The sequence below is a fragment of the Lontra canadensis genome, unplaced genomic scaffold, assembly GCF_010015895.1.
Source record: "Lontra canadensis isolate GAN:19392208 unplaced genomic scaffold, GSC_riverotter_1.0 scaffold28, whole genome shotgun sequence".
NCBI classification, from domain to species: Eukaryota; Metazoa; Chordata; class Mammalia; order Carnivora; family Mustelidae; genus Lontra; species Lontra canadensis.
The window spans coordinates 18,466,823-18,606,742 of record NW_022631022.1 but is presented as its reverse complement, the minus strand read 5'-3'; the positions used below and the strand labels follow the sequence as shown (position 1 = coordinate 18,606,742).

The 139,920-nt window shown below is 54.5% G+C and overlaps 2 protein-coding genes across 3 annotated transcripts; one reads left to right on the top strand and one right to left on the bottom strand.

Moving 5' to 3' along the window:
- The first annotated feature begins 23,218 nt into the window (after positions 1-23,218).
- On the top strand, positions 23,219-34,894 carry LOC116872028 (cholesterol side-chain cleavage enzyme, mitochondrial). 2 transcript variants are annotated; one of them, XM_032865039.1, is made up of 9 exons: positions 23,219-23,490; positions 26,611-26,766; positions 28,264-28,463; positions 29,275-29,478; positions 30,129-30,286; positions 33,078-33,244; positions 33,504-33,582; positions 34,073-34,270; positions 34,743-34,894. In XM_032865039.1, the coding sequence occupies exons 1-9, from the start codon at positions 23,222-23,224 to the stop codon at positions 34,872-34,874; spliced, it is 1,563 nt and encodes a 520-aa protein (XP_032720930.1). In that variant the 5' UTR covers positions 23,219-23,221; the 3' UTR covers positions 34,875-34,894. The 2 variants fall into 2 exon arrangements, with proteins under 2 accessions (XP_032720930.1, XP_032720929.1); XM_032865038.1 differs by having other exon boundaries at positions 33,474-33,582.
- A 1,670-nt stretch (positions 34,895-36,564) lies between these two features.
- CCDC33 (coiled-coil domain containing 33) lies at positions 36,565-138,625 on the bottom strand. The gene is made up of 21 exons (XM_032865037.1): positions 138,316-138,625; positions 136,823-137,187; positions 136,359-136,478; positions 116,482-116,645; positions 104,957-105,090; positions 100,271-100,380; positions 98,185-98,301; positions 94,954-95,045; positions 93,656-93,776; positions 87,684-87,813; positions 86,929-87,062; positions 85,812-85,883; positions 74,265-74,459; positions 41,091-41,262; positions 40,739-40,827; positions 40,433-40,564; positions 40,251-40,341; positions 39,171-39,337; positions 38,085-38,171; positions 37,657-37,770; positions 36,565-36,784 (listed from the first exon to the last, which is right to left on the bottom strand). Exons 1-21 carry the CDS (start codon positions 138,623-138,625, stop codon positions 36,677-36,679), a joined length of 3,024 nt encoding a protein of 1,007 aa, XP_032720928.1. The 3' UTR covers positions 36,565-36,676.
- Positions 138,626-139,920: the final 1,295 nt, after the last annotated feature.

Here is a 139,920-nt window from a genome sequence, read left to right as displayed (position 1 = left end):
TGAGTGGGGTAGGACCAGGGGTCCTAGAGGAGAGGGATGAAATCTGGATATACTTGGGGAAAGGAAGCGCTGGCGTTTGAGGCTGCGAGGATGGAGCCGCAGCCAGGATAGCCAGCCTGTGGGAAGGGGTAGGAGGCAATGGGCAGGGATTCAAGCTGGGAGCCACTTAGGAGTTGTCAGCCTGGTGCTAGGGGACCAGATGTGGGCACCCAGGGGTACGTGTTCAGGGAGAAACCCCAGGGAGCCACAAATCAGGGTCCTCTCAGAAACTGTGCTTTGGCTGAGGAGCCAGATACCTGCCTGAGAGGACCAGTGGGCGGCCTCCGTCGAGACCCCTGGGACGGAGTGAACAGCAGCCCCAGGGGGTTGAGTTGGGCCCTGTGGGAAGGAATTGTACAGAGGGAGACTTCTCTTTCTCATACATGGAGCTCTCAAAGAGAAGGCAGTCTTTTTCCTGGGGTCCTCCTGGGGTCCTGAGTCCCTGTCATAGCAGGCACATGAGGCAGGGTTGCAGGGCCCCTCCGCAGGGGGAGGGCTGTTTCCGCTGGGGCTCTGCGGTGGGTGGTGATGGCTTGAGGCCAGAGAATCTGCATCTAGTCGGGGGCTTCGCTTCCTAAACGTTAAACAGCCGCCTTCCCTGGCTCAGGCTGTGACTTGTGCGGTGGTTGGGCTGCGGCACCCGCTGTGTACATGGAGGCCTCCTGCCTCTGGCCCTCCCGGGATCTCGAGCCCTGCTTTTGAGGGGTGCTTCTCCTGCCTCCCTTCACCCCACGACCATTCCAGGGCAGGCCTCTGAACCAGCGTTTCCTGTGCAGTCTGGCATGAAGGGAGCTTTGAGGGGGGGGTCCGGCAGCAGCTGCCAGCCTGCCCCCCCATTTCTGGTTGGTCTGGGCTGCAGCTGGCGGGCTGGTCCCGGGAAGGGGGCTCCTGAGACACTTCCTTAGACATGTAATTGGGGTTGCACGGCTTGGTAATTAGGAGACGCAGCACACTGTTTTCTAAATGACTATAATTAGAGCTACTTTCTGCAGCCAAACCGGGAGTTTCGGGCATCACCTGGGGGAACCGGGGGGTGGAGGGTGGGTGGAAGAGAGGTAAAGACTTGGCTGCAGAGGGTCTCAGGCCGGCCCTTCTCCTCCACCCTCGCCAGGCCCCTGCACAGACTCCTGGGGACTCTAGACAGCCAACAGGCCTGGAGACCATCTGGCTCAAGGGCCCGGTCTGACAGAAGGAAGATGCCTGGAGAAGGGAGGGGACTTGCCCCAAGTAACAGAAGTGTCAACAGCAGAACCTGCATAGGAGCCCAGCCTTCCCCGCAGCAGGACTAGCCTCCCACTCTGGTTTCTGGGGCATGCCAAGCACTTTCTCCTCTCCTGGTCTTTGGGCAGCACTCCCTTCAGCAAGGCACACTGCGCACCCCTCTCTGGGATCCTCTTACTCTTCCCTCAGATTTCTGTGTGACACCACCTCCTTCAGGAAGCCTTCCTTGAAGCCCTCCTCAGTTTCTGCACGGCCCCACTCTGGCCCCCGCTGATGACCCGCCCTGTGTGGGCCTTCTTAGCTAGTATGATCTTGGGGTCATGCACCACATCTGATTTTTTTTTTTTAATATTTTATTTATTTACTTGACAGAGATCATAAGTAGGCAGAGAGACAGGCAGAGAGAGAGGAGGAAGCAGGCTCCCTGCTGAGCAGAAAGCCTGATGCAGGGCTTGATCCCAGGACCCTGAGATCATGACCTGAGCCGAAGTCAGAGGCTTAACCCACTGAGCCACCCAGGTGCCCCAACCACATCTGATTCTTAGTAGGGCCTTGGGGTTGGCTGGCTGTGGCTTTCAAGAGCTGGTAGTTGAATTTTTAGGAATTTTCTGAACTGGTTGTTAAACTTAGCCATTGTTAATAAGTTTTACAAACTTACAATTAAACCACATTGTCTTCAAAAGGGAAATACACACTAAAAATGCATCACTTCCCAATGATTTTACTGTTACTGAAACTAAGGTTATTTATGGCTACTGTGTCCGGGGGCGGACGCACACGACCAGCTCGGCCTTTGGTGACATCACACCGGCGCCTTGGTCCCTGCTGCAGTGGGAATGCTGCCGCCACAGACGTGACCATGTGCCACGTGGCAGGGCCCTCCCCCCAGCCCGGGGAGCTGGGTGTAAAATACTTCGTGGTGTGCCCAGAGTTCACCTCTGACCTTCTGGCCCTTCTAGCAGGGTGTGGGGCACTGTGGCGCTTCATGAGGGCTACCAAACTAGAGGAGAGAAAGAAGGCCGGGTCTGCCTCGGGAAGCAGGATTGTCAGCTTCCAGCATCTGCCACCAAGTGCTGGCTCTACCTACCCCATTTTCACCCCGGGGCTTTCATGGGGACATAAGGAAGGCCTATAGCTGGGGCCCGTGTCTGTGGGTGCTGGGGTGGAGGGGAGCCAGCTCTCCCAGACCAGGGCTGTGGGGCCCCAGAGAGGTGGGAGGTGTGGGCGGCCTTGGCAGGACGTACAGAGAATGGTGCCCGGGGCAGGTCCTGCTGCTTCCTCTCCTGAACGGTTCCTGGCAGTGTGCCATCCTCCCGAACACCTCCCAGCCTGGCCACAGCAGGGGTGGGGTGGGGGAGCAGGCAGAAAGGCCATGCAGCTGGGCTGGCTTCAGAGAGGGTACCTGAAGAGCTCCCTTCCCTTAGAACTTGGGTAAGAAGTGGCCCTTCCAGGGCCAGCAGATGCTGGCTCATTAAGTGTCTGCCTTTGGCTCAGGTTGTGATCCCAGGGTCCTGGGATCGAGCCCCGCTTCAGGCTCCCCACTCCACAGGAAGCCTGCTTCTCCCTCTCCCACTCCCCCTGCTGGTGTTCCCTCCATCGCTGTGTCTCTCTGTCAAATAAATAAAATCATAAAAAAAAAAAAAAAAAAGAATTGGCTCTTTCAGATTTGTTCTTAAAAGTGGCATCCCTGCCTCTCTGTGGGTAGCAGACCCCTGAGAATCCCAGAAGGTCAGGGATGAGGAAGGAGACAGAAGCTGAGCGCTTCCCACCCATTGCCTCATTTAACTGTACACCAGGCAGCCCCACTCTCCCCTCACAGAACAGGAGGGACACCCACGAACCTGCAGGTCACCTAGCCCAGGAGCTTCCTGATATCTCCTCTACAATGTTTCTTTTCTTTTCTTTTTTTAGAGAGAGAGAATGTGTGCATGTGTGCTTCGCGCGAGCACATGAACAAGGCAGGGGGAGGAGCAGAGGGAGAGGGAGAGAATCTTAAGCAGGCTGCACACCCAGTGTGGAGCACGATCTCACCACCCTGAGATCATGACCTGCGCTGGAATCAAGAGTCAGGAGCCTAACCTGCTGAGCACCCCCAGGCGCCCCTCTTCTGCAGTGTTTCTGAAACCCCAGGGCACATTTGGCAATGTCTGGAGACATGATTTTACTGTTGCAACCGGGAGCAGGGGTGCTGCTGAAATCTAGTGGGGAGAGGCCATGGGTGTTGTTAGACATTCGACCGTGCCCATGACAGGCAGTGCCCACGACAGGCCTCCATAAGAAAGAACAATCCTGGCTAAAACACCAGCAGTGCCACAGATGAGAAACCCTCATCTAGAAAGATGTACTGGGGCATTCGCATGCAGTGCCTGTCCCCAGTCAGGAGGCCCTGGCCTCCCACCTCGTAGTGCACGGAAGAGGAATGAACAGAACACAGCTGGATAGACGGCTTGTTTCGGGTTACCCCACGAGATCCCGTTGCAGCGGGTGCGGTGAGCACACTGCTTTGTATACAGGAGGACGTGAAAGGACTGGGTTCTGGTCTTAAATGCCTCTCCAGGTTGTCCTGGACAGGCTCCTCCTCAATGTCTTCTTGATGTTTGTTGGGCCCCAACCTCTCTGGCCAGCCCCTTCTTGACTGCAGTGAGGAGGCCTGACCAGGCCCATGGTGGGGCTAGGCGGGCTCGGGGGCTGCCCAAGTGGCGAGGGAGACAGTGGGTTGAAGCCAACTTCCCACGTGTAAGCCCGAGAGGCCATGGCAGTTGGAAGGGTACATCACAGCAGTGGGCACTGGCGGGCTGGGTCCAGTCGCTGGTGACAGGGTGGACTGGGGCCACTTCCCCATGGCTATCTCCCTGGTGAGGCATGTGGATGATCTGTGGTGGGAAGCTCAGATGCTCTGACCTTCCTTGACAGAGGACTCGAGGTCCTCGATTAGCCAAAAGCCCTTGTCTGGAGCCTGCTTCTGCAATTGGCCTTGGAGAGCTCACAGGGGTTATGTCTGCAGGGACCTCAGCTGCCTCCTCTCGTTCTCCATCCTGCCTGCCGTCTTCCCAGGAAGCAGAATTGCATAGTGTGAGGCATGCAGGCTCTACAGCTCCACCTCAGGGTTAATATCTGGCATGTACTTACTGGCTGTGTCCTTAGGCAAGTTACTTAGCCTCTCTGTTCCCTCATTTGTTGAATGGACACCCCCTTATAGAGTTGGTCGGAGGATCAAATGAGGTTATTTTTTATAAGCCCTTAGAAAGTTGCCCGGCCTAGAGCAACCACTCAATAAATGTGAACTATTATTTGTATTTCGATTAGGGTACTCTTGCCCTCTGGAGTGGAAGTGGATTGCCCGCTTCTCTCTAGCGCCTCCAGCTCTCTGCTGCCCTCTAGCGGGCGCTGGCTGCACCGTCCTGAGGGTACACTCGGTATGTCCACAGAGGTCATTTCTTCCTTCAGATTTCAAAGGAAATTTGCCACGTAAGGAAACCTTATGGTTGATTCCTGGATAGAGTCAAACAAGGAATTTCTTCCCCTTCCCGCCAAATAGAAGTCACCTTTGGGTTGGTATTTGCATATTGGTTTGCTGAAAGCAGCGCCCTGTTGTAGCGGAAAAGCTACAAGGGGGCAATTTTTCTTCTTGATGTCGATATTAATTGGTCATTTTCAGTTTTTGCAGGTGTGATGACTTTAACCCCAACACATTTCGGCAAACTTCCTTATTTCACGGTTGAAGCCAGACATGATCACCCACACCCCCAATGTGGAGATAACCCGTCCCTTTCCTCAAATCCTGTCTCTTCTTCTTCATCCTGCAGCCTGGCGTGGAAACTGGGGAACAGCAGAGACCGTGTCTGTTTTGCTCTGGTGCCCTTTACAGGGTCTGCCACGTGTACCTGTCTGTGGAATGAGGAATGCGCTCATGGCAACCATGTGGCATTGTGGCTCCCTGCCTCTCCTTCCTCCTAGTGAAAGGGCCACCAAGAAGGGTGGGGGGATCTACTGAGGCATTACGGGGAGCGGGCGGAGAAACCGTGAGAAACCGCCCTGTGCTGAGCGCTAATGCACTCTGGGAGGAGACTGACTTAGAGGGAAAGATGAAGGTGAAGGGAGGACATCGCTGTTGGTGAGAAGGGGCGACGGGGTTGGAGAAGGTCGAGACACCTACCTGGTTTGGCCGGAGGGAGGCAAGAGTCCTAGATTCAGGCTGTCCCGGAGGCTCCCCAATGAGGAGCCTGCAACTTGTCCCTTCCCCGGCCGCACACCTATGCCTGGGGACAACATGGCCGACGCCTACCCCAGACCCCGCCTCAGCTCTGGAGCTCACGCTCGGGCCTGAAACCAACGCGCCACACCTGCGCCAGGTTCGCGCACCTTCTCCGCGTACTCTCTATTCAGGGTTTTACGGCTCTCAGCTCCGCCCTTGGCCCCGCCCCCACCCCAGCCAATCCGAGAGCCCCAGCAACCCCCACGTCCAATGGGGAGCCTCCCGGGCCGAGCCCCGCCCCACCCCGCCCCGCCGCCTCCTCCTGCCCCGGCGGCGGGTGGGCGCGTTCCCCTACTGGGTCACCTGCGCTTGTCCGCGGAATCCTGGGACTCCGCTCCGCCCTTGCAGGTGCTGGAAGGGACAGCGGCCCGGGTACCTGCCCCAGGGCCAAGCGTGTACCCGGTCAGTGCCCGCTCTCGGGATCGCCTTATCCGTAGGCGGCACCTTCTTCACCTGCGCTTCTTCCCGACTTCCCGCCCCGCTATGAGACCGTTTAACCTTTATGTCTAAGGCAGACTTTGTAGGTCCGCCGGCTGTCTCGTCCCCTTCCTGGCCCCGCCGTAGGGCCGAGACTTAGCCCTTTTCTCTTTTAGTCCTCTGCCTATCGGGCCCACCATCCTCTTAAACCCGGGCGGCCGATTGCCGTTGCCGTGGACTTTGGCTCCACCTAGTGGCGTGATGTTTAACTTCTGAAGCGAGGACAAGCTGGGGCGAAAGGTGTGGCAGGTGTGCGGCAGATACCTCGATACTCCCCCGTGACCTTGGAGTGAGCACAAAGTGGCCTTTCTCTGCCTCGGCCCAGCCCCTCCCTCTGGTTCCGAGGGGGTGGTAGGGGTGCTGGGGAGGTTCTTGCCAAGCACAGATGCCTTCTCAGATCCTTCTGCCTCCAGAAGGCTTTGGTGACCTAACAAGCAAGGACTCTCAGAGGAATTGGTGTCCCTGCACTCCCATCCCTGGGCTGGCGTTGACACCAGCTGCTGCTGCTGCTGCCCCAGGGCTCCCACAATCCCAAGAGATGCTTCCCTTCCCCTGAGTGCTGGCACCCAGCCCTCTTTCCGCTTTTCTTCCCGCCCTCATTGGAGTTTCTTCTCAGCCATTTGCTCTCCCCACCCCCTTTCTCTCCCTCCATCCTTCTCTGCCCATCTCACCATCCTCTGTGTGTCTGATTGTATGTCTGACTGTGCCTGTCAGCTTTTCCTGCCCTCCTGGTGGGGCATTGCCCTGGTGCCCCGGAGAAGCCCCTGTGTCCACGTGCTTCTGTAGTCCGCCTGTAGGTTTGCACAACTGCTGTGTAGCTGGTTGTAAAAATCAGGGTGGGTGGTCCCTTCTCCTGCCACCAGTACCTGTCCTCCTCAGGAGGGAAGAAGTGTCTGTGCCAACTTCTGAGGCCGGCTTGTCTCAGACTCTGTGCCCTCAGCAGCTCCCACCACTGGTTGCAGTAGGAAGTCCTTTCTTACATGATGGGACATGGCATGACATTGTTTCCCCCCCCTTCTCTTAACTGGCTCCATTGTCCTCCCCATGTGCAGCTGGGCTGTGCCTCCCCAGTCCAGCCAAGGCAATGTTTGTCCTTAAGTGTGTGTGTGTGTCAAGGTGTGTATACCCTGGGTGGAAGATAGGGAAGACCTATGGGTCCAGGTTATTTCTGTGTTACCCATTAGAGGAACCCATGGCCCGAGCCCCCGAAGGGGACCCTGTGAAATCAAATGATTGGCTCTAAAATAAGAACACTGTGAAATTGAAATCAATAAATTCTTAATCAAATGTCCGACTGTAACATTATATCAACCTCATTAATTGTTAAATTTAGGATTCATAAAATTTTCATTACATTGGAAGGAATGTGTGGGCTAGGTTTTATAAGATTTCCCAATTGTGATTTAAATCAGTTACTCCTAGCTAAATGGTTTCAAGAGCAAAATTATAAATATCCTCTCAATTTTACAGCAGATTTTTAATATTTTAATATGTTTGCACTGGTAATGGGGTGAAGCTGTCAAAAATAAAGATGCCAGGGCTTACAGAGCAGAGGACCTAAAAACAGCTCTTTGTCTTAGGGTGAGGCAGGAAATCAGTGATCATGAGGGCTTGGGGTTGGCGATGGGGCACAGGGAAGTCTCAGGGGACAGGTGGGGACAGGGATGGTGAAGGGGAGAGGAAGGAGTAGTGTCCTTTTACTTCTTCAGTTGGGGTGCAGGGGCTCCTCTGGATCTACAGGAGCCTGGGGTCTTATCGGAGTGGGGAGGGGCTACACAGGGTTTCTGAATGAAGATTAAGGCTCAGGCTTTCTCTTCCCGCATGGGAAGTCCACGTGGGTGCTTGGTCCTAGTGGAGTAAATTCTTACAGGAGGGTTGGATGGGAGGCATCTTCTCCCCATCCCCACCCAACTTTACTTCCACCCCAAAAGTTCTGTCAACTTAGTCCCATATTCTCCTTTATTTCACTCTCTCTGTCTAGAAGGAATAGACCAGGATCCATTAGCTGGGCTACTCTGAGAACCCACCCCTTTTCAGAGTGCCTCATTAGCTTAATCCTTGCAACAATCCTGAGAAGCAGGCGATGCCCCATTTTAAAGATGAAAAAGTTAAGACTCCAATAGCTTGCTCAAGGCCACCCAACCACTCAGCAGTGGATGTAAGATGTGGCCCGCCTCCATCCAGCTCCAAAGCCTCTGTTTATTTCATGAAGTAAAACTGTATTATTGTGTCTCTGGTCTGCCCAGCATTCTCTGTCTTTGGACACTGTCTTTCCCCCATCCTGTGTTCCCGAGGCCCCCTCCGACCCCAGAGGCTGCTGGCCCCTGGTGGCAGGGCTGGATGCCTGTGGACTCTGTACTGGACTGAAGGACAGAGGGGCAGCTGGGCCTCCGGGGGCTCTGGGAACAGGAGCAAAGTCCCAGCTGTGACTCGTGTGCTTTGTAGTGCTCATCTCTGAGTTGCTCTGGCTCTGGCTTCCCTCTCTCTATTGGCTTTTTCTCTCCGGGTGGACAGAACATGGACTTACATCTCAGCATTTGGCCACTACAGAAGGACTGATGCTGTCTCTTACATGAACTTCAGAAGGTTCTGGAAGGGCCCATGAATGGCCTGGTCTGGGTCAACTGATACTCAGGTAGAACTGTCATCTGTGGCCAGAGGGGAGGATTGCTTGAGACCCATCTCTGTGTTTTGAGGGTCTTTCCCTGAGAAGAGGGGCTCATCATGAGACAGGGAACTCTCTTACAGAGTGTCTACCACAGGAAGGAAAATACTGTGTCAGGCACAGTCCTAGGGGCTTTCTGGGGTCCCAGGTACATTCCTGCCCCCTGGAAATTCTGCAGAGATTGAACAATAGAGCCAGATGTCAGACAGGGTCAGATTCTCAGCTTCATTCTTGGTGAAACCGGATGGAAGGACCAGGCTCCCTTGCCACTCTTTCCTGACTTAGCCTAACTTACTGCGACCAAGCCTTCTAGCTGGCCATGTCTCCAGCAAAGTGAAAACTGCCTTTCCCAGCCTCTCTGTAGCTAGGTGCCCTCATGTAGTCAGGTTCTGTCAATGAGACATAACTGGGCCTGGGTGGCACCTGGAGGAAGGTCCCTTCAGTGGAGCTCCTCGGCAGGGAGGGCCCTTTCTGTGTTCTTTAGTTCTTTTTTCTTCTCTCCAGCGACACGGTTAGAGGTCCAGCATCATCTGGGGCTGGGATGTGGCCAAGGAGATCCAAGCCAGGAGCTGACATGCACGGAGCAGGACAGAGCTTGGGTGTTGATAGGGCTGATACGTTAGCTCCAGACGGCCCAGCTCGGGGCTCCCTTTGTGTCAGAGAGCAGGCTCCTATTTTAGGTAAGCCCATACTTTGGATTTACTGTGTATCCACCCAAATCAGATCCCAGTCAGTCTAATCTCCATCTCGGTCACAGGCAACATTCTCGATGGATTGAAGCGTGTACTAGTCCCACTCTGAGAGCGACAGGGTGAAGTAGGGAATGCAGGAGGCAGGGGAGGAGGAGGGGATGTGGGCTCTGTAAGCACTGGCCAGCCCTCCCGGGAGGGCCAGAAGGATTCAGGCACGCCCGCTCGCTGGTCCAGCCTCATCCGTCAGAGAAATCCCTTTTCCATCGTGAAGGGCTCGGTGAGGGTGGACACTGGGCCCCCATCACTTTTGAGGGGGTGAAAGCTTCAGTTTGGGCACTGGCAAGAACAGAGAGAGGGGGAGGAAAAATTATATATGCATGTGTGTGTGTGTATTTATTTATTTGTGAGAGAAAGGGAGCGCATGAGGAGGGCCAGGAGGAGAGAGGATCCAAGCAGACTCCATGCTGAATGTGGAGCCCAACACAGGCCTCGCACGACCCTGAGATCACAACCCCAGCCGAATCCAAGAGTTGGACGCTCAACTGGCTGTACCGCCCAGTGTCTCTCTGTGTGTATATATTATGTGTATAGACAGGTAGGTAGATAGATAGATAAATAGATGAAGAAACAGTGTATGAGTCCATTATTTCCTGCGATAGTCTGGTGTGGTGGGTGCTGATTTTTCCATGAGCAGAGGAAGAGCCTAAGAATTTGATAAGGGCCCCACACCCGGTAGGGGGTAGGTATGAAACTTGACCACGAGTTTTTCAGATTCTTAAAAGCGTTGATGTTTTTCCCACTACATGTGGGTGTTTGTCTGAGTTGGAGGTGGAAGTCGCAGGAAGGCATGTCCAGAATGAGCTTTGGTAGTGTGGAGGGTGTTAGGACCTCTTAAAGACAGAGTGCACAGACTTGGTCTCGTTTCTGGGACGCGACTCATACATCTCCTGGACTTTGGTTTGATCTAAAAAATCTGACATTTGAGCCTTCTCTCTGGGGAACAAAATGAGAAAATGACAGATGTGTGACTGTCCTAGAGTGCCTTCTGAACTGGGTCTCCTCCTCAGATGAAGGGGCACACTTATGCTGCTTGTCACTTAGCACAGAGCCCGCAGGCCCACCTGCTCACGAGGCTCTCCTGAGCAGAGGAGGTGGGCAGTGTCCTGGACCGCCCCTCCCCCAAGGCAGTGGGTGCTCCTGCCCTTATAATCCACCATGGGTGATTAGACCATGTGACTCTGCACTGTCCTCTTCATTTCTAAGGGGATCATGCTTGATTCCAAGCCACAGAAAGCCCAGCTCAAATTGGCTGAAACTAGGAAGAGGATTTATCAGCTTATGTGTTGGAAAGTCTCAAAGTAGGCCTGGTTTAGGGCTGCTTTAATCCAAAATCTCTAGAGTAGCATCAAGGGACTGATTTATTTACATCTTTCTAAAAACTGGCTCCCCTTGGTAACTGCAAGATGGCTGCCCGCAGTGTAAGGGGGCCGTGTAAGCTTCCTCAGTGCAGATGAAGACGTGTCCACAGATTCCTGACCCCTCCTTTTTTTTTTTTTTAAAGATTTTATTTATTTATTTGACAGAGATCATAAGTAGGCGGGGTGGGGGGGGAGTGATGCGGGGCTCAATCCCAGGACCCTGGGATCATGACCTGAGCCGAAGGCAGAGGCTTTAACCCACTGAGCCACCCAGACGCCCCTTAACACCTCCTTTAAAAGGTGGAGCCAAATTCCCTGCTTCTCGACTGTTCTTCCAAGGGATGGCAGAGCTTCGGAGATCAGGGCATGAAAGAGAATGCAGCTTTCTGCTTGCTCTTGATTGGATCTCTCACTCTAGGGAAAATCAGCTGCCATGTTATGAGGATGGTCAGGCAGCCTGGGACGAGCCCATGAGGTGAAACATGAGGCCTCCAACCAACATCCGGGGAGAACTAAGTCCCCTGCTGGTAGCCACTGAAAGATCTGGAAGTCAGGCCACTTTCATCCAATGAGCTTGGGAATTGGTCCTTGGGGCTGGCCAGACGTGAGGTGATAGCAGCCCCTCACGGGACACCGTGAGCTAGGGCCACCCAGCAGAGCTGTCCCTGGATTCCTGGCCCATAGAAACTGAGGTAAGGCACATTTGTTGTTCCAAGCCTCCATTTTGGAATAATTCATTAAGCAGCAATAGATAACTACCATAATTCAGTGTGTCCAGGGATAATGATGTGATTCTAGAAGTTCTTCCAGAAAAGGGAAGAAGCCTCTGTCCCAGAAGCCTCCGCAAACCCTTCCTCACATCTCAGTGGCCCGACTAATCACAGGCCTGTCCTTCAACCAACAACTGGCGGGGTGGGGGGTGCAGGATGAGGCTTTTTTTAAAAACATTGGCCTGGGGCACTCCCAGAAGTCACTCCCTGAGACACATGTGCTGAGGGGCAGTTGTGGAGGGAGGCCTGACTAAATCTGGGACGTCGCCCAGAAGAGGACTATAGGTCTTCCATGCGGGGCCTAACAGAGCTCCTCCCAGGGAGGAAGAAGTTAGAGGGGGGCACTTAAAACAACGTGCTTGGGGGTGCCTGGGTGGCTCAGTGGATTAAAGCCTCTGCCTTCAGCTCAGGTCATGATCCCAGGGTCCTGGGATTGAGCCCCGAGTCGGGCTCTCTGCTCAGCAGGGAGCCTGCTTCCTCCTCTCTCTGCCTGCTTCTCTGCCTACTTGTGATCTCTGTCTGTCAAATAAATAAGTAAAATCTTAAACAACAACAACAACAACAAAAAAATGTGCTTGGCTTTCAGTGAAGAATTTATGAACTTTACCTTGGAACTGTGATTCTGTGAGGGAAAACAAGTTAACTGCTTTTTTCTGTGGAGACTCATTGCCCCAGTCCTGCCTGTGAGATGTGTGGCCTTCCCCGGCTGATGTCATTCCAGGCTCGAGGTCAGCCATGAGGCAAAACAGCTCCCTTCAAACTCTCTTTATCAGAAGGTCCATGTGTGGAGGGGCCCATGGTCACACCTCCGGGGAGAGCAATAATCACTTTGGAGAAGTGCAGATATATATTTATATTTTCCCCCTTAAAAACCTGCTGCTCTAAAGTTGTTGGAAATGGCCCAACACTATTTGAATCCTGGGTCAGGTGTCTGTATAGGGACAGCATTCACTGTGGGTGAATCTGTGGGCTGATAAACACAACAGAAGGGGTCAGGAGGACATCAGCCTGTGTGTGTGTGTGTGTGTGTGTGTGTGTGTGTGTGTGTGTTAACAGCTTTATTGAGATCTAATTCACATACCACACAATTCATGCATTTAAACTGTACAATTCAATGTTTTCTAGTACATTCACAGACAACAATCACCACAATCAATTCTAGAACATTTTCTTTTCTCTTTTTTGAAGATTTTATTAATTTATTTGACAGAGAAAGTGAGAGCAAAAGCAGACAGAGTGTCAGGCAGAGGGAGAGAGAGAAGCAGGCTCCCTGCCAAGCAAGGAACCCGATGTAGGACTTGATCCCACGATCCTGGGATCATGACCTGAGCCAAAGGAAGATGCTTAACCGACTGAGCCACCCATCCCAATTCTAGAATATTTTCATGCTCATCACCCCAAAAAGAAACTCCATACCTTTTATTTATTTTTATTTTTTAAAAAGATTTATTTATTTGAGAGAGAGAGAGAGAGAGAGCACAAGAGGGGGAAGGGTCAGGAGAGGGAGAGAGAATCTGAAGTAGACTCCCCACTCAGTATAGGGCTTGATCCCATGACCCCAAGATCATGACCTGAACCAAAATCAAGAGTTCAAATCCCAGCCAACTGAGCCACCAAGTTGCCCTAAAACTCCGTGCCTTTTAGATATCCTCCCCTCAGCCCTAAAAAAACACTACTCTACTTTCTGTCTCTTCTAGGTGTGTTTTAAATATACCCTTTGTTTGCCAGCAGACAAGAGTCTGAAAAAAAATGGAGAGAAATCATATTGTCCAATGTGAAAAACATAGGGTGTTTTATTGCCATGAAATATTCTCCATGACGTGTGTGTGTGCTTTCTGCTGTGACCCTTTTATCAAGTGGACTGTAGTTTGTCAAAAGTCTATTATGGTAGATCTTTGTTGTCTGGGAAGGTGTTGGGTGTAGGAGGGATATATGGGGGGCTGAGCTTTGGCTGGGATGGGTCTGGGGGTGTGGTAGAGTGGTAGGGGTAGAATGGAGGGGTTGTGGAGAGAGACCAGAGATCTTGGGGTGGAGAGGGAGAAGCTGACATCCCAGGTTGGGTGGTGATCTGATTGGCCAAGATCTTGGAGTGAGTCCAGAGTGGCCTGACCACAGACCTCACTCAAGGGACCCAGGGCTCCTTCTGAGTCAGCCATGTTGAATCTTGGCTCCAGATCAGGGCCAGCTGAGGAAGGATGACAAGGATTGGGGTTCAAGGTGAAATTCCTTTGTTTCAAGTTTCTTCAAGGCCTGGGGGATGAAGGTCTTCTCATTCCTCCTCTTCCTCATCTGGATTTCCCATCTATCATCAGCCAAGTGCCCACACTCTGCAAGTCCGCAGAGATTGCTGGGTTGGCCTCATACAGGACAGGCTGTTGGGGAGGAAATGGCTGTGCCTATTCCAATAGCCACTCTTGATTTGGACCTCTGTGGCTCTTTGCGGCCTCAAGGCCTGGCTTCAGGCCTGCCTCTGTTCCTGCTTTGCTCTAGTGACTCAGGGCAAGTCTCTGCCTCTCTCTGGATCTCAGTATTCTCATCTGTATAATTGGAGCCCAAAGAAATGATACCCAATGGCCTTTCCACGTCTCTTAGCCTGTGAAAGCTAGGTCAGTTTAGGGGAACTGGTCACTGGCTTCTAGAATGCAAAGTGTTCATTATTTGCCCTCCTTTGGTGCCTTCAGGCCTTCTCAGCAGGACAGCAAAGGGACTGAGAACCCAGGCCTGGGAGAGGGACCACTGGGGGCAACTACTTCTTCTTCTCTTTCATCTCCTTCTTCTTCTTCTCCTCCTCCTCCTCCTCCTTAAGTACTCTCCACACCCAACATGGGGCTTGAACTTATTGCCCTGAGGTCAAGAGTTGCATGTTCCACTGAGTGAGCCAGCCAGGCGCCCCAGCGGGTTGCCTGGGCTTTTAATCCCAGTTCTGTTGCTGTGACTTGAGGCAAATACCCATCCTGTCTACACCTTGGTTTCCTCATCTCTGAAACAGGGAAAGTACTAGGACCTGCCTCAAGGAAGGGCGATGATTAAGTGGAATAATGCATGTAAGGTCGCCTGGACATAGGAAATGTCCATTCTGTTCGAGGATGTGGACATGGAAAGTCATGGGGCTTGCCCAGTGGCAGAAATGGAAAACCAGGATCTTCTCAATGTTCCCAAATCCAGATGCTTGGCAGGCAGGTGGCCTGGGAACACACTTCCCTACTTCTGTTGGGGGCTAGTCTGGTTTTCCCCATTTTGGCTGCTTGTGGCTGTGTGTTGAAGGGGGCTGGGGGACATTCTGGAGCCATGGGCCAGGAGGCTGGGCTGAGCAAGGGAAGCGGGTTGCCTGTTGATGGAGCTTCAAACATTGGACAAGGCATGTCCTACTCACTGGGGGCCAAGTTCTTCGCTCTTGTCGGGGTGTAGCGTGCTGAGGGCAGGGCCCCAGCTGGAGACACAGTGCCCATTTTCCCTGTTTCTCGCCCCCCTCATCCCCAGCTTTGCCCATCATTGCTAGGCATAGTGTGACCCAGAAAGAACTTTCTGTGGAGCTGATTGCCCTCCTGTACCCACTGGCCTTGCCCCCACTCCCTCAGTCCCCTCCATCTAGGTTCTGGGCCTGTTCACGTGCTCTCCTAGCCCTGCCTCCTACCTGGCTTCTCCTTCTCCCTGCACAGGTCCCCCTGATTTTGCCCAGGAAGAGGGAAATACAAGGCATCCTGACTCGACCTGTCTGTCCCATCTGGGTACTGTCCAGGTTCCTTCCCCCCCTTCCCTGTGCTCCTCCGGGGGGATGTCCAGAACCATGATCCATGGAGTATAAGGTCCCTGCACAGGGTTCCAAGGACAGTGTCCTCTGACTTCCAGGGACATCTTGGGTAACTCACGGTGCAGAGGGGAACTCTCAGAGAAGACACATCAGTGTCTCAGGACCTCCAACTAGTAAGAGGCCGGGTTCCTTCCAGGCTGCCATCTAACTCCTCCTGTTCAGTGTCTCATTTCCTCTCTGGAATTGCTCCTTCCACAACTGCTTCGGGGAGGAGGGCACAGGCTAGAGACCAGCCAGCTGCGGGGGTAGAACAGTTCAGTGCGCAGGGCCAGACGGCATGGAAGCTTGCAGGAGTGAGAAGGGCCACACTGGCTGACCCAGCCCCATGGCCTCTCCCTCTGTAGGCTTTCATAAGCTTATCTGCTCTCATCTTGAAATTTGGCCCTTCCCTGGTCCTTGCCTGCCTTCTGGAAGTGCTCCTCCTTTGTCCTCGAAGGATTCCCATCTTCTCCTGCTCCCCACCCGTAGAGACCACTGAGCCCCAACCCACAAATCCCACTTCATCCTTCTCTGCAGAGGCCGGAAGCCTTCTAGTGCCTTTGATTTCATGCTGCTTCCCTGGACTGTGCCCTCCCCAAGGCCAGGGCCCGTGCGTCCCTCCCCTCTGTGCCATCCCCTAGCCTAGTTCCTGGAGCAGAGATGTGGAATGCTGCAGGTGTGGGAATATATCAATACATCCACCCCCCTTGGTTGTTACCTGGCATGGTCTGGCCCTTCCTAAGCACCCAAGGTGACCTCTGAACCTTAGAGTTTTGAATGTGAAAGAATAAGGCACAGATAAGCACAATCACAGAATATGATGAGGTTTTTTCCAAAAGACAGTTTGGAACATTTCATAATAAGGAAAATGCTTATGACAACCTGGGTGAAAACGCAGTAGGGCACAAAATTGTGTGAACACCATGACCTTGGCTGTGTGCACAGACCACCTGGAGGGATTCTGGGTCAATGTGGTGAGGTCTGCTCTCTGGATTCACTGAACCCGGAAGGCTCTGGCCCTGGGGACGTCAGCCACAGCAAGGCAAGTGAGGGGTCCCATACTGAAAATGTACAAGACTGTTCCTCAGGGAAGATGAGCAGCTGATGTGGAAAGTCAGGTAGCTGCTGACCTTGGAGATCTGTCGGAGTCCTCCCTGGGGAAACCCTGCACCGCTCCAATAGCTGGACAAGTCCCCAACATGCTCCAAGCTAGCCAGCCTCTTGGGTTTTGACTCTATAATTTGGCATGATGTCTAGCGAACTGCCCCAAATCTGTAGACGCTTAAGGAAACTTCTTCTTCTTTTTTATTTTTTTAATTTCTTTTAAAGATTTTATGTATTTATTTATTTATTTATTTATTTAATTTTTTAAGAAGATTTTATTTATTTATTTGTCAGAGAGAGAGAGCGCGAGAGCAAGCACAGGCAGACAGAGTGGCAGGCAGAGTCAGAGGGAGAAGCAGGCTCCCCACTGAGCAAGGAGCCCGATGTGGGACTCATCCCAGGACGCTGGGATCATGACCTGAGCCGAAGGCAGCTGCTTAACCAACTGAGCCACCCAGGCATCCCTTATTTATTTATTTGACAGACAGATCACAAGTAGGCAGAGAGGCAGGCAGAGAGAGAGAGAGGAAGAAGCAGGCTCCCTACTGAGCAGAAAGCCCGATGTGGGGCTCGATCCCAGGACCCTGGGATCATGACCTTAGCTGAAGGCAGAGGCTTTAACCCACTGAGCCACCCAGGTGCCCCTTCTTCTTCTTTTTTAAAGGGTATTTTCTTTTCTCTCTCTCTCTCTCTCTTTTTTTAAGATTTTATTTATTTACTTGACACACAGAGACACAGTGAGAGAGGGAACACAAGCAGGGGGAGTGGGAGAAGCAGGCTTCCCAATGAGCAGGGAGCCTGATGCAGGGCTCGATCCCAGGACCCTGGGATCATGATCTCAGCAGATGGCTGACGCCCAGTGACTTAGCCACCCAGGTGCCCCGACCTGAGGAAACTTCCAACATGAAAGTCATGAATCAAAACAAACAGAAAAAGGAACTCAGAGAAACAGGGACAACAGAGAGAGCAAAAGAAAACAGACAAAAACACCCAAAGAGGGGCGCCTGGGTGGCTCAGTGGATTGGGCCACTGCCTTCGGCTCAGGTCATGATCTCGAGGTTCTGGGATCAAGCCCCGTGTTGGGCTCTCTGGTCGGCGGGGAGCCTGCTTCCCCCAGACTCTCTGCTTACTTGTGATCTCTCTCTCTCTGTCAAATAAATAAATAAAATCTTTAAAAAAAAAAAACACCCAAAGAACCCAAACAACTAAACAACAGTATGATTAATATCTTGGAGAGGCTTGAAGTGCCATTACGTCTATATTATGTCCATATCCAGATATAGGAAGGGGCCTGAGGACATTAAAAAAGAAAAACCGTGGAAACAAAAATTTCAATAGAGAGTTTAGAAGTGGAAGTAGGGAATCTCTCACTAGGTGGGATGAGAAGACAATGTAATGTGGGAGATTAAGAAAAAAAAATAAGAAATGCAACAAGACGGGATAGGGAGGGAGACAAACCATAAGAGACTCTTAATCTCACAAAACAAACTGAGGGTTGCGGGGGTGGGGTGGGGAGGGGGGCATGGAGAAGGTGGTTGGCTTATGGACATTGGGGATGGTATGTGCTCTGGCGAGTGCTGTGAGGTGTGTAACCCTGGCAATTCACAGACCTGTACCCCTGGGGCAAATACTACATTATATGTTAATAAAAAAAAGAAAAAGAAAAAAAATTAGCCCCAGATAGATTCATGAGGTTCCTAGATGAATAGCAGTTCCAGAAATGGAGAGAAGAGGAAGCAGAGGGAGAAACTACGAAATACATTGTACAAAAAAAGTGTCCAGAAATGTGAAGACTTGAGTTTCCGGATGAGAGGGCTTACCAAACACCCAGCCCAAGAGCTGATATGGCAAGCTGGCATCGTGAAATCTGAGCCCACCAAAAGGCAGAGCAGGTCCCAGGAGGGACCGGAGGGCAGGAGGAGGGGGGCAGCAGCGGGGAGGATGAATGCAAGGAAGTGTTCAGTGATCAGAGAGCCTTTGGATTTCTCAACGGAGGTTCCACAAAGTGGAAGAGCATGGAGCTCTGCTTTCAAATACTATTATTATTTTTTAAATTGAAAATTATTCCCAACCTAGGGCCTCCTGGGTGGCTCAGTCAGTTGAGCATCTGACTCTTGGTTTCAGCTCAGGTCTTTGATCTCAGGGTTGTGAGACTGAGCCCCAAGTCAGGCTCTACACTCAGCGGGGAGTCTGCTTGAGATGATCTCCCCCTCTGCCCCTCTGTCCCTCAAATGAATAAATAAATCTTTAAAAAAAATTATTCCCAACCTAGAATTCTATCTCCAGCTGAACTCTCCATCTGTGAGGGCAGAATAAAGACACTGTTAGGTAAGCAAGGTCTTAACATATTACTTTTCATGCGCTCCTTTCTTCTTCTTTTTTAGAGAGAGAGCATGTGTGGTGGGGAAGGGGGGAGGCTCAGAGGGCAGAGGGAGAGGTCCCTGGAAGGTAGCTCTCATGGGGCTCAGAGATGAGCAGCATGGATGGGGGAAAGCAAGTGCGTGTCGGGCTCCAGGAGGGAGGCTTCCAAGAAGAAGTGGAGAGGGATGGGAACCTGATGAGTTTGATTATGTCAAGAGAGTTTCATTCCCCTCCAGGAAGTGGTATCAAGAGTTGGGAGGGCTGGAGTAGAGGGTTGCGGTTTTTCCTTATAAGCTTAGTAGTAATGTGATGTTCATTTGGAGACATTGGCATCGCCAGGCTCCAGGCCTCCGTTGTTCAAACACTGAGCTGGGTGTTGCTGGGAAGGCAGTTTGTAGATGTGATTTGAATCCATCATTAGTTGATTTGAAGTAAAGAATGTTATCCTAGACAATCTGGTGGGTCTGCTTCAACCTGTCCAAGCGCCTCAGGAGCAGAGCTGAGAGTCCCCAGAAGGAGAAGAAATCGCACCTGTGGGCTGTGGCTTCCACTGGTGCCAAGTGTCCAGCCTGCCCTTCTGACAGGTGCTGGTGGACTTCACACTCACCCAGCCGGCCCGGCGTTGCACAAGCCATCCCTCATGCCCCTCCCTCTAGTTCTTCTTCTCTGGCTGAACCCAGACTTGTACAGGTGCTAATTGAGTTTTTAAGCCACTCTATAGATTATTGGGGGTAAACTATACATTGAAATAAAAATAAAATTTCAACCCCTCAGAGAAAGAAAGAAGACAACAGAAAAGAATTCACTTGAGGGGTGCCTGGGTGGCTCAGTGGGTTAAGCCTCTGCCTTTGGCTTAGGTCGTAATCTCAGGGTCCTGGGATCGAGGCCCACATCGGGTTCTCTGCTCAACGAGGAGCCTGCTTTCCCCTCTCTCTGCCTACTCGTGATCTCTGTCTCTGTCAAATAAATAAATAAAATCTTAAAAAAAAAAAAAAAGAATCCACTTGGAAAGGATTGGAAGGAAAAATATAAGAACATGTTTTTAACCAGGGTTTGTGTTTATCTCAGGATGGTGTAGTCCTGGGCTCTAGTGTTGGTCGTCCTCGTAACAAACCTCAGCTGCCCTCTTTCCACAGAACATGACTTTGTCATGAGACTTTGTCTCTTTTGTTCCCAGAATGTCCCCTTAATGAGTTCAAGCCTATATGGGGGCATAAATTAAAAGTAGGATGTTTCAAAATCATTTGACTTGGTTAATTTAGGTTTGAAATGCAGGCATGTGACAGATTTTTAGCAACGTGATTGTTTACTCTTGTATCATTCGGAGTCGCATGTCATCAACAACAGAATTCACTCCAGCTAATACTTCCCAGGGAAGAGTTTATCAGGAGACATTGTGTGGTTGACAAGATCTCCGGGAGGGTGGGTAATCAAGCTTGGATACCAAGGGGCCAGGACCGTCACCTGAATCACATGCCAGTGCTCCCCGCCCCGGGGTCCCCTGCTGCAGCTGGCCCCCACCCGCCAGGAGGTCTCCGCCCCCAAACATGCCACAGCGGGCTTCACATGGCGCTCGCCTCTTCCTGCCACTGCCTTCTCAACCAAAATTTCCTGAGGGGGCTCTGATTGGGGGAGCCCCAGCTATCTGCCTGCTTTCCTAACCCAAGTGACGCTGGAAAACAGAGTTTCCGGTTTCTGCCTTGAGGCGGAGTATAGAGTCCTCAGTGAGAGAGTCTTCAAAAAACTCAGTCTGGGAGCATTTGTGTCTGGGCAGCCCCACCTGGATGTCCAGCAGGTTTTGATGGAAGCTGGGACCACTTTCATCGGCCCCATATATAGGGAGAGGTCACTGGCTGCCGCCTGGGCCAGCGGACAGAGGTTTGGGTGTGGCTGTCACCCTTGCTGGGACCCACTGGGCGAACTGCTGCCCCTTCCCAGCCAGGGGGCAGTGACCCATACAGCTTCTGGGGACCAAGGCTGCCTGGGGTGGGGGGGGGGGGGGTGGGGGGGGGGGGGGGGGGGGGGGGCGTGCCCTGCCCCTAGTGACTATTTGCTTTCCCTTGACCCAGGGGACTTCCTTCTCCTTCCCCCTTACCTTAGGGAGAGGGAGTGACCCCGGAGCTTGAGCTGGGTTTAATGCCTACCTGGTGAGGCTGTGTCCTCTTTGGAAAGGCCCATTGTTTTTTTTATAGGTAAAAGAGTCTGTTAGAAAGGGTTTTTGTTGTTGTTGTTTTTTTTTTTACATTTTTATTGCAGTAACTTATATTCTATAAAATGCAAATATTACAAATGTATAGGTCGGGTGAATTTTTACATATGTAAATACACAGGTCAAGACAGAGAGCTTTTCCAGCACTCCAGCAAGTTCTCTCATGCCCTGCCCTGGTCATTACCGCACAAGAGAAACGATAATTTTCTTTCTTTTTTTTTTTTTTTAAAGACATGGAGGAGATTAAAAAAAAAAAAGATTTATTTATTTATTTGAGAGAGAGAGCACTTGTGTTGGGTGGAAGGGCAAAGGGAAAGCACCTGAGCAGACTCCCCGCTGGGCTCAACATGGGGCTCCAGCCCAGGACCCTGAGATCATGACCTGAGCTGAAATCAAGAGTCGGACACCTAACGAGCCCCTGTACCCCAAGAGGGAGTCTAACACCACATGCTCATTTCCCCAATTCTCCCACTTCACTGGGGGCGGAGTCCCACAGCACCTGCCCTTCTGCCGGGTTCTTTCACTCAGTGTTAGAGGCTTGGGAGATTTTGATTTTTCTTGTTCCTTTTCCTTAGTGTTCTACAATGAGCAACCTTGACTGTAATTTAGTTTATTTCTTAATAGTAGTATTTTAAAAAATAATGATAACAATACTTGCCACTTATAACATTTTCAGAAAATACAGGCTTTGTGTTTTGTTTTTTTTTTTCCAAGCAGAAAAAGTAGAACTTTAAAAATTGGAGAACTGACCCTATGCCCCAGCAATTGCACTGCTGGGTATTGACCCCAAAGAAACAAATGTAGCGATCTGAAGGGACAGGTGCACCCCAATGTTCACAGCAGTAATATCCACAATAGCCAAACTATGGGAAGAGCCTAGATGTCCACTGACAGGTGAATGGATAAAGAAGATGTGGTTCATATATACAATGGAATATTACTCAGCCATCAAAAAGTGAAATTTACCATTTACAATGACGTGGATGGAATTAGAGTGTATTATGCTAAGTGAAATAAGTCAATCAGAGAAAGACAATTATCATATGATCTCACTGATGTGTGGAATTTAGAACCAAAACAGGATCATAGGGGAAGAGAGGAGAAAATAAAATAAGAGGAAACCAGAGAGGGAGACAAATCTTAAGAGACTCTGAAACTCTCAAACTGAGGGTTGCTGGATAACTGGGTGTGGACATTAAGGAGGACACGTGATATAATGAGCACTAGGTGTTATTGCAAGACTGATGAATCACTAGACCTCTGAAACCAATAATACATTATATGTTAATTGAATTTAAATTTTAAAAAATAGGGGAACTGTTTAAAAACGTTTATAATAATCTGTCTCTAAATCTACGTATCTATGTATCTATGTATCTATCATCTATTATAAGAAAGGGCTGCCCAAGAGCTGCATGGTGGCTCTCACCTCCTTCTGGGCCCCTTATAAGCACCCCTAACCCCAGGTTGTCCACCCGTCCTCAGGGATGTCTGCCAGCGGCTGGGTCCCACTGTAGGCGGAAGCAGGAGGAAAGGCACAAACCTGACTGTTAGGGCCAATTTAATGTTAAAACCTGTTTAACTATTAGGGCCTGCTTAGCCAGAGTGACTCCATATTACCTGGGTAGCCATATTGTTGTTTACATCTGAAGACTTCATTCCGGGAATAAACGCCCCAGTAGTTCCTGGTATTGGTTCCGGGTGTTGATTCCGGGAGTAAATGCCTTAACAATAGAAGCCATGTAACTTGGGTCTGGGGTTATGCCCTATAAAACCAGCCTGTGAGATCGGGACGGGGTCACCCTCTTTGGAGGCGGCCCTGACCGATCAGTCTGACTTCTGATGCCTGGCATAAAAATAAAACTTTGCCTTACTTTCAATTTGTATCAGTCTTGCTCCTTTGATAAAGGACCCCAACACTGACCACTTCAGGGGCCTGCTGGGGCTGACAGTAAGGACACAGATTGGGGGGGTGTCTCCTTGTGCTTTGGGAAGTCTCTCTGGTGGCAGAAATCCCAGTCGGAGCCTTGGCACCCCAAGTCTGGGAGGGGCTGTGTGTGGGCTGGAGCCAATAGGAGAAGGAGGGAGGCGGGTCGCTTTGTCAGCTCACTTAGCCTTGAGCTGGTGCTTATAAGCTGGACCTTGGGGGTCCAGGGCCGGAGTTACCCTGGCAGTCCCGCTGCAGTGCGAGAAGGGGTTGCAGCTGCCGTGGGGGACAGCATGCTGGCCAAGGGGCTTCCTCTTCGCTCCGTCCTGGTCAAAGGCTGCCCGCCCATCCTGAGTGCCATGCGGGAGGGCCTGGGGCATCCCAGGATGCCCACTGGGGAGGGGGCCAGTATCTCCACTCAGATTCCTCGCCCCTTCAGTGAGATCCCCACCCCTGGAAACAATGGCTGGCTAAATCTGTACAATTTCTGGAGGGAGATGGGCTCACAGAAAATCCACTACCACCAGGTCCAGAACTTCCAGAAGTATGGCCCCATTTATAGGTAAGCCTGGCAGTGTGGGGCTGGTGGGATAGGGAGGTAGAGGGGCCTGGGAAGCCTTGCTGGACTCCGCTTCCCCAAAGGTTCGGCCCTCCATTCCAGCCTCTTGTCTACTTTTTTTTTTTAAAAGAGGGTGGGTAGGGGCAGAGTTGGAGAATTCTAAGCAGGCTCCGTCCCCAGCATGGAGCACGACATGGGGCTCGATCTCACAACCCTGAGATCACGACCTGAGCCAAAATCAAGAGTCGGACACTTAGCTGACTGTGCCACCCAGGTGCCCCTGCTCTTATCTACTGCTGACTTGATTTCTCTCATGCCTGAGGACGGTGGCAGAAGGAAGAAGCCTTCCCAGAGAGTGAGTTCTGTTCCCAACCTCGAGGCCTCACTGCTGCTCAGGACCTACACCCTCTGAAGCTTTCCTGGGGGGTGGTGGGGGAGGCTCTATTCACTGTCTCCCTACAGCCATTATCCTCTAGACACCCTGGAAGGTAAAGTTGTCACCCTCACTGTCAGAGGCAACTGAGGCCCGGAGGGGTGGGCATACTTGCCCCTGTCGCCCAGCTAGATCCCTGTCCCGCTGGGATGCTGGCCTCTCTTCTCAGCCCCAGGCAGATCTGGAACAGCTGATTTTGTCCCCTCCACTCAGCCTGGCTAGAGCTCCAACTTTCCAAGCATCCGCCTTGATTTCTGCCGTGAGGAAGGACGCAGGAAGGTCATGCCCCTCTCAGTGGGGCAGCGGTCTGAGGGAGGGGGCGGGGTGGGGGGGTCTCAGGTGCTCAAGCTTCAAGCCATACCTGGGTTCTGTTCTGAGGGGACACTTAAGGGGTAAGGGATGGTGGAGGTGTCAGCTGGGGTCAGGGAGGGGACGCCAGGAGGGACAGTGTTTTACTTTAAGTGAAAGGGTCAAGGTGGGGAAAGGGCACTGGTGGGCTATGTTGGCTGGCTTGTTAGTGGGCTTGGGGTGGGAGGGCAGGCATGTTTCCTAAGGGTCCAGCTGGTCATTCTTCTTCCTTCTCCCTCCCACAAGCCCTTTGGAAATCCGAAGTGTCTTTCCTACAGCTGGTTGGAGGCAGGGAGCCCCTGGGCTGAGTGCCAGGTTTGGAAGAAGGTGGTTTCTCACTTCCGGGAGATGGTCTGTTATCCCTGCTTTCTTCTCCTTCCTTCCTCTTCCTTCTTTCCTCCTCCTCTTCCCCTGCTTCTTCTCCCTCTGGTAGGAACTCCTTCTTTTATCAAGCCCCTTTCTGTTTTCTGAGTCACTATCGTCTGAGCCTCTTGTCACGTCCTTGAATTTGATGTTCCATTTTACAGATGGAGAAACTGAGGCCAGGAAGGAGAGGGGTCTTGCCAAGGTCACACAGCTCATCAGGGCAAAGCCAGGGCTATTTTCTGAACCCTAACTGTCTGACTCCTAGTTCAGTGTCAGTGTTCATGGCTCAGAAATTATAAACTTCTGAATACATGTGATTAAACAATTCAGAAAAAATATGGGCAAGTGCAAATGGAAATTGCAGTCAGATGGAATCTTGATGTTGATAATATTTATGTAGCATAGAGAATGTGAATATATGAGGTATGCTGTTTGGCGGGGTCCCACAAGGACATCTAGATGACTTCTTTCCTCTTTTTGCTCTTTTTTTTTTTAAGATTTTATTTATTTATTTGACAGAGAGAGATCACAAGTAGAGAGGCAGGCAGAGAGAGAGGGGGAAGCAGGCTCCCCGCTGAGCAGAGAGAACCTGATGCGGGGCTCGATCCCAGGACCCTGAGACCATGACCTGAGCCGAAGGCAGAGGCTTTAACCCACTGAGCCACCCAGGTGCCCACTCTTTTTGCTCTTTAATATGATTTTAAAAAGGCAGCACAGTAGTCCGTAGTGTGGATAAGCCCTTTGATTGAAGCCAGCCCTGTAAAGTGGACATCTAGCCTGCTCTGGGATATTTTGCTATTAGACAACTTGTTTATCCATCTCACACAGCAGATCACTGCCTTGGGCTAGATTCCCAGAGTTGGAATTGGTAGTAATAATAGCCGTTCAAGGATTTTGCTGAGCTGGGTGGGGGGATGGAGATAGTGGTGTTAGGACACTTGGAAAAACACTGAGGGAATCTTCTGGGAGGCCATGGATGAGGCCCAAGGAGACTTGGGAAGGTAAGCTGGGGCTTAATGGGTCGGTGGTTAAAGAGCACTCTCCCTCTCCCTCCTCCCCTCCCCTCCCCTCTCCTCTCCTCTCCCCTCTTCCTCTTCTCTCTCTTCTCCTCTCCCCTCCTTTCCTCAACTCCTCACTCCTCCCTCCCTCCCTCCCTTTGAGGAAGGGGGAGGGGAGAGAACTTGGCTTATACCTGTATGTTTTTACATTTTGCCTTATACTGTATCTTGAATTAACTTTCTTACGTAAAAGGCAGAAGCTCATGAGAAGTGGACTTTTCTGACGTTTCCACAGAGACCTTCTACAAAGTGCTTTGTGACTTGTATCTGTCCTCGAGGCCTGAGGCTTTACTGTGGTTTTGTTTGAATAGAGGCAAATTGGCTTATTGGAATCCAAAGAGAGGCAGGGTGGCCATTCCCAGCATTTCCGTCCTAGAGCCTAGAAGGGATTGGCTGGTGGGGTACGTGGACTGCCAACCAAGCCGTCTCCACTGAGCCACTCCAGGGGCGCGTGACCATGCTGTTTCTGAACTCTGCAGTGGGTATCATGGGGGAGGGTGCTGAGGGTGTGGACACGTAGGAAGAGAAGCATGGAAGGGAGGACTTGATGGTCCTTGGGGGCAGAGAGGTGGGAGGAGGGGGTGCTGGTCCTGGGGACATGGCCTGGTAGGACAACAGATACTGGGATGAGGAGCAAACGCTGGAACTTGCAGAATGCCCTCTCAGGGTCCCATAGACAGACTTTATCATCTGGTCCTTCAGCAACCCTGTATCCCTATTTTAGAGAAAAGGAAACCAGGGCTCAGAGAAGGTGAGCGATTTGCCTCAGGTAACACAGCACAGAGGCTGTGGAATGGGGATCCACTCTCAGGACCATTTGTCCTATGCTCTAGTCCCTGAAGTGCTAATACCGGTCCTGCCCAGGGCCTGCTTGGCTTTCCTGGAATCCGCCATAGCTCTTCTCATCCGTTCCTCCAGGGAGAAGCTGGGCAACGTGGAATCGGTTTATATCATCGACCCTGAAGACGTGGCTCTCCTCTTTAAGTCTGAGGGTCCCACACCAGAACGATTTTGCATCCCGCCCTGGGTGGCCTATCACCAGTATTACCAGAGACCCCTCGGCGTCCTGTTGAAGTGAGTCTTGGGCCATCTCCCGGGGGCTGGAGGGAGACAACAGAGAGCTGTGGCAGGGGCACTGCTGGGCCAGGCTTGCCTTGCCTTTTCTGGCTGCGGCCTCTAGGCAAATTCCTGGCATCTTCCCGTCTTCATAAACTACACCTCCAGCCTTCAGGGAAGTGCTCAGTAATGAGTAAATAAAGCCCCAGAGAAGTTCTCACTGATTGGCTCACTCATTAACTCCCATCTTATTGAGCACCTACTACGCGCTAGGCTCTGGGGTACAGTGACAAGTAGGGCAGGGCCCCGCCACCGTGAGTCTATAGGGGCAATAAGAAATGCAGACAAGTCAGTGTATTTAAGAGTAACGGATACCACATTCTACCAAATTGCTCAAAAAAAATTTTAAATGTGCATGTCAGGTGTTGCTGAGGATACAGAGAGACCAGAGCTCTTGTAGCTTGCTAGTGGCGGTGAAGGCTGGCGCTGTTGTTTCAGAAAATGGCTGGACACTCCCTCCTGCACGTGGATATTCCCCACCCCACCAGACAGCAGTCTCCGCTCAGGGATAGACCTCCGGGGAATGGAACGGGAACGAGAGCTAGAATGTTTGCGGCAGTGCTGTTCCCGCAGCCAAGCCCAGGAAACCAGCTAAACGCCCAACGGGAGTAAGCATGAGTGAGCGCGGGGGCCCACACCAGTCACAGTGAATGGACTCAGTGACCAGCAGTGATCCAGATGATACTTAAAAATATAAAATCAGTGGAAAAAGCAAATCATGACAGCCTTTTTAAGAAGCTGAAAACAAGTATACTATTTAAGACGGATAAGACCATATTCAAAAGCAAACAAGGGAGTCAGGCTGGCGGTCCCCTGGGCCAGGGAGACAGCAGGTGGGAGGAGCGGCGGGTCCTCTAAGGTACTGTCGCTACAGGTGGGCGCATCTAAGCTACTGTCAAGTTCTAGTTTCCGTGTTGCCTGGTGGGTTTGTAGTAACATCCTTATAAACAAGCAAAGCCCTAAAACTACAAAGAGGGCTTTGCACAGATTCTCACTAACCCACTTTAGGGCACCTGAGGTCCCCCACCAGATTCAGTAATGGGACACGTTGGGGGTGGGGAGGAGGAGAGATCAGTTGTGTCTGCAGGTGAGACGGTGACCCAGAGGGGCGCTGGAGTGGTAGGAGCTAAGCCTTAGTCCAGAGGAAGGGAAGGCAAGCCTGCAGGGAGGCAAACAGTAGAGGATTTGCAAGTTACTTAGAGGTGCTAATAGGACCTCCTGGCCACAGCAGCTGCAGAGGGAGTGGAGGAGGGATGGGGGATTTGCTCTCCTTCGCCCTCTTTCTCCCTATCCCCTCCCCCAGGCCAGGCAACAGCTGGGAGATGGGAGGCCCAGGGCATTGCCGGTGGAAGTGAGTGCGGGCTCTAAACTATGGCTCAGCCGAGTCAGCCCCCTCTGTGTTTGCCAGGCGTGGGGTCTGTGACCATCAGGGCCTGAGGGCCTGTGTTTTCTCAGGAAGTCAGGAGCTTGGAAGAAAGACCGGCTGGTCCTGAACCAGGAGGTGATGGCCCCAGAGGCCATAAAGAACTTCATTCCACTGCTGGATCCAGTGTCTCAGGACTTTGTTAAAGTCCTACACCAGCGCATCAAGCAGCAGGGCTCCGGAAAGTTCTCAGGGGACATCAGTGACGATCTGTTTCGCTTCGCCTTTGAGTGTAAGGGGCTTTTGTCTACCTGGCAGTGGTCCTGTGGGTGGGAGAACCCATCCTCCTACCTGAAGACCCAGCATAGACCCTGAAGAAGTATTGGCATTGGCTTCTGGGATGAGCTGCTGGATCCATCCTCTACCTCTCTCTCTCCTGGGACATTGACCTTCGGGGTCTGGGAGGGGAAGGGAGGGTTGGGTGGTTAATCTGAATTGGGTATTTGAGGATGTGTAGGAGTTTTACAGATAGGGTAAGGAGGTCAGACAGTATGGGCAGAGGGAACAGTGTGGGCGAAGGCCTCATGGCTTGATGGGGATCATGGGGTCGCTGCAGATTTGGGACGCCCAGAGTTTGGTACAAAATCAACATTCAAATTCCTGACCCAGTAGGCACTAGGTGTCTTCTGGGCTGTGAATGGCTTATTACCAGGGCTGTGTTCCCTTGTCTCCTGTCTGACCTGTTTCAGGAAATAACCAATTCAGTCAATTATGGATGAGAAATCTGTATCTCTTCCTAGGAGGAAAGCCCAGAGGGTGCTCGGGGTGCTGGGGAGGGGTGGGGGGAGCCGTTTCAGCCCTTCCCGTGCCCTTTCCCATCTCTGCTGGAGACTCTGCTTCCCACCACACATCTTCCACGTGCCCCTCTCAAGGACCGGAGTGGTCGCCAGCCTTGCAATTTCAGCCTTTGGGGACTCAGGCTTCAGTTTCTTGATGAAAGAGCCTGAGGTTGGGCACGGGAGATCCTGTGTGTTGGCGGGGGTGGTGGTGAGGTTCCTGGGAGCTGCAGCCCTCAGAAGGGGCCCTTCTGCCCCCCTCTGCAGCCATCACCAACGTCATGTTTGGGGAGCGCCTGGGGATGCTGGAGGAGAGAGTGGACCCTGAGGCCCAGCGATTCATCGACGCTGTCTACCAGATGTTCCATACCAGCGTGCCCATGCTCACCTTCCCCCCGGAACTGTTCCGTCTGTTCAAGTCCAAGACCTGGAGAGACCACGTGGCTGCATGGGATGTGATTTTCAATAAAGGTGAAGACTGCATCCTGGGTAGCCAGGTCTGGGAGTCAGGAGAGCCCTGTCTACCTTGGAGGGTGGGAAACCCAGGCCTGGGAGTGGGGAGAGAGAGAGGTAAGAAGCCCCTGTCCTTTGGTGGGCAGACATAGGAGGCGGGGAGGTTCCGGAACCCCTGGCCATGGAGGGCTAAAGCCTGGCTATTGGAGATGGTTAGATTTTTCTGGAGAAAGAGGATCAGAGCCATTCCTCTTTTCTTTGAGAGGAGCCCAGGATCCCCAGAGGGTTAAGGACCAGTGCTTCAGACACAGCTGTGCTTGGTGACAGCTTGGTCGGAGAGATCAGTAAGGCAGGGTGAAATAGGTTGACTGGGGTGTGGTGCTGAGGCCAGACCTGGAGTCAAATCCACACTGCCCCTGACACCTCATGACCTTGGGCAAATCATACCCTTTTGGACTTCTGTTTCCTTATCTGCAAAATGGGAATGGCATCACTTACCACCGAGAGCCATGGTCAGGTATTAGATGGTGACGAAGGGTTTAGCAGAGTGTGTGTGCTCAGCAAAGGGGCCGCTGGAAAGCTGGGTCCCTGAACCCTCAGCCCTTGGTACCGCCTCCCACTTTCTCTCCCACCCATACAGAGATCATTTCTTTTCCCATCCTGCACAGCCGAGATCTACACCCAGAACTTCTACTGGGACCTGAGGCAGAAGAGAGACGTCAACAATTACCCGGGTATCCTCCACCGTCTCCTAAAAAATAACAAGCTGCTCTTTGAGGACGTCAAGGCCAATATCACAGAGATGTTGGCCGGGGGTGTGGACACGGTGAGGTGGCCCTCAGCACATCCTGTCCCTTCTTTGGCCCTGGGCCCCTTCCCTGCCAGTCCACTCCATTGCCTGGGGTGGGTCTCCCTTTCCTGGCTGCATTTCTTAAATATTGATCTCCTAGAAGGCTGGGGTCACATCCAACACCTATGGAGCTCGCCTTGAGGCCGATCCACCATTTTCTCTTTGCCTGTGAGAAGGAAGCATCTAGGTGGAGGTGGTGGGGTTGTGCATGGGGTCACACAGTGAGAAGGGAGAAGCCCTCCAGTCACAGGTGGAGAACACAGAGCACTGGATTCAGGAAGGCAGGCAGGCCCTCCGAAGAGCTGGGAGCCAGTGGAATTTGCCCCGGGCTCTCGTTGTCTCCCATCCTCCCCACTCCAGACCTCAGTCCCCCTTGGCACCCCCAGCGCCTGAAGGCATGCTCTGTGGTGCCTCCCTCGGGTCCTTTCCACAGGCAGGACGATACCCCAGAAACTTCTGGAATGACAAAATGTCTGGGCTGTGTACCTCCCTTCTCCCAATACCATCTGCTGTGAGAGTGAGGGTTAACTGTTTAGTGTTTATTAGTTATTAGTTGGGATTCAGGCACTGAGACTATAAAGATGAATACAAGAGACCTCAAAGGTCCCATATGGCTCGTAGAGGAAGGGGCTATCAGTGCTGGTGCTGCCATAACAGAATTAAAAAACAGAACTTTAAAGATTTTATTTATTTATTTGATAGAGCGAGATCACAAGTAGGCAGAGAGGAAGGCAGAGAGAGAATGGAGGAAGCAGGCTCCCTGACCAACAGAGAGCTCGATGCGGGACTCGATCCCAGGACCCTGAGATCATGAGCTGAGCTGAAGATGGGGGCTTAACCCACTGAGCCACCCAGGCGCCCTAAAAAATAGAACTTTATTCTCTCGCAGTTCTGGAGCTAGAAGCCCGGATCCCCATGGCGGGGCGGGTTTCTTCTGGGGCCTCTCCCTGGCTCGTGGATGGCTGTCTTCTCCCTGTGTCTTCACATGGTCTGTATGCCTGCCTGTGGCCTAATCTCTTCTTCTTTAGAAGCATCCCAGTCCTATTAATTAGGGACCACCCCCCCTCCAGGACCTCATTTTACCTTTGCTCTGCAAAGGGCCCTATCTCCTGATACAGTCCCATTGTGAGGTACTGGGGGTGGGGGTTAGGACTTCAACCTAGGAGCTTGGTGGGGACATGACCCATCCTGTGACAAGGAGGCAGCCCGCGCCCAAGGGACCACGTCACTGTGCTGTGGGGCCTGATAGCCAGGCAAGTGCCAAGGAGGAGAGAGGAGCAGGAGAGTTTCTGGACCAGGGAGAAGCAGGTGTCAAATCCCCCGTGTTAATAACTTTCTTGTCCAGGTGTCATCTTTGTGTTGTGCTCTAACACAGGACTGTGGGTGTATGGGACAGGCTGCCATGAGCCTTTGAGCGTATTTTAAACATGGTCAGTAATGTAGAAGACATCTTCCAAACTGCTCGCCTGCACCAAAGCAGGGGTCCTTGGGTAGCATTTATGAAGCCTGTCCTATATGGCAGTCAGGGGTCTAAGTTTTTCACACATATTAACTTACTGAGTATTCCCAGATGGCACTGATAGATACATTACTATTACCCCTCAGTGTTAGCTGAGGAAACTGAGGCACAGAGAGTTCAAGTCACTTAGTCAAGGTCACACAGCCAGGAACTTCTTTACTACTTTATTAAATAAGTATCTCCTGAGTAGCCACTCATGTGTCAGACCTTGGAGGTAATAAGACAAATGCACACATTTGCTCCAAGTCTTAAAGACAGAGTACATCCTTGCTTCCTGGTTTGGGGAGGGGAATTCTAGAAAGAGGAAAGGGCAGGAGAAAGACTTGTGGGCTTTGGGAGCTGCGCGTAGCTCCGTGCAGCTAGAGCGGGAGGTGCCTGTCGGGAGAGAGGGGAGCAGTGGGGCTGAGAGTGGTGGGCAGGTGTTGGGGGACCTTGTGGGTCAGGCACAAGCTTCTGGGGCCACATAAGGGTTTTAAGCTGAGAGGTGATTACCTGGCACTTTTTTTCCCCGAGTGTGCCTGCTGGAGGGAAGGAGGAGAGTGTCTAAACCTCTTGGACAAAAATAAGATCCCTAGTAAGATGACATGTCCTGGCCGTAAGAGGGAGGGCGGCTTCCACCTAGGGTCCTACCATGGAAGAATCTGGGGCTGTGGAGCTTGACCAGTGACCCTCATACCTCCAGCGTAGGGCTAATGGTCACTGCCTCCGCCTAATGCCCAGTGGAGCTGGTTCGTCTCGGGATAAGCCCATGCTAACTGCAACACCGATGGGAGAAAGGTCGGGCGCTTCTGGTTTCAGTATCTTTGGGCCTCACTTTATTTTATGCTCCCACAGCCAAAGGCCAAGGTTTAGGGGAAGGTCTAGTGGGAGAGGGGTGGAACGGCCATCATTAGGGATGACAACCCTTACAGAAGTAGGATTTAGCTTCCAAAGCCCTCCGGGGGTCCTCTGGAAGAAGGCATTGGCTGTATGGCTGACTCCACTGGCTGGGGAAACAGGTGGGCTCTGGTGACAAGGACAGGGACAAGCGCTGCCCAGACATTTCTGCTCTGGGGGGTGAGAAAGGCTTTTTTGGACCTTCTTCTTCAGAATTTTGTTTTGCTTTTGTGGATGGTGGTCTCTGGATACAAGGAGGAGGAGGGTGGGCAGAGATGCTTGGAAATGAAAGTTGAGCATAGGTTTAAATGTTCCAGGAGTGACAAGTCCTCCTTCTCTTCCGCCCCCGCCCCCACCTCCGCCCCCTGCCAGACATCCATGACTCTGCAGTGGCACCTCTACGAGATGGCACGCAGCTTGAGGGTGCAGGAAATGCTGCGGGAGGAGGTCCTGGCCGCCCGGCGCCAGGCCCAGGGAGATGTGAGCGCGATGCTGCAGCTGGTCCCGCTCCTCAAAGCTAGCATCAAGGAGACACTGAGGTAAGCCTGCCCCTCCCTGCCTGCCCTCCTCATCCCCCAGATCCCTGGGCAGGGCACAAGGGAGGGGATTGGTGGCAGGCAGCAAGAAGTCCGGGGGAGGCAGCAAGAAGTCCTGGGGAGACAGCTGGGAATGGGGAGGGAGGAAATAAGGGTAGGGATCCTGTCTCCAGAATCCCCCCGGGGTGCAGTGGCTGGGGCTGAGATGCCATGTGGGGTGTCCGGGCCTCAGGGCATCAGCCCTGAATGTTTCTTCTGGCAGGATCCACCCCATCTCCGTGACCCTGCAGCGGTATCTTGAAAATGACTTGGTTCTTCGGAATTACATGATTCCTGCCAAGGTAAGGGCAGCCGGGCGGGCTGCCGGCTCTGCCAGTCAGACAGAGGAGGCTGGGGGTGGACTGCAGTCGCACACAGATGGTGGTGATTGGGGTTTCTGTCCCCTCTTTCTTCCTGGAGCTGGCGGCTGGGGTCCTTGGCAGCAACAGTCCAAGTGTGAACCAAGGGCAGGGGTACTGGGCATAGTGGGGGACGATCTCTGGAAGGTTGCCCACATCCAGGTTACCGCATGGGCTGTCTGGGTCTTGAGAGCCCTCTGGGGCTCAGCAAAGGGCAGGACAATCCCTGGGGCCATCCCTGGCCTTGAGTCTTCCGGTCAGGCCCACTGGATGGGTGAGGCTCAGGGAGGGCTGGGGCCTTTTTCAAGGTCACACAGCAGGCAGCGTCTTGTGCCGGGAAGCTGGACAGCCTGGGTCGGGGTGGGAGCGGGAAGCTGAGGTATGCTCCAGGCTGTGAGGCCTATACCCAGTCCTCTGCCCACCTTGTCCCCAGACGTTGGTGCAGGTGTCCACCTATGCCATGGGCCAGGACCCCACTTTCTTCTTCAATCCAAGCAAGTTTGACCCAACCCGATGGCTGGGTAAAGACAAGAACCTCATCCACTTCCGGAACCTGGGCTTTGGCTGGGGTGTGCGACAGTGCGTGGGCCGGCGGATCGCTGAGCTCGAGATGACCCTCTTCCTCATCCACGTGAGTCCAGTCGGGGACATCGGGGCAGCCTGGGCTGGCTGTGGCCTGAAGGAAGGCACTGACCCTCCTACTCCCACTTCTGCCCAGAGCCCAGGGAGCACAGGGCTAGGGACATCGGTCTCCCTGACTTACCCTCCTCCTCCCCCACAATTTTGGGCTACTCTACTACTGCCTCCTCTTTTGGGCTAATCTGCTTATTATCCAGGGGTGTCCCCTGGCCATCTATTCCCTCTAAGTGGTGACAGGGTGGGTGTGCGGTGGGACGAGGTTTTGTCAAAGCTAAGGCGAATCAAGGGGACAAAGCACCCGGGGTGTATTTCATGCACTGGGCCGGGTAAACAGGAGCTGTGTTGACCCCTCAGAGCTCCTCGAGTCCCACTCGACAGGCAACACCCACCGGTGGATGAGCCGGGCCCCGGAGGGGAGAGAGCCCCTTCGCATCTCTCCCCTAAGCCCACCACCTCTTTCTCAGATTCTGGAGAACTTCCGAGTTGAAATGCAACATCTCTGTGATGTGGGCACCACGTTCAACCTCATCCTGATGCCCGACCAGCCCATCTTCTTCACCTTCAGGCCCCTCAGCCAGAATCCACCCCCGGTGTGATGAGGGAGGCTGGACTCCGCCTCTGCTACCCACCAAGCCAGCAGGGGTGCTGGAGGGAGGCCCAAGGGGGTGGCACCCTGGGTGGTGTCAGCTCGTCTGTCCTCAGTCCCCCTCCCCTGCTCCTTTTGGACCAGCTCTGAGAAGAGAGAGTCCGTACTCAGGGGTCAGCTGCCTCAGCTCAGCCAGGACACCCCTCTTTCCTGCTGCCTGTTCCCCCTCTTCAGCTGCCCCAGGAAGGCAATAAACGGCTGAACCACGTGATGTGTTTTCATTTCTATCTGACCCCCTGGGTTTCCATCACTCCAGTGGGGATTCTCCCCGGCCTGCGTCAAGGTGGGGTCTGAGCACGAATGAGAAAGCCTGAGGCCCTCCCTGCTGGGACTCCCGCCCCCTACAGCAGCTCAGGAGCCAGTAGGGTCGACCTCCTTGTTGCCTGGGGTAGAGGTGATGCAGGGCAGGCCGGCGGTGGGCTGTTGCCACCGCGAGGGGGCTACCAGAGCTGTAGGCAGAGGGACAAAGGACCTTGTTTCTGTTGAAGGCACAGGGTGGCCTGAGAGGTGTGGGCCCATCTGGCTTCTAGGCAGGGCCGCCTAGCAGGAGTGAGGCTCTGATTGGCTGGACCTTGGGTGGGAGTTCCCTGTGGGGTCCTGAGGCTTCCTGCCAAGGCCCAGCTAGAGTTCTGGGGGAAGCTAAGGCTGAGTGAATGAGTGAGTGAGGGTCTGGTGTGAGGCGGCTGACCTAGAGAATAAGAGGCCAGCATGCTTTCTTTGCCCCACCTGACCTTTCTCTGGGCTTCTCCAGGCCTCAGCTTCCTGTTCTAGGGAGACATGCCCACTTACCAAGCTCTGGGCAGTAGGCGAGAAGACCGTCGCTAAGTCTGGTGCGTTATTTGGACTGTCGGACACTGGTCCCAATTTCGGTCCTCTAACCCCTTCTGAGTTCCGTAACTTCCTGACCTCACCCAGTGCCTGATCCCTCCTGGCCTCCCGCTAGCCAGGTCTAAGTCCTGCAGGCAGATGGGGGAAGTTAACCTTGCTCAGGACAGTGGCCCTGTGGCCTTGGTCTCTTCTATGAGCATCTGCAGTCTCTGAGTCCACTCTTGGAGACTTTCTTCTTTTCCCTACCACGCAATCCTTTCTTATTGGCTTTCTCTTTCCTTCCTGCTTCCTTTCTCTTCTCTGGGCCTGAGTTGTCTTTGACTCAGAAATGTTAGAGTGGGAAAGGGCCTTAGCATCAAAGAAGGCAAGCTCTGCGTGACATAGATGGGAAAATGGAAGCCCAGAGAAGTTGCTTGGGTCACTCAAGTGAGATAGATGGGAAAATGGAAGCCCAGAGAAGTTGCTTGGGTCACACAGCATACTTGTAGCTGGAATTCTGGCCTCCTGACTCTCAGTGGAGGGCTCCTTCCCGAGGCCCCATCTGCTTTCCTGTCCCTGGCTCTATTTGGACGCAACATTGCTAGCTTAGCCTAGCCCAGTTAATGGGGGTATTTCACACTAATATGTAATTGATTGCCACAGGAAGGCTTTAAGTCTTTCCATTCCCAAGAAACAGATAAATCTGTTGGCCCTCCTAAAATGGTAGCTTCTGGGATAGGCAGGAGGTTATAGGGTTGTGGTGGAGGGCCCGGGTTCAGAGTGGGGTCCGGCAGGAGGAAGGTAGCCCCCTCAGCTGTCCTACTCCAGGAAAGAGGTGAATGTTCACTGACCTATGGCATTTAATCCAGTGCTCTGGGGGTTGGAATGAGACTCCCCAGCACACAGAGAGGGGGCCCTGCTCCAACTACTCAGGTCTGCTAAGACTCAGGTCTTCTCGGAGTTTGAGGGCTTGTTGAGCTTAGTCTCCAAGCTGGGCATCAGGGGATCCAGCTTCGAGGGTCGCCTGTGGTCCTTGGCATGGGCCAAGGAGTTCTGTGGTATGCAAAGCAAAGGGAGGCGAGTACGTCCCTGCCCCCGGTGAGGGGACCCATCTGAGTTCACCTTGCCTGGCAAGCCAGGCCTCACAGGATCCAAACACACTGGGTCATGCCTTCACAATGGGTTCCAAACCTGTTTAACTGCAGCAGGCCCACCCAGTTTCTCCAAGACTCCCTAGGTCTCAGCAGGAGAGTTTGCAAAGGCAGCCCTGTGTTCCCTGATGCCCCCTCCCCATCCTCGTCAGGACTTTCCTAGGGCCTGGGAAGGAGCAGAACCCTGCGGGCTCAGGAACCGGAGCCATCGGGAAGGCTCGGGGGTCTGGGGCTGAGCTGGGGCTGGGGTCTTGGGGGGAAGGGCATCTGTGAACAGAGCTATTTGTGCAGATGAAGCCAGCAGCACTTCTCCCGGGGGCCATCCCCCAATCCCCGGCAGGTGGGCAGCACCATGGGGACTAAGAAGTTGTGCTCACGGGACAGCCTCAGGGGCCCTGGAGTGTGGTGGGGCCACGGCGATTCTGCCTGGGAGCAAACCTAGTGCTAAAGCATAGCCAGCACCAGAGCCTTCCAGAAAAGCCTGCGGGGGCAGCCCTTCATCCACGGCCATGTCCCCTTGACTCATCCCCACCCTTGGGAAGCGGGTAGTCTCAGGCGGGGGGAGCTTTCTATTCCCCTTGGGCAGGTGGGGTATGGAGACCAGGCCAGGGCTCCTGATGGTAATAGGGCAGACACTGAGCGCAGGTCTTCTGACTTCCAGTGGGGAGCAGGTCCCCCCGGTTCTTCTCAGGGCCCAGGAACTTGGGGTCGGGGGTGGCTGCTGCCAGCCACGCTGCCTGCACCCCATGGAGCTTGTCCAGAGAGATCACTCACGGGCAGGTCAGTGATGACGGAGTTCGAGGAAGGCCCCAAGCCGTACTCTTGCTCCTGCAGCCGTATGGCCAAGTCCTGCTTCTCGCGTCCCCAACGTCGGGCTGAGTCCTCTAACTGCAGACACGGAGAGGGACAGATGGGGACCTGCTGGGAAGCAGGGCCCATCCCTGCAAACAGGACAACCAGAGCCCGGACCGTGTGGGCTTGCTACCTTCCGAAGACGTCAGGCCAGGGGTGAGTGGGGAGGGCCAAGTGACAGTCTGATTAAGGCCCAGATGGACCCTCCCTGAGTTCCAACAACATACTGAGCCCTGACCCTAGGCACACACTGAGCCACTACTCTGGTCACACTTGGACCCTGACTCTGGTCAAGGTCTGCTGAGTGGTGAGCCCGCCCAGCCTGGCTGACCCTTGCCTGGGTCATCTACCTGGCTTTCCAGGGATAGGATCCGGCTCTGAGCTCGTTCTAGCTTGGCCAGAAGGTTGAACTTGTCGGAGGTGCTGGCAAGGAGATCCTGCGGGCAAAGCAGAAGCTCACACCAGTCCGCCGCGGGGGACTGCTGCCATGTAGGCTCAGGAGGCCCGGAGCTGCTGAGGCAGAGACCAGCCAGGTCTGAGTTCCCAGCTCAGGTCCCTGATGCAAAGCCTCAGACCCGGGGCCAAACCCTCATTCCTGAAGTAGACCCGAGGTGGCAGGTCACCGCTGTCTTCCCATGGATTTTGGTTATATGGAGTTTTGGTTATATGTCACTTTCTAAATATAAAACTTACTAGGCAGCATCAGCACACAGAAAGGAATCTTGGTCTTTTCGTAAAGTGAGGGCTCCCCTGTCCCCGCACTTTACCCAGATGTCCCCTCACTTTACCCAGATGTCCCCACATCAGCGGTGCTTTCAAACAGAACTCACCTCCTGTAAGTCCTGGGATGAAGAGATATGCCCTCCGCTGTCCCCTGCCCACCCCTCTTCCGTAATTCCAAATGTCTTGTCTTTGGGTTTGCATAAAGCAGGGATGCCTGCAGCGGCCTTGGAGGTGGAACGGGGCTGGGGCACCCACCTGTTCGGGCAGGGCCTCTGTGCCCTTGGAGTGGCCTGGGCCATCTGTCTCTTGCAGTCTCTCTGCCAGGTCTCCTCCTGCTCCCAACTCCCTGGGGTCCACCTGGGATGGGGGAAAAGTGCTCTCCAAGGCTCAGAGAGGCTGGTGTGGAGTCCAAGTGCAGGTTAGCCAGGTGGCAAAGGGGTCAGGGATCAAAGGTCAGGGGCCATTAGGGGCTTGCTTTCTCTCTGGCTGCGAGAGGAGGGCAAAGGTGGAGCTTTCCTACCCATGCGTGTTCCCCAGGAGGAAAGAGGTGGGCCTGAGCGCTGGCACTCCTCGAGTCTCCGAGCACGTTGGAGACCCTGGAAAGCCTAGCTCCTGACTGTGGTCTTCAACTTGGATTGTGCTGCGCATGATTGCTGAGCACCCAGCGGCCTGTCCAGGCACGCCCAGGCCCAGCCTGGGTGGGCGGCTCTTACCGGCAGAGCCTGCTGCTGCAGAATGATGGGGGCCGACTGGTGGCGGTTCTTCTCCAGCTCTGCCCGCAGCCTGGTGTTTTCCGCCAGCAGGACTGAGTACAGGTCCACAGGCAGGTTCTCTCCCGTTGACTCCCGGGGAAGGCCGGAGGCGGAGAGCGCTGGGAAGGCTGCAGATGTGGCCACAGCTGTTCGTGAGACAGGTGTTCCTGGCCCCTGTCCCTGGCCTGATCTTCCTGATCTGCCCCAGCGCTTTGCTCCACTCTGCCCCTCCTCTGCTCCTAAGCCTTCAATGGCTCCCTGCTGCCAGATCCGAGCACCTCAGGCCATCATTCTAGGCTCCTTAGGATCTGACCCCTGTGTTCTCCATAACCACTCCCCTCCGTTGATCCGGGGTCAGTTTTTTAACTCTTCATCTCTCTCTTTCCTCCCCTCCCCCCTCCTGCCATTGTCACTCCCTGGGCCTTTGCCCTCACTAGGCAGCCTTCCCTTCTCTCATCCCACTCTGGGATGACCTCGGGGTCCCTGAAAGGCAGCCCCAGCTCGTACAGTTTTCCTAAGGCCTTCAGAAGTGCACCCGTTGCAGTGAAGCAGCCACAGGGCTGGGCACACGGGGGTTCCCGGCGGGGCTCATAGATGGCTCAGGGAAATCCTCTGCCCGGGCTGGCCTGGCACCGCAGGACCTGGTTCTCCCCCCTCATCAGGGCCACCTCAGACTGTCCATTCTCGGTGGCTTGGGCTAATGTCAGTGGAGGGAAAGAACAAGTGCTGCTTGTTTGGTAGAAGCAGACTCTTTGAAGACAGGGGGAGATGAGGAAGTACTGGGAAGGGGTCGGGGCTGTCTGCTCCTTCCCGTCTGCCGGTCTGAGCAGGACCTACTCTCTTTCTAGCCTGGCTCACACACTGTCCCCACATGTCCCAAGGGACTTCTTGGCAGGAGAAGGGAGCCCAGGGGACCTTTGGGAGCCCCTCACTGCCTTCTTCAGTAGGGGGCTAGCATCCTCGGCCCCAGTTCTGTTCCTGAAGCCGATTTTTCTGGAAGGCCAGGCCCCAGGGCTGGGACAAGCTGGGGAGCAGACTCACCCAGGGTGGGCTTTCCCAGCAGCTTGGTGAGCAGGGGCTCCTTCCTGTCCCGCAGCTGGTCCTCCAGCACCCGCTCCATCTTCTCGATCACCTGGAGGGCAGAGCACAACGGCTGGGCTGGCCTGGGGGGTGTCTTGCCACCGGAGGTTGGCCCCAGGCGCCTGGTTCCCCGCGGCACCTGCCTTCTCCTGGTGCCGCACGGTCTCCTCCAGCGCCTTCGTCTTCTGCAGCTTGTCCTGGTACCGCTTCAGTAGCACGGCCTGTGGCTGCGGAGCCTGGTGCGGGAGGAGCAGCTCCTTCTCTCGATCATTCTTCTGAGGGTGGGAGAGGGGAGGGGGAGGGAAGACCCGTCCGCTGAGTCTTCCATTGCCGTGCCGCCGTCCCTCCAAGCCTCTCTCCCTTCTGCTCCCAGACGCATCTCCGGACACGCCCCAGTTCCCTTCCCCTCTTCTCGCCCTGCCCTCTCCCCTGCCCCAGCCCCAGCTCACTCGAATCAGCTCATTCTGCAAATGCTGCACTCTGTCCCTCAGTTTCTTCAGCTCCAAGTCACTCAGCAGCAGTTTCTGCTTCATGGACACTGGGGGAGGTGGGGGTAGGGGAGGTGGGACCGGCTCAGGGAGGAGGCATTTCCCAGCTCAGCAGAGCTGGGGGCCGGGGGCAGGCGTCACTCAGTCCTGGGACGCGAGACAGGACTGGAATCTCCACTCCCCATCCCGGAGAGGACCCCCACTGGTGTCCAGGAGCAGGCAGAGCTGGAAAATCCCCCCCCCCACCACCCTGGTGCACAATCCAGAGCCTGGGCTCAGGTAGGTACCCGGATGCTCTCAGGGACCCATATACCCTCATCCAGCTTCTGGGCTTTGCTGCCGTTGTCGGGCTCCTCCTCCCCTCCCTCCTGAGTCAGCTGGCTCCTCAGCATGCGGTTCTCGGCCTCCAGCATGCTGTTGTGTTTCCGCAGCGACAGGATGTCCTCTGCCATCTTCTGCATGGCCCTCCGGTAGTTGTTCATCTCCTGTGGGTGCGAGAGCTCAGAACCAGGTCCCCAGCCCAACTGGGGCCCCCACCCCACATCTGCACCCCCTCTTGGAACTCAGCGAACCCCACGCTGTGCTCTTGAGTCTTAGGAACTCCTTAGCGGGGTGGTTATGACTTGGCCTCCGCCCGTCCTGGCCGCGGGAGAGCAGTCATGCCAATGGTCTCTCCCAAGGCTCGTGTCTCTCCTTGTGATGCCAATGAGGAGGGACCTGGGGCTCACACCCCCCGGTGAGGGAGCTCCTGAGTGGCAGAGGCTTGAAAGGACCCGGCGCCAGCTTTCCAGGCCCTGGCTAACTCTGAGCCACTTCTCTGACTTCTCCTTCTCCCTTTCTCTAATCCCTGTCCTTACTCATGTCACTGAGAACACAAAGAACCTTCAGAACTCCCCAGGAACGCTGCTTAGGGGTTGAGCCCAGGACCCAGAACTGCCACCAACCTGGGGGGCAGGTAGAGACATCGGGCAGGCCCAGGAGACCCAGATGAAGACTCGAGGTCAGGGCTGGGATTCAGCTACAAAATCTAGGGTATGAGAAGCGACCAGGCTTCTGAGCTCTGTCTTTGGTTAGAAGTAAGAACTGCCGTCATATCTGGAGCACACTGAGCACCGAGTGTGTTCGGGTTAGGCCCTCCCTCACTGAGTCCCCACACCCAGCCTCCCCACCGCACTGATGGGGAAACCAAGGCCCAGAGGGGCGTGTAACTCACTCAGTCACAAAACTAATGAGTGGCAGAGAGAGGGTCTGAGACTCAGGCCTTCTGGCGCTGGAGTCTGGGTTCTTAAGCATTGTGCAATCCCTCCAGATGCCCCCCGACACAGGAACTGCACAGTGTGTTGAGAAATGGTAGGAGGAGCTTCCTGAAAAGGAAGATCGGTGTAATCTCAGTTTGGGAAAAAAAATCACGTCTGTCCTTCTGTATGCGTAGGAGATGAATGGGTTACCTGAATGGCATTTGTTTTTTAATAAGAAGGTTCCTACTGTTATTTATAAAAAGTTTTAAAAAGGGAATTTCTTAAATATAAATATAAAAGAGGCACCCAAAATGGGAGGCCAGGAAGGCCGCTAGTGGGGGAGGAGGTGGGAGAAGGGAAGTGAGGCAGGCAGTTTGCTAAGCCCTGGTGGCCGGTGTCCCTCCAGAGGCTTTGGAGGCCTGGCATGTGGGAGTGGTGGGGGGGCTCCTCGCCTGAGCCAGGCCCCCAAGTTTCCAGGAAGCAGAGCTCTGCCCCCCAACTCCCACCTGGGCCCCCTGCTGACTGGGGATGTGGCCTGGCTTTAGGCCACTGGCTCCAACCTGCTGTATGGGGCCACTGGCTGGTTGGAGAAGGGTTCCCAGACAGCGGGGACTCATCAGACAACACTTGTCACCTGCCACTGTCTAGCCTTCTGGCCAGACTCCCTCTAACAGGTGCCAGTGTGAGGTCCATCTCTCCAGCATCTGCCCCAGATGGGTTCCAGGCTTTGGCGTCTCTAGATCTTCCCATCTGGTGTCCTCGGGCAGCATCATTAACTAAGAGACTTGGCCTAGAGACTGCAAACACACACACACACACACACACACACACACACACACAGGGCCTTGCAGTCAGGCCTTGGTCAGAAGCCCAGTGTGACCACTGACTCGCTGAGCCCAGAGAGGCCCTTCCAGCTTTCTGAGCCTCAGATCCTTCTGACAGGTGAAGCACAGGGTTGCCTCGGTGGCCACCCCTCTGCTGGGCCCTGTAGCTTCCAGCCATGGCAGCCCCGAGCCTAACACCGATGTGGGAGGCCCAGGAGACTGCCAAGAGGAAGTACGTGTTATTTTGGAAAAGGAAATTCATCCCTCTTCCCCTTCCCCAGCCCCATTCCAGCTTTGATTATGTTAGCTCTGTATAATTACAGCAGCCTCCGAATGGGTTTCTTTGCTTGTAGGAGTAAGTCTCCTAGAGGAGCACACACACAGGTGAGAGTAGTGTTCCAGGAAGCTCAGTGCATGCAGTCCGTAGACTTCTGCCGGGATTACACTTGGTCTCTGGCTACAGGCAGAAAGATGTCTGCACAATATTGTTAAATTTTAAAAAAGCATGCAGCACATTGATATGATCCCATCCAAAATGTGTGTGTGTGCGCAGGCTCATGCATGGGCATGCATGTAGGTATATAAGAACATTGGCTATTGCTCTGTTTGGGAAGGGAAAAGCATATTTTATGTATATTTTTAATGTAATATACAAAATTACATATTTTAGAGAGAGAGGGAGGGAGTGTACAAATTTAGGGGGGGTGGAGGGGCGGAGGGAGAGGGAGAGGGAGAGGGAGAGAATCTTAAGCACACTTCACACCCAGTGTGGAATCCAACAAGGGACTTGATCTCAAGACCCTGAGATCATGACCTGAGCTGAAACCAAGAGTTGGGCACTTAACCGACTGAGCCACCCAGGTGCCCTGATTTTATATTTCTAAGAATATATCCATATATTATTCATCTAATATAAAATAATTTAAATCTAAATACATTGAGGGACATACCATGTTCATGGATTGAAAGACGCAATATTTAAAGAATTAGTTCTTCCCAAAATTGATTTATAGATTTAATGCACTTACAATCAAAACCATAACTCGTGTGTGTGTGTGTGTGTGTGTGTGTGTGTGTGTAGAAATAGACACACTGATTCATTAATGGGTGAGAAATAAAAAAGGCAAGTATAGCTAAAATATTTTTGAAGAGGAACAGTTGGGAAGACTGACTTTATCAGTTATCAAGACTTATGATAAAGTTCAGTAATTAAGAGGGTAATATCAGAGCAAAGATTGATAAGTAGGCCAAAGAAGCAGAATAGAGAGCCTTAAAATAGACCCATGTGTATATGGACTCTTAGTTCATGACAAGGATGGCATTCAAGGGCTGTAGGGATAAGACTGTGATTGTAGTAAATTGTGCTTTGTCTGTTTGATATCTATTTGGGAAAGGGGAGGGTTGACTGCCATCACATATCATAAACAACAATAAATTCCAGATAGATGGAGATCTAAGTGTAAAAGGTAAAACAGTAAGGCTTCTAAAAGACAAAGATAAGACTATCATTAAGAACTTCGGGGAGGGAAAGCTTTTGAACAACAGGACACAAAAAAGCACAAGCCAAAATGGAAAGGATTGATAAATGTGGTCCATTTAACTTAAGAACCTCTATTCATGAAAACACATTATTAAGGGAGTGAGTGGGCAAGACCAGTAGGAGATATTTAAAACATGCACGATAGACAATAGGCTCATATTCAGACACAAAAATAACTCCTATGAAGAAGCAAGAAAAAGACCACTGAAGAGCATGATGGACAAGAGAGTTGAACGGGCGCCAACAGAATAAGTCAATAAGCATGTGAATTGGTGCCCACACTCATTAGTCATTTAAAGCCACAGTGAGATACTACTATATACCCACTGTAATGACAAAAACAGAACAAAACAATCCTGACTGTGTCAAATGTGGGTGAGGGTGTGGAACATGTGGAACTCTTTTTCACTGCTGGGGGACCCTAAAGGGCCACCATCACTTTGGAGAACCCCTGCCTGCTGGACAGTATTCAGGTTGAATGTAGCCAACGATCCTGCAGTTTACACGCCTGGGTGTGTATTCAGCACCAATGTGGGCAATCCACGCATCAAGAAGCAGGTGTGGGAATATTCCCCGAAGCATTATTTGTATTAATCCCAAACGGAAATCACACATATGCCCATCACAGTCAAACGGAGACATATGCATACTACAGGATGTAGGCAGCAGTAGAAATCAATGAGTGCCATTGACATGAAACCACAGAGAGGAAGCTCTCACACAATAACTTCAAGCAAGAGAAAAGCCGGACACGGGTACCTCTCCTATGATTCCATAGAGATTTGGCTCAAAACTGGCAAACTTGGGGCACCTGTGGGTTAAGCGTCTGCCTTTGGCTCAGGCCTGATCCTAGGGTCCTGGGATCGAGCCCCCCCCACACCCACGTTGGATCCCTGCTCTGAGGGGAGTCTGCTTCTCCCTCTTTCTCTCCCTTTGTCCTTCCCACCCCTGCTCCTGCTCTCTCTTGCACAAATGCTCTCTCTCTTTCTCTCTCTTTCTGAGATAATGAATACAATCTTTAAAAAACAAAGCAAAACAAAAAAACAGGCAAACTGAAGCACTGGAGTTAAGTCAGGGTGTGAGATCTACGCGGGGAGCTGGGGGGAGTGACTGGGAGGTGCAGGGGAGTTTTGTGGTGCCCGCGGTGCCGCACATCTTGACCTGTGGAACACATGGGGCTGACACACATCACTGCAACAAACACATTTATGTTTTGTGCATTCATCTGAACATGCGTGAGTCACATAAAAGAGTTAAAAACATTTGATGAATTAAAAAATAAATGAAACCTGTCTCAAGTCTGTTTAAGTCCCCGAAGCCTCCACACCATGGTTCTCCTCTGGGGACCCTGCCAACGCTCAACAATACTGGGTTCTTCTCGGCCCTGAGTTTTGGATGCTCCTGGGGGTGGGGGTGGGGGGCTGCTCCCAGGCCCTCATGGCAGCCTCTTCCAGCTGTGAGGCCCTTTCCAGTCCTCTCATGGAGGGCCTGGCAGAGTCTGCTCCGCCCTGGGCAGGCACGCCCACTGATCCTTGTCGGGGACCCATACAAGGCCTCTGAAGATCCTGTGGGACTCTGATGGCTTCGGGGGCCTGTCCAAGGTCAGCTGGCTTGTAAATGTGGATCTAGCACTGGAACCCAATTCTACTTGCAAAACTGTGCTCCTTACACCTCCTTGATTGAGGAAGGCTGGGGCTTAATCCAGAGAGACGAAGAAAGAATGAGTCCTGCTCGATTTGGAGCTCAACTGATCTATAGAATTTGAGCAGCACTGATCAAGGAGTAGCCAGGGTCTACCTGATGTCCCAAGGCCACAGTCTGCCCTTTATCCCCGAGGTCAAGGCTGTCTCGGGTTGGAGGTAGAAGAAAGGGTTCCCCTATCTGCCGTTCACAGAGCCAGATGTGCCCAGGTCTCCCTGCATCAGGAAAGGTGGGCATATGGTCTCTTCTCACTGTCCCCCCTCCCCCCAACAGCTGGCCCAGGACAGTGCAAAGACTGCAGACTCAAATGCGCCTGCCTGATCCCAGTGCTGACTCCCCAGCTTCAGATGCACCCTGCCTAAGGGAGGGGGAGGGGGACAGGACCCCGGGCAAGGAAGTGCTCTGCTGGGCGCCCGAGCCCTGGGCACAGCAGTCTGTGTTTTGGGGTGGGGAGGGTGGGCGGAGGGCTGAGATCTTCACCACCGGCAGCCCGTGGTTCCCAGTTGAGCTCCTGAGGTTTGCACCAGCTTCCTCCCAGCTCTGTGTCAACTCAGAGGCCTGGCATCGAGGCTCCCATAGGCATGAGAGCCACCCTGCCCCTCCAGCACACTGCCTCATATCCCCCTTCACACCTGCTCCCATGCTGAGCACTGGGCCGAGAACCTTCATTCCCACACCTGACCTTGGCTCTTTTACAGTCCGTGGTGTGGGGGGGGGGGGCGCGTGCGTGTGTGCACGTCCGCACATGGGTGTGGAGGGAGTGGGGCTGGATCAGGGGATGGCCCCCCTCCTCTCATCCAGGGCCCCACTCTTTCTAAGATCCCATTGTTCTCGAACTCTGAACAGTCCCGGAGTCCTGGGGGTGAACGAGGCTCTCTTTCTAGCTCCCTTCAACACATGGAAAGAGCTGAGCCTCAGAGCAAGGGATAAAGAGGTGGAGAGAGAGCATGACTGCTGGTGAAGTGGAGTGTCCCAGCCTCAGCCAGGTGGCCCCTTCTGGAGGGAGGGCTGTGAGTCCTTTGGGACTTTGGCCCTTGCAGATTAGCCCTATATACCGCCGGGGCCTGGCTGCTGTCTGGGGGTGAGGTCTCCCCAGAGGAGGGAGGATCCTGGCTTACCTCCCTCAGTGTTTGCCCTGGCTAGCGCCCCCTATCTAAAGGACACTGAGGGGTGTCTGCCCATCGACCTACCCTCCCTCCTCAGCTTCACCCACCTACACAGCTGAGCAGTGACCTTGGGCAGGGAGGCCGGGCTGGGGATCTGTGGCCTGCGGGCTGGTTGCCTTGACCTCTCTCCACAGCCTGGGTGAGGCTCTCCACTCAGGGCCATGCTCTGCGTCACAACCCAGCCTTGAGAACACGCAGGACACCATGCCCCAGATCCCCGTCGTAGTTCTGCCTCTCTGCCTCTCCCTCCCAGTTCCCAGCTTGTTCTGGAGGTGGTGGACAGGATACCAGCCTCTTCCCTGTGTCCTTTCTGAGCTATCACCTCCTCTGGGGACACCGACCCTCCTGAGAGCCCACTGCACCCCCTCCGCCCCCTGATCCCTCACAGGACCCTGGCTCTCAGAGTCTGTGGAGGTGAGAAGCATCGGGTCACCCCAGAGTCAAACAGTCCCTCTTCCCCGCTTGTGAGAATGGCAGTGCGCTCTAAGCCTCAGGGTCTTCATCTCAGAGCATGAAAATAGCCCGAACACAAGGGAACACAAGGGGGTGAGTGGGTGTGAGGGGGCCTGGGGCCTGGCACAGAGGATGACACTAAGTTCCGTCCCTGTCCCACCTTCTGAGTGCTTTAAAAAAATCATTACTACAATAGTGCTGGGGACCAGGCACAGGAGGTGTGATTATCTGAGAAACTGACGCCCAGCCCCTCCTCACTCTCCTTATCATATAAAGGGTGGTGATCTTTCCCAAGAGCCTGAAGAGGGAAAGCTTACTGCACCCCTACCCCTCAAGAAGTTCTTACAGGAGGGACGCCTGGGTGGCTCAATTGGTTAGGCGGCTGCCTTCGGCTCAGGTCATGATCCCAGTGTCCTGGGATCGAGTCCCACATCGGGCTCCTTGCTCGGCAGGGAACCTGCTTCTCCCTCTGCCTCTGCCTGCCTCTGTGTTTGCCTGTGCTCGCTCGCTCTCTCTCCCTCTGTCTCTGACAAATAAATAAATAAAATCTTAAAAAAAAAAAAAAAAAGAAGTTCTTACAGGGGAATCCGAGGTTATCTCACCCAAGTGGAGGTGTTCAATACATCTGGAGCCCCGAACAACTATGTTGACCAGAAATGCTTCTAGATCCTCATTGTCTAAATGCCCAAAGTCACAGAGACGCAGTTAGAAAGCGACAGCTAGATAAACACGCAGGCAGCCAACACTTGCTGAGCTCCGCTGTGTGCCATATCTGTTCCATGCTGGGGCCGGGGAGCACAGAGGAGCCCCCACTGTCCCTCCCTGCTGCAGTGGTTTCCCATCTACACAGAGGAGATGGCAGGAAGTGACTGTGACACAGGGGAGCTCAGAGGAGGCTCTTAACCCAGGCTGCCGGCAGGAAGGCTTCCTGGAGGAGGTGATAATCCCAGCTGACTCTTGAGGATGGATGGGTAGGTGTTACCTGGGGGTAGGGGTGGGGGTTCTCTGGGCAGAGGAGACACTGTGGCAAAGGAAGGGAGGTGAGCGTGCAATGAGGAACAGAGCAGGGGGATTTCTGGCAAGCAGGGGACAGGGAGAAGAGTGTAGGGGTGTGGCTAGAGAGGGGGCAAGGCGAACAGAAGAGGATCTTTTTTTTTTTTTAAGATTTTATTTATTTATTTGACAGACAGAGAGCACAAGTAGACAGAGAGGCAGGCAGAGAGAGAGAGGAGGAAGCAGGCTCCCTGCTGAGCAGAGAGCCCGATTCCGGGCTCGACCCCAGGACCCTGGGACCACGACCCGAGCCGAAGGCAGAGGCCTCAACCCACTGAGCTACCCAGGCACCCCCAGAAGAGGATCTTGAAGGCTCATCTCAGGGGTTTGGACTTGTCCTGGAAGGTCACTGAAAGGCATAAACTACAAGGCAGGGGTGTGTGTGTGTGTGTGTGATAAGTACCCCCTGGTGTCCCAGGGGCATGCAGGCCAGGTGCTGTGAGCCAGGTGACAAGGGAGGGACCCGAGCCAGCAGAGGCAGGTGGGCACAGAGATGAGGGCGGGGTGTAGGACGGAGGAGGAAGAAGGGGTGGAGGGGGAGGAGTCATCATCTGCGGCCTTGGGGGACAGGGAAGAGACTCATGCCCCCAGTGGGGGAGAGGAGGTGCTGGCTTGGGGACAGTTGAGGCATGTGGGGTGAGGGGCAGTCACAGGCAGTTGATGGTGGTCAAACTTGGGGATCATCTTGGTTGGAGACGGGGGGTGGGGGGGAGAGGGCAGCCCATGGAGGTCTAAGGGAGGCCTTGGAAGGAGATTTTCCAGAGTTATCGAAGTGTAGAATGAGGAAGGGCGCTCCAGGATGAAGGTGAGAGTGGGAGGGGGGTGCTCAGGTTCAAGTTCAGGGCAAGTGCCTGAAAGGTGGGAGACAGAGGGGTAGGAGCAGTTGGCAAAGCCAAGGCCAGGGAGCTTCAGAGAGGAGGGTCTTTGGGTCACAGTATGTTGGGTAAGGAAGGACTCTCCCCTTGCTGCCTGCAGATAACCTAGAGACCTGGGTACAGTGTAAAAACCACCTCCTCAGAGCATTCAAGCCCTGGTGAGCCACTGAGGCCCTCTGGGACAGAGCTGAGGGACACGGGAACAGCACACAGACCCGAAAAAGAGGAGCCACAACCTGGAGCAACCTTCCAGATGCAGCTCACACTCAAAAGGGCCACAAGAGAACCACAGGCAGACAGACACGCATACATGCTGTGATGCCCTTTAGAGAGAAGTCGAGCTGTTAGGACACAGGGCCCGGGGAGGCACACTTAGGCGGTGACAGGATAAAGCAGCAAAGCCAGACAATAAGCCATCGCTGATGTGGTCATGTCTAGGGGAGGAGGGGTGCGAGGGGCTTCTGGTGCCAGCGATGTTCTAGTCTCTGACCCGGCTGGTGGCAGCAGGGGCATTCGCTTTCTAAGAATTTTGTTTTTGTTTTTGTTTTTTGTTTTTTAACATTCAGTGTGACCCACGTGGGTTGCATTTCACAATTTACAAGGTTTTCAAAAAAAAGATGATAAGGGGGAGGGTGCCTGAATGGCTCAGTCAGTTAAGCCTCTCCCTTCGGCTCAGGACATGATCTCAGGGTCCTGGGATTGAGCCCCACATTGGGCTCTCTGCTCAGCCGGGAGCCTGCTTCTCCCTCTCCCTCTGCCTATGGCTCTGACTACTAGGGCTCTCTCTCTGTCAAATAAATTTTAAAAAATCTCAGTGGGTTAAGCCTCTGCCTTTGGCTCAGGTCATGACCTCAGGGTCCTAGGATCCAGCCCTGCATCGGGCTCCCTGCTCAGTGAGGAGTCTGCTTCCCCCTCTCTCTCTGCCTGCCTCTCTGCCAACTTGTGATCTCTCTCTCTGTCAAATGAATAAATAAAATCTTTAAAAAAAATAAAGGTAAGAAGGCTCAACAGCTTCTGATCTGCAGAGGGAGCCTCTGGGTGTGGCCTTGAGGAGGTGACACCTGGTTCCCTGGCCAGTGCTCCAATGCCAGAACTGGGTGATGCGGACAGTGAGGTTGAGAAGGGACAGAGGGAGGGGGAGAGGTGAGGGGTTGGACAGAGAAAGAAGTTGTGGGAGAATGAGGAGATGGGAGGGTGTTGTATTGGGGGAAGCGGCTGTAGCCGGTTGGGGGGGTGGAGTGGGGGGGTGAGGGGGTAGGGGGTGGGGAGCAGGGAGGGGTTTCACTCTCCAAGGGGAAGGAATAAGTCTGAGGCAGGGGTGGGGGATGGGGTGGGGAACAGGTGTAGACAGGTGTTGGATCAGAGGCAGTGTGGGTGGTAGGGTAGGATGCGTAGGATGTATGCAGAGAGTGGGGGGTGAGCCTGAACCAGAGCGGTGGGTTTGTTGGGCCTGGCACCCACCCTTCCCCCCCTTTGCCCTTCCCTGGGCAGCCATCTCATCTCTGGGTTGCCAGGCCCCAGGGACCCGTTGCTGGCAGGCCCAGGCTCCTGTCTTGTGGTTTGCCTTTGTAACCAGCAGAGGGCAGCCGCCGCCCACAGATGCTCTGCCTTCCGTCTGTATCAGGAGTAAGGCTGGTGGGAGCAGGCCCCAGAGCTCTGGGCAGGGGAATGGGGGGATGAGGAGGTAGGGGTGGGGGAGAAGCATAGGGGGTGGTCTTACTGCACACCTGTCCTTCCTCCAAAAGGTCCTGCCCATCTTCCTACAGCTGTCTGTGAACTCCCATTTCTGAGGTTCTGATAGGTGTCCTCTGCCAAAAATCACACACGGGGGCCAGGAAGTACAGTGACTTGTTCAAGGTAACACAGCAAATCCCAAATCTCACTGGACCTGGGTGTAGTTTAGAACCTGTACCAAACACACACATGCACACACACACACGCACCAACTAAATCTTTGCAAATCAGACAGGATGCTTCTATCTACCTCAGAAGCCATGTTAAGGACATTAGGCCCAGTTTGGGCCTGTGGAGGTCATAGAGCTTAATAACCAGAGCTCCACCTGTTGAATGCCTACCAGTGGGCAGGCCCTTTCCATACTTTTCCTCTGATTCAAACAATGAGACTTCAGCAGAGGCATTTTCACCCCTACTTCCCGAAGAGGAAACTGAGGCCCACAGGGGCCGAGGCTGGGTGGTTTTTCGAGGTTGTCCCACCCATAGGGCCTGTGCTTCAGTCTGACTTGGGTCTCGCTGAGCGCCATTGAAGGGCCATCCTACAGGCTTGGAGAGCCAAGTTTGGGGTGGGGAATTGGAGCTATGGCCTTCCAGGGGACTGGGTAAGATGCCATTCTGCCCTTGACCCTCTCCCTCAGCCAGGGACTGGGGCTACTTGTCCTTAGGCAGGTGTCTACTGGGCGAAGGGAGTTGTACACAACCCCCAGGCCCGTCTGATCACCTTCAAGTATGTGAGGTGCTCTTAGGGCCCACCCGGGCTGCTTTTCTGAGTCGGAGAGAGAAAGATTCCCAATGCCCCACTCCCCACCCCCACCTCCCTGCCCCAGGCCTTGCCAGGCCCATTTCCTGATGTCGCTGCACCTCTACACAGGCCTGAGAGGGGCCAGTATTACCCCTCAGGACACCCCTTTGCCAATGAGGAAACCAACCAATAATGTCATGTTTCTATTCCCACCCATGGGATTTCCTCTGCTCAGAAGGGGCACCTCTTGGTGGCATTCCCCTTCTGATTGCTCCTGGTGTACTGGTCTGAGCTCCTCCTACAGGCAGGCCTCCTAGTTCTCTGCTTCTTTGAGCTTTGTGTTTCCTCAAAACACAACCTTCCCAGTAGATGAAAGAGGCTAAAAGTGCTATGTTCCTCCTGTTAGCGAGAGGTGCCGTCCCCTTATAAATGGATGGGTCTTAGAGAACCCCAAAGGCAGCACTATGAGGTTCTGGGACTTCTTGCAGCTGCCCCTCCCTCCGGGGACACTTGTTGTCCCCTCAGGGAAGAAGGTCCTGAGGCTGCCATGCTCTAAGGAAGCCCCAGCTGCTGGTGTGGGCAGAGCCTCTTCCAAACCCCGTCCCCACCCCCCTCCCCCCCACCCCGCCCCATGGCTCCAGCCCCTGCCCTCCCATGCCAGCTGAAGACCCAGGCGCATGGATGGAGACCAGTCCTCTCTGCCATGCCTCGGCCTAGCTCCTGATGCAAAGAACACAGAGAGAATAATACAAGAAAAATGATCATTTTAAGTCACGATGTTTGGGATGGTTTGGCATGTGACAATAGGTAAATGGCAGCTTCTCTCCGGCCTCTGGAGTCCTTCAATGGCTCCCACATGCCCTCGTGATAAACTGCCGGGTCTGAATTTCAAGGCCATCTGTCCCAGCAAAATTAGACTCCCTTCAGGAATTGGCCATGGCCACTCTGATCATGGGCCAGCCTTCCTGGGCCCCTCTCCATCTCTAAAGCCTTGTGACCTCTGCCAAGAAGCCATTCCTGATCCTCTACCACTAGACTGGGATTCCTCTTCCTACCAGGACCAGCAACACACTCTCCCTCTTGCTCCTGGGGGACCCTGGCAGCACAGAAGGGCCTCCCCTCCTCTCTGTAGACTCTGGTGGCTGCCGCGAGATGGGGAAGGAGGGCCAGGCAGTTCCCCAAGGACTGGTGGCCAAGGACACTGCTCCAGCCAGATCTGCCGTCCTCTGATGGACAGAGCTCCTACAGGTCCCCTCAGGAAATGAGAGGCCACTTTTGGCCAATCTTACCTACCCAGTACCTTTAATGGGAATTAACCTCATTTCTTTAAAAGAAAATGGATACACTCAGCCTGTGTGGATTGTTGCTGGCCTTGCTCAGTTCCCCGAGATCAGATCAGGGCCCAGTTCCAGGGGGCTGCAGCCAGGAGGCAGGGCCTGAAGGGTGGGGGGAGAGGGGTTTTTGTTAAGCACCTGCTGAAAGGGGATGGCCCTCTCCCAGGGCTCAGGCTCATGCTGACCAAATAGCCCCTCACGCACAGGTACCCCCAGGGTCACGCCTCTAAATCTATGACCTCTCTGACTTTGGCCACTGGCCACCCAGCAGAGTGGGTGTGGGACAAGTGTGACAGCAGTGTGACTACAGAACCCTGTGGCCACCAGAACAGGCTCTTCCTTTCCCTCATTCTTTCTGGAACCTCATTACCACCAGAGGGAAGGTCAGGGAGGTCTGAGAGCCCCACTGGCTGGAGGGCATATGAGGCTGGGGCTGGCCCACCCGAGGTCAGGCAGCAAGGGCATGGCCAAGTGGGAGGGGCTGGACTCTGGGCTGGACTCCAGGCTGCACCAGGCAGGTGGGCGGGGCTTGGCAGAAGGCGAGGTGCAAGGGTGCAGGGGTGCAGGGTGCGGGGTCGCCTGTGGGAGTTGGGAGGACCACTTCACCTGCCACCACTCAGGTGGTCGAGGGGGCGGTGGGGGGGGCTCTGCTTCTGGATCGAGGGCAGTCCAGAGCTACAGAAGGTCCTAGAGCCAGTGCCCAGCTGACCCCAGATCCCTGCTCCCCATTCCCCTTGAATGTCAGCTGAATCTGCAAACCACAAGCAACTCTGTGCAAATCGCTGTTTAAAACAGGTTCCTAAGGGGGAGGCAGTTGCTTCTTTGTTCAGCTCAAGGTTACAGCTTAGAAACAAAAGGAGTGCATTTTCTCTTCCTTCTGTTCTTTATTTTCCTTTCTGCTGCCTCAGAGACGGTGCCTTTTGTGCTTAGCATAGTGAAGCTCAGAGGGGTGGGGAGGGGTGGCGAGGCCTTGGCCAGTGCTGACCCCAGCCCCAGCCTAATTGGCCCCCCGCAGGAGCCAGGGGGGCTAATTGGGCTGGGTCCAGACAATGGGGCTGGGGGTGGGGCTGGCCTGGGGGAGGGGCTTCCAAGAGGATGCTCAGTCTTTCCATTCCCATTCCCCCCTCCCAAGCTTCCCAGAATCCTGCCCCACCTTCAAGGCTCTATCCTGGGCCCTCCTCCAAGAAGACCGCCTGTACCACACCATGCCCAGCCAACGATCACTCCTCCTCTGGTCTATGGCTCAGAGTCCTGCCTCTCCTGGACTCAGCTTGGGGCTGGCCCTTGCTTCCAGCCCAAGGAAGTACAGGGCCAGGTGCTCAGGGGGCTGGTGAGGGGCTAGACCCCAGCTCTGGCCTCTGCTTATTCTTCCATAAAGAACCCCTGACCCCACTGGTCACCTCCTGCCATAATCCTCTCTGGTTAGAGCTTTGCTGCCCGTGGACGTCCCTTGTGGGTGGGGTGGGGGCGAGTCCTGGCTACAGTCTAGGATCCTGGGTTCTAATCCAGCCTCTGCCCACAGCTGCCCACAACTTTAAGCAAGGCCCTTGCCCACTCTGGGCCTTCTCATCTGCAAGCTGGGGTGATGGTCCCTGCTAGGGGGTGGTTGCCACCACTTCTTGCCATAGAGGACGAGCAAATGCTTTGGTGACTGGGGTCCAAATGAGAAGGTGTTGTCACTGACCCAGGGCCCCTGGCCAGGGGCTTATCCACTTCCTCTCCCATGCCCCTATCTCCCTCACCCCTACTCCTTCACAGCCCTTATAAGCTGTGCCCAACCCGCAAGACTTCTCTGCCTGACTGACCTGAGCTAGCCCAGGCCCAGGCACTTTCTAGGACGTCGCGCTGGTCCTCCAAGAGGTCAGAGCCAGGGCCTGGGTTCGCAAGAGACAATGGGCACCTTAAGGCCTTCCTTTCTTCCCTTTCTGGGTTCCTGGGTGTGGGGTCAGGTGGTCGGGGCTGAGGCTGGGTGCCCTGTGGAAGATTCCTGTGGCCATGGGCCTGTGGGGGCCACTGCCTGCGGGCTGGATCTTCCGGGATCGCTTCTGCCGGTTGCCAGACAACACACCCCAGCACACCTGCCTGCAAGGTGAGCCAACCCCTCCTCCCAGAACCCGTGGGTATGAAGGCAGACTTACAGAGCGGCCCTCTGGTGGGCCTGGGGCAGCCTTGGGGGCTGGAGGGGATGGGGACTCTGGCTCCCCCATCTTTCTTGCTGGCCGTCTTGTTCCCTGGGATAGGTCCCTTGGGACCGTTGCTACAACAAGTCCCTGCCTGGTGACTGAGCCCAGCCCTGAGCTGGAGCAGGCAGACTCGAGGGGCCACTTTCCCTTTGTTCCAGGGTAGGGAGCATCTGGGTGGGGAGCCTGGCGTCAGGCTAGGCTCATTCCTTGGCCACAGAACTGCAAGGAGATGGCAAGGCCTGGGAGGGCTGTGGGGCCTGAAGCCCAGGAAAGGGCAAGGCCCCAAGGCCTCTGGCCTTCTGTCTCCCCCAACCCCCATGTCAGCAACCCTCTGCCCCAGCCCACCCTGTAGCTACACCTCAGTCTCCCCCTTCTTCCCCCCTGTCTCCCCTCTCTCTGCTCCTCCAGCCCCGCCCCCTCAGCAATTTCCCCTCCACACCCCGGCTGGGCTCCTCTCACAGCTGGACAACAGAGCCTAGGGCCCCACGCCTGTCCCCCGGGGCCTTCTCGTCTCTGCTTTCCTGATGGTCTGGACAAATTCCTTTCCCTTTAGTTCAGTGGAGACATGGGTGGATGTTTTTAAAAGGAACTCACTGGGAAGCAAAGGGAAAACAAACCCAAACAGAGCAGCCCGCCACCTAGAAACGGCCCTGGTCACTAAGGCAGCCATCTGTCTTAGCCACCCTTGGCCCGGAGTGCAGAGACCCCATCTGAGGGCGTGGCGGGGTCTGGCTGGCTTTTCCCCAACTGTGTTGGGTCCAGACTGTCTCAGGCCAGCCTAGCCCCAAAGCCCTTCCTGATAGGTACCCCAGCTACACCTGGCTAAGTGCCTGCACAGACCTGGGGCTTTCTTCACCTCCTTAATGAACAGATGAGTGAATGCCAGGGTTTTCTGGGGCCTCACCAGTGGCACAATCATCACCCCTGATTGGACAGTCCAGGACAGACAGCTTGACCTGTTTCCAAGTCTCCACCCTGGTCTAAAGAGTCCCCTAGCTCTGGCTGCTGGGTGTTAGCTCAGGATTCTGCATGTGTGGGGGGCCTCTGGCCTCGGTTAGGGGCACAGGGGGGCCCTTACTCTTCTCACGGGCAGGCCTCCGTTTTCACTTAATTCACTTGGAGATCCTGGAGAGATCTTTGTTCTTAATGGCGTGTCTTCCTCTATGTAATAGGGACAGGGCAGGAGAATCAGATATGACAAGCCCTGAGCTGCTTTGTGGCTCAGACCAGAGCCAGCCAGGAGCAGGAGAAAGACAGGGGCCCCCGAGTGCCGGGTTCCCGTCAGTGCCGGGTTCCAGTCGCCACTCAGCTCCTCATTATCTGTGTGGGCGGTTCAGGGTGGTCAGGGCGGTCCCGAACCTCTCTGAGCCAGTTTCATGGTCTGTAAGATGAAAAGCCTGACCTCCCCTGTGTCCTAGAGCTGTGGGAAGTTTGATGAGCTTGTGGGTGTAAAGCTCCAAGCAGAGTACCCAATGCATGAATGGCTCTGGGAATGTCACTCCCACCTCTGTGTGACTCCTGGGGGCTCTGGAGGGTCGATCGTCCTCCAAAATGAAAACGAGGCTCATCATGGCGATTGGCCATCCTCTCTGGATGGCCCCAGCCACCCAGATGGCATCCCCGATGGGTGCCTACGCCTCCCTGATCTTGCCCCGGGGAGAGGGGCTGCTGTATTCTGCTGTACGTGCCCCTCCCATCCCAAGACCTGGGGCCGGAAGCCAGCGACCAAGGCGGTGCCACACGGATGCCCCCTCCCCACCTGCCTGCACAGCTACCCCCACACTGAGAGGGGCCCAGCGCTCCTGCACCCGCTGAGCTGCCAATCGATTGACTCTGCTCCCATCCTCGGGCGTGCCATGAATTTTTCATCAAAGGCCTGTAGACTTTGGGAAACGCACAATTAGAAGCACCATCAATAATGTACCACGTGGAAGCATTGGCCGTGCTCAGCCAGGCCCCAGACATGGGTGTCTTCTAGCGCTGCTCTGGTGGGAGGCAGGAGGGGCCCCCAGACCCCTCTGGGGGTCTATCAGTGGACTGGCGTGCTGAGAGGGAGGGATGCCATTCTGGAAGGGTTGAGTCTGCCCCTTGGAATCCCACGGGGACCTGCCCGAGCTATACTTCTTCTATAAAGTGGGTGCTAAGGAGGGCCCCCCCCCCCCAGTGAGACACAGCAGACAGCTGCTATGTCAAGGTTGGGGCTCTTTGTGGGGTGGGGGACCACCTTCCATGGGGTCCAGGAAGCAGGGCAGGCCTTAGGTTGGGTGGGGAGCAGGAACAGGGGAGCACAGAGGCTCCCGGTGGTGCATTAGAGGGGGTTTTATTCATCCCACTTGGTGGTCAAGGTCCCTTGTGATCCCTGCCCCACCCTCCTCCAGTCTCCCAGCTCTGGGTGGGGGTGAAGAGCAGAGGGGGTGCAGTTCCGCCACCGACAGAACAGGGGCGCCCTCACCCTGTCTGCAGATCCTTTCTTCTGAGCCACCTCTGGGCAAAAGCTTTTCTCACTCTCCTCTGCTAGAAGGGATGAGGGCTTCCTTTTCTGACTTTCTAGAGCCTGCATCAGTCAGCTCGTGACACAAGAGCTGGCCTTGGGCAGGCGCTGTCCTAGATATGTTACACAGATCCATCTAACTTCATGCCTCCCGTAATTCAGCAAGGCAGCCGCCACTGGGCCCATTCTACAGGGGAGGAGAGTGAGGCAGGAATCGGGCAGGGCACTTGCCTCAGCGGGAGAAGCTGGTTCATGAGTCCACACTCTTCACTCCCTGCTCAGAGCCCCTGGCTGGCCTTCCTGTCCGTAACTGGCCTTTCTGCTACCTCACTAAGGCTGCTGAGAACTCAGGGCAGGGCACACAGCCATTGGTCCCCATGGGCCACAGTGCTCCCCACAACACGTGGAGGGTCCAGGCCTAGTGCCTACATTTCGAGGCTGTTCTGAACACAGATCTTCCTTGCAAGAGAGCTGGCACGTGGGAGGGGAGAAGACACCAGGACTGAGATGGTCCATAATGTTTCTGCGATACTGTTGGATTTCTCTGCACCCAGCCTAGCTGTGAGCCTCTGCTCCAGCCAAGGACGGGCACCCAGGGTTCTGGGTCCCTGCACGTGGGCCGTGTGCGGCCCGAGATGCCGGTACCTGGAGGCCCAGCATGTGCCTGGTGAGCCTGAGTCCCCATTTCTAAGACCATTTTCTGGCAGAGATGCTGCCAAAGGGCCTGAAACACTTTGGCAGGCCTGAGCCCTATCACCACCCCTCTCACCAGCCCTGGCAAATCCCAGCCACCACTCCCCTGCCCCCCACCGGGGCCTGGGCAGGATACTTGGAGCCATCTGTGGCAGAGGCCTCATGGGTTCCTGGGGTGGGCCCAAGGCGGGGGCCGACTGGGGGCGGTGGGCAGGGAGCTGGGTAAAACCCCCTCCTTGGGTGCCTCCCCAGTAGCGTGCTGCATGTGGTCCTAATGAGTCTCCTGTCTGCCTGAGACTTCCATGACTCTCTGAGCGGGCAGCCAGAGCAATGGGGGGCACCTTCATTTATGGGGGACTGTGAGTGCTGCCTTTCCTCCAACCCAGACCAAGGGTGCTGGGGGCCCTCCAGGCAACACACACACTCTCTAGTAGCCCCATTTGGGTACCAGATGGTGCCCCCGGCAGGGGCAAAGTCGTGACGGTTAAAAGCAGCCTGGCACCTGGGGGAACTGTAGACAGACAGCGAGGACGGGTGATGGGAGATGAAGCTGGTGTGGCTGCAGAGGCATTGAATGCCAGCCTAGGGCCCAGACATGGAGCAGGTTATGGTCAGTGGAGGTGGGCTGGGCTGGAGCTAGACACTGACTATGAATTTCCAAAGATAACTCCCAGGATAAAGCCTGGTTTCCTTGCAAACATGCCCAGCGTGAGGCCCCCAGAGCCCAGTGACGGCGAGAGGTTGTGCAGCACCCCACAGCATGGTCATGGCACAGCCAGCTTGACAGTCATCCCCCCAGGGTTGGGAAAGCCAGGCCATCTGGAAAATCAGTGCCGAGGACTGGAGGCACAGTCCAGCAGAGCTGGAAGGTGCTGAGACCCTTCTGGAGGCGAGGGCAGCTCTGAGAGGAGCAGGATTGGGATGCCAGCTGCCAAGAGTCTTGGGACGGGGAGACGGCCAAGGGCAGGCATTGTTAGGATGCTGCCTTTTCTCAGTTGTCCGGGTGGGCCATCTGCCTGGCATCCTGGGGCCACCAGGCCATGCCGACCCTGCTCTGAGGACTGCCCAAGTCTAGACCTCCAGACCCACCCTACTCAAGAGCCCCCTCCAACCCTGTGACTCAGTGATGTCACTGTTCTTGGAATAGGCACCTTCCCAACCTCAAGCTGTAGGAGCCAAAGCCGGGACCAGAACCAGAGCCCTTGGCTCTCAGGCCCCAGGGGCAGCCAGCCTGCCAGGAGATGGCTTGACTGGGGTCTGGGGGCTTTCTCTGGAGGTCAAGGTCCTGCCCAGTGGGGTCAAACTTGCAGGGATTCTCCCAGGGTCTCAGCCCGAGCATAGCTCCCCAGGATGAGGAGGAAGGGGTGTAGAAAGAAGATGAAGGAAGAGGAAGTCTTGGCCGCAACTTCAGGAGTCCTAGCCTGAGGGGGGAGACAGTGCCCCACCCTGAGGAGCCCCTGTCTGAGGGTGGGTGCCTCGTCCCTGCTCTGGATCACAGCTGAGAAGGATGCAGGACCCACACATGCCTGATAAGGACACAGGAAAAGAACAGATGGTGCCAACAAGTGCAAATTAATTGAGCGAAGCCTGTGTACATAGGCGCTGCGAACAGGCGGCCTGACAGGCCCGGGAGAGGGTGGGGGTGGCAGGGCAGGGAGGGGGAGAAGCCGTAACGAGCACTTATCGATGTCTCCCTGGCTCTGCAGCCAGAGCACGCTTATTGACAAAGCCTGTCTATAAATCTCCAGGCCGCGTTGCCAGGAACCTTAATTACGGGGCCTCATTACCCCTCACACCTCTAGGAGCAGGGGACCAGCCGGGTGGCTGCTGACACCGTGGCCGGCCTTTGACAGCTGGGCTGAACCTGGGCAGCAAGAGATGCCCCGCTGGGATGCGTTGGGTGGGGGGGAGGCACAAGTTAGAGTCCTGTGTCCTGCGGAGCCTGTGGAGCTCAGCCTCCATGCCCAAGGGCACAGGGATGAAGACTTCTGACCCAGGGAACATGGAGTTACCTTCCGGTTTTCCCTGTTAGGGCTGTTGCTGGAGAGCGCTTTGCCCCTCTGAGCCTCAGTTTCATCAGCTGTGCAGTGAGGAGAGGGCTGGGCTGAAGGTTAGGAGGGCAGAGTCTGTCTAGGGTCAAGCGCAGTGCCTGACGCTGGTATGTGGATAACACACGCCCGTTCCCTCTCTCCCCGCTCACCCTGCCAGCAGCTCCCGAGGGAGAGCAAAGCAGCCCCAGGGGCCAAGGGCCGGCCTGGACATCACTTCACCGCATCAGATAAAGCGCCTTCCTTCTTCTTCTTCATTTTTTAAAATTTAAGTATGTCCTATACCCAGCATGGAGCCCAATGTGGGGCCTGAACTCACGACCCTGAGATCAAGACTGGAGCGGAGATCAAGAGTTGGTCACTCAGCGGACGGAGAACATCAAGGCGTAACTCACAGAAAGCCACTTTCTGACCAGAAGGGAGCAAGACCACAACAAGGCCGCCCTGTGGTCCTGTCTGAACACAGATAAAACGTGAACATTGTTCAAACCACAGAAATGACCAGACAGCAGCCTTCCCTGGCCAAACTGAGTGCCTGCTGCTTCTTCTGTCTCTCCTGCCTTCTGGATGAGAATTAGCTCCCCTCCTGAGAGCATCCAACCAGAGCCAAACCCTGTGTCCTCGAACCTTCCCACAAACCACCTGACTCGAGCTGAATCCCTTCTGTCCTTCCCAGCACACCCTGCCTGCTGTCTCCTACACCCCCACCCCTTGGCCACAGGGAAGCAATAAACCCAACTCCGTTTGATTATAGGTGTGTTCTTGGCGGTCTTCAGCTGGAGGGGATTAGGAATGCAGGACAGAGGGCTGTTTCTTTAGGTTCTTGTGTTCTCCAGGTGTGAATTCTGATCTATTTTCAACCCCCACCCCTTTCATCGTTTCTGTGGAGGTGGGCGTGTCCCCTGCTTCTCATTCTTTGTCCCCTCCTCAAGCCCCAGATCTGGGTTTCTGGTGGGGAAGGGGAGAGGTTCTGGGGGCCACCTATCAGGTCTCTGTGGGGGGGAAGGAGCCCCAGGCTCTGGGGACATCTGGGGATCTAAGGGGATCCCTGGGGAAGGATCCAAGGAGGCTGAGACAATCTTGAGTGGAGCGAGGGACTGGGGAGTTGGAGCTCCCTCTTTCTCAGCGGTCGCCTTAGTCCCTGGAAAGCCAGCACTGGGACAGTCAGTGGAAAGAGAGGGTCTTCTGCTCCAAATGTGCTGTCTGGTGAGCTAGATGGAGCAGACCCCCAGGGGTGTTCTGGAGGGGAGGAGGGCATGGCTGGGCATTCCTTGAAGGTGCGTGGGGTTTGAACATGTGTAGGTCCCTGTCCCTGGGGGAACACCTACTTTGTCTCTGCCTCTCCAATCCCATCTAGATTCGTTCTTAGGGGCCGTTATGTCCTCTCCTCACCCCTCATCCTCACTGGCTGGGGACCTTTTCTGGCTGGTTTGTCCCTCCTGCCTCCAGCCTAGGCAAGCACATTCTCCCCGGTCCTGAATTGCTAGAAACTATACTCCATTTCTGCCAGGCTTTGCAGCGTGTCTTTGCTTTCAGACTCTTGGGCAGTGCTTCTGGAAACTCCTGTGTACCCTTTGCCTTTGGAGACGGAGCCTCATGGCTGTTGGTCCCTCACAAATTCTTCTCACCTGGCTGGTCACGTGGCCTCTCCTGGCTACTTTCCTCCTCATGACTCATTCTCTCCCATGAATCCTCCAGGGCCCAGACATTCACAACACAGGCAGCTGTGAGGGGAGGGGGCTCTCCCATTGCCTGGAGGTTCCCCCCACCACCAACTCAGTCTCCTGGGATGCCTGTGCCCCTGCCCACTTCAGGCCCAGGCTTCAGCCTCAGGATCTAATCCTGATTAGCCAGACCTTCCACACTAAAGCCCATCCTTACTCCTGCCTCAGGACCTGCTCCCAGAGTTTTTAAGCTCCCCTCCCGCTTTTAAGTCCAAGGCCCCAGGCACCTCTTGCCGAGATGGCAGTGAAATTCTCAACTGGGCAGACGACTTGGAGAGGTAGGACAGAGACCCATACAGAGTGGGAATGGAATCCCCAAGGGAGGTTGTCTGATAGGAGGGTCTTGGAGGGACTGAGAGAGATGGAATCTGGCCTCTGTTAACTGCTCTCTCCCCTACACTATCCTCTTCACCTTGCTGCAAATGATAAGACGCCGAAGGCCCTTCACCACTCAGAGAGCTGAGTGGAAAGCAAACTTCCCATCTCTGATCCAGACCTGACCTCTCCCTGGGTTATGTGGTTACCTGGGAAGGGGCACTTAATGCATTTCTTGGACACGTGTACTGAGCATCTATGTGTGCCAGGAACCTAGAGTGGGGGTGCGGGAGGGGACATAAGGCAGGCAGAAGAGAGGAGCCAATGTTTGAAACTGTGAGCAGATACCATCAGGGTTAGGCGTGGGTAGAATATTCTGGGTGGGGGTACAGGCTTCAGAGGTCACGGGGGCCACCAGGCTGAGGGACTCATGCTGCAGGTGAGAGAGCCACAGGCAGGTTTTGGGGAAGGGCAACACCTAGATTTATGCTCTGGATAGGTTACCTGCTGGCTATGTCCTAGACTGGAGGGGGCCAAGAGCGCAGGATGGCCCCATCTGAGCTGTCAGCTCCTGGTCTCTGAGCCAGCTTGCTGAGGGAGCCCCCCACCCAAGGAGCGGGAAGGACCTTCTTCTTGGCCTCCCTAAGGCTCTCTCCCACTGTGAAGCAGGGGTCCCCACGCAGCCAGAGTGAGGGGAGAGTGAGATGCCTCTAGTCTCCCAAAACCATCCTCTGGGAGTGGGGGTCCAGCCACCAGGCCATTGCCCTTGCTGGCCCTCCCGGATCCCCAGACCAGAGGGTCCACCCTGCTGTGGTGGCTTTGCATATCTGAGAATAAAAAACCTGCTGCAAAGGCTTAACGCCATTGGGGCTGCCAGAGCCCCCCTTTTGTCTGTTTGAGTAAGAGCTGGCTAAAGGCTGAAGGATAATTAGTCCCCCGTGGGCACCGTGGTCCCCCCTCCTTGAAGATTTAAAGGCACAGCCCACCTACTCAGCCCAGTTCTCCTCCCCACGGTTCCCCCTCCACTCTGGCCCGGGCCCCTCTCCTGTAGCCCCTCCCGCGGGCCCCCTCCACTCAGTCCTGGTGGGCTGGAGGAGGGGACCTCCGCTGCTGCTGGCAGGAGCCGATGAATGGGCATTTTATCTGATTAAACTGGGAGTGAACTGGCCCTTCTTTATTATCTTTGGAGCTGATTGGATATTTAACACCAAATGTATTGTGTGTGTGCGTGTGCGTGTGTGTGTGTGTGTGTGCGCGCGTGCGCGCGCCTGCGCACACACGTGCACAGACTGGGCTTTTCTAGTTCACGTCAGGAGGAAATTGGATTGTACTGAAAAGCATTTAATCGGAGCTCAGGAGCCTAATAGAGTCACTGCTCTGGGGGAGGGGCTATTCTGCCCTTAGCCTTGGACAAGCAGGGCCCCTGTCTTGGGCCCGGAGTGTTAGAGGGTCCTGCTCTTGCCATCCCCGGGCTGCCACCTTCCCCACGGGCTGAGGACTTGGTAGGGCCAAGGAGCTGCGCCCAGCCAGAGCCCAAGCACCCTTCCAGACCACAGCCCTGCGACCTGGGACTCTGGAGTTCCCTCCTATCCCAGGGCCTGTCTTCCTGAGGGCTGCGTGAAAGGTCTCACATGGCCACTGGGCCCTTAGGATATGGGATGGAAACAGCCCAGTTAGAGGTAAAGGGGACGTCTCCTAGGATATGGGGGTCTAGGGGCAGGGGCTGGGAGCTGCTCTCCCCCATGTTGCCAGGATCCAATGAGGAACTGGGGAATTCTTGGAGGTGGCTAATAAGGAAGGAAGAATAGAATGTAATTAATAGTTTGTTAGCTATGGCTTAATTGATGACTTTTCAGTTATGTGGAGTTCAGACATATGGTGCTTAGGACCTCTCTGCTTATACTCTCAAAGGTTTGGGGTGGGCCTGGGGAGGAGACCTGCAGCCCCAGAGCTCTGTTTTGGTGCTTTACCAGCAAACTGAGGCAGCCCTCCCACCCAGACAGATGGACTGGGAACGCAGAGTTGAGCTCAGCAGGCTGTTGACTTCTGAGTCACAAAGCCCAGCCAAGGCAGCTGCGGGAGCAGGAACAGGGTCCCTCAGACCCCAGACCTGTGCTGGACCAATGAGTGTTCTCCCTCAGTCTTGCCCTAGGGTCCTGGAAGGGCTACGGAGTTTCCCACACTTTCTCTAACCATAAAGTGGGATGATTACTGTCTGTCCATCAGGTTGGTGCAAGGAGGAAATGAGATGATGATGAAAGTTCTGGGAGCAAAGAAAGAGCTCACCAAGGATGGGTGGATATAATTGGTATTATCAAAAGGGGGGCTAAGCTGGCAGTCTGCAGAAGGAATGGGCCCCACTTCCCAGGTGTCACCCCGGTTCTGTAGTCCCTCTCACCCTCACTAGTAGATGCTTTAAGCCCTCAGCAATTTATGGCCTCATGATCTGGGCTTTATTTACTGAGAGAGCTGTGTCTCTGCCCCACCCACCCAGTGCTTAACTGGGAGCTGAGAGGGGCAGTGATAGAGTCAGTGCCCGCTGACTCCCTACGGAGCAGAGCCAGAGGTCATCCTACCTACATCTGCTTTGTTTGCCAGATAAAAGAGGAAATCATCAAGACCAGGCCCCTCATTGCAGAGAGGGAAGGCTGGGGCCCAGAGAGGGGAGGGGTGCAGGTGGGCCAACTGCTCAGGTCAGAGGCAGAGTCAGAACCGGACCCAGATCTCTAGGTGCCCCTCTCAGCCCATGTGCCCTTGGCTGTTAATTTTCTTGCTCCTCTCGGGGGTGGGGGTGGGGCTCTGCTCCAGTGGGCCCCTCACCTACATCCCTCCTCAGCCAGATCTTAAGTTGCTTGGGGGCAGACCCAGATTTGGCCAACCCTCTGTCCCATCTATTCCTTCAAGTTCTTACCTCCACACCCTAAGACTTCCTCATCTCTCACTGCTGGAATACATTTTCCCCATTTTACAGAAAAAGAAACTGAGGTCCTATCTTGAGAACTAGCCTGGAAGGAAGGGAGTAGCTTGAGGGCCCCCCACAATGTCTTTTGGTGAGACCCCAGGCCAACATTGTCCCACCTGGGAGAGAGGTATGGAGGCAGACGAGGACACACACACACACACATACACACAGGTAATCTCAACTCAACAGATTCCTCTTACAGGAACAAGTTCACTAACCTATACTTCTTTTCTACCAACAAATCCAAGATCTGTCATGGCTTTCATGGCAATAACCACTGATGACTGAAATCTGGGGCAGGGTGGAATAGGGGTTAGGGTTAGGGATGCTTCCCCCTGTGCCCCAACAATCCCTTGAGCAGACTGCACCCCAGTTCTGGTCACCCTCCTGCACGGATCCCCGATGTGTCTTTCCTCCTGAACTGGGGCTTCCTCAGGACAGGGACTTTTGTAGGGAGTTACCTTTTTGTCACTGTCACTGAGCTTGGGGATGTGCTTCTGGAGAAGGGTCAGAGGGGGAGGCTCTCTACTTCCCTGCCCTTTCCCCAGCTTGAAGGGCCCATGAACACTGTGACTATTAATATGTCTTCTGCAAAGGGGAGAGGCACCCTCGGTTTCCTCAGCACTGCCATCCACTCTCTTGTTAATCCTCTCCAAAGCCTCAACATTCGGGTACAGGGAGAGTATTCCCTCCACTCAGTGGAAGAGACAGGCCCAGAGAGGTGGAGTGATTTACCCAAGGTCACACGGTTCTTGAGTCGTGGAGACGGGACTCGACTCTCATCACCTGCACAGCTGAGAGGGCTCTGCAGGGCAAGGTAACAGGGCGTGGCACATGGCACATGCGCAGAAAGCTGGCTGAACAAATGAATGAATGAATGCCTCTGCCAGACTACAAAGTCAACATGGAAGGAGAGAGGCAGCTCGAGGTCCGTGGGGGTGGGGAAGCACTTGACATTTTGTTCTCTGTGCCCTCCTTCTTGGCTCCTCAAGCACTCTCCCACTTGGGGCAGCCCTGGGGCTGGTGCCCCCTTTCCCACCAGTCTCCCCAGTCTCAGTTCCTTGGCCCCTGCAGACTCCTCCCCAGCTGGGCTGGGAGTCTTTCTCTTCAGACGGACATGTGCCTCCCCTTCCAGATCTGATCCCTAATATCTGTGGGGCCTGCGACAGGGGCATAAGAGAAGAGGCTCTCAGCATGTGTCACCCTCTCTCCCACCCCCTGCGCCACCCTCCCTCCCACCCCCTGTGCCTAGCCAGGCTTCTCCCTGAAAGTACTCCACTCTTGGGTGGCCTGCATGGTTCTCAAGAGCAGGCTCAGGTCCATCTGAACAGGGAATCCTGGGGTGTTGGATACCCAGAAAGTGATCTAGAATTGTGGACCTTGAGCTCCAGGGCACACTTACCCCGCCCCATGGACCCTGTCCCATGGGGAGAAATGAGTATGGAGGAAGGCCAAGAAGGACCCTCTGAATTGTCTAAGGATGGTACCCCCCATCTTGTCTAATAACCCTGTTCTATGGGCCGGGGGGCCCGCTCCTAGGGCCAAGGTCACTTGCCTCTCTGGTCAAGTTGATCAGGAAGACAAGTCCACTCCAGTGGCTTTCCAGAGCCAGTGGCTTTCCAGAGCTGGGCAGCACCGGGCTCCCTGCCTGCTCCAGGGACTAGGCTGGGGGTGGTACGCCCTCAAGTGTGTGAGTATGTGGTGTGGGGGAGGGCGGCTGGCCTGTGGGGGGCCCTGCTCAGCGCTCACACACACCAAGAGACAATAAATCGACAAACACTTAATCTCTCTGCAAATTGAAACGGAGCCGTAAATATCTGGTCCATCCCAGCCGCTGAGTTATGAGTCTTGTTTATTAATCTCTTTAGTCCCAGGTGATGGATGGGGGAGGAGAATGGCCCACTAGAGACTCAGAGGGCGGGGGTAAGGAGGGGAGAGGAGTGGGCCAGGGGTCTGGGAACGGCCCATCTGGAGAAAGGGTCAGAGGGTGGAGGTCTGTAGGACTTGTGCTTCCCCCCACCCCTGCTTCCCCCTCCATCTCGAAGGGCCCATGAGCTCTGTGACCAGTCCTAAGCCTCTCACACAGTGGACAGCCCTTAGGTTTCCAGCACAGGGCCATCTGCTCTTGTTAATCCTCCTTGTGGCCTTAGGAGGGGCACAGGGGAGAGCATTCCCTCCACTTAACAATGAGGAGACAGGCCCAGAGAGGTAGCGTGATTTTTCCAAGGTCACACAGCTCTTGAGTGGTGAAGACCGAAGTCTGCTAGGGCTTCACGAGAGAAGGGGAGGAAGGGTCGTGGGGGGTTTGGAGAGCAGGGCACCTGATGAGGGTCTCCTCATGGCTTCTTTCCTACTTTTCTCCCCTTCCTCCCTTCCTCAAACACTTGTGAGCTTGCCCTCTTTCTCTCTCTCCGTATGTGTAAGAACTGGTGGAAGAAGAGAAGGACAGATTCGGGAGCTGTTGAGGGGCTCAGCTGAGTCCGGCAGCTAGCTGTGACAGGGACATACTCCAAGATCTGTGTTTGGATCGCCCCTCCCCCTACTGCCAGCTCCTGGGCTCAGAGCTGGGGAGTTGCAGAAGTTCAGGGGACGAGCTGGGGATGGCTGGTGTGGGTGAGTGTGGTAAGGTGCTTATGTGATGAGCATATGTCCCTTCTTGGGCCTCCGGACAGATGGAAGGACAGGGGGGCTTGCAGAGGTGATGGGACAGAAGACAGAAGGCAGACCTGGCAAACGGGGGGCTGCTGGAGCTGGGCAGTGGAGCTGGGGACTATAGCCGGTGAGGGGCTGTAGCGAGAGGAGTAAGGTGACAGCCATGTTTCAGGAATGTGTCTGGTGGTTTGTGTGGGGAGGCCGGGAAGGGACACCGAGTCAGGTGATTCTGGTTGGAGGCTCTTGAGGTAAGTTCCAGATGGTTGTACGTTCTCTCTCCCTGTCTCACTCTGATTTTCCTGTTTTCTCTGTCCCTTGTGGTCCCAAGTATCAGGGCCCCCTGGTGGGGATCTGTCTCCCAGGTTGGAGTCAGTGTCCCTGTGGCTCTTGGGGGCTAACCCCAGGGTCCTGGACTTTGGGACCCCATCACCCCAGATGGCCATTCCTGCAAGTCACCTATATGATCGCAAGCAGGACCTGTCACTTGCCACCAGGTGGTGCCTGGGGAGCGGGGCCTGCCCTGAGCTGCTCAGCTTCACCAGCCCGTGGACCTCATCCTGGGCAGGGGCCTGAGGGCAGGACCAAGGCTCTGGTTACAGCACAGGAGCCCGCGGGACTCCAGGACATCTGCTCCAACTTCCTCGGCTGACAGAGGAAGGAACTGGGGCCCAGAGAGGGGAAGGGAGTTCAAGGTCACTACAGGGAGGTGGTGAGAGCTCTGTGAGAGCGGGGGACAGTGTGGAGCAGGGCTGGGTGGGAAGAGGGTGTGGCAACCACCAAGGGAGTAGGGTTGGAGAGGGTAGGGCCCATGCCACGCAGGGAGACCCTCCTCCTGGTTCATCTGAGTCTGTCTTGGGTTTACCACTGTAAGTCCTACGGCTTGGGGACCCCTCGGTCGTGGGCAAACAGGGATGGCTGGGCACCCTTGGGCCACTCCAGGCAGGGAAGCAGGACCCTGATCCCAGGAATCTCTGTGACACCACCCATCTCCTGCCCCTTTATGAAGGCCCCTCCTCAGTTCCATCTGGCCCTATGGGGCAGTTAGAGCAGGGTAAGCAGCTCTCCTGTGTTATGAAGCTCAGGGACACGGTGCTCAGAACCATCCTGGGATGGTGAAACAGAGCCAGTCCCTCTCCACCTGCCTGGGGGGTGGGGTGGCGGGGGTCCCTGGGCTGGGAGGCCTGCCCTCTGGTGGTCCCAACCCCACCTTGCTGCTGTGAGATCTGAGAGGGGTCAGTTCCCTGGGACTTCCTTCTTCTCCTCGCCCATGAAATGCGGCCCTCTTTCTTGGGGAAATGGAGTCTGGAGGAGCTGAATTCAACCCACCACCCTTAGGAGAGGTTAAAAGGGGTAGTGCGAGGGGGAGGTGGAGTTAAAGGTATGAGGATCAAGGGATCATTCTGGGGTCCGGCAGACTTAAGAAAGGGAGAGAGAGGAAAGCTGTGCTCAGAGGGGAGGCGGGCGTGTAGGGACAAGGAAGGGGAGAGATGGATGGGGGGGAAAGGCTTTCAAAGAGAGAATGAAAGAAATGAGTTATTCCAGTGTGGGGAGGTTGGAAAAACTCCACTGAATCTTTAAACAACCCTTGTCAATTATTCATCTGCTGGTATGAGGGCCTCTGGTCTGCCACAAATCTCCTCTGAGCATGGGAGGGAGAGAGGGATGGAGGGAGGGAGGGAAACAGAGGGAGTCAGAGAGAAAGAGAAAGCCAGAGACTCAGAAAGAAATTGAGACAACCAAAGAAAGGCAGAAGCAGGGAGAGGCAGACATGGGGGGTGGGGAGAGAGACACACAGAAAGAGAGAGAGAGAGAGAGGGAAAACAAGGAGTGCTGAATGGAGGGAGGGAGCCAGAGAGAAGAGGATGAAGATTCCGTTCTAGAATTTCTGCACTACAAACAACACTGAACGCACAAGTCTTGAATAGTACTTCTGCCTCCTCCAGGAAGCCTTCCTTGCTCCTCTCTCTCTACTGAGGGCTCACTAGGTGTTCCCAGCCACACAGGGTGAGCGTGACACTTAAGAAGATAAATGGTCAGGGCTGCCTGGGTGGCTCAGTGGGTTAAAGCCTCTGCCTTCGGCTCGGGTCCTGATCTCAGGGTCCTGGGATCGAGTCCCACATGGGGCTCTCTGCTAGGCAGGGAGCCTGCCTCCTCCTTTCTCTCTTTCTTTCTCTACTTGTGATCTCTCTCTCTGTCAAATAAATAAAATCTTAAAAAAAAAAAAAAAGAAGATAAATGGTCTGGGCCATGCCCTTTTGCCATTTATCCCTTGCCAAATATTTCCTGCATGCCGCTCTGTGTTGCTCTGTTGCTTCCTGGAGTGTGGCTTGCTCCTGCCGGCTGAGAACCTCCAGGGCTCAGGGCCTTGGCCTCTTCCTCCCCCACCCTCCCCCCTGCACAGCTGGACACAGCACTGGGCACCTGGCCGGGGTGGGGGTGGGGTTCTGGTTTTCTGCAGGCTGGAGGAATTGCTAAGCTCGCTGGGTGCTGCCAGGGAGGAGGCGGGGTTGGGTGGGGGGGAGCGGAATCATGGCCCAGGGCAGGTGGTTTATAAGTTCTCTGTGAATGGAACCAGCCCCTCATCTTCCCCACTCTTGAAGTTGCCTGGCTCAGCGTGAGGCGGGCTTGGGGAGGGGGTGGGGTCTGGGGGTGAAGGGCAATGCTTACAAGTTGTTTAATGCTCGGGAGTTACCAAGTTCAAGAGGACTCTTAATGTTGCACTCTTCATACTCAAAAGCCCACGTCTTCCAAAAATGCCTTCCTGGCCTGTACAGAAGGGAAGTGGAGGCTTCCTTCAGCCCTGCTAAGCCCTGCCAAGCCCTGCACCTGACCCCGGTGCAGCGTGGGACCCCGGTCTCAGGGAACACACTCAGGACAGGAGCTTTGGACAAAGTGGCATCGGAAAGGCGTGGGTTTGCTGGATGTGAAGGCGGACCCAAGGGTAAACTAGGGGAAAGGAGCCTGCTGGGGCTCGTTGGGGCTATGCGGCTGAGACTGGCAGGCCCTGGGGCAGCGGGGAGCCTCTGCGGCCTCCAGGCAGAGAGGGCACAGACCCCATGTCCCCTCTACTCCCTTCTCCCTTCCCAAGGTGCTCCTTCCTCCAGAAATTGTTCCATTTCCTCTTAAGCCAGAGTAGGCTCTGGAGGGATTCAGAAGCAAAATTGTTTCTTGGGCTCTGGGGACCATGCTCCTAGACAGACACATTCCAGGAATCCGGAGCTGCTGAGAGGCTAACAGCCTGAACACACAGGCGGAGAGAGAAGGGAGGCAGGTCATCGCTGGCTCGCCACTCAACCGGGGGTCCACTGCCACTTCCCCCCAGCCTCCCAGGAGTCACCCACTGTGATGGTGCCTGGAGCCACTGCCACCCAGATGTGTTCCAGGGCTGCTCGAGTCTCTTCTCTTGTTCTGTGACTCTGTCTGTGGCTTGCACACTATATGTGTGCTCACGCCCATGGTCCGTGTTTGCGTGTCCTATCGTCCAGTGCTGGGGGAGAGCGTGTGTGGCTGGACTCCTCTATTGTTCTGTAACTACAGTCTGCTGCTCCCTGGCAGCATTCTAGTGCTTGTCACTTTGTCTCCTGTTTGCATGAGCTTGTTGATTGCTATGTAATTTTGTGTGGTTGCTATGGAACAGTGACCATCGCTACACAGCTACCTGTGATTTCATGGAGCTGCCCGTTGTTGATACCCACCCACGTTCTCTTGCTTGGGATGGGGATTGCTGGCCATGTGGGTGTCTGGGTCCTGCCCTGCTCCTTGCAGGCTCTGGCGAGTGGGTAGGAGCTAGAGCTGGGGGTTGGGTCTCCAGGACCAAACTAGGGCACAGGATCAGAAGTGGGAAAAGCCAGATGGTAAATCTGAGCCAAGGGAGAAAGAGAGAGAGAGAGACAGACAGACAGACACACACACACACACACAGAGTGAGAGAGAGAGAGAGAGAGGGAGGGAGGGAGGAAGGGACAAAGGATGGGTTGGAGGACTGAAGGCAGGGTTGGGAGGGAAAACGGAGTGGAACCAAGAGTCAGGCACCAGGAGGGGACAGGCTGGGTCTGACACAGGCTGTGATGGGCAAGGGAGAAAGGCAGGCCCTGTGTACTGAATACGGCATGGGCATCTGAGGGACCCAGTGGTGTCAGGCTGACCGAACAGGGCAGGGATGGGCATATAGGCCTCTGCAGCTACCTGTTTTCATCTGGTTATGAGCAAGGCAACATGGGACAGTGGCATCAGGAGGCCTTGGGCAGGGTCACCCCACCTCGAGGCCTCCTCATTGCCATCCTTCATCAAATTAGGAGATTGGACTAGACGCCCTCTAAGGTTCTTTCTGATGGCCTTGCTGTCCAGCCAGGGGTTCCATCACATGGCCCAGTATTTACCACCATCTTGCCAGGTGCCCAGCAAGGGGGAGGGTAGAGGGACCAGCCCACCGACAGGAGTGCTGGGAGATTTCCAGAAGGGGCACACTTCCCTGCACACATGTGCCCAACACAGCCGCCCTGATAGCCTGTGGGTATATGGGAGTCCTAAGCTTCCTTGTACATGCTCACAACCTTCCAGAATCTTGTCTTAGTGCCCTTGCGGTGACTTTTTTCTTATCCTCCCCTCTGTGACTCACAATGGTTACTTGGCCTCTTGCTCAAGAACAGTTCCTGCTCTTGGCTCCCCTGAGCAGGCCAGTGTCATCTCTTATATTTGAATCCTGAAGAGAAGACAGAGACTGACCGCAGGCACTATTCATGCTGCCAAAGTCTCTAAAGACAAGGTCTCCATATTTATTTTCAACCCGGGTGAGAGCCAAGCTGGCAGGTGAGCCCTGAGCGCTGCTTTCCCAAGGGACAGAGGTGAGAGAAGGGAGTGTCAGAAGGTGGCCCATGGGTGTTCTGGCTCCTGTGCCAGGGTGGGCAGGGGAAGTCCCTGTGGGAGCATCTGGGCACGCCCTGCAGACAGCAACGCTTCCTAATCATCAGATGGGACGTGTTCCAGAAAGGTGCAGAAGTGCCAGGGGAAGATGGGGAGGCTGTTGGTGGAGAGGGGCAGGTCCTGAGAGGGAGAGTCCCAGGGCTTCCCCAGGGGATGGTGGCCTTGGCTGGGGCCTTTCCTCAGGATCTTTCTGATCAGCGTTCCCCATGGGATCCGCTGCGGAGGAAGGGAGGAAGACATACATGAATCCACCCGTGGTAGCCCAAGTGGGGACTTCGACTAGACTGTCTTTTGGTGGCCTGCTCTGTACCTCTCTGCATTAAGGGGCCAGGATTCAGCACTGACCCCTCACCAAAGTAAGCCACCACCTTGGCCAACTTCACCAACCCTTTCCCAGCATCTGATCAACTGCAAATTTCATGACCAAGGACGCAGACCCTGTGACCAAAGATGGTGTCCTCTTTTCTTTGAGCCCCAATCTCCTCTTTGAGAAGTTAGAACTAATGACTCAGAGGGGCATTCCCTTACCCGGAGGACATGCTCCTGAGAAAGTTCTGGGCTGATCCCTGCTTAAGTCAATGGACCCCTGTCTTACAAGTGTTCCAAGGGTTTCCTTGGAAGGAAATTGTGCGTGAGTTCCATTCAAAAGGTGAAGAAACTGTAAAATGAAGAATCTACACCTTCCACCAGCTTAGCTTGTGGGTAAGTCACATACTGAGGGTTCCTGAAGGGATGTCTCCTTGCCACTAGAGGAGTGAACCAGGTGATAATCAAAGCCCTTCCCTGTGACCTCTATCGCCGCTCTGGCCCTCCCAGCACTGGGTGGAGACACTCACCATTTCATGGGACATCTTGGGCACCTGAGGCTCTATCTCCATGTCCTGAGAGGTAGATGGGCTGGAGTCCATACTAGAGCTCACCGTGGCCTTGGACCAGGACTCACGGATGGTACCCAGCTTCTCATCTAATATCTTGGGGTCCAGGATGGGCAGAACCTGGCTGCTGTTTGGAGTCAAGAAGTCTTCCGGCTTCTGGGAAGAGACGGTGCGAAGAAATTTCTGTGTCTTTCTACCACAAATGACCTTTCTAGATGTCCCCCCAACTCCCAAGCCTCTCCTCTTCATAGCTCAGGAGGCCCAGCATGCCTGGCCCCTGTCTTCCACCTGCCCCCTCGCTCCCTGGGATCTTACCACACTGTCCTTGGCATTCCTCCTACGAGCAAAACTCTCCTGCCTCAGGGCCTTTCCCTCTGTTGTGCTCTCTGCCCAGATAGACTCATGGGTCTTTCCATGGCTGTCCTCTTCTCATGATTCAGATTTCTGCCCAGACATATTCTTCCCAGAGGTGCCCTGGCCTTCAGGAGAGAGGCCCACCCTCTCTAAAGTCACCTCTCCTCTAATATATGTTCTATTCACATTATCCCTTTTTACTGTTCATAGTACTTAACTCTACCAGAAGTTAAACTTGAAAAAAACGATTTTTGCTTGTTTACTGTATGCTTCTCTCTCATCCCCACACTAGAATGTAAGTGACATGTCAGCAGAGACTTTGTTTATCCCCAGTGTCTGTCATTGTATGTGCTCGGTAACTATTTGTCGCAGGAATAACCCAACCGTGCCATCCAGGACTCTCACATTTGGTGCAGGAACATCATCCTCGAACATTGCCATTCTCCTCTGACACCCTTTGCTGGGAAGATTTCTTTTCCATTTCACGTCTACCTTTAGCCTCCCACCTATCACCTGTTAAACAGTCTCCTCTCTCTCTGCTCTGCTGGGCCTCCTCCCTGTCCTTCCAGGTTCTTTTTCCTCTTCCATTCTCCCCTTAGCATGACTGCAGCTCTCATCTCTGCCGATCCAGAGCTCAACCTCACTCAGATACCGGCATCTCCAGGAAATCTCGATTTCCCCCACCCACATTTGCTCAAAGCTTTTCTGGGATCTTCTAGCCCAGCAGCTGACTCTCTCTGTTCTCACACTGTTCTCTAATCCTAAGCTCATTTGCCATTTCTTTTTTCTGCCCAAACTTTATGTTTCCTGGGCTTGGGACATGTGTGATGCTCCCTCAGAGGAGAGATTAGTTTAAAACTCTCTTGGAAACCCATGGTTAGCCCTAACACATGTATGTTGTTCAAAGGCTGTAGGGACCTCCAGGATGACCCGCTTCTCCCCTACATCAGTTGTTGGAATTCTGTCTTGGCCACATAGCGGATAAACATGCCACCATCTGTGCTAGAAGTAAATAGAACAATGGGCACAGTGCCAACCAGCACAGGATATGCTGGGGTTAGAGGTGCCTGAATGTCTGACCCTGAACAAACAGAGGAAGAACAAGCACGGGTGGGCCTCCCTTAAAGTGACACTCTTTCTATAAAAACCCACACATACGAACCGGATGAATCAAGATAAGGACCCTTCACTTTACCACTTGGCTCCTTCCCATAATGATTCCTTTATTCCCTTTTCATGGTAAAATTTTGTCTGCAGAAGTTCCTAGGGGTACCTAGGTGGCTCAGTCAGTTAAGCGTCAGACTCTTGGTTTTGGCTCAGGTCATGATCTCAGGGTGGTGAGATTGAGCCCCACGTTGGGCTCCAGGCTAGGTGGGGAGTCTGTTTGAGATTCTCTCCCTTTCCCTCTTTCCCTCATCCCCCTGCTCTCTCTCTCTCTAATAAAAGACGTAAATAAAAAAATAAAATTTGGCATGCAGAAGTTCATTAACATTAAGTCTTTTCAGGCTTGTGTCAGTAGAGTGAGTAATAGTCATGCAAGGACAGAAGAATCCAGTCCAGTCTGGGCCTCATCTCCCACCTACCCTGTCAGATGGGTGCAAGGACAGATAATTCAAAAGAGAAAGCAATATATGAAGATTTTTTGAATGAGAAGAGTGAAGCATTGAGTAACCTTGAGGCTGATCTGGGCACTTATTGTACTTCATAACCAAAACTCCTGGGCCTGTTTTGTCCCTAGGCTTTAGGCCTAGCTATCTCTCTCACCTGCCTCTCCCAGTGGCTATGGTTTAGGGAGAATGAGAGTCATTGTGAGTCTCCCCACTGAACACCCCAGTGCCTCTGTATACCATCTGAATCAGGTGCTTTGGGGTTGTTTTGTTGTCTCTGCACTTTCAGATGTGTGGGTAGATGGATACAGGACAGAATAAAGGAAAGAACAGCTAACCAGGGCAAAGATGATCTCCACATTGACCAGCTGGCCCCTGGGACTGGGGTGAGATGCTGATTCAGGACCTGTAATGACATCTCTCCTCATTTCCAGGCAGAAAGCCAATCTCACTGCCCTGGATTTCATAGACTGCCATCTAATCCAGTTAGGGGAGGAAGTGGAAGTAATGAAATCAAGGGAGAGATCTCCAGAGGTGCCCCATCAGCTCTGAAAGCGGGGACACACTGCAAAGGGAGTCCCTTCCCCCTTTGCCTGTCTCCCTCACATCTACCCTGTATGGACCAAGCACCAGCTGAGTAAACTCAGTGACCCAGAGCTGACATATACTGGACCCCTAATCAGAGCTGGGCACTTATCAGGTACTTAAAATAATTTTTTTTTTCCAAAAGACAGACAGACTGTCACATGTGGTGCCTCATTTAGAGGTGTCTGGAGTCTTGGAAGCTTGGCTAGCCTACGTTCCTCTATGACTGAACCCTAAGAGCTTATTGGGAAGTTCTAGCTGGGCAGGGCAGCTACTATACACCCTTGCTAGAAGAATAGTCTTCCTCCATCTAGAGAGCATAGCTTCGGGAGGGATGTATGTGGAGTGGTGAGGGAGGAAGGGGACACCTGCCTAGCCAGCCAGGTCAGCTGAACCAATACTAGTGATCACTGGGGTGACAGATGTTGCAGCCAGCTCACCCTCACATCCACTCACCAGGTACTTTTATGTGGATTCTGAAATTTATTATAATTAATTTTTCATCACAAAGATAAGATTAAAATGACACTGACCCCTCAGTCCAGACGAGAGACTTCACCTTGTCAGTCTCTGGTAGGCAGGTTGTGGGGGAGGATGTTCTCAGGAGGAGGGAAGGAAAGATAGGGTCTTCGTGGATGTCAACTCTTTTGCCCCTTCTGATCCATAGGTGCTCTTCCTGCGGCTCCTGCCAGACTGAGAGGATCTACTCTGCTCTGCCCTCTCCACGGCTGGCCCTAGCCTGTATTTTATCCCACAGCTGCTTCACGCTAGTACCCTCCACCTCCCACACCCATCCTTGCAGGACTCCTGCCCATGATTCTAATCTCCTGCTCTAATCAACTTTGCCAGGATCCATCTTGGTCTGGGAGTTGGGGCAAGCGAGTGGGTAACTTTTATAGAATAATCTTTAGATTCCCAAATGGTAGAAGCCCCAAAGGGAAGAACAGTGTTCAGAGGCAGTGGCTCTTGTCATATGAGGTAAGTGGCACCGGGAGGTTCCCAATACCCTACACAGTGCCTCATTTCTCCTTAACACTGCCTACTCAGACTGCTCAGCTTCAGTCTGCTCACATTGTGGGGAGGCAATTGCCCCTCTTGTCCTTGCTTCTCATGGGAAAGGAGCTTGTCTGGGGCTACAGGAAGGCGCCAGGCTGCTCGAAATGGTGGGCAGTCAGGGTTGAGGATGGCAGAGGGGGATAATGCTAAAATGAGGATGAGGAGAGGGTAGGGCCTTGGGGACTAACTCCTCCCTATTTAAGCCCAGGCTTACCTAGCTCTCCTCTTCTTCCAGGTGGGGGTGGAGGCTGCTAGCCCACCCCACATGCCTAGTTGTTTGCTTTTCTATTTGGCAGGCCTTGCCCTGCTGGCTGAGGCAGCTTGGGACTGATAAGTGGCCCCTCATTCTGGTTCCATGGCTACAGCATGTCCTGCTTTATTAGGGCTGTAATTGGAGACCTACTTTGAAAGCTCAAAGCAATGCACAACCATGTACTGGCTCAGACTCGCTGCGCAGCCCACCACTCCTTGTGCTGCTGCAGCTGCCCCATACCACGTTGAGTGTCATGGTGGAGAGAAGACTCCCCTTCCTCATGCCTCTCAGCCCTAGCTGTTGCCAGCAGAGGAGGGTCTGTTGAGACAGACCAGGCCAATAGCATCACAGGCTCGAGGCTTCTTGGGTCACCTGTTTCCTCCTCCTCCCCTAACATCTTCTGCCTCCCTTCTACCCACTCCATCCCCTAGATCCCTGATCATGCAAAATGCAACAGTTCAAGCCTGCCCTGGCAATTACAGAGGAGCCAGGATGCAGCTGCTGTCCTTGGTGCTGAAAGCGCCCGCCATCCGGCCTCCCTGCCTCTCGCCCCGCCCTGAGCCTTCTCGATGGAGCGCACATGCTCTTAATTCAATTAGCTGGCCCTGAACCCTCCCCAGGGAACCTGAAGCGGAAACTGACAAATTCTGTTTAACAAAGACATTTGTCCCCCGCCCCGCCAGCCTTGGGCTCTGCCCGCCTGTATCCCGCTCATTAGGTATCTAACAAAGTGCGTCCCAAGAAATCGGCTTCCAATCGCTAGTAATTCAGGAGGCCTGATGCAATTTTCTCCCTGATAAGGGTGTCTCTCCCGCTGGCAAGCACCATAATGAGCCCTGTGCAGCAGCTCCCTGATCAGTTACTGCTTTGTCATTTCCTGTGGCCCCAGTTGTAGGTTCTTATCTCTTCAGCTGAAAGCGAGGCTCGGAAAACGGGGCCCTCCAAGAGGGCTTGCTGCATCCCATGCATATCACAAGCCTCATTATGGCATCCTGCACGGTCTTGCAGCTGCACTGGGGTTTGAAGCTCTGAGTCTCTGCCAGCAAAGAAGGGTCTGAGTGTTAATCCTCACTGGGGCCATAATTCATTCTCCAGAAAGTGGTTTTCAGAGGGTTAATCTAAAAGCAAGTTGCAGGATCAGGGGAGGGGTGCCAGTGATAAGGATATTTAACAATTCTGGCAAGGACTTGAGTATTAAATAGAGCCCTGCTCACAGCTCACTGGACAGTCTGTGGGCTCACTATTGTTAGTTTGGAATCTGGGCTTTCTGCATTTCATCTCTCCCATTGGGTCCCCCCATTTACCTCTTGAGAAAGCTTTCCAACATACAGATCAGATCACATCTTACTGCTGCCCAAAGACTTTCCTTAGCTTCGAATCACTGTGAAACACCAGTAAAGTCTAAACCCTGCATCCTGGCATACAGGCTCTCCATGGTGTAGGCTAAGTCTCCAGTCTCATTGCCCACAACAGCCTCCATATGTCCCACATGCTTCAGATACCGTCATGCCTCCATGCCTTTGCACCTGTGATTCCTTCTGCCTGAATCACTCTTGCTTTGCCAATTTTTAAGCCATTCTTTGAGGCAGAGTTTAAACTATTCTTCTCTGTGACTCTTCCCCTGACCTTTGTATGCTCAATGCACTTCAGCCAGAACTTAGCAAGATGGGTGGTAATGATCTGTCAGGGTGCTTTATTGTTTGGCACAGGTTAGGGATCCAAAGAAAGGCTAATGACTTCATGCCTGAATGACCTTGGGTGGAGCTGGGATGCATCCAGTTTGGCCAAAGAGAGGTCTAGGCTATGGTAGTGTAACTTTGAGATGGGAAAAACCCAAGAGTAGCCCCCACTCTCTGAATAATTTTGTCTAGAAGTTTTGCCCTCTTTTCTCCCCTCCGGCTTCTTCAATCCCCCAATCATGCATTGGGCTCACAGAAGAGCAGAGCAGGCCAGGGATGGGCCAAGACTTCCAGCTTCCTTAGCCATCTCTGTATCCTGACTCAAAACATTCCATCTCTGGCTGGGAGTCACAGGCTCACATTCTCAAGTCAGCAGAGGCCTGCGGTGGGTGAGGCATCTGGAATGAGCCTGTGGTATGGCTCTTGGTCCAGCCCTGCCCACTCACAGGGCAGGAAGCGGGTCTTCATTTCTCCTCCACAGCTCAAGGCAGGGTACACTGGGGACACTTCAGCAAATCTGGCCTCCAGAGAGATGATTGTCTGTCTCTTCTCCGTTTCTTCATTCCCTGAAAAATTGCTGTGAGACCGAATGTGGGGCTGGTGATGTTTGTCTTCAGCTCTTGACAAGGCCTCCTGATGTCCTTATGGATGTGAGTCTGGTGGAGCGGCTGTCACGAGGGGCGGGTGCTGAGTGATGGATTAGCAAGTCTCCATTGTTCCCCTCCCCCAGGAGCCCTGTCCTCATGTCTGACTGAGTTCAGCACGTTTGTCAGCAACTACACTGGGCTGGGTACCCACACAGGCTCCTTCATTCCATTTTCACTACATTCCTGGCTGGTAAGGATCACAGCTCCTTTCTGTGGATGATGAAGGTGGCACTCAGGGTGGCTAAGATCAGTGGAAGATCCAGGATTCAAGCCCAGACCTGAGGATGCACACTGTTCGTGTAGGGGGTGTGGGGTGGAAGGGAAGACAGGCAGGGTGTTGTGAGGTTGTGGGAGGGGAAAGGGTCTTTTTTCCCTGGATCCATCATTGTCCTTGTGGTCATTCTCAGAGCTGGAGTCTTGGGGATGGGGACAGAACCCTCCGGAGGACAGGACCAGCCAAGGAGGCTCTGGTGCTGTCCTGAACGCTGGGCCTTCCGGGCAGCTGTGCTTGGTGAGGAAATGGACACAGGTTTGTGCTGGGGCTTCTCTGAGGACCAGCCCAGGACCTTCATATGTAGCTTTTAAAGAAATTTATAAAAATTCATCAAAAGCCAGCATGATTCTGCCTATTGCCTGCCTTCCCCTCCCCCCTTTGTTAAACAGCCACTTGTCCACACTTTGGTCTGGTCTCCAGAGAGCTTTGTAACTGATTTGAATAAAAACACTAGGGCAGGCCTTGGCACAGCATTGCAGACCCACCCTGCCTCTTCCTTCGAGAACAGGGAAGGGGGAGGTTCAGACAGGACTGTGGGAGCCGCCCCTTCCCTCAGTGGGTGACAGTGGGTGCCACCTCCTTCTCTCCTCAAAGGTGCCCACCCTGTGCCAAAATCCAAGGAGACGCACAGGTTTCAAGTCCTGCCAGCATCACTCAGGGTTGTGGGCTGAGGAGGAGGCAGCCCCCCATCTCTGCCTGGTGCCCTGGTGCTCGGCCTAGGTAAGACTCTGGATTCCAAATCCCAGCCTGAGAAGGCACGCTGTCACCAAACACCCAGATGACTGCATAGACTCGTCCCACCTTGCGAGAGGCACATTTCCATGCGAGGAGGCAGGGACTGGCTCTGTGAGCAACTATCATGTGAACGAGGGGCTTCAGTCCACAAGGGTCAGCCTGGGAAACCTGCTCAGTGTGAGCCTCACTTCAAAGAGGTTGCCTGCAAGCTGGAGGGCACCCAGGATGCTGCAGGATCTTGACACAAGTTCATTAAAAGAGGCAGACTGCTTAGCCTGGAGAAGCACAGACTCCTGGGGGACCAGATCGCACTCTTCAAAGAGCAGAAGCCAACATCAGAGGGAGAATGGAGGAGAGATAGGGTTATTCGTACATGTATATGTGGAGCGGCCATAAGCTTATGGATTTTTAGAACTGAACAGACACCCCCCCAAAGCCAACGCCCTCTGTATGCACAATAAAGGGAAGTTGGCCGCCTATGGGCAGGCCATTTTTTTAGTTTTTGTGAATCAATGTGTAGTTATTCACGTGCTCACCTACACACACAGCTCTAGCTTAAAGCAGATCACTCTGAGCAGCACGTGCTTGTTGAGAAGTCCCATCAGAGGGATAAAACTTAACCCATCACCAGCAGAACTAGCTTCAAGCACTGTATCCCAAACCAGGAGACCACTCCATCCCGCCATTCACAGAAACTGCAGGCTTTGCTGGCTAGTAGGCCTGCCAACATGTTGCATGGCTGCCACGTGCCAGTGTCCCCACAACCAGCACAGGAGGCTTGCCAGGGTCGCCCTGCAGCCCCAGATGGTGGAGCCAGGATGCTGGAGGCACAGAGACGCTGGGCTCAGGGTGAGGCGGGCACTTCTATCTGTTGTGGCCATGGAGCCACGGGACAGGGGGCATCTGGTGGTAGTGAGCATCCTGTCAGGGCAGAGCAAGTAAGACCACCTATGGTGGATGTTGTTAAGGACAATCCTGTCCCGGGTGGGCAGTTGAGAGACACCTCTGTGGTCTCGGTCTATTTGGAAATTCCACAATGTTCTTGTTCTCAGAGCTCTGGGAATGGGTGATGTGGAAGCAGAGGGTGTAGGGAGATGATGTTCACCCAAACCTCAACGAACCAGGATAATCTGTCTGTCCTTCGGAGGCTCAGGAGAAAGAGAATGTGTCCTCAGGAGGGAGGTACTCAAATAGAGCATGCGTATTTATTTCTCCTGAAGCATCATCTTTTAGTAGCACATCGGACCACGGGCAAGGGATTGCTCTTAAGGGATTGTCAGTTACATGGACGGGGGGCCCCAAGAGACCCGTTATCCAAGCCCTCCCCACCCCCCCGGCAGCCAGAGTGTCCACGGGGCTCTAAGATCCCAGGTTTCTGGCACTGGCCCACCAAGCTTCGAGCCATGTTTGATTTAAAAATGGAGGAAGCGATGGCACTGGTCCCCCAGGCTGGAATGCAGACACGAAGGCCAGGTACCTTCCACCGTGAACTTGCAGATGACGTCTTAGGTGGAACCATAAGAGGAAAGGAATTCAGACCCTGCCAGGTGTTTGCTGTCACTGGGTTTTGTCAGGCCTCTTACAGGAGCTGCTATCTGCTCATGAACTGACTTGCTCACTGCCTGGGCCACGGCCCCTGCCCTCTAAGAACATAAGCTTTATGAGGATGTGTAAGATCCCTAAAACTGGGACAGTATCTGCTTCATAGCAGGTGCCCAATGTTTGCGCTGGCACAGAGGGACAGCGGCGCTGTGACAGTGAGGGTGGTGGGGAGTGCTAGAGCTGGGGAAGGGCCCTCTGCACTCAGCTGCCAGGCATCCTCCTGTTCTTTCACCCTCAACACTCTCCCACTACCCCGTAGAAAGGAGGGTGCCAAAAGGGCTCAGATGCGAGCCGGGAGCCCTGTCCAAGCCTGATGAGGGTGAATTCAAGGCAGATGGGCTCCATGGCTGCTGGCCCCTCCCTCTCCTCGTTGCAATCCACAAGGCCAAAATCGAGTCCTCATCACATATATGTGGCATAAAATGAATGAATGAACGGCTGGGTGCCCTGGTCGCAAGAACCTACGCCGAGCCCACCCCATTAGCCCCCAAACTGGAGTTCAAGATCCTGGAATCAAAGTGAATCAGTTCTCAGCCAATTCACAAATAGTGTCACCAAGGAACGGTTTAGCCACAAAGAGATGGAGTTTCTGTGTATGCCAGTGCAGGTGTGAAAACTTCTGTGTGTCAGTTTGCACGTGTGTGTGTGTGTGTGTGTGTGAGCATGTGTCTGTGGATTGAGTGTGTGTGCCCATGCAAAGGTGTGTGTGTGCGTGGGGGTATTCGCACGCGCTGGTGTGAGACAGCGTGCGTGCATGGAACTGTGTGTTGAATGCTTGGCTGCAGAATCTGAATTTCCTCTAGTACTATTTTTCCTGGTACACACCCAATCTTGATCCCTTTCTTTTCCTTTCTTCTCAGAAATCCATTACCGAAAGATTTCTTTCTTTCTTTTTTTTTTTTTTTTTTTTACCCGCCTCCGGGGGAAGGGAGGCTGGGGGAAGGGGAAGCTAAAATCACAAGGCCCAGATCAAAACACTCAGCCGCTAAATGAATTCGGCAGCGTTTTCCCGCATGACTTGGAGGGATAATTTAGTGAGGCCGCCAGCTGGAAGGAAAGGGATTAATTCTGCACTTAGCACAGCTCCGGTGAATAATTCATCACTGAGACCTTTGTGCCTAGCCCCTGGGCAACCGGGGAAGTGTCCTGTCCACCTGCCTGTTGCCTGCTGGGTCCCCCAGTGGCCTGACCAGGGGCACTTGATGCTCCTTTCCGTCCTCAGGACACATGTGTTCCCGTGAAGGGACAGGAGGCAGGGGGAGGTGAGGAAGGGCCAGGCACTGGCCACTGACAGACTCTAGATACTGAGAAGAAGCTGTGGAGGGGTAAGATCCAGTCTGGGAAATGGGTGACTTTTTCTCCAAGGACTCTGCTTCTTTCTTGGGGCTGCTTCTGTGTCCTCCCCTCTCGGTACCTTCTTGGTCCTACACCTGGTGTGGTGGTGGTGGTGGTGGGAGTGAGGGTGGGTTGTCAGGCTGTCTCTAACAAACTCTCTTTCACCAGGAATCAGAAGACAATGCAGAACATTCTACAGGCGAAGGGCTGATGGGAGGTCCCAGGTACTCACCGGAGGCCTTATGGGGACATAGTTTCAAGTTGCTATGTTTCCAGATACATGCTTCTTACCACACACCATATAATTCTCTGTGTTCTCCATGGGTCAGGTCACAGGGCCAAGTATTACCCCAGCACTGGTGGCAATTTTCCTGGTGTGGGAAGCCGGTGGGAGGGGGCTGACCCAGACACCAAGTGCCTGCCTGTAGTTCCTTCATTCATGGTCCTGAACTGCCCCCATCCCGGCTTTGTGCCTGTCTTAGCACCACAGACCAAAGAGGGGAAGAATTCCAGAAGGCGCAGGCCAGGTGCACTGGAGCCAAATGACCAGGGTTTAACGAGGACTCAGAGTCCAGGGAGGGCTGGCTAGAGGAAGAGATCCCATCCATCTGGCAGGGCTCAGAGCCAGTGGTATCTTTCCACTTGGATCAACCCAGCTGTAGGAGGCAGGAGTCCAAAAATGGGCGCCCAAGATTCCACACCCTAATCCCCAGGACCCATGCCTATGATGAGCTGTGACCCCTGTGATTATGTTACATGGCATGGCTGACCTTGAGTTGGGGACATTCTCAGAGTGGGCCTCCCTTAATCACATGAGCCCCTTTAAAGCAGAGGGTTTTCTCTGGCTGCTGACAAAGGAGAAATAGAGTTTTGAAGTGTCAGGGGGATTTGACCTGCCTGCTGGCTGAGAGATGGAGCGGGCCATTGTGAGAAGGAATGTAGGTTACCTTTAGCAGCTGAAGGGACCCTTGGCTGGCAGTCAGCAAGGAAACAGGGACCTTGGTCCCACAACTGCGGGGAACTGGATTCTGATGACCCCCTAATGAGCCTGGGAGCACACTCTTCCCCAGAGCCTCCAGAAAGGAGCGTGACCTTGCCGGCATCTCAATTTGAGTCGTGCCATGTAAGACTGTCTACCCTCACTTGATCCAAGTGAGCCAGGCTTGGCTTGGGCTGGGTTAGAGGCTGACTCCCAGGTCTGGGTGGCCCTCTGCTTTCAACTCTCCTCTTCCTAATATCGGCTCTCTGTCTCGTTTTCTGGAGCCTCAAATCACCCTCAGACATTTCTATCCAAAGCAGCAGTCCCCTCCTTCCAGAAGTCCCTGGCCCCAGCCCACTGCAGGGCTATGGGACCTGGCACGTGACTGCCAGGCAGCCTTACCTCGGAGGAGAGCAGCTGGAAGGAGATATCCACTGTAGGGGCCTCACCATTGATGGTTTTCAGCTTGGTGTCCTGGGGAGGAGAGAGGAATAGTCAGCCTATGCTGGCCAGCACAGCTTCTGCCTCTGATCTGCCCACTATTTCAGATTCCCCAAGAAGGGGCCTGCTGGGGCCTCTGCCTGGGGATTGAGAGGGAGGCAGGAGCTGGTCCCCCACCTCTGCTCACCCTTCCCACCTTGAACTTCCCTCCTCAACTCCACTGAAGACCTGACTGGCATTTCCAGACCTGCTTCCAGGAGGAGTGGGGGAACTCCCATTGACTGAGGTCTATTACAACAGGATGGCCAGGGAAAAAGTTGGCATAGAAATAAATGATGTATTTATCATATATATATATTATATATATACACACACACACATATATATACATACACACATATATATAGTCTCAGTAAGACTTAATACATTATTATGTATTATATATAATATACAATACATTATTATATATATAATATATATTCTTTTCTAAGTACTTCACATGTACTTCCTCAAAAAAAAAAAGTCTCACATCAACCCTATGAGAAAAATTCCAATACTATGACCCCATTTAACAGACAAGGAAACTGAGGCACCAGGACTTTAATTTTCCCATGGTCATGTAATCTGGTAAGGGGTGGAACCAGCATTTGGACCCACATAGTCAAGCTCTAGAGACTGGGCACTTGGCTCTCTTGTCACACAGACCCTATACAGGCATGTTGTTCCCATATTAAAGACGGGCACTCCGAGGTTCAGAAAGTCTAAGAAACTTGCCCAGTTGCACAGTAAGAACTAGGGGAAGTCAGGATTTAAACCCAAGTCTCTCTGGTTAAAGGCCCGAGCTCTTGCCACTGTCCCATGGGGCTTCCCTGTGTTTCTCCTCACACTGCTCAGGGCAGGAGCTGAGGGGAGCGCCTTATACCTGACTGCGGTTGGCTTCCGTGGTGGGGGCGCTGGGGGTGGGGGTGGAAGCTACTGGAGAAGCCAGTCACTGGTGTCAGTGGGGCAAGATGGAACGGGTGGGCTGGGGCAGGAGTGGGCCACCTGGCATGGGCTCTGGTCAGGGCGGGGCACTCACGGTGATGGGGAGCTTCTCCACACGCAGCCCGTTCACACCCTTCCCTGCCAGCATCTTGCGGTACAAACGGCTCTTTAGCGGCAACACGGAGACGCCCAGGGGCTTGCTGAAGGTCCATGGCTCACTGCCTTTCACTGTAGGGGGAGGACCAGCTGGGGCTCCCGCCAAAGCTCCCACCCGAGACCCCTAGGATCCCAGTGTTGGAGGCCCCGGCAGGCACCCCAGTCCTTCGGTACCCAACATCCAGTCACCCCATGCCTCTCCATTCCTGCCTCCTGGCCTTGCCCTGCACAACTCTCCTCCTTCTCTGAACTTGGCTATGTGAATTCAAGACCAACTCTCCACATATTCTGTGCTTCTGGGTGTGTATACGGATCTCCCCTGTCTCTGGCCTTGGGGGCTCTTTACTCTCTCCATGTGGAACTCAGACTGTACGTAGATCAGTGGGTCTCTGAATCCGGTTTCCCCTCTATGCTGTGAGCCCTGGGGGGATCTGTCCCTCCCTCCTCACTGACAGGTCCGTGGGGATGGGGTAAGGCACGGGTCTAATATGGGAATAAGACCAATGTGTGCTGGCCCGTGCCAAGGAACAAGGACAAGGAAGCCAGCCAGGAGCTCCTCCACCTGCCCGCATGCACTGGAACCGGGTCCCCTTCACCCACCCCCGCAGAGGGCAGAGGCAGGTGGTCTGAGCACCCTTCGCACGTATGTCCTGAGGCACGGCTGCCCTCACACCGCACCCAAGGGCCACTCACTGGAAGCCGAGGAGTAGTACTCCAGCACCAGGGCTGTGTCTTCCGAGAAGTTGGTGGCTCCGTCTCGGCCTTGGAAGAGGAAGGATTGGTTCCATAAAGGCAGCTCTGGGGGTCCCGCTGGCTTGGACAGCTGAAAGGAGACAGTGGGAGTAGACAGTGGGGCCATAGCTTCTCCCCAGTGAAGGGATGTCAAGACATGGCCATCTGTGTGTCTACACATGTCACAAATGTTTGTCCCAATTGTAAAAAGCAACATGCGTGTAATAAATGAATTGTGGAAAACACAGAAAAGTAGAACGCTTAAAAAGAAAAACCTAGGGGTGCCTGGAGGCTTAGTCAGTTAAACATCTGGTTCTTGATCTCTGTCTGGGTCTTGTTCTCAGGGTCATAAGTTCAAGTCCCAACTTGGGCTGGGTGTGGAGCCTTCTTAAAACAAAACCAAACACAAACATCCCCCCAAACACACCAAATTCCTACACTAAAGACAACTATCCTAGGACAGCGTGTTTCTTTCTAGTTTTTTGCTAAGCCTACTTTGTAGATAATTGTGATCCTAACATCCTATGTTTTTCATTTACTGTGAAAACCTAAGTATATCCAGAGTCACAAATAACGCTCGGTATCCATGATCTTTGTAGCTGCAGGGTTTTTTGCCAGGTCCAGGAGCCCTGGTTTCTCCCTTCCCATGTTTTCCTAGAATAGTTCTGTATTGAATATTGTTTGATGTGGATTTCTGAGTCTCAGATTATTTCCCAAAGACCCGAAGTGGAAATGCTGAATTAAAGGACGTGCACTTTGGGGTGCCTGGGGGGCTCTGTCGGTTAAGTGTCTGTCTTCAGCTCAGGTCATGTCCAGAGTCCTGGCATTGAGTCCCACATTGGGCTCCTTGGTCAGTGGGGAGCCTGCTTCTCCCTCTGCCTCTGCCTGCCGCTCCCTCTGCTTGTGCTCTCTCTCTCTGTTTGACAAATAAGTAAATAAAATCTTTAAAAAAAAAAACAAAAAAGGATGTACATTTTAAGGCACTACAGTATTGACCAGAGTCCCTGAATAAGGGGCTCCAGGAGACATTCCCAAGGATGGCCACCAAAGCCATGTCGCAGGAAGCAGGACCCGAGGAAGGCTCTGAAGTAAGATTTGGCAGAGCGAAGGGAAGGAGGGAGGCCTTCTGGCTGGGAAAATCACCAGGACAACAGTGGAGGTGGCTCCAAGCATGGCAAGGGTTGAGGATGCCTGGAATAAGGAGGGACTGCAGGTGGAGGAGGTCGAGCAGCTGCAAAGGCTGGAAAGAAGGTGGGGATAGGGGAATGGACCATAATGGCGTCAGCCAGCAGCCCCACATGGTCGGTCCCAACACAGGGAGGGACTGGGGTCACCGGGGCAGACTCTTCCAGAGGCAGCCTGGCCTCTGTCCCCAGCCAGGGGCTGTCAGCAACAGCAGCACCAGCTCCCACCTCCCGCTCCCCTGCGGGAACCAATCATTGCTCAGAAAGGTCAGCACAAATGCTCCGCTGGATCTCGAAATATCAGTGTGGGTCTACCCACCCCCAACCAGCAGTGGCAGGGCTCTGATGCATGTCACACTAATGTGTCTGCTCTGGTTCTCCGAGGCCCCGCCTAAGGCTCAGCTGTGTCCACTTCGGCCCCTGCCCCCGGGGGACAGGGGGTGCAGTCACTTTGGGGGCCAGGGGGTCCTGAACACAGGGACAGGAACTGGGGTGATGGGACTGTTCCTGAGAAGGGGCTCTGGAGGTTGCTCAGGGACAGCCACTTGGCCCCAGGTCAGGCTAGAGAGGCTGCCTCCAGGTTCTGTGGGGCTTGGAAATGGTCTTTCAGGATTGATCCCCAAACCATGTCCATCCCAGAGCCACCCCACTGAGTGCCAGAGGAGGCTTCCCCATTGCCTGGACCACTGCCAGGCCCTGAGGCACTCAAAGAGGACCTGTGACTCAGTCCCTTGCTGCCCCCATGCCTTGCTCCCACCCTGGATGGGGGGAGAGCATTTAATGGATGCTGGCTGTCCTCTCTGGGGCCTATTAATGTGTCTAAATGGAGTCTACTGAACAAGAAATAGTGCCTGACTGCTCAGGAAGGACAGGTCTTTCCCTGAATGGTTTCCCAGGATGAGTCCTCCAAGAGAGATCCCTTCAGACCTACAGCTGGGGAGAGAGGGTCACACTCTCTTGTGGGTGGGGGAGGGGGAAGGAATTAAGGTTAAACCACCTCTGGAGTCTGACGCCAGGGCCCTAGTGAAGGTGTTGGTGGCATGTGTGTGTGGGGAGGGTTGGGGGCAGGGTGTGGGGTGGGGAAGCCATTGACCACAGAGGCTAATGGGAAAGGCCACAGCAGGCTGTGGAATTATAAGGAATGTGATTAACCTTCAGCTGTGATCTTCAGCAAAGCCATTAACCCCTGGCCACTGAGGCAACCCTGCCTTCCCTAGGAACAGAGGTTTCATTACATGGGCCCATGGGCCCTCCTTCCATTTCCCCTGAGCCCACTGTACCCACACCCCCACCTAACACTACCTGCTCCACCCATCCTGGGAAGGGTAGCTGCCAGCAGCTGATGCTGGCAGGGGGGCCTCAGGGGAGCTAGGATACACGGGCTCTGGGCCCAGGTTTGCCTCAACCTTGCTGTGTGACCTCTGGCAAGTCCCTTCCCCTCACTGGAACCTGAGATGTCACTGTCCACTGGGAAATAGCTTCTGCTCTACGCCTTGGGGGCTGTTGTGTGGGCTGAAGGAGAAAATGGATGCCTTGCCTTCAAGACCAAAGTTCAACTGAACTCAGCTGATGCTGACTGGGGTTGTCCGTGCTCTACACCTCAGGGGTGCTGTTGGGTCTTTGGGGGAGCTAGAATCAGACCCTGTTCCCTCTCGAGCTCACCATCTTCCCAGGTGATAGGACACACACACACACTCCTATGATCCATGCAGAGGTCTAAGCAAGTTGTGGGTTGTGGATGCTGGGGTGTGGGAGAAGAAAGCAACGACCCTTGACTGGGGGAAGGGAGGATCTGTGGGAGGAGGTCTATTCCGGGCTGAGTGCAGCAGAGGGGAAGGCTGGCAGCCCAGAGGGGACAGCATGCATGTGGAGACAGCTGGGCATCCAGAGAACCTGCAGAAAGCCTGTGGGGTTTGGGGCTGTGAGCGAGGAGGCTCCAGGGGATGAGGCCTTGTGTCCCCAGCTGCCAGGGAGGGCTTCAACCTGTCCAGGGTCCAGGGGAAGGGTCTAGAGCTGGGCCGGGTTTGCCGTGGCTGCTTCTCACAGGCTGATCTGGAGATGCCTGAGTGGAGGCGCTGCGGTGGTCCATAAGAGACGAGGCCAGCACGAGGGCAAGGTCTGCGGGATGGAAAGGGGTCCCGCGACAGCCTGGGGACCGACTGGCCGAGGGGGCTGAGACAGGGGAGACGACGGTGGGCACAGGCAACTTCTCTGCTTCTGTTTCATCAGCCGGGAGCTCTGCCTCAGTTCTAAAAGGAGGGCAGGCCAACAGGAGCAGCCTGATGGGCAGTGGCCCCCCCACAAAGGTGTGGGATGCAGGGTACGAATAATTCCTAAGTCCCACCCTATTTCGGGCCCACGGGCCCAACTATCCCTTCACTGACCAGTTTTGCCATCATCAGCAGTTCCCAGAGGGGTGACGCAGACACTATACCCTTCAACCATTTCTGTCTGTCTCTCTCTAACCAACAGAACCCGCTTTGGTCCTGGTGCCAAAGCAGGTGATGCCACGCCCCTCCTCAGTGACTGGCTGAGAGCAGGGCATGTGATCCAATTCTGGCCAATGAGACCAGAGGGGAGGTCTTCAGAGGGGCTCCGGGTGGGAGGTTTCCAGCGCTTCAGAAAAGCCAGGGGTGAGAAGGGGAGGCTCGCTCTCTCGGGTCCTGGTCCTGTCTGGATGAGGGTGCCGCGAACATTTTGCCTCCATGAGCTGTTAGTCAACTGAACATGGCAATTCAGTGGTGCTGGAGAGATCCTGAGTCCTGAGGACGTTGTTGAGATGGTGCATTAACCGATTCTGGCAGCATCCTATGCGGGGGACCTCTCGCCAAGCGTAACAAGTAACAAGGCATCCTTAGAGCTTAAGTCCACGGGGTTACTTGTAGCCAAATATAACAAGGGCAGTGGTGAGGCTGGCTTGAAGGGGCATCCGACAGTAGGGGAGGGGCAGCTCTGAAAGAGAGGAGCCCGCTGAACCTCCGCCCTGGGCTTGGACGCTGTGCCCAGCTGAGTGCTTCAGGGCCTCCTAACAGCCCAGTAAAGGTAAGAATCTGGAACTGCAGAAACTGAGAAGGCTGCCAAAGGTCCCGTAGCTTCTAAGTCACAGAGCAGGGGTCAAACCCAGGTGGGTGAGGCCCTCAAATCCCCGGCCGCAGTACTTTGCCATGGGGGTGGGGGCGGGAGTGGGCAGCTGGTGGGAAACCACGGCGACTCCAGACACCGCCACCCCTCAACTCAGGTGAGGACCCCGAAGTGTGGAAGGGGCGGGAGGGGGTAATGTCAGCCCATGACTGGTATCCTTTCAGGTAGAGTTCCGCCCACCCGCATCTTGTACCGCAGAAATCCCGCCCCTGTCCCTCACTTCCAGGAGTTCTCATCCTGGCCCAATTGCCATGTTGTCTAGTGAACGTCAACAAGTGTCTGCCGTCACTGGACCGTGGGCCTTGAGTCTCACCCATGCACAAGGCACTGGAGGCAAGTCTCTGTAGCTAGGGGCAGCTCCACTACCAAGACTGGTTAGGCAGCAAAGGCAGCCAGAGACAGGCTGGGATAGGGAAGGGGCTTCCTCATTAAGGCAGCCAGCACCTCCTGCCCCTTGGGACCACCTGCTGATTGGTTCATAATTTTCTGGGCAAATGCAGGGCCATGTGTGAGATGACTCTGGGGAAATCAGGCCAAGGATTGGTTTGGGTTTGAAGCCTCTGTCCCCAGGGTCCCCCCTTGTCCCACCCCTCCCTGCCACCATCACTCTTGTCTGTGTCTGAGCCTTCAAACGCCCTTGCCTTTAAATGAAGGCTGGGGACTCAAAGGGGTGCCTCATTCTGTATTTGCCATGCCAGACATGAACAGTGGTGGGCAGACAACAGGAAGGACTTCCCAGGCACCCCTGTCTTCTTCAAGGCCTCTAGGAATGTTGGGACCATCATGTGGGGCAAGCTCCAACTGAAGTAGATGGGAACGGACTGATCTGGCCATTCCCTGGCACCCAGCCACAGTCTGCACACCCCACCCCAACATCTTCAATGTCCTGTGCATCCTATCTCCACTCCTGTGATCTTGTTTTCTGTCGCCCTGCACCATCCGTCCCCTGTTAAAAACTCAAGAGTCTTATGTGTGGATACCCACCCTAATTCCCCAGACTTCACATCCCTCTTGCCTCAAATAAAAAAAAAAAATTATTGTGGTAAAATATACACAACATGAACTGTCCCATTTTAACCATCTTTAGACACACAATTCAGTGGCATTAAGTACATTCATTATGTTGTATAACCATCACCACTATTTCTGGAACTTTCTCATTAACCTAAACAGGAAAGTCTGTACCTATTAAACAAGAACACCTTGCTGTCCCCTTCCCTCAGTCCCTGGCAACCACCATTCTCCTTTCTGGCTCTATGAATTTGCTTACTCTAGGAACCTCATCTAAATGGCTTCAGACCATATTTGTCCTTCTGTGTCTTGTCTCCTCTGATATTTCTAGCTCTGACCGTCCCACCGGCATCATTATTAGATTACACATTATCTTGTGTTGATATTTGTTTTTTTCATGCGTGGGATACCCATCTTCACCAAACCAGGAGCGCCCTGAGGGCAGCTCCTCCATAGCACAGAGAGGCTTGGCTCTGGATAGTAGCTTGTTCAATAAAATCCTTAACAGTCCAGGGACTGAGGGAGTGAATCAACCCATGGGTGAGACACTAGAGGTACGAGCCCAGTGACAGGGTGTGAGGGGGGAAGGAGCCATACCTGAGGGCACCCGTTCTGGCTGACCCGAGGAACATCAAAGTACATCACAGATGAGACAGGGAAGGAGAGTCGGGTGATGGGCAGCCCTACGAACGCTGGGTCCTGCTTTACCTGATGGACCCTGGGGAGGCAAGGAGACGTGGGTCAACCCACGAGTATAACAGGTGCCCAGGGCTCTGGGCTCTGTGCCCCAGCTCAGCAGCCAAGGGCTCCCACGAAGATGGACTGTGGACTGATGTGAGAGAGGATGAGGGGGCCGGGGCCTGGACACCAGGACAGGGGGTGGATCGCTGGCCCAAGCCTTGGGAAAGTTCAACCAGGTCAGAAGATGGGCTGCAGCTCCCAGGATCCCTTCCCCATGACTCCCTGTGGCCTGGGCCACACCTGAATGCCCCAGCGACCCCCATCTTTAAAAAGCCTCGCCTTTGGAAGTCCTTGCCAGAATGACCCACTCCGTGGTGGCAGTTCTGGTTTAGGCTTGGTGGGGCACAGAAGCTGCAAGGGCAGGATTCGGGGGGCAGGAGGCTGTGAGCGTGTGCGCATGTGCTGAGCATTTAGGAGGGCTGGGAGTGAGTGAATCAATCGGCTTCATTCCCACAACAAGCAAGGAGTGTTCCCAGGTCATCGGAACTCAACAGATGGTGTGTAGTGGAGTCCCGTCGGGCCATCAGAGTCAGCGGAAGTGACAGAGCAGACAGCTGACCCCCAGGAGTTGGTGCTGTCACAGAGGACAGTGCTGTGTGACCTCCAGTGACCAAACTACCCTCAGGAAGGGCATCTGTCTGAGGACTGCAAACCCACCCAACCCCGAAGGTCGTCTGGGGAGGAGGGTCATGAGCTTCACGTGGGGCCACGGAGACCCTCGGGAGGGTAAGGAAGGGGACTGGTGGGCAAGGCTAACAGTCATGAGGTCATGTGAGCTAACCCACAGGCGGCCTTCTTTGGGGACAACCACTGGCTGGAGGCTTGGCCTTGCACTAGAACAGGAGGGGGCACTGGGATGTGGTGGGTATGGGATGGGGAGGCAGGTCTGGAGGAGCTGAGGACTTGCTCTCCTCCTCCAGCTGCTGGCTCCTCTGCAACCTGCTCTCGAGAGACTTCTGAGGCATCCCTTTCCATGGACTGTGAGCAACCTCCTGGGACCTCAGGCCCAGGGGGAGGTTTGAAAGGCCTTGTGGAGGATAGGTTTCTAGGGCTCTTGGGATCATGGTCTGTGGTGACAATGACAGCCTTTTGCCTCCTCTGTCCTCTGCCCTCCTTGCCCTCCCCTTGGCCACACCCACCTGGGCCCCACTCACTTAAAATCATTGTAGTTGGGAACCACCCTGGCAATGACCACTATGGGGTGTGGGTTGTTGACCAGGGGCTCGTTGACTCCCCGGAGGAAGACCTGGGGAAGAGAAGAGGCAGGTGAATCTTGGGTAATTTGGGGCCCTCTTGGGGACAAGGCCAACCCAGCTGCCATCTTTCGCCCCAATAATGAGCTCATCCCTGCCTCTATCTGTCTCACTTGTTTCATTCTCTGCTGCCCTCCTTCAGGCTCTGGGCTAGGCATTAGGAAGGCAGGGGGAGAAGACACAGATTCTGTTCCCATACACCTCCACCGCCAACCCAAGAGATTCCTGATCTGGCTCCTGGTCCTCGCCCCTTACCCACAGAATGGGCTCACACTTACCCCTCTGCCCTCACCCTAACTCCCCCAGCTGTGATTCCTGTGGCTCCTTTTACTTCTTTGACCCCCATCACTGGCCTCTATTCTTCACCCAACCCATCCCTTTCCCAGGCAATTTGATACATGATGGCAAAAACTGCTTTTGTAAAAATGAATTGAACTATGTCATTCCCCTGCTTGAGACCGGGAATGACCATACTCCCACTGCCATTGGAGTGAATGCTGTCATTCTTACCATCATGGCCAAAGCCTACATGTGTTGGCCTGTCTGCCCTTGGCCCACATTTCCACCAATCCCCAACTCCTCCTTTGTTCCAGCCTCTTTTGTTTCACCCCTTCAACATGCTGATTTGTTTCTGCCTCAGGGCCTTTGCACATGATGATCCCTCTGCCTAGATTCAACATCCCCACCCCCAGCGACTCAGAGGCTGGCTTCTTCTTTTCCTTTAGGACTTAAATGACCACCTCTGGCAGGCCTTCTGCGACCACTCTTACTAAAAGCAGCCCACCCCATTCTCTAGCCCCTGGATTGCCTCTTCCATAGCGTTCATCATAGCCTGTGTTCATTCTCATTTCTTTCTTGTTCATGTTCTGTCCATCTGAGTAGAACCCAGGCTCCACAGGCGTGGGGACCATGTCTGCCTTGTTCACTGCTGTTTCCCCAGCTGTTAACAAATGTCCCTGTCACAGAGTAGGAGCTCAGTTTGTGTTTTGGGGAGAAATGAGCTCCACTGATGGAGGAGAAGAGTGGAAGACAGGGGAGGGAGATGTTGAGTGTGCTTCGGAGCCAGAGAGAGAGACAGAACCTCTGATGCCTGGGCCGGGGTGGGGGGGGGGGCAGGCAGGGGCCTCAGGGAGAGGCTGGGTTTGAGCTGTCCTTGGAGGGTAGATGGGGATCCTAACTATGGGGTGCTTAGGGGAGGAAAAACAGAAAGAGAAGGGGCTGTGAACACAGCTGAAGGGCCCCTCTCAACAGCTGGGTCATTATGTCACCATGGCCAGTCCCTGATCCACTCTGGACCTTTGGATCCCAGCTCATACACTGAAGGGTGGGATCATACTGTCTCTGGTCCTCTTAGTTCTGACCTGCAATGGGAGGACAGTGCCTGGGAGCTGGGACTTCCTCTGGCTCTTCTCTTTCCTCCTCCCTGAGCACTCCCTCCTGGGCCCCTCTGCCAGGACCCATCTTAGCTGGTGACCTGTAAGGCCTTCAAATAATAGTGCTTAGGGCCATTCAGCACTAAAGGGGTCCCTGGAGACTGACTCCCTGCCCCAGATTCAAAGGACTGGATCTGGTGAAGGTGTTTCAAACTTCGGGTGGGGACAGGAGTCTGGGCGGAGGGAGTCCGCTGCGGAGGTGTCAGGCCCTCGTGCTCACAGGGACACCAACAGGCATAGGGACTGAAAGCAGGTCTCTGAGAGGTTGAGGGGTAATTTACACCTGGTCTGTGCTGAATGGTCAGGTGTGAATGAGACAGCTGCCGCAGCACACTGGCTCATGACAGCTGGTGAGTGACAGAAGCAATTTCTCTGCCCACTGTGCTCTCCAGTCTGCTCTCTGGACCAGAAGTGGGGGGCATCTGTGCTGGGGACAGGGAGTGGGCGCACTGCTGGAGACTCTACCAGGTAAGTCTGGGGCTGGGGTAGGCATGGGGCAGATCGTCGGAGACCCCTGCAGGCCGGGGTTCTGCTGGGTCTTAAGGGTATTACCTTCTCACTGTGGGGCGTGGCGTGGCCTGGACAAGCTGTGGCCATTCTTCCTAGTTCTGGGTGTGTTTGTGTATACGTGCATGTTTGTGTGTACACATGAATGTGTGTGTATGTGTGTGTATTGCTGGCAGGTCTCAGGAAAGGGCGTGATGTAAAAGGGAGGGAGAATGGACCAGAGGGAGCATCCAATGGGGAAGCAGAGGTGAGGGTCAGGACCTCTGGACTTCCATCCCAGACTCTTTCTTCTTGGGTCCTGGTGTCCCCAGCTGTGAAATGGGACTCAGGAGCAGTTCTTATAGTGCTGCGGGGTGGATCAGATCAGCCGGGCTGGGGCAGGGGAAGCCCAGAGTTTGGGCTTGGTGACCCCCACCCTCCTTGGTGACCCCCGCCCTCCCCATCCCATTCAGACCAATGCTGCATTTGAATCTGTCATCCTTGGCAGTTTGAAGGCCATGGGGGAAAGGGAGAGGGGGCAGGTTCCTGGGCATATTTCTGGAGTATGGCCCAGCCTTCTGAAACTGCTGGAAGGCTGAGGTTGGGGTAAAAGTTTGGGGACGGTGTGTGTGGAAGTTAGTTCCAAGCTGGGCCAGGCCTGGAGGAGGCTATGTAAACAGCTGTTGAATGGGTGAATGAATGCCTAATTAGAAGGCCAGCCAAACCTCTTCAGAGATAGGACTCAAAGAAAAGGGGAGAGGCCCTAAAATTTGGGGGATTGTAAGCCCTAGATCAGAGGTCACTACTTCAAGAGGAATAGACTAGGAGAGAAAACAGCTTTTCCTCCCCACCCCCCCCCAATCCCGTAAGATTCAGGCAGACATCAAGCTTTGGAAGCCTCCAGTTCTCCATCCTGCCTGCACAGTGTGTGAAGCAGAGCAAGAGGTGGCCAGGTTAGGGTAGGACGGGGGACCTGGAAATGTTGGGAAAGATTAGACATCATTTTCATCTCCATCCCTATCCCCATCATCCCTGAGATCCCAGGGCTTGTCCTTCGCAAAGTACGTGGGCTATTCTGGAAAGGCCCCGTTGCTTTCTTCCCCAGACTCCCCTCCCTGCCTCACAAAGTCAAGCCAGTCAGAGGTGGTGAAGGACAGGGCCTGGGGGCTGCTCAAAACTTGCCCCTCCCAACCCGGGGCCCCAGTCCCGGTACCTCCAGAGCTGTGTGGTTGTTGCCGATGTAGCGGGGGAAGAAGCTCCCCTTCCGAACGATGGTGGCGTACAGTTGGGTTTTGGCAGTGGCTCCCTCAGCTTTTCCAGACTGAGTGGGCTGGGGTCAGGGTGAGGGAAGAAGACACACCAGGAGGAGAGTGACTAAGGGGCAGCCCCCAGCCATAAATCCAGCCCTTTGCAGACAATCACTTGGCATTGCTCCACCGGGGCTCCAAGCTGATAATTAAAGCTCATGGTCCCTGCGAGCCTTTCCAAGATCAATATAATAAATCTTCCCTTTTCTATTTGAATATTTCTTCGCCCTCATAAGGACCATGGCCTGCCTGCTCTCTTTGTGGAGATGTGATAACAGGGCCTGGGTTGTAAGCGGCCAGAAAGCCAGAAGGCCTGGGTGATGATTGCAGAGTCACAGCTGAAGTGTGAAGCCTTCCAGGCGAGTCGCTCATCTCTCTGGCCCTTCCTGTCCCTGCTTACCCCAGGTACCTCCTCCAGGCTTAGGGAAGGGGATTAAGAAGGTAAAGATCCCTGGGTCATGGTTGAGAAGGTATTTGGAAAGAAGATCAGTGCAGGGCTTGATGGGAAGAAAGAAGGGGAACTCACCCAAACTGAGCCCCCAACATGTGGCAGGTGCTTTGCCAGGGTCCTTAGGCCCATTGTTGCAACTGATTGTCCAAGTGCATGCTCAGTGTCTATTTTGCCGGTGAGAAATGGGGAGGCCTAGGAGGTTAAGCAGCTTCCTGTGGATATACAGTTAGCAAGAGGCAGACCAGGGATAGGAACCTAGGCAAACTTGCATCACATTGTTCCTTACTCCAAACCACAAGAGGGGCCTGGAGTGCACACTGAGGGGAAAGTAATGCTCTGTTCATCTTGGTCCAGTGCCAGGCACATAGTAGGTACTAAGTATTGAGCCATGAGTGAGTGAGTTCTCCCTTCCACCAGTCAGCACTGGGGAGAGGGAGTGGGTGGAGGAGCCGTCCTGGGAAGTTCAAGCCATGGACTGGGATACCTAAGGCTCCCCATTCCAGGCTCCTGCCCACTTGCTTACTAAAGGGGTGCCCTCCAGGGGGCACTTTCTCTTCCACCTGCCCCAAATCTTCTGAATCTTCTTCCGGCCAACACACTATGTGGCAGCGCAGAAAGAAATGACCTGGGAGACAGGTGACTGGGGCTCACCCTCCAATCTGCTACTCATCTGCTCTGTCACCCAGGTTGACAGGATTCCTCTCTCTGGGTCCCAGTCCTATGTATGCAAAATGTAATTCGCCTTAAGGATTAGAGATGGTGTTTGGCCCAGGACTGGGGACATAGTAGGAATTCTGTAAATACTGTATTTTTTTGATTTTTAGATCTAGTCTCACTTTTTTTTTTAAGATTTTGTGTATTTATTTGACAGAGAGAGATCACAAGTAGGCAGAGAGGCAGGCAGAGAGAGAGGGGAAAGCAGGCTTCCCACTGAGCAGAGAGCCCGATGCGGGGCTCGATCCCAGGACCCTGGGATCATGACCTGAGCTGAAGGCAGAGGCTTAACCCACTGAGCCACACAGGCGCCTCTAGTCCCACTTTAAAAAAAAAAAAAAACATTTTATTTATTCATTTGACAGAGAGAGATACACAAGAGAGGGAACACAAGCGGGGGGGTGGAGAGGGAGAAGCAGGCTTCCTGCTGAGCAGGGAGCCCCATGTGGGGCTCCATCCCAGGACCCTGGAATCATGACCTGAGCCGAAGACAGACGCTTAATGACTGAGCCACCCAAGCGCCCCAGATCTAGTCCCACTTTAAACATACATGAAACCAGAATGTATCTTTCATTGGTGTATTCATTTAATGAAGTAGATGTTCCAAGCTGTTGGGCTGTTTTACAGAGATGAATTCAGAGAATTCCAAATTCTCATGGAAATCATTCTTATCTACCTGCCAGGAGCTGGGTTTCCTGAGCCCCATATGTTCCAAGACTTGTCATATTGCAGGGTGAGCGTGGGAGGCTCTGAGGGAACAGCAAGGGGGATCAAGGTGGGTCCCCTTACCTATCCCAGGCCCACAGGGACTCAGGGCCCTGACTCACCTTCACCAGCTCAAAATGGTAGGGGTGGAAGACACGCAGGTACTTGATGGGGATTTGGTAGGACAACAGCTCCTCTTTCTTTTTATTGTCCATCACCTTGAGGATCACAACTTAATAGAGAAAAAGGAGCACAATCTCAAAACAGGGCTTAGCTGACCAGCATCCTTCCCAGTGTGGAGGAGGTGAGATGTTGCCCAGAGCAGGGAGCAGGGACCCTGCTGAGGAACCAACATGCATATGTACACATGTGAGTCACCCCCCAACACACAACACACACACACACACACACACAAACACACACACACACATTCACAAGTACCATTTGAGCCCTGGCCCAGGGCAAATCTCCATCCTAGGTGCTGTTAGAAACCAAAGATGCAATTCTGTCCTGCGGTCTAAAAACTCCCAACTCAGAGATGGACACACCTGGCATGGAACCCCCATATCAAGAGACACACATATGAGGTCATCTGGGTGGCTCAGTCGTTAAGCATCTGCCTTCGGCTTGGGTAATGGTCCTGGGGTCCTGGGATCAAGCCCCGCATTGGGCTCCCTGCTTGGTGGGAAGCCTGCTTCTCCCTCTCCCACTCCCCCTGCTTGTATTCCCTCTCTCACTGTCTCTCTGTCAAATAAATAAATAAAGTATTAAAAAAAAGACACACATATGATGGCAGAGACATGCACAGAAGCAGGAATCATACCCTTTCCTAGGAGCTGCTTCCCTTAGTCACAGACGCTCTCACCAGCTCCTCAGGCAGGAAGGGGAGGACTTACCTCCCACATGTTGTAAATGGGGAAACTGAGTCTCAGTAAGGAAACAAGATCTGCTCAAGAAATCTCATAGTACAAATACCAACAAAAGTCTACTCCAAGGAAATGAAAACTAGTCTAACACTAAGAACAATGCACCACTTAGAAAACTCCCTCCAGGGGCACCTGGGTGGCTCAGTGGGTGAAGCCTCTGCCTTCGGCTCAGGTCATCATCTCAGGGTCCTGAGATCGAGCCCCACGTCAGGCTCTCTGCTCAGTGGGGAGCCTACTTCCCCCCTCTCTCTGCCTGCCTCTCTGCCTACTTGTGATTTCTCTCTCTCTGTCAAATAAATAAATAAAATCTTAAAAAAAAAAAAAACTCCCTCCAAAGAGACTACATTTTGTTATAAAATGCATGAACTTCAGGATGAACTCTGAGGGGAATGCCAATGACCTGGAAATATACAGGCAATCCCGCTTAATGAGCACCTGCTGTATACCAGATACAGGGATGGGTGTTCCTGAGTCAGTATTCCAACAAATCCCCACCACAACCCCTCAAGAAGGAATCACCATCTCTGTTTTTACAGTGTGACTAGTGGAGCGGAGAGTGGTAAATAACTTGATCACCATCACAGAGATGGTGTTTGATGGGAGACTGGGTTTTTGATCCTGGAAATGTCTTTCCATCCTGGAAGTCTGTGGTTTGAGGAAGAAGAGGCAGGGGAGAGAGAATGATAGAGATGGAGGAAGGAAGGATCTAAAAGGTTTAGAGAAAAATGGGGAAGGCAGGATGGGAAGGACAGGTGTAGCTGAAGGAGACTAGAGCAGACCCTTGCCCTTTGCCTCTTTCCTGAGAGAAGGACATATCAGCACCACGGACAGCTCAACACTTGGCGCTGGATGGGTCATTTGCTTTTTAAAAAAAAAAAAAAAAAGATTTTGGGACGCCTGGGTGGCTCAGTTGGTTAGGCGGCTGCCTTCTGCTCAGGTCCTGGGATCAAGTCCCACATCGGGCTCCTTGCTCGGGTGGAAGCCTTGCTCGGCCATATGCATCTCCCTCTGCCTCTGCCTACCACTCTGTCTGCCTGTGCTCGCGCTCTCTCTCTCTAACAAATAAATAAATAAAATCTTAAAAAAAAAAGATTTTATTCATTTGGGAGACAGAGCACAAGCAGAGGAAGAGGGAATAGCAGGCACCCCACTGAGCAGGGAGCCTGATGTGGGGCTTGATCCCAGGACCCTGAGATCATGACCTGAGCTGAAGGCATTTGCTTAACCATCTGAACCACCCAGGCACCCCTTGGTGGGTCATATGGATTAATGTGTGGAAGAGAAGGAGGAGGAGGAGCATTTGCTAATTACTCTTCCTTTCTTCCTCTTCCACACAGCTACCCTGGATACAGAGAGAGGGAAAGACACTTGCCAAAGTCCCTCAAGTGCTGGCCATATGGGATCTGCGTTAAAAGGAAAGAAAGCAAAATGGGTACACAAAAGACTTGAGGTTGCCTTGAAGGAAGTCGAGTAAGACAAAGGATTTGAAGTGAGCAGACCTAGTACTAACACACCAACTTGCTCGGTGACCTTTAGTCAGTCACTTAACCTCTCTGAGCTTCATGTACCTGCTCTGCAAAATGTCAATATTTTAAAAAGGAAAAACCTTGTCCCTCCTACTATTGTTGTAGGGAGGGAAATGTGTTTTTCAAGCTATGAAATTCTAAGCAAGTGCTCCTTGTAGCTGTCACTATTTTCCTCCTCATTAACCATCTGTAGTGCTCCGTGTACTCACCCAGCCCTGAGCAGAACTGAAAAAACTCAGCTGGAGGATTCCAGTGCTCCCACCCAGAGCTTCAACAGTAGCTGTGGAAGCTGTAGCCCCTCATGGCCACTACCCATGGGTCCTGAGTCCCCAAATCTGGCTGGAATTTGCTGAGGCTGAAAGAAGAGGTGAATGTCTTGCATTTTTCCCCCTACCCCAATCTTGGGAACTCTGTGTGGGCAGCCAGCAGATGAGCTATAATTGGGGGGAATGGACAGCCATCCTTCCCTGTTCCTGTCTCTATGCTACAAACACGCTTCATCAGCTTCTTCTCTGGGCACTGTGCCCCTCCAGCCTCCCACGGCTCCCTTTGTGTGGCCAACAAGCCATTTCTGCCACCCGCCTGCTTTGGCCCTGACATGGGTCTGCAACTCTCCTTTGCTTTTCATTAACACCTCCTTGAGCTACCTCTTTCCCTCCCCGACACCTCTTGGCTTGGCCCCCATCTCCCCCACCCCCATCACAGACATCACCACAGCAACCGGTTCCAACCAGGTTTCAACGAGCATCCAGCTACTTCAATCTGCAAAGAGGCACCTGCCAATATTCCGTCTATCCAGTAGGCCTTCCCTACCCTCTTGTTCTTTCTGCAGCGAGTCCCGTCCCCTCTCTGCTGCACAGATGGACCCTAAGGCCATTGACTCATCATGTCCTTTCCTACAGTCACCCAAAATGTGCAGAGCTCAAGGTGGGATGGGATCCCAGATCCACTCACCACAACCCCTAACACACATGAATACACAGACTATATACACACATACTTCCAGGCAAACACCACCTCCCAGATAAATCTAGGCACAGACACAACACACTGTTGCAACACACACACACACATGACACACAGACATGCAAGCCTATGGCACAGTGACAAGCACATAGTCACACATACCACATTCACACATACACGCGGGCCAGCAGGCAGGCATTCACAAACACATGCACACACAGGCACACACATACATGTGCATGAAATCCTAGGTCAATTTTTCCTCCTCTCCCACATATTCTTAATTCACCCAGCAGCCCCACCTATCCCTTTATAGGCAGAAAAATATTCTCTGGCTTGACCCAGAAGTAGCCTCTTCCCCTTTTATTGATGTGCCTCCTCCCACTTTGCTTCTCTCCTCTTCTCCCATCTTTAGCAGCTGGCTTTCTGTTCTTCCCGAGGCAGACAAGAGTTCTAAGGCCCCAGTGAGATTTCAAGGGGAGAAGTAAAGCCGGTCTCTGAGGGAAGGACCACCAGCCAGAGGAGAGCCTGAGCAGAGATATTGTGGGCATGTGTGGGTCTGTGCTGACGAAGCCCAATGCCGATCCCCAGCGCTGTCCTGGCACCTGCCCGTCAATACTCCTGTGTGTGCCCAGCCTGAGCTCTCGCCTAAGAGCAGAAACCATGAGTGCACACATACACATGAATGCCTGTACCTGGAGATTCTGGTATGAGCCCTGCCTTGAAAAACTTACATTACCTACAGTGTTAGAATTTGCTCAAAGTCAGGGACTGGAAAGGCTTCCAGGGGCAAAGGAGCAAGGCAGTCTACAAGAGCGCACCCTGGTCCTCAGGAAGCACAGGAACACTGCTATCTGACAGTGGGCAGTGCTGGGGGAGATGGCAGGATAAGGAGCCAGTCTAGGGAAGCAGTTAGAGCCCTGCAGCTGCAGTGGGGACATGTTTGCTGATCCTAGGTCCTCCACTTATGGACCACATGAGCTTGAGCCGGTTATTTCAGTTCCTTGAACCTCAGTGTTCCCATCTAAGCAATGGGAGCAGCATTGCTTCTCCCAGGAGGTGTAATTCTAATGAACAATGCGTGGGGATGTGCCAGGAAGCTGTAATGTGCTGTTTCGGTGGGAGACAGCAGTAATAACAACCATGAAAATGATAACAGTGGCCATAAAAAGATAAGCTTTCATTGTCTGGAAAATTCATTTATGTGGAACAACTCATTTTTCGAGCAGACTGAGGAGATGAGGCATGACAGTATTATAATTTTTTTTTCTTTAAAGTGCTTTTAACTGAGCCCAAGGTGGTGTTCGGGTGGCTTCCAGCTGAACTGAGGGGCCAGCCTCTGCCTCACACCCCTCCCATGCACACCAGCCACCCTCCACCCCTGCCTCACCTTCTCGCCCTGCATCCTCAGCTTGGAGCTCCACTTTGACTGTGTCCCCCCAGATGGGGGCTGTGGTGGGCTTGGAGGTCACAGATGTGACTGCCTTAGCATTCTGGTTCTTCATGTCCTCTGATGTGGTTTTCCTGGGGAGGGGAGGAGCAGGCTGAGTCAGAGGAAGGGTGTCCTGCCTGCTGGACAACTGTCCATAAATCTGAGCAAAGGGAGGACAAAGAATAAAGAGCTCCCTCCCAGGCAGACACACTCCGGTCATCCCAGGCCCAGGGGACACCGGGCCTCTCTCCTCAGATGCTCTGATGGCCTGGGTGACCACACTGTCTTGCTTACCACCGCTGAGGCCTTCCCGTGGACTCAGGCACCAGAGGCCAGGGGTGGGGATGGGAGCAAGGAGAGACGCCTTGCCTGTCTGACTTCCTGTCCCCTGCCTGGCCAGGGCTCCCCAGTAGGCGCCTGTGTGCAGAGACTCCCCGTCCTGACTCTTCTCTAGGCTCTGTCCGGTGGGAGGAAGTCTCTGGGCAGGGCGGCTGTGTGGTGCCTGCCTGGCTGGCTTCTCCTTTGACCTTCATTTCCCTAAGCTGCTGGCCCAGATTCCTGAGGCTCAGCCCAGCTTCCCGGGCTCTGAACCTTTTCAATGGAGCACAAGCCAGCTACCGCCTTTGGCAGCACCCACTGTGCACAGGGCCCTGGGCTGGACACGAGGAGCTGGGCATGGGACAGGGCAGGGGGCGGTGAAGGGTCGTTCAGGGCCCGGTTGTCCAAGGTGACGTGGGAGCTTGGGCCCTCTGTCACCCAGTGCATCCCACGTGGGAGCTTGGGCCCTCTGTCACCCAGTGCATCCCACAGGTGTCTGAGTTACATGTCCCTCAGTTCCCAAGCTATCAACCAGTTCAGCGAGAGTTAATCTTTCTTCTGTTGAGGATGTTATTATGTTGGGGCTGTAAATGGTGCAGCTACATTAACTGCAGCAATCATGGCTGAGGAATCATCCCAGAGCCTGGAGCAGGGGAGCCACAGCACGTACTAGGGAGGGGGAGGTGCTGCCTCTGCTTCTCCAGGCAGAAGCACAGATGGTGTCCTCACCAGCCTCAGAACCGCCCCCGGAGGCCCCCAAAGGGAGTGTGGGGCAGGCGAGTTGGCCCAGAAGCTCTGAGCTGATGTGCCCCACGTGGTAGCTAAACCAGCCCGTGGTTTTCCCAGCCCATCCTACTCTCCTCCAGGAAGCATTCTGGCTCCCCCCACTCCCCAGGTCCTCATGGCTCCCTCTGTCCTCTGGACCTGAGTGACATACCGGCCTGGATCTTTGCTCCCCGCTTGTCTATAGGACTCCCCTGGACAAGCATTCTTGTGAGACTCTGGTCTCACAACTGGAGACACCCTGGTGGTGGGGTGGGGGGTGGTCTCTGGCCGTTGTGACCAGGGTGTGGAGTCCTGGAGAGAGTACTGGCTTCAGAGTCACACATAACTGGGTCTGAGGCCACAGTTACCTCGTGACCAGGCCACCTGCCCTCTCTGAGCCTCAGTGTCATGCTCTGTAGGTGGGCCTCCCTCTCAGGGCTGTTGTTAAGGACTGGGAAGAAACCATGTTAAGCTGCCAGCACACAGGAGGCCCCAGTCCATGTTATGCCCTCCTGTGGAAGATAAGCTAGGTGTTTCTAAGTTCGCTGACACAGGGCAGCCTGGCAGGGCCCAGTGAGCGCTGAAGGAGTGCTGAGATGCAGAGGGGCGCGCCTCCCAGACATATTGCCTCCCCACACCTGCAAAGGGGGCCGCTCTGGCTGAGGGGTGTGTGGGAGGCTGCCAGGCTGGAGAGAAGAAGCCATTGAGGCTGGAAGGTAATTGGAGCTCCCTCCCTTCCAACTTCCCTGCTCACTCAGGGCTGCAATGGGAGCCCCTTCCTCCTGCCACCCTTGGTCTTGCATTCTGCGTCAGGACGAAGTCAGTCCTCTACACCGCAAACACCCAACCTGCTCCTGTGGGGGCATGTGGGCCTGTGTGTCCCTGGGGACTTGGCCAGCACACAGAAAGGACAGACACAGGGGTGAGCAGGGGACCTGAGTCACACACAGTGCAGTGTCAAGACCGCAGGTTGGAACCCAGGACCTGAACTTGCCAGCCTGTCCTCCACCCTCCTGAAAGGTCTTCAGCCCCTTGTCCCCTCCCCTTCTCACAAGCTCCTGGTAGGAGGGACTCCAGGTGGAATGAGATGGGGACGGGCCATGGGCAAGGCCAAGGGAGCTTGCTGGTGCTGACTCTGTTCAGGCATAGAAGGGGTTAAGCAAGCATCAAGCATCTCTTTCCTCCCATTCAGCCCTTCGCTCTGCACACATCAGAGAGGTCTGTCAGTGCTAGGTGAATGGAGGCGAAATAACTCAGGAGGGGTGAGACCCCTGGGGAAGGAGGGAGGCTTTTAGCAGGTGGAGGGAGGCTGTCAGGGTAATGGCTTTTCCTGGCACAGCTGACTCCTTCAGGCTTTGATGCTATTCTAGAAACTGGAAATCTAGATGGGTGAAGGGGGCCAGCTCACTCCTTGCTCCTAGTCCCCACTCTGCACTCCCAGCTGGGCACGTGGGTGGCTGGGTTCTAGGACCTCCAGCCACTGATGGGGTCAGGTCTCCCAGGGCAATTTCGGAGTCCATGGGGCATCTTAGGGACCTGCCCCCACAAAGCTCAGCTGTAACAGCGAGGTCCTCCCTCCTCCCCCCACCCCGCCCTGGGGGAGCTGCGGGGTGCTGCCTGCTTTCCTGAGGTTCAGACTTAATCCAGCCATGGGGGGAGCAGTCACACCAAGATGGAGCTGGGGTTGGGTTCAGAGGCACCGTGTAGCCATCCTGGGTCCCAAGCTGCCAGGAAAAGGAAACCCCTCTCTGCCAGGCCCACCCCGCAGCACACTAGAGGGATATGGTGGATGTTTGGCAAAGCAGCCAGGAGGCTCCAGGGCTCCCACTCAAGCAGGGGCTGGGGGTGAGGCCCAGGCACATCTGTGAGTGGGAAGGAAGAAGATGGATTTTGCTCCCCTTCTCTGAGGCTGTAACACAGGGAGGGGCATGTGCTCCTGGGGCTGCAGCTGTCAGGAAGGTGAGCAGGTGGTGAAGCAAGGGGCACGGCCGGGGAGGGTGAGGACAAGCTCCTGAGCTGCTCCCCCAGCCGCCACCCAGCCTCTGAAATGCCCTCTAAAGCACACACCTCTAGGAGTGGGATCCATGTTGCCACTGTCCCTGCCTCTCCTCTGCTTCCCCTCCCCCAGCACAAGCATGTGTGCTTACATATGCACACATGTGTACAGAGACACCCAGCCTTCCCTGGGGAGGTCTGTGGTCCTCTCTGACCTTGTTCTTTCTCCAGCCTGACTCTCTCCACACCCATGTGCATTGTCCTCTGAGGCCAGACAGGAAGGAGGGCAAAGCCCTGGCCTCATACCTCTGGCCTTGGCCAAGCTCCCTGGGGATTGCTGGGCCAGAAGTTACAGCCAGGGATCCACAAAAGAGGAGCTAAGATCCCAGGCAGGGAGGCTGGATCTGAAGCTGCCCTCTCTCTTTACTGTCCTCCCTCTTTACTGGACCACGGCGCAACAACATCAACAACCCCCTACTCTGAGGGCACCCCTCCCCCCACCCCCAGGGCTGCTGGTTCCTGAGGGTTCTGAGCTCTTGGGCGGCTGCCACTTCAGGCATGAGAAGGGCTGTTATTCTTAGCAAAGTAATGGCTCTCATCCTGCGTTTCATTTATTAATTGGACTCTAATGAACCATCACTAATTGCTGATGGTGCCACACCACTACAGGTGGGCCTTGATGGAAGGAGTAACCGAACCTGGAGCGCTGGAGGCCAGCCAACTCCCCATCTGCCCCATCTGCACCTCCCGCAGGGAGGGGGGACTGCCCCCCACCCCCCGAATCTGACACTCAGAAACAAGGCATTCCTCGGAACTCTGAGATGAGCACTCGGCAGAGGGAAACTTTTTCCTACAAAGCCGGGACGCTTCTCCCCACCTCCCTACCCATAGTTCATGTGAAATAATCCCCCTGCTCTCAGGGGAGCCCCTCGAGGTGAACCGTGTACCCCTTCCCCCGCTCAGGGAGGCAGCAGCGCAGGTGGACTCCTTCCACACGCCCCAGGGGAAGATCTCAGCCCACAGAATTTTGTGATGGGTGAGAAGCCAGACTCAAGCCCCACTCTGCTGGGTATTGTCATACCCTCCGTCTTCTCCTAGAAAGGATTTCCTTGTTTTCCAGAGAAGTCTTTTTTCTCAGCAGAGACGGGAGGTGGTGCATGGTCCAATTCGATCTGCCAGTCTTTGGAGCATCCCGCTGTGGTCCATGCTGTGGCTTAGCTTGCTGAAAGGCTCCGAGAGCCATCTTCTTAGGCAAAGGGGAAAGGGTCCAGCTGTCAGGCCCTATCCTGGCCCTAAGAGTTGGGATGACAGGTAGTCCCTTGGTTGAGTACAGGCCTGGGGGAAACAGCCCTGCCTGGGAGGCCCTTCTCTCCATGACTTGAGATCCTTCGTGATGGGTCTCTCGGAACACCATCCTCTTCCCAGTGTCACCTTTCTCGTGGATGCAGTCTTCAAGCAGGAGGAATGTGGGCAGACATACAGGTGAATTTCCCCGCCTCAGGAAAATGACCCGACTCACTCTGATTCTTGTTTCTCTCTGATGTAGAGCCCTACCTCCTGCCCTCTTCCTAAGACCAGCCTTCCCCTAGGGGTCCTGATGCCCAAGTGCTGGGGTCTGGAGCCTGCTTAGCTGCCTTCTGCCCGGGGGGTGTGGGCAAAGGACACGTGAGTATTATCTGTTTAGTGACCCACGACACACACACACTGGACTGTGACGATGAGCGCTTAGGGGCAGGGGCTTGTTACTGCTGGAGCTGTTTCCAGTGCCCCTCGGGGAACAGTGGGACCCAGCAAATGTTTGTTGAATGAAGGAAGGGGTGGCAGACACCTGGAGACTCACACAGAGATGGAGGCAGCTCCTCCTCTCCGGCTCTGCGAGGGCAGCCCCCTGCCCAGACTGTTGAGACCCTGTTCTATACCTGGGTAGCTTTTCAGCACGGCCCTAGGAGCAGCTCTGGGCTGGGAGGAGGGTTCAGATCTCAAGTTCTAGCCCAAGAGTATGTCCTCAAAGGGAAGGAAGCACAGCCCAGCTGCAGAGACTGGGCTCCCCCAAGGCCCTGGGGGTCCGGGGCTGGATCCTGGGACTGATTGCCCTGCTTACACTGACCATCATAAGGGCCCCCAATCGCAGTCGCAGGCCCTGTTTCCTCAACACCCCCGGAGTACTCTAGCCTGTTCCTGGCCCTTCCCACAGGCCCCAGAGTGATGTGAAAAGGAGATGTGGGACAACGGGCCTCTCTCCTCACTTAGGGCCAGCAGCAGATCTGTCCCCACCTGCCCTCCCCAGGGATAAAACCCCATAGCCTCCTGAGCATCACAATGAAGGCCGGAGAGAATGGATTAGTGCTCAGGCTCACAGGCCTGAGTTCGAATCCCAGCCTTACTGCCTACTGACTCTGTGGGCTCATCCTTTAAACATCTCTGAGCTCAGCTCCTCCCCATAATGGTGTTCCTCACCTCACAGATTCTGGAGGGACAGTGAGCCTGGGGTGGGGGTGGGGCGCTTTTCTAAAGGAGCCCTATGCCCCCGTTTGTCTCCCACACCCAGCTGCTTTCAGCATCTGTGGAGCTGGCTCTTCAGGCCTGAAGGCACCAACTTTGTCACCTCTGGCACCCCTCCCTCTGACAGAAGATCAGTGTGTGTCAGGGAGGGGAGGTGACAGAAAGGGGAACAGCACAAGGGCAGGAGGAGCTGAATAGGAAACTGAGCCCCAGCCCCCCGCCCTGTGGCCTGTCACCCTCTTGGATGGATGCCGGACCCTGTAGCACCTGACCTGGGACCCTGTGTGGGAGGTGAGGGGGACAGAAGCCAGACCGAGCCCAGAGGGAGGACCCAACCTCCTGGCCACTTGTGATGTCTGGGGCAGAAGGAGGGGTCCTGTCAGCAGCTGTGTCCATGCTCAGAAATAAGCAGACGAGACAGCCTGTGCATAAAGCGGTGAGGACACCAGGAGGGTCCCCACTGGCCTGCCTCAGTGCTTGAAATCTTCCCATTAAAACTCGCTTCTCTTGGTAAGCCCTACCCCCTTGGGCTGCTCTCCAGGATCCCAGGGCCTCCGGGGAAGAGCTCAGGGTTTTGGGGTCGGTATAAGTGATTCAGGTGTGCAGGGGCCCTGCACGGCGGTGAGAAGGGAACATCTGGAAGGATCCTTGTGGCTGAAGTCTGGCTGGGGGTTTCTCAGGAAACCCCCATTTTAACCACGGACACTAGCTGTGTTTACAGCCCTGGGATACAGGGACGTTCTCAAAGAACAAAAATTCTGAGACCCTGAGCCTCCAGGGGTTGACATCATTTGGAGCAGGCGTGGACAGGCCAGGCCACACCATAGGCTGGGGAGGGGAGATCAGATTCTCAGGCCTCTCCTGGACCTTCTCCCCAGGCTGTGCCTTTTTCCCACAAGCATCCTGCTGGGAGGGAATAACATTGGCCTCCAACCGAGTGAGCTCTCAGCGGCCCAATGGAGGCACTTTCCTTCAACTGCTCCACTCTCACTGGCCAGCCTCGTGACCTCAGACAAGTCCTGGCACGCCGCTGGGTCTTGGCCTCTTTGGTTATCACATGGGGCTTGAGCAACCTGCCTGCTGGGGTGACTGTATTGAAAGCAGAGTAAGGAGAACCGAGCTCTGTGAGAGCTCGGCCTGGGCTGCCGTCAGCAAATGAGGGCTGCTTTATTCCTGGGACTGTCCCGTGATCCCTGGCACTGTGTATTAGTGCTGTGTTTGCTGAGCTCCACTCTCTGGCTGCTGAGACAAGCTCCCAGGGCATCTGTGAGTCATGCCAGGTCTCTGCTCATTCGGCCCAAATCCCTGCCCTCTGGAGCCTTTGGTCAAGGCCCACAGCCAGACCCGGGGAGATATGGGCAATCCAGATCCCAGGGTGGGGGGGGAGGGGTGTCTTCAGACGGGCCCCTGGATCTTCTCTGGAAGTCTGGGTTCAGATCCCAATGCCAACAGTCCCCTTCTAAGAGGGGTGACCAACAGCATGAAGATCAAGTAAGGGAGTGAGGTTGAAAAAGCTTTTAGATTTTGGAATCCTGGATCCTGGCTTAGGGACTCTCTAGCTCTGTGATGTTGGATAGGTCACAGAAACTCACTGAGCCCTTAGTCACCTCCCCTGTAAAATGGAGACCGAATTTTACCTAGCTCAAAGGGCTAAGTGATGATGAAATTATGAAACACACACACATACACACACGCAGGCACTCCTAGCATACTTGCCAGGTACATGGTAGGCACTCAGTAAACGTGCCCTTCTTTAACCTTCTCGTACCAGGACCTTATGCAATGGTCCTACTTTCAATACTTTCCTTCATTCAGTTGGTTGTCAGGGGCAGAGCTCAGTGTGGGACCAGGGTAGGGGCTCAGTGCGTGATTAGGGCTCAGTCTATGACCAGAGTCAGGGCTCACTGCGTGATCAAGGTCAGTCTCAATCTGGGGCCAGGGTCAGGCTGATGCAAGAAAACCAAAGATCCTCTTGAGTGTGGCTGACTGCTCCTGATCTGTGCTCTGTCCTGCCTACTGCAGTGGGCCAAGCCTCCCCCAGGCACATGAGGAAGCAGCACTTCCCCTCCTGGTCCTGGCTCAGGCCCTGTTCCTTAGCTCTGAGCAGCAGGCAGTCAGAGAAGCGGCTGCCAACTAGCAGTCCAGTCACCAATCCTTTGGCCAAGGGTCAGAACTCCACAGACTGTCTCCTGGCTGGCCCTGTCCCCACACCCAGCCTGCTGGGGCACCCCCTGTCTGTCAGGGCCACTGCCTTCCTGGTCCCTGCTGTGCTCTGATTGGCAGGCCTCTCTGTGCCAGGCTGGGAGGCAGGTGCTGGGCACTGCTCAGGCCCAGATTGGCCAGGGGTGACCTGGACCTGGGCGCCGGTCCAGGAGACCTGGGTGTGGAATCTGTCTTGCATGTACAGCTGGGGCTCTTGTTGTCTCTAAGGCACTGAAACTGATTCCCAGGCCAGAGAGCAAACCAGCCTGGCAAGCCGGAGACAGGATGGAGACCAGAACCAACATGCTGGCCACAGGAAGACAGAGACTCAGAGAAAGGCAGGGACTGGCCCGAGGTCACACAGGCAGTCAGGGGATGGGCCGGATTCTGGGTTATCCTGACCCCATTCTGGCTTCTCTCCAGCACCCCATGGTTTTCTTCTGATTGATCTCACACGCCCACACGCTCACTCCGCATCATGGTTTATACTTGTCAGCGTCTCCCTGCCCCGACCCCGGCTCTGCCATCTCCATGGCCCTCCCAGGCAGATTCCCAGGTGAGGTACTGGGACACTGAGGGGAGAAGTAACTTTCCCAAAGTAACAGAGCAAGCTAGAAATGGGGCCAGATTCATTCAACAATTATTTGCTGACAGCTTCCTGTGCCCCAGGTACTTTGTTAAATGGTGGGGGTATCATGGGGAGCAAAACAGACCTGGTGGTCACTTGTGGAACTAGACGGGCACCATGGGGGTGGGCACTAAGAAAGAATATGCCCGAGATCCCATAAAAGCACATCGAACACGTGGATCTGCCTCTGCGGCCTGAAGAAGCAGGCAGTCCCAGGGAAACACGAAATGCGGGAAACTCTGGCTTGGTCTGGGAAAACAGGGAGGGCTTCCTGGAGGAGGTGACTGAGCTGGGATCCAAAGAGGGGAGGGGAAAGGAGAATGTTCTTGGGGAGGGAGTGAAAGGCCTAGGGTGGGAAGGAACAGGGTTTGCTCAGAGAACGGAGACACACACACCTGTTACGGCTGGAGCCGAGAAAGGGAGGGGCGGGCAAGGACCCAACCACGCTGGGCCTGGAATCCTCTTTACCCTGGGAGCAGTGAGAACACGATGAGTTTGAAGATGGGGGCAAGATTGGATGTGCTAAGAAGAAAACAGTGCAGTAGCCTAAGGTCAGGGAGCTGGCCGAGAGGAGCAGCCAGATTTCGGAGATAAGAAATACACTGACTAGACAGGGATGGCGTGGAGGGGGCTTGGTAGGGGCGGGGGGAGAATGAGATCACCCACACCAGGAGGAGGATGAGATCCCGCAGAGCATACAGAGGAAGAGGAGTGACCTAGGGTTGAAACCGGGGACAGGCCAGCATCACTAAAGATGAGACGCCCAGCGGACATAGGGTGAGGCATGGTTGTCGCCTTAGAGAAAAAGGTTTTAGTGGAATAATGGTGTCAGAGCGGAAGCAGGGCCTTCGCCCTGCTTGAAAGAGATAGAACCACAAGATGAGCCACAAGGACTTCTTGGTCTGGGACGGTCACAACTAGAGGAGCACCCTAGTACTAGCTGGGCTTGAGGCTGGAGCCTGCGCAGGAGGGAAGTGACCCGGTCCCCAGCTCGGTCCCCAGCTTGGGAGTCCCCATTGTTAGACCTGAACTCTCTTCAGATCCACCACTCAGGGGCTGAATGAGTAAATGGCTCTAGGGTACTCTCTGGCTGAGGCTTTCACTCCTACCCCACCACTGTCCCCGGAGGTCTGCCTGCTGGGATGCAGCAGGCCCAGGGAGAAGGGACAGAGGTTGGGACAGGAACCCCTGCAGGTGAGACCCCCGGGGAGGGCAGAGAACGGGAAGCTCAGGTGGGACACCAAGTGACGGAACCAGAAATACACGCAAGAGAAAGATGAGAAAAAGGGTTTTGAAAGAAGATGAAAGATTAATAATATTAATCTATATTAGATAGACTTCATGCACTGTAATATTCATCATGAGAAAAAGCATGGGTGGGACCGGTTTATAGAGCCTGTGGTCTGCTTTGTTATGGGGCTTGTGGAATCAGACATCCAGGGGACAGTCAGATTCTCCGCCTGCTTCTCCGGGTCTGGGTCTTCCCTCTGGGGTTCCTGCCTGGGGCCAGGGCTCCCCGTGAAAGCTCCTTTCAGGTCCCTGACAGCTGGGCCTGCATTCTCAGAAGCCCTCCCTTCTGCTGTCATTTGCATCTCATTAGCACCCCCGGGGCTGGTGGCAGCTCAGCCTCCTGGAGCCCAGGAACGCGCTCACGCTAGGGCTGTGGGCTGGGCTGTGCTCTGCAAACTGCCCCCTCCCCCAGGGGAGAGATGGGTGCAGCCATGCGCTCTCCCCCGCCGCCCCCACACCCCTCGCCCAGGCTCTGGCCGGCTCGGCTCCCGCCGCGCGTTCCCATGGCAACCGGGTGCCGGCGCGGGTCGCGGTGCCTGCCCGCCGAGCCCCACGGCGCCCCGCTCCCCGCCCTGCCGCCCCGGCTGGCTTGGTGATAGGCAGGGCCTCAATCTCCCGAGATGATCGGCGATAATTGGTTTATGGAAATAGCTGAGGGGAGAAGGCGAGCTCCCTGCCAAGCCCACTCTCTGCCACCTGTCCCTCCTCACCACGGAAATGGGAGTTGGGGGAGGGGAGGGCCGAAGAGCTGGCTGGGTGGAAATGGGGATTTTGAGACAAGCAAGTGGTCCACCTGTTGGTTTCAGCACACCACCTAACCTCCCACCACCTAACCTCCTTTCAACCGTGTGGGGATGCCTGGGTTGTCGGCTAGTGACCGGCTCTTTGTATCCCTGTCTCAGCCCCGCACCTTATGCCAGTTAAGTGACCAGAGCTCAACTCTGGTGGCTGCCTGGAGGAGGAAGAGCCTTCAAGAATTTGAAGGTGGGATTTTCAGCAGGTGTTGGGGGAGGGGCAGGCACTCTCCCTAAAGGAAATATGGGCGAGTAACTGCTGGAATTCATAGAGGAGGGGAGGTGTAGAGTAGCTTGGGGGCGGTGCTGGTGGCTCCCAGTTTACAGAAGGGCTCAGGGATGGTGAGCTTGTGGGACGGTTTACCGCACAGTGCCTTGTCCTCAAGATAGAAGGCACAAGTCAGCATCCCTACCGAAAGCTGGCTGGCTGGACACTGTGTTGCCCCTTGATACCCTTCTGGGAGGAGTGACGCCCATAAGGTGGGCAACAGACATGAGACACGGCAGTGCCAGCCTCACTCAAGCACCAGGCCTTGAGAAGTGTGTGCCTGCAGCTGGCTGGTGGCGGGTATGGGGTGCATTAAAGGACCAGAACTGGGGAATCCCTTGGGACAGAAATGACCCAGGAAATGGTAGGGGCCGAGGACGAGGATGATTGTGAGGACCTACCCCAGAACTGGACACCATCACCCCGCTTAGAGCCCAGCCCTGGCCTCTGTATCTGGAGGCCCTACCTCCCTAAGGTCAAACTGAGGCCAAGCCCTGCCCCGCTGGCTGTGGGATCAAGGAGTGGCTCTTCCTTCCTTCCCCAGTCCTGGTGAGCGGCTTCCCACGCAGCAGGGAAGAGGTCAGGCCTACCGCGTACAGGGCCTACAGCCCCTGTGTGATTCACACTTGACTTTCCCCTCTGGGTACCACAGTCCAGCTCACAGCCATTGGCTGCTCACAGCCCAACAGCAGCCCCAGCCCCTGTGCCCAGCTCTACTTACACCATGACATAAGGCCACGGCTCAGAGCCATCCTTGCAGGTGGGCAAGTTGGTGGCCCCATGGAGAGTGACCATGATGGTCTCCTTATCAGAGGGAGACAGGTGGCTGGTGACAGATTCCACACTCTGCACTGTGTTCAGGGGCTCCTCTGGGCTCTCGGCGACCTGTGGAGAGAACCAGGGCTGAGTGGCCTCCTCTGGGGAGGTCACCTGTCCTTACTGCCTCCCTATTAACTCCAGTCCCTCACTGCTTCCCTCCAAGTGCCTTTCCCTCTGTCCTCCCCCCATCCAGTTTAAAACTACAGGGCACTCGTCTCTGGCCCCATTTCCTCCCTGCCTCTATCCCACCCCCATGTCCACCTCAGCCCTGTGTCACTTCCTACAGAGGAAGACAGGCCCTCACCTCTCAAGTTCAGTCTCACCCCAGAGTCTTTGCTTTCTGCAGGTTTTTGCAGGTTTTTGCCTCTCATTCCTAAGTACTGCCTGCTTTCTTCCATCTCTGTAAACCTCAGCCCAGTCCACCTGTCCCCTCAGATCCTTCCCATGCACAGCCCTTTACAAAGCTTATCCATATCCATGAAGTCACCCAATGCCTTAATGAAAAGAGATGAAGGTGGCTGTCCCAAATGCCCCCTCTGTCTTCCACCCAGAGAACCCTGCAGACCAGGAAGGTGGAGAGGCACCTGCCTGCACGTGGGACCTCTAGGCTGCTGGCCCCAAGCAGACGCACAGGCAGGAGCTCAACAGCTCAACAGCTCATAGCTTGGGGATTTAGGGCCCAAAAGACCATGGTATTGAGAGCTGCCAAGAGGAGACAGAAGCAGCCGCTGGGGGGAAGTCAGGGAACCAGCTGGGAAGGGGAGGCCTTTAAAGTGTTGGGAAGACAGGCTGGAACCAGGAGGAAGGCTGCAAAGTGGGAAGGGAGCTTCCCACAGCTCAGAGCAGGCTCATTTTGATTCTGGAGGCAGGAGGAGTCAGGGAGGGTGGCAGAACCCACAGTTTGTGAGTGAACGCCGTGGTTGGGGAGGGTGTGGCTATGTGCCTACTGTGTCTGGAGCTGGTCTTCTTCTGCACTGACAGGCTGACTCTCACTCCAAGGGCCTGGACTTGACACAGATGACCCAGATTTACCCTTGCTAGGTCTCTGCTGGCAGGAGGCTCCCCCTGTCCTTGTCCCTCCTGCTCTTGTGAGGGGCCACAGAGGGGCCCTCCTGGCCCGATGAGGGAAAGCAATGGACCTCCTCAGCTTGGAGAAGGGGCCCTGAAGGGTGACTGAGAACCCTTTTATCTAGAAAGTTGAGCCTCTCAGAAGCTGAATTCCAGGGCAGGTCCTCAAAGTGGGAAGTGTCCATGAAGGCTGAGAACAATGTCCTGTGACACCGAGAGGAGGCAGAGACCAGGAGACGAGTAAGGTCCTGGTTCTGGGGGCCAGTTTTGCTGCTGGCAGCAACCCCAGCAGGCTAGATGCCCTGGCTCAGGCCTGATGAGAACTGAGGGTCAGGAGAGCTGGGTTTAAACCAGCTCTGCCCCTCACCACCATGAGACCTGAAGCCAGAGAGTCGGTCCCCCAATGGGGTGCTGTGGGCTTGGAGCAGCTGGTCTGGATCCTGCCTGCTCCCTGAGAGCGGGCTCAGGATCCCCACACAATCTGCTCTCACCTTGAACCTGGGAGATCTGGGCACAGTGGCTCCTGGCTCCTGGAAGCCTCTGGGCAGAGGGGGAGGGAAGGACCTGGAGACTTTGTCAGCTGTCACTCTCTCAGGTCTCATGTTGGCGGCGGGGTGAACATTATATGAGCCCCATGCCCCTCCGATCTGGCAGCATGTCCTGACAGGCCTGCCTTCAAACTGAGTCTGGAATCTGAATGGGAATCTCCCCATTCCCACTTCAAGCACTCAGGTGCACGACACCGGATTTCTGTACTCCTGCCGGCTTTCTCGCTTCCTTTCTGGCCTTGCTTCCACCCTGCCCCTCTCACAGAGCGGACAGAGTGAGCCTTCCCAGATTTCAGTCAGACCAGGTCTCTCCTCTGCTCAGAACAGTAGCTCCCTATTGCATTCGGAGCTTCACAACGACCTGTATGGACCTACACGCTCTGGCCCAGGAAGCGGACCTCGCCTCATCCCTGGGCCCCTTGCCCACAGCCTCCAGCCATGCGGGCCGTCTGCGGTTTCTTACACGCCCCAGTCTGGCTCTGGCCACCAAGGCTTTGCCTAGGCCATTCCCTATTCCCCTGCACGTCCATCCCTGTGGCCTGCTCCCTCACTTCCCACAGATCTGACGTTCTCAGAAAGGCCTTCTCAGTACACACTGTGGTCCTTGTCTAACAAGATGACTAATTAGGAGGTGAGAACCCCACCTCCCAGCCCCAGAAATGCCAGCCCTACAGAGAGACCCCCCACCCCAACTGAGGAGCGCCCCCTCCCCAGGACTCAGTGGGACCTGTCACCATCTGCAGAGGTGCAGAGTTACCCCTCCCCCTCTCCCCTGTTCCCCTGCCAGGCCAGGGTGGGAGGAGAGGAGGGAGATCAGTGCTCAGAAGGAACCCCTACTAGATGGGATGGAGGGGGAGAGGGGAGGAGGGGGAAGCAGGCACAGAGCCACTCCTCCCCTCACAGGTCAGAGTTGCTCACTGCTCGTCCCCCATAGCCCACTCCACTCTCCTGCAGGTTTATTCTCCTGGTTTAGTGGTATAGGAGCAAGACCAGCGGCCTGGGGTGTTGAGAGATGTAGCTATGAGGCGAGCTCTGCCCTAACGCCCTGTGGGTCTTCATTTTCCCACCTGGTCAGTGGAGCTATCTGGGATGGTTTGTAATCCAGTCTCGCCTGTCACAGGCCTCAGGTTCCTGGCAGGAGTCAGGAGAGGTGACTCATGTCTTCCCAATCACCCAATTCCCAGGAGCAGTCTAAGATGGTGGCCCTGTGCCCCTTGTTGCTGGGGGGGTTCAGGGCTTGTCCCCAGCTTTGGCAGCTGTCCCCAGCTCTCACGGACTCCCTGGGTCCAGAGCCCACCAAGTGATTCTGCAGACGAGGCCCGTGAACCGGGCCCCCTCTCTGTCCCCTATCCCCCCATGCCTCACCTTGTGGGACAGCCTTCTGGGAAATAAAGCTTCCTGGGGGGTTGACAAAGACCACTCATGCTTCAGTTCTGGGCATGAGGCCAGCTGCCAGCCTGAAGCCTCCTGGCGAGGCCTGCAGGCTTGTGCCCGCTGGGCAGGCTGGGCCCAGGGCCAGGGGGAGGCCTGGAGCGGGGGCCGTGGGCCAAGCTGTCTGCCTCCCCTTTCTGCCTTCCTACGTTTGGATGGGGATCTGCAGGCTTCTCTCAGAGACGCACCTGCATCAGAACTAATGCCCCCCAGGCCCCTCTTCAGTTTCCCAGCTGTATCATAAAGGATTTGAGTTTTAAAATGGTCCTTCATATTCCTTCTAGTGTCAGCATCTAAACTTGTATGGGAGTCACGATGGCTATGGCGGGGCTCTTTCCTAGACGGGGAAACAGGCTCAGGGAGACCAAAGCCCTTGTATCTGGGCACTGGGCTTAGCTAGCAGGCAGAGCTGGAAGCAGGCTGCAGTCCGTCTCTCCACTTTGTGCAGTCTCTGCTCTGCACCAGTAGTGTTCTCTGGGTGTGCCAAGCTTTCTGCCGGCCACAAGGTGCATGCCCTTGGGCTCACGAGCTGGGTAGCCAGTATGTGTCAGGACTAGCCGTAGGAGTTGAGGTAGTTGGAGGAAAAGAGGCTTTTCCAAGGATGACACACAAGTCCCAACTCATAAAGGAAAGGATTGGTCACTTTGATGGCATTTAAATATCCATACCAACTTCTATAATAATCCCCAATATACCACAATACAAAGAAAAAACAGGAGAAAACATTCACCATATATATAGAAGAATGAATATCCTTAACACACAGAGAACGCTGAAACCTCTACGTGTCACCACAGAGGCACAGAAGATTCACCAAAGAAGAAATATGGATACATACTCCCGTATATACACTATGAACTATGATTCTAGGGGATTCGACTCAGTCATTAAAAATGTTCTGCAAAGTTATGAATGAAACAAAACAAATGTGTCTCCTTCTCAGGGCTTCCATGCATGCCCCGTGGATCCCCAAACCCATTTCGAGTGGGAAGGTAGGAATGAGCTTCTGGACCAGCTTGCCGCTTAGGGCCTCTAGGCCAGGCCAGCCGGGCCTGGTCCTGAGTGTGTGGCATTCCATAAAGCAGCTGAAAGGGGGAGGAGCCCGCTGTGGGCAGAGAACACCAGGGACCAAAGACACCAAAGTCAAGTGTGATATAAAAGTAGAAACCACAGAGGGGGCACCAGTAGCTACTTGGTCGGAGTCTAACTGCAAAGAGGCTGTTCCCAAGTTAGCACGTGCCTGGTGGCTTGGGTCTTAGGTCGTTCTACCGTCCCTGTTGGTACTTGGCACAGTCAATGGCAGAGGTACAGGCTTGCCAGTTAGCAGAGGGTAAGGGAGGCCTCATAGTGAACGGTTTGCGTTTTTTTTCTCAAAGATTATTTTGTTTAATTTTTGGAACTGTTTGCATTTCACTGCTCTGAGATTGTAATCCCCTCCTGGCAGGGTCCTAGCTATTTATTAAGCGCCTATAATGTATCAGGGGCTGTGCTGAGTGCTGGGAATACAGCAGTGATCACCACCGACAAGAATCCCTTCTTCCTAGTTGAGCATCTGTGGTCTGGGGCAAGGGTTGGGCCAGGGCTGGAGGGGTATAGGCCAGTGGAGCTTTGGCAGTCCCAAGGGCAGTGGTCTGGGAATCTTCTACAAGACCTGGGAGGGGGATGGTGAGCCATCTCAGTGGGGTCTCTGAGCCTCTATGAAAATGGCAAAAACTCCTTTCCAGGCTCTGGGGAGGTGGGGGGAGGTACTATATGCAGTTCAAGCTACATTTTTCTCTGGGTCGTGGCTATTCCAGGCAGAAAGAACCAGATAGGGTAGAAAACATGCCAAATTTCTGCTCCCACATGGCCTAAGAGTATAGCATGTCTGGAACCTACAAGCACCCCAGAGACCACTTCGCTCTCCTTTTAGCAGCTGGGAAAACTGGGACCCAGAGAAGGGAAGCTTTTGTCATGACTTAGAAACAAATAAAACAAGGGACTTTGAAGGAGAGATGAGCTCATACAGGTGCATGACCCATGCCCCTAGGCCTCACCTTTTTCTTTTTCCGTCCCATCCTCTCGGGGGCAGGAGTGTTTGGCCTTGTTTAACAATCTTGGGGACCAGTACCTGATATTGGTGGGCGCTTAGGCATCGGGTCTGCCCAGAGAGCTGGCCTGAGCACGTTGGAGACTTTGGGGCTTGGCAAACAGTGTGGAGCGTCAGTGTTGTGTCTGGGGTGCCACACACCAGCGCTGGGACCTTGACAGGGGAAATGGGTGGGTGGGGGGTGGGCAGGTAGAGGCAGCCTGGAGTTTTCTCAGTAGCAAGACATTCTTCTAGTGGACTTGTCCTCAGGGCTCAGAGCCATGACCAGCTGCGTAGGGGTCAACAGCTTGAACAACTGGCCCTTGGTACCCCCAAGAAGGTAAAGACAGGGGTGAGCCTCTCTGTCCAGACCTGGAAAAGCCCAGCGGGGTCACCTGGGGAACACTGTGTGACATCATAGGGGAGGGCAGAAGTCACACAGGTAGAGTCCAGGTGTCATGGGGTAGAGGTTCAGAAGCCCTTCTCCCTGTTTCTGGAGCTGAGTCCTGCCTGCTCTCTGGCATACTCAGTCCTCACCGTCCCTGCTCTAACCCCAAACAGCTCATCAACCAAGATTCCCCAGTGGCTCTGTAAGCCCAGCCCTGCTGCGGCGACCTAGACACGACTCATAGGAAGTTACAACTTGGTTAATAACAACTATTTCCCTTGAAGAATCTGCAGCCATCCTGCCTCTCTGGATGCCTGCAGTCTCGTATTTGTTTATTAATAATAAACTCTAAGTTCGAGACAATGGTTTCCCCTTGGAGACTGGGTGGGAAGAGGGCAGAGAGAATGAGGAATAAGTAGATAAGCTATTATAATGTCTCTCGGTTAACGGGTGTTCATTATATTATCAAAAATAAATTATAAATAACTAAAGAGGACCAACAATGGTTCTGGGGTATGGACCCAATATTATGACTAATCCAATTCTGGGCTCCATAAGAAATCATTACAAAGGTATCAGTTCTTTTTACTGAGCACTTACTATGTGCCAGACAAGGTTCTAAGTGCTTTTCTGTGTAGTCAGAGGGCAGAATAAGGAATGATTGGCCCTTGGCCTGGGGTGAGGTCTGCTCCAAAGGGAGGCTAGGTATGAACTGGGCCTGGAAAGCGTGGTTAGGAAGCCTGGGCTAGCAAATATGAGATTTGGGCTACTGGGTGGGCTTGAGAGGTGTCAGACTCCTGTGGCCTGCCTCATTCTTCTGCCAGCTGTTTTGGACCCCATATTGAAGGTTCTTCCCATTTTCCTGGGTGTGGGGACCAAGCACTGGCCTACCATGGCAGCAAGAGGCAGGAGCTTATGGCTTTGTGGAGGCCTGCTCCTTCCCCATCCACCTCTAGTCTAGAGAAAGGCAGGGAGGATGTGGCTCTCCCCAATTTAGAGACAGAAAAACTGAGGCCTCACCTATGATTGGAATTGTAAAGATCAGCCAAGGTCATCCAAATGGCTGGGGATGAAAGCGGGGAGTCCCGCTCCCAGTTTTCTCCCTCCCAGGCCTGCCGAGGGTGGTGCCCTGTCTCCTGGGCCGGTAATGTCACCAGTAGTCAGGCACACGCATGTGTGAGGAATGTCATGGTGATGGTTCCCCAGCCACCCTGGGGTGTCTCCTCCTTCCTGTTAGTTCCCAAGGCTGTAGCAGCAGATTGGGGAGGGGACCAGTGCTGCCCCAGGGCCTATGTGAACCATTCATGCCCCAGTTCAGAGGCCAGTGGGGAAATTCCTGAGCCAAGTTTAAGGAGGTGCTGTGGCTCTCAGAGCTTCAAGAGGGCTCCTCAAATTCTGTCCCTTCCCTGCCTCACCATGGTCCCTGGGGCTGCCCCACCTGGACTCGGCTCTGGGTTCCCCTCCAGCTGCCCTAGCAGGCATCTGAGCTTTGAGCCCCTGGAGCCCCAGCCTATTGGCCTTCCTGCCTGGGAAGGAAATAATGCAACTAGACACTGGTTCCAGGAGGTCTGGCTCCAGAGTGCTACGAGCTCTGTGCACTCAGCAGCCACCAGAAGGGCTTCCTACCACCTCACTCGAGGGCTACCCAGTTCCCTGGGCCAGGGACCCCTGGGACACTCACTCCTGTGCCACAGGAACCTCCCCGCAAGAACTGGTTCCTCCTGGCCAGTGAGACAGCCATCAGCCCGGGACTGCGTGCGGCTTTGCTACTTGACCACACTATGACCCCCCACCTCTCTCCCTGCCTGCCCAACTCCTCCTCTTGCCTCATCGCCCTTCCCTGGTAAGGGGAGCCCTGCCTCCCCGAGCCAAGGGCAATGAGCCTGCTCCCCCAATGCCTAGGGGCCAGTGCCAAGCTTTGATGACTCAGAAAGTTTCCAGTGTGAGGATCTCATAGCTAATAGGTAACCATCCCTGCCTCCCCGGAAAAGAGCACTTGGAGCAGCCTCGTGGCCCAGCCAGGCTGGTTAAACACAGCCATTTAGGGGCGCCTGGGTGGCTCAGTGGATTAAAGCCTCTGCCTTCGGCTCAGGTCGTGATCCCAGGGTCCTGGGATCGAGCCCCACATTGGGCTCTCTGCTCGGCAGGGAGCCTGCTTCCCTCTCTCTCTCTGCCTGCCTCTCTGCCTACTTGTGATCTCTGTCTGTCAAGTAAATAAATAAATAAAATCTTAAAAAAAAAAATCTTCTGCATCAAAAAAAAATATATTAAAAAACCCACAGCCATTTAGGGAGCGCACAGCTGTGGAGGGCTGGGCTGGATCTGAGGCTGGCTCTTGGGGAAGGAGGGGTCCTGCTCCCCTCAATGGCTCTGCACACCCCGGACACCCCCATCCTGCTACTCCTCCCCTCCTCCCCACCCCACACCACCCTCTCTGTGTTTTGTTTGGGCTGATGTATTGGGCTTCGGGCAAACGCAAAGGATGATGGGAAATGGAGCGTGATTCTGTAGCAAACAGCAGCTTATAGCTGTGTGACCTTGGTTCAACATACTAACCCTCTCTGAGTTCTGGCATCCCTCCTTATACAGTGGGGAAATTGGCGCTGCTATGAGGACCGAAAGAGGCAATGAGGGTACTGCACTGGCACTGAGTCTCAGCAGGGTGCTCCAAAAATGCTCCTCCTTTTCCTTGCTGAGCAAACTGGGACCTGGCAGCTTCTCCCCAGCAGACCCGGACCAGAGAAGCAAACACTGTCTGCGTGCGCACCTCTGCCAGTGCTCGAGTCTTTCCATCCCGCCTCCCCTGCTCCTCCAGTATTCCAGGCCCAGTCTTCCCTCTTCTGTAGACCCACTCTGTGCCCTGCTTCCAGGCCCGTTCCCACAGCCGTGCCTTTCTCCAGGCAGCCCCCACACCAGAAATGGCTCCTGTTCTCCTCCCTCATTTCAATTTGTCCTTAGGGTCCAGCTCAAGACACTTCCTCCCGGGGCACCTGGGGGGCTCAGTGGGTTAAAGCCTCTGCCTTCAGCTCAGGTCATGATCCCAGGGTCCTGGGATTGAGCCCCAGATCGAGCCCCACATCGAGCCCCACATTGGGCTCTCTGCTCAGTGGGGAGCCTGCTTCCTCCTCTCTCTGCCTGCTTCTCTGCCTACTTGTGATCTCCGTAGGTCAAATAAATAAAATCTTGAAAAAAAAAAAAGAAAAAAAGAAAAAACACTTCCTCCAGGAAGCCTTCCTGACTCCCTTCAGCCCCTGCTCTGAACGGTTCTCTTTGCAGAGTTTGCCCTTCACAGGTCTTAAGCCTGAGGCAGGGGCGTGGATCTCAGCCAAGACACTGCCCCTTCCCTGGAATTTGGCAATTGTCTGCCGAAGCAGCTCTCTTCCAGAGTCTCTATTCCCCAAGCGCCTGGCCTGTCCCACCAGCTGGAGTAGTATATACAGAGGGGCTCGCTGGTCGGCTGAAGGAGGGCTGACTTCAGGAGGGCCCCTCCTTTTCTTACAGTGGTGAACACACAGGCTGCCTTGCCTTGCCCTGGGCTCCGCTCTGCCTCGCAGAGGGCGTCTGGGCAAGTCCCTGGACTCATCAGGGCTGCAACGCCCCACCTGCCAAGCAGAGGCTAACCCACCTTGCCGGGGCAGGTGTCCGGCACATGGCAGGTGGTGCTGAACCTGGCCTCCTCCACAAGCACTCCAGAGTGTGCTGACCTGAGCCTCTGTGGCCCCAGCTTCACAACAGGGGACTTGGGGTGCTTGTCACGGGTGTGTGTCCTCCTTCCTGGCTCAGCAGGCACGTTTATTGACTGTCTTGTTGAAGGAAGCCTCTCAGCGTCGGTAACCAGAGTTCTCGTGGGGGGCCGCCCGGGGCCCATCCTCCCATCATGAATCACTTTGCTAAAGATGCAACGTGGCTTTGGGGCATTTTTCTTTGGAAAAAAAATCAATAACTCGTTAACAAAGAACTAAATAAAGGGGTAAGCGATGAAGGCCACCAGCCGTTCCCTTCCTTCAGAGAGCGCAGGAGCCAGATCTGCCAAGATGGGGTGGGGGGTCCACTCAGGGTTCACTCAGGCTTGGGAAGCAGTAGGCTCACCCCTCAGCCCGGCTCTTCCAACCCACAAATCTGACTGAGTCCCTCCTCTGCCTCCGTAAATACTTCAGGAGGGCCCCACTGCTCCCAGGAGAGATTCAGATTCTCCCACGAGACCCCTGAAGGCCTCGAGGTCGGCTCGCCCAGGCCTCTCCAGTCTTGTGGCAGCCGATCCCTGCCTCACACCCATGCTCCAACCACATCGTACGCCTACGGTCCCCTGAATGGGCTCTGAGCTCTCCAGCTTCCTGGTCTTCACATATGCGGTTCCATCTGCCTGGACTGTCCTCCTCCCTCTGCCAGTCTGAATAGTTCCATGATGCTTCTTCAAGACACAAATGGAACAACATCCAGTGCATCTTCCCTGAAACCTGCCTCTGCTGCCCCCATCCCCACCCAGGGGCATTGGATCCACAGCCCGTAGGCCTCTCTGTGCCCAGGCTCATACCCGCTATTCTTTTCTGGGAGAAGGTCTGTCTCCTCTGCGGACAGGGATTATGCCTGGTGGTCCCTCCTCGGGGCCAAGGCTGTTTCCTGACATGAAGTTGGTGCCAGGTGTGTGCTCACTGGATGAATGAGGGATGACATTAACATCAGATGCCTTCCTCCTCCCTGTGGTCCTCAGAAGCCCCCACTTCAGCCTAGGATAATGGTGCCTGCCCCCTAGATAACCCTCCTTCCTCCAGGGTCCAAGCTCTCCGTGGTCTTCTCCCCTTACTAGGGCACAAATAGCTGGTGTGTGAGCCTCATATTCAAAGCTGATAATTAGCAAGCACTTGTTACGAGGCCGGCCCTCTCCACACGTTTGGCATACATTCATTCAGTTGTCACAACTACTCATGAGGTAGGTACTACTCTAGTTCCCATTTCACAGATGAGAACACAGAGGCACGGCCTTGAGCAGAAAGGCCGAACTTCAGAGCCATGCCATCTCTCTGTACAGTGTGTTTGTAACCACAGCCCTGGCCCTTATGGATGTGCTTGTAGGGAGTCTGGGGGGCCTGCCCTGCTGCTGGGATGAGCCCGACTGCCAGAGGAGCTCCGGTTACAGGAAACTGCTTATGCAGACCTAGTGGGCCTGGGATCCCTGATTACCCCCCTTCTCTGATTCCCTGCTCAGTGCCCGGTCCCTCGCCCACACCGCCCACCGTCTCTACCAGAGAGCACAGCCTCTGGCCCTAATCTCATTTGAGGCCATGAAATCGCATTTGCAGCGTATTAATGCGGCACAGGCGGGCCCAGCCCTGCCTGTCTCCTGGAGGACAGGAGCCTGCAAAGCAATCTCTCGGGGAGGCGGCGCCCGGAACACCCGCCGACAAAAAGCAATTATGCTTTAAGAGGAAGATTAAAATAATACCTCCCCACCCCCCTCCCCCATGCCCACCAGAGGGCCTCTGCTCAGCTCTGCGAGGCCCCCACCGCCTCCCAGCATAGGGGTGGGAGCCGGCTCAGCCCTCGCTCTCCTGGGTGTGCCCCATGGCTGGCCCCTCAACGGGCCCTGTTCCCCACCCTCTATCTCCCCCAAGTTCCCAAAGGAAAGCACGGCTCTCCCAAGCCTCTGGGCCTTTGCCTAAGCTGTTCCTTCCCCCTTGGAATGCAACCCTCCCACCCTTATCTGGCAAGCCGCCACTCACCAGGCTCAAGGACCACAGCTAATGTTCTGTGGGCATTTAGTATACTCTTTCAATTTACTGCATATTCAAGTCAACAATCCCGTCAGGGGAGTCCTACCATCTCCCAAATGACAGAGGAAGAAAGGAGGCACAGAGGGGTTAAGTCCTGGTGCTGGAAGGTGGCAGAGCAGGGGTTTAAGGACAAGTCTTCAGCCTTTCCCCCAGGGTGGGCCCAGTGGCTTCCCCTCCAACATCTAATGACCATAGTGGCCTCGCTATGCTCTCCTGTCTCCCGGAGAGCTCTGAGAGGCCAGGCCTGGCACAGAATCAGAGCTTCACACACAGTTCTTGTGCAGAGGAATCATGTACCTCCCCGCAGTGGCAGAAGGCCTGCGGGTGTGAGTCCTGCCCACCCCTGCCTCCGAGGTTGGATCCACTTTCCCCTCTGTCTCCATTCTGGAAGTCTTTGGAATCTCCTCTCCTCCAGGAAATGCCCCCAAATTACAGTCAGGCTAGCAGACGATTTAAGCCTCACAATCACGCTGCAAAGTCAGCATCGTTACCCCCATTTCACAGAGGAGAAAACAAAGGGTCAGAAGAGTGACTTGATCCGGAACACCCAATATGGGGCAGAGCCTGGGCTCTGAGTCCAAAGTCCCATGTTTATCCCCTGCACCTTCTCGGTTGTCTCTAACTCTCTCTCACCCCTGGGGTTGGGAAAGGGCTGGATTCTGTCCTGGGACTGTTGATGCAACACTTTTTTTCTCAGTGTCGTCTATCAACTCCAGTGGGTCCAGAAGGGTTGCCTGGGCACTCTGAGCCACTGAGAGCCCCAACCCCATCCCCAGTCCTGCTCCCAAACCACCCAGCACCATGAGCACAATGACTGGTTGGGGTCAATTTAAGACTCAGGAATCCGTCTTGGCTGGACTTGGTGCCATATGGGGGCCACCAGAAAAAACCTTTTCCCCCAGACTGCTTCCCCTCGATCCTGACATGTCATCTAGAAAGCCCATTGAAGTAGGAGTCTCCCTGGGAAAGAACTCGTGGCAAGTCATTCCTGCCACTGTACTGATTGCTGAGCCTGAGAAACCCAAATATGGGGGTGGGGGGCTGAATTCTAGCCTGGCTTTGCTACTGATGCAATGGGAAGCCTTAGGTAGGCCATTCATCTCCTTTAAGGGCCCCGTTTCCTGCTCCAGAAAATGGACATTATGAAAGCTCCCCACCCCTCCCAAGACCATTATGATACTTCAGAGGACTTCACGAGTCCCCCCTTCACCAGCCTGGCTCGGAGCAGCCCAGGCAAATGGGTGACGGCAGAGGGCTCGGGGTCCACAGAGCCGGCACACCTGCCCTCCGTTCCCTTGGTATCCCTGCAACTCCCTATCCCACAAACATGCCCTCCCCACTTCTTCCATTCTCTCTGCTTGCTGTTCCCTCACAGTCCTCCACGTTCCTGCTGCCACACCTTTGCTCACATTTTCCTCTCCACTCGAAAACCATTCTGCCCAATCTCTCTCGGAATCCCACCCATTCTTTGAGGCAGGGATCAGAGGTCCCCCTGACATTTGTGAAGTGGGTTTTCATGAACCAGACAATTTCTCACCCTCTTCCTCACCTGACTTCACACCCTCACTGTCAGTAGGCACTGCTCTGCCCATTGTACAGGTGAGGAACTTGAGGCCCAGTGAGGTCAAGTGATTCACTCCAAGTTACAACTAAGAAACTAAGAAACTGCAACTAAAAAATAGGGTCCTAGACCAAGGTCTTCTGAGTCCTGGCCAGAATTGGTTTTCCTATGGCAGAACGAGTCCTTGTACCATGCAGTCATGCCACCATTTCCTTGCCAGGTCCCAGCAGCCCTCACGGTCATCTTGGAGAGCCACTGTCCTTCTCCTATTGCCTCTCCTTACCCAGCCTGGTGGCTCCCCAAGGTCTGAGGGGATACAGCTACCTTGTTTGCTGCTGGGGGAATGGATGAACAGGCAGACGGATGGATAGACAGATGGATGGATGGATGGATGGATGAGCACCACGGGCCCAGAGAGGCTGGACTGTGGAACTCTAGGGCAGGCTGTCAGATCCAGATTCTCCATCTGTCTGTGGAAGGGGCTGGTCCCTGCTGGCCTCAGGAGCCCAGGACCCCTGCAGAACGAGGACCAGGCCTGACAGGCCAACCCCTGACCTGGCCCAGGTCAGGCTGGCTGGATCCTGTCAGTGTTCCTTCCCCACAGCCCTCCCCCATCCACTGTTTTATTAAAGATCAGCCCTGTAAGATTGGTTTCACACACAGTTCTAATTTCACCTCATACATCACACATGCCATGTCCCCAAGACTCTTTCTTCTCTGGTAGAGGCTGCACTTGGGGGGCTCTGTACAGAGATGAAGCCAGGAAAGTCCAAGGAGGTACAGCTCTGGGTGTGAAAGTGCGTGAAAGTCACTAAGTTGCTGTGGCTCTCTCTTTGTGATGGGGAGGGTCTCTGTGCGTCCAGGATGTGATGGGGGGGGTGTGTCTGTGTAACATTCACATATCTGTGAGGGTGTCTGTGTTCGGGAGTGTCTGCTGGGGACACATCCACCTTCCGGGGTATGAGAGAAGGAGAAAAGCATAAGATGACCATCAAAGGCCAGATAACTAGACCCTCCCGCCCCTCCTCCCTTCTTACTTCACTGGGAAGGTAATTTCTGGAAATGAGAAGCCCACCACAGTTCCCACCCCCTGGGCTGGCTGGAAGGACAGATCAGAGGCAGGCACCCCCTTCTGCTTCATCTCCCCTTCACCAGACACATCTCTCTCTCTCTCTCTCTCACACACACACACACACACACACACACACACACACAGCCTCCAAGAAGTGTGAGTCAGCAGTAGCCCCTGGCGGGGCGGGAGAAGACAGAGATGGGGGAGGGCAGCCAGGGCAGCCGGCGAGAGTTCGGTACAACAATCTGTTAATGGGAGGCTAGCACTCGGGCTGGGCTGGCCTTCTCCACTCCAAAACCTGGTGTCCAGGTCTCAGAGTGGAGGGCTCACAAGTTCCCATCACCCCTCCCGTGGGAGGCCAGCCAGGGAAGAAGGAGCAGCCCTATTTTCGAGATGCAGAACCTGAGGCCCGACCCAGCAGTTTTGTCCAATCTAGACATCACTTATTTTACACTTCCTGCAAGGCAGGGCCAACGGTAAGCTAGCTCGTTTCTCTTCCCAGTAACAGAGGACATGGGGAGCGCTCTCCTCCATTTTACAGATGTGGAAACGGAGGCCGAGAGGTTATGTAATCCACACAAGGCCACACAGCTGCCAAACAGATGGTGGAGACTGATCCGAACCCAGGTCCATCTGACCCCAGCCCACCTGCCTCTCACTGTCAGCTACCTGAACCCCAGACTTCTTCACCCCCACCCTGCTGAGCTCCGGAACCCGGGTAGGACTCCATAGGCATACAGAGGGGACTTGGAAATCAGGCTGGGTGGGCCTGAGGGACAGGCTTGGCAAGGACATAAATATGGGACCCCTGCATTTTCAGGTCTTATCCCCTGTGTCCAGGGAGCTCTGAGCTCTCCTTCAAAGGTCCCTGTGGACACAGTCTTTCAGTGCCACGGAAGAAGGAGAGGGGCCATCAGGCGGCCTGGAGGGTGATTGTGGTACATTTAGCTGATGGCCTTTCTCTTCCTGAGGGGGTTGGTCCTGTCCTTGCCCCTGGGCCAGCTTCAGCCAACCCTGCCTCTCCTGCCAGCCTCAGCCCTCCATCACTGACAGGCGAGGGTTTGCACCCCTCCCCATGTGGGTGACAGCGCTCTCTGGGAACGCCTTGACAGAGCCTTTGTTCCCCTGAAATAAAAGAAAATTGAGCTACAAAGGGAAACCTCAGGTAGCTTTTAACGGGGCCTCAGCTGCCTGAGGCACAGTGTGTTTAAGCTGGAGGCAGTTGTCACAGGAGCAGAAGGGGGAGCTGCCTGCAATCCCCCTCCCCTGCCTCCCGCCCCCCATCAAGTTTACTCAAGGAAAAGGCTCTTCCAAATAGCCACAAAGGAGGAAATCAATGAAAATTGATAGAGAAACATAAAGCAGCTGTCCGCCTGGGGGTGTGTGTGTGTGTTTGTGTGCATGCGTGTGTGCAGCAAGACCATGCTGCCTGGACCCAGGCTGACCTGCCCGGGGCCAGGAAGGCCAGGGGCTGGGAGTCGCTCCAGCGCTCCAGCCAAGAGCCGCTAGAGGGGTGCTGGTGGCTGGGGGAGGGGCAGCAGCCAAGTCTCACTCGAGTTAAGAGAGAGATTAATATATTCAATCCGCTCGGGGTAATTGAGGGAACAATCGGAGTGTTTTTCTAAAGCCTATAAAACTGCCTCATTTGCAAGGAGGAGCTGATCTGCTCCAATCCCCTGTATTTGATGGAGCTCCGGAAGGGAGGGAGGGAGGAGGGGCGACAGGGGGATCCCCGCACGGAGGGACTAGGGACAATAGCCTGGGAGGGCTCCAGCAGATCTAACCTGTTCTCACCTTTCCCACCTCCCACCTCTTAGTAGCAGCCGGAGCACTGCTTTCTGGAGCCTCTGTTTCCCCACCTGTGAAATGGGCCCTGGGCATCCTCCTCCAACAGAGAAGTGGGAGGGAGTAGCAGAAAGGGAGTTTTCTCTAGGTGCGGGAAGCCGACTGGGGGAGGCACCAAAGGTCTGACACTGAGGCGAAGAGGCTTGAGCAAAGGGAAGGACACTGGGAGCAAAGAGGTGCCCAGGTCCCCCCACCAGGCCAGATCCCCACTGTGAGATGAACGGGGCAGTAAAGTTAATTAAATCCACATTGTGAGCCTTTCTCGGCTTGAACCATTCCAGTCTCCAGGGCAATAGAAACCGCGTCTGCAATAGTGAGCCATAAAAGGCATGATGAATTTAAAAGAGTAAAGAGGGGAGGAGAGTGAAGACATGGAGTGCGCTGGCCGGAGGCAGAAAGCCGGTGCTGAGGACGGGGAGGGTGCCGGCCTGGAGTGCTGCCCCAGTGGGGATCCTGGGGATCGGAGAGGGTGTGGGAGGGGAGAACGGAAAGGAGAGGTGGAGAGAGACTGGGAGGGAGGGAACAAAGGGAGAGAGCCAGAACCAGAGGTGTAGGGACATAGGGTAGAGGGGACCCGGCAGGGCCAGCCACTGCCAGCTCCGTTCCCCTCTACTTCTCCTTAATGAAAGCCCCAGCCTGCTGATGCCAAAGCCACAGTCAGAAGCCACAGGCTTGGAGCCAGGTGCTCAGCATTTGGTGATTGCTTTATTAGCTTTTTCTTCTCTTTTGTCCCCCTCCGGGGCAAAAAGGGGGGGAAAAAAGGTGTTTTAAATGGAAAGAATACGAAAAAAGACCCTTGAAAGCGTCATTTAAAAGGCTCCTGGGGAACAGAATCGTTTCCATGAAACAAAACTGTGATTGTTTGGAAGAGGTAAATGCAGGGCAGGAGTGGGGGGAGGGAGTCCCCCCACACCTTCCTCTCCCCAGCTCCCGCTTCAGTGGGAGGATGCTCGCTTGCTTGCAGAGTGAAGGAGCCCCCAGGACTGCTCCCAGAGCTATAAGCAAGGCATTTTTAAGTTCATGTTTCCAGAAATTTCCAGCCCAAGATTTCTCTCTGGAACAGCTCTGCCTGTGGGAATTTGTCCTTAAACCTTCAGGATCTCTTAGAGAGGTCCAGTGAGCGATGCGGCCCCTGAGGGCTCTGCGGCTTCAGGCCCAAGGCTGTGGTGGCTTCCCCTGCCCTCCAACCCCCCAGGAGGCCTTGTGCCCCCATTAAAAAAATTGAGCCGGAGTCATGACCTGACACTGTGGCCTGCCCCTTGCTGCCTCCCTCACCTTCCAGGACCCTCTCTGCCCAGCACCGGACAGGCCACCCTCATTCTGGTCAGATAAACTCCTTTTTACTCTGGGGGAAGAAGGGTCTTGGGGGTACTAGGGTGGCACAGCCATGTGGTCTTAAACCTGGCAAGAGGATAAGGAGGGAATGTCAGAGGACAGGATGAATCTGGTGGAACTGCCCACAAAGAAAGTCACTAAGGACCCCGAGACCCATGCACGAGGAGAGTCCCCCACTCTAGCCCCTGCCTGTGCGCCCCAGTCTCCCATCCCTGGGTCAGGGGCCTGGGGAGTGATCTCTATCCTGGAGTTGGGCTGTACCCGCTGGAAATATTTGCAGGGGCTATGCCCTCGCCCCACAGCACACAGGGGGAAAGTTGAGGACTGGAGAAGGGAAGGTGTTCACTGTCCACATAATGGGAGTGTGGGGGGATTGATTGTCCCGGCAGAGTCTCGGGATTGTGGAAATGTTGTGGCCAGCTTTGGTGTGTCATTTTTGGCTCTGAATCCTGTGGGCTGTGGCTGAGGAGCATGGTGGTTCAGAGTCAAAGTCAGTCACTGACGCTCCCTTGGAGCTCCGCCTCCTGCTACCGGCTCCCTCTTGATCATTTCATTCCTAATTCCCTGCCTTCTGCCCCTTACTCCACATTCATCCCATGACCATGATCAGTTCTGGTTTAAAAACTGACACACAAGTTGGAGAACAACTTGTGAGTTTACAATAAAGTTGTAAATTGAATAGATTCAATGGTTGAAATGCCTGATGCAGACAAGACTGAAATATTCCGGAAGGAACAAAATCAATGCAGAGAAGGCTTCCTGGAGGAAGTGACCTTGAGCCCAGAAATCCATTCCTGGCCCTGAACGGAATGTAATGAATGCAGTCTCCTCTCTTCATCCTTCCGGCTCACTGCCTCTTCTCATCACTCACCCTACCCCCACCTTCAACTGTCTTTCTCGCCTCTTCAGTTGAGAGCCCAAGAGAGCTGGGTGAAGTTCTTCCCTTCTGGGCTCCCTTTTCCCCATCTGCAAAGAAGGGAGGGAGGAGGGTTTCAAGGATCCCCATGGTTCTAGGCCACAACCACTTCCCCAGGGACCAGGCCACAGGAAGGCAGGACCGCCTGCGGCTCCAACCCCAGTCTTGCTGCTATCCTTCTAACTGTGTCTTTGAGCCTCCAAGTCCCAGCTCCAGAAATGTGCCTGATTTCCTCCTTCACCTGAGCTGAAAGAAGGCAGCCCCTTTCCTCTGAAGGACCCCGCGGCATTGTCTGTCCCCCACCAATTTCCTGGCCCTGTCCTCAGGGTTGTGATTGCTGACCCCCCAGGAGGGAAGCTATTTTCCTCTCCCTTGAAAGCCATTTTCTTGTCTTGGTGGAAGCAGACATCTGACACTTTAAGAGGGAGAATGGCAGGGAGATGATGGCATTAAATAACAGAAATTAGAGCTGCTGAGGATGGCTCTGCCACCCCAAGGCCCCCCTTCTCTGCAGCCGCCCGCACCACCCCCAGCAAACAGTCTGTGGGGTGGGGGTGGGGGGCTGGCTCAGGCTGGTCACAGAGAGCAGGGGACCACGTCTCCCTGAGCCCCGTGCCTCTGGTGTGTGTATCTAGCCCCATGAAAAACTAGGACAGAGGGGCTAGGGGCCCGAAGTCAGGGAGCTTGGAGTCTGAGAGAGGAGAATGTCACGTAAGAACCCAGGGATGCTCCAACTCCCTCGCAAGCAGTGTTCTCAGCCTCCAGCCTACAGTATGTATCAGAAGTATTTGTTCATTTTTTTTTTTTTTACCAGTATTTGTTAATGGACTAACCAATGAATTGAATGAATGAATGAACAGAGGCCAAAGTGGTCCCTCTAACAGGCTGAGACCTGGGGTCCACGTAACAGGCTGAGACCCGGCAAGAGAAACTGGCCTCTGGGTTCCTTCCAGTTCTCCAGGCACGTGCTGCCGGATCTCTGTCTAAACCACAGCTCATGGTGTCTCTTTCTCCCGAACTTTCTCCCCCCTTGCCTCCTGAATCGAATATCCACCTTGCTCTTTTGCCATCTTACCCTGATCACCTCCCCTTTCCCCAGCCCATCAGCTCTCCCTGAACTCGATCAGCCCACTACCCTGGGCTCCACAGCAGCCCCAGACCACAGAACTGCCCACCACCCGAGAGAGGAGCTGCAGGAAAAGCCAGGCGCCTTGGGCTCCAACCTCAGCTCCAACTCCTGCTGCCAGCTAGACCCTTTCCCTCTTCTTGGCCAGCTTATTCTGGTCTCTCCTCCTGCAATATCCTCCCCAGAGCCCGGAACTAGTAGAGGGTCTGACAGAGTCAGCACTTAAATGTCTGATGGGTGAATGAATGAATGAAAGACTCATCTCCCAAATGACAGTTTTTCTGAGGAGCGTAGCCTATGCACTCCCTCACCAGAGCACCCCTTCCAGCACACGCCTCACAGGACTATACAATGGCCACATTGTGTCCACTGTCTTCCAGCTAGGTGGCACCGTGAGCTCTGGGACTGACCTAGCTTTGGATCCCATGCACCCGTGTAGAGTCCCCCAGGAAATGTCGTTGGTATTAATTGGAATCAAGCATTGTGGGGCATGATCCTCAGTTTCGCTGCCCATGAAATGGGCTGCTGCTTGCTCTACTAGGTTTCGCCTCTGCTGGCTTAGAGGCTCACCAGACACACTGCCTGGCTGCAGGACGACAACCACATTGGGAAAGCCTCCTTTGGCTTGGACAAGGACAGGACTCTCTTACTTGGGTCTGAGGCTGCCAGGATCCGGGTTCAGGGCTGAGTCCCTCTTGGCCATGATGGGAGCTGGAGGGGTTTGAAGGTGGATACACACAGACTTCTGTCTTGTGGTCACTTCGGGCCTCCTTCAAAACATAGTAACAACACATGAGACTGAGCTTGGGGACAAAAGGCTCTCAGGGGACACTCATCCACTGGGCAAAAGGGACCCCACACAGTGGTGTCCCTTCTCTGTGTGGGCTTTGCCCCATTTTTCAGTCATCCCCTTCAAACTAAGACTTCCTGCCTCCACCCTCACTCAAAGGGTGATGCAGGTTCCCCAGAACTGAATGAGGCCATCCTAGGAAGTTCTGCGGCTCTGCTCAGTAGGATTGGGGGACAGTCAGGCTTATCAGAGACTCTGGGTCTTCTAATAGGGGGTTGGGGGAGGGGAGGCCAGAACCTGAGGTGGGTCCCAACGAACTCCCACCTGCAACCGAGGAAGCTGGGGCTCTGGGAGGGGTGACACGGGTTCTGGTGAGACGGCCCCCGGGGGGCAGTTGGGGGCTGGAGGCTGAGGGCCCCGGTGCTCTCGGAAAGCCACACTGTAGGCCAGGCCCCCGCAGTGGCGGGCCGTGGTGTCAGCACTGGCACGCAGCAGGGCCAGGCTGCCGCGGTAGCGGTACAGGTCCTCGTGCTCCCGCGCCCACAGGTTCATGCGGGGTTGGTCCGGGCGCGGGAAGACCGGGAAGATGGCCTCGCCCACCTTCTGGGCGGGGCGTCCTGAGACCCCGCCCAGCCGCAGCGCCTCCACCCGCAGATGCGCGTCGTGCTGCCAGTCGTTCTTGCAGAACCCTGGAGAGGGGAGGTGTAGGGTCAGCGGCGGGGTCTGGGGACTCCCTGCCTGCCCCGGGTGGGGGTAGGAATGACTGGCAGGGCCCTCGGGGAAACCTGGGCGGCCTGCCCTTTGAGTGGGAGTGGGCTTGGCTAAGCTTTCCCAGCAGATGATGCCTTGACAAGTCTCGGGGCCCCACCTCTCACCCCTCCTTCTGCCAATGCAGGGATGGCAGGGCTCTTAGCCGCGGACATGGTCCCGAGTACCGCTATGTGGAGGGAAGAGTTCAACCTGTCCCTGATCTCTGGCCACCTGAAGGCCTGGGACTTGGTTTCCCCTTTCCCTCACATCCCTTCTCCTCCAAGAAGCCCGCCTACATGGCTTCACAGTCTAGGCGTGGATCTTCTGCTCCTTCCAGACCACTTAACTGCTCTCTGTTTGAGATGCCCACCTCTGTACCTAATCTGGAAACTACTGAAGGCCAGACGCGGGTCTCCACCTCTCTGTCCACCCCCATACCTGCAGTCCAGTGGTGTTCGGTGCTGGGCACTCAGGACCATGGCTCCAGTGTTACTCAGTGTGACATCCAGCAGGACTGCCCCCAAACCTGCTAGGTACTCAGCTCTTGTAAATTTACAAAGCCATTCCTCATCTGTCCTTTTATTTTGTTGTTTTTTTTTTTTTAAGATTTTATTTGACAGAGGCATAGCAAGATAGAGAACATAAGCAGGAGTGTTCGCTTCAGCAGCACATATACTAAAACTAGAACACAAGCAGAAGGAGTGGGAGAGGAAGAAGCTGGCTTCCGGCTGAGCAGGGAGCCCGATGTGGAACTCGGTCCCAGGACTCTGGGGTCATGACCTGAGCCGAAGGTAGACGCCTAATGACTGAGCCACCCAGGCTCCTCCTCATCTGTCCTTTTATTTCCTCCTCACCCAACCTGTGTGACCAGCATCAGTGTCCCCCTGTCACACTGAAGGAGGCAGGGGCTCATGGAGGGTCTGCATTTGTCCAAGATCACACAGACAGAACTTTGGGATCCAATCTGAACCCTCCCAGTTTCCCTGAGGCTCCCTGGGGTCCCTGACTGGTGGGGGCAGGAGTTAATAGGACCCTTCTCTCCCCGCAACCACCACCGTACTTCGTACCTTTGGGCAAAGTAAAGACAAACTTGTTCCTGGTGAGGGTGAGGCTCTGGCCAGGATCCTGCTGCTCGATCATGTCAGTGACAACAGAGCAGGTAGGGAGGGGATCCCCATCATTTACCTGCAACTGTACCCCAGCCCCAGAGCCAGACTGTAGGGGGTTCTCAGCTGTCAGCCGCAGGGCATATCTGCCCTCCTCGTTAAACCCCACACTTAAGACTTCAAATTCCAGATCCAGTATCTTCTCCTCAGCCTTCAGCCTCTGGCTCTGCAGGGATGCAGGGACCCAGGGTTCAGGCCCCCTGAAGGCCATGAACTTGCTGGGGACTGACCCCCAGGCTGAGCACTGCCCCCTTCCTCCCACAGCCCCAGCCTGAGCCCAGTCTGAAAGCCTGTACACTGGGTGCTCAGGGTTATGCCCCAGCCCTTTCTGTTTGTTTGAGGAGAAACCAGGTAACAAGCCAGGAAGCTGGATCGGTCGTAGGGGAACAAAGGCTGACATCGATCCCTCCCTTTTAGCCTTTGTTCATTCAACAAATATTTATTGAGCATCTAATGTGTGCCAGGCACCATCTTAGGCATTTCTAATACAGCAGTGAAACAAATGAAGGTTCCTGCCCTCCTGAAGTTTCTCTTCTATTGGGGGAGTGAGATTGGGACAGATAGAAACAGGCACAAAATAGAGGAAATAAGTAAATTATAATATATATTAGAAGATGATAATTCTGTGAGAGAACTCGTGCAGGGTCAGGGATGAGGAGTACTGGTGTGGGGAGCATAGGGTATGAGGTTCTCAGGACTTTCCATTTCTGGGAGAGCCTTTCTCTATATGCCTATTCATTCCCAAGAGTTGGTGAATTGGGGGAAGTCTCAAGGGAAGAGGGACAGTATTTGTTCTCTGGGAGCATGGCCTTAGCACCTGCTTCTGGAACCAGTCTGACCTTGTAATCAAAACTCACAATATCGGGCACAGCTTCACTTTATAGAGAGCCCAAAGCTTCTTACACTAAAGAGTTGTCAAACTGGAATCCGTCCTTCCTGAGCCTGGGTCCTGCTGATACCCAACAGGAGAGGGGAAATTCTGAACACTCTTCACTCTTCATCTCTACCATCACCATTACCACCTTCTCTATCACCACCATCATCAACTTTACCACCAGTACTATTACCATCACATCACCATCACCACCATCACCATCGTCACCACCATTACTACTTCCATCACCATCATCACCATCACTACCATTACCACTGTTATCACCATCATTACGACCTTCACCATCACCACCACCATCACCATCACTATCGTCATCACCATCATCACCATCACCACCATCACCACCATCTTCACCTCCAATATCATCATCATCATCATCATTTACGATACTCTTCATTGAGCAGCTACGGCACACCAGGCACTCTATGTGGCTCTGCGATGTAGATATAATCATTCCCATTTTACAGATGAAGACTCTGAGGCTGAGAGAATCTCAGATCACACGGCTAGCAAGTAACCTGAGCTGAGATCTGTACCTATCACTACATTTTCCTGTACTAAACTTGTCCTGGGACTGGATCGAAGATGGAAATTCATATTCTCATGGGCTT

What these genes read in the sequence shown, in the direction of transcription:
- LOC116872028 (XM_032865038.1), top strand. Translation starts at nt 23,222, where the DNA reads ATGCTGGCCAAGGGGCTTCCTCTTCGCTCCGTCCTGGTCAAAGGCTGC. An exon ending in CCCCTCGGCGTCCTGTTGAA is followed by an intron (nt 26,767 to 28,263) that starts GTGAGTCTTGGG and finishes GTGTTTTCTCAG; the next exon opens with GAAGTCAGGAGCTTGGAAGA. An exon ending in GGATGTGATTTTCAATAAAG is followed by an intron (nt 29,479 to 30,128) that starts GTGAAGACTGCA and finishes CATCCTGCACAG; the next exon opens with CCGAGATCTACACCCAGAAC.
- CCDC33 (XM_032865037.1), bottom strand. Translation starts at nt 138,625, where the DNA reads ATGGCCTTCAGGGGGCCTGAACCCTGGGTCCCTGCATCCCTGCAGAGC. An exon ending in CCCAACTACAATGATTTTAA is followed by an intron (nt 93,777 to 94,953) that starts GTGAGTGGGGCC and finishes TTGCCTCCCCAG; the next exon opens with GGTCCATCAGGTAAAGCAGG. An exon ending in AGCCCAGAAGCTGGATGAGG is followed by an intron (nt 40,828 to 41,090) that starts GTATATGGGTCC and finishes CACCTCCCCCAG; the next exon opens with TGTCCATGAAGCAGAAACTG.